The 144,179-nt window shown below is 40.6% G+C and overlaps 2 protein-coding genes across 2 annotated transcripts; both read left to right on the forward strand.

Annotated features, from left to right (window-relative positions):
• Nucleotides 1-57,515: 57,515 nt before the first annotated feature.
• Nucleotides 57,516-101,451, forward strand: ngfrb (nerve growth factor receptor b). Its single transcript, XM_044014530.1, has 6 exons — nucleotides 57,516-57,803; nucleotides 63,758-63,899; nucleotides 70,613-70,969; nucleotides 94,200-94,431; nucleotides 98,370-98,530; nucleotides 100,303-101,451. Exons 1-6 carry the CDS (start codon nucleotides 57,765-57,767, stop codon nucleotides 100,644-100,646), a joined length of 1,275 nt encoding a protein of 424 aa, XP_043870465.1. The 5' UTR covers nucleotides 57,516-57,764; the 3' UTR covers nucleotides 100,647-101,451.
• Nucleotides 101,452-113,319: 11,868 nt separating this feature from the next.
• Nucleotides 113,320-117,167, forward strand: LOC122759461. Its single transcript, XM_044014353.1, has 10 exons — nucleotides 113,320-113,357; nucleotides 113,461-113,525; nucleotides 113,745-114,092; nucleotides 114,209-114,326; nucleotides 114,791-114,882; nucleotides 114,973-115,087; nucleotides 115,196-115,285; nucleotides 115,720-115,881; nucleotides 116,466-116,645; nucleotides 116,738-117,167. The coding sequence occupies exons 3-10, from the start codon at nucleotides 113,883-113,885 to the stop codon at nucleotides 116,782-116,784; spliced, it is 1,014 nt and encodes a 337-aa protein (XP_043870288.1). The 5' UTR covers nucleotides 113,320-113,357; nucleotides 113,461-113,525; nucleotides 113,745-113,882; the 3' UTR covers nucleotides 116,785-117,167.
• Nucleotides 117,168-144,179: the final 27,012 nt, after the last annotated feature.

Below are 144,179 nucleotides of genomic sequence, written 5' to 3' on the forward strand. Positions count from 1 at the left end.
AAGACAAAGTTGTTGTTGTTGCTGTTTTGACCTAGTTTCTATTCAGCCATCACCATCACCAGGTGAGAAGTTTCACTGGCTACAGGGGAGTGGCCAACACAGCTGTAACCAATCAGCCACTAATCAGCTTCACTGAAGTATCATTGGCTACAGGGAGTGGCTACTCAGCTGCAATCAATCAGCACCTAATCAGGTGTCTTTTAAAAAGCAGCACCCACTTTGAAGCGGCAGCTTCAGTGGCAGACTCCTCAGACGAAGACTTAGGAAGACAAAGACAAAGGATTCTAAACCGGAGTCTTAGGAAGACAAAGACAAAGGAGTCTAAACCGGAGTCTAACAAGGAGGCTAACGAGTACCCGTCTGCAAGTGTTTTTGTCTACCTTTTCAGATATGTGCCTTTTTTCCATTCCTGTTCATGTCTCTTCCCATAGATATTACAAACCTCACAATTACTCACAGCATAACCGTAACCTGTCCTCACTTATCTATCCCACCCGCTCCACACACATCCAACACCTTGTTGCAGGGGGCATGTGGAACTGCCAGTCAGCTACCCGAAAGACTGAGTTCATCTCTGGCTTTGCTACTGAGCAATGTGTGGACTTCCTTGCTCTCACTGAGACTTGGATAACACCCTGCAACACAGCCACCCCTGCAGCTCTCTCCTCCGCCCACTCCTTCTCCCACACACCCAGATTCACTGGAAGAGGTGGTGGGACAGGTCTGCTTATCAACCCCAACTGGACTTTCACTCTTTACCCACTGCCACACTTCTCTTCACAGTCGTTTGAATTTCATGCTGTAACTATAACTCACCCAGTAAAACTCATCATTGTTGTCATCTACCGTCCACCAGGCCCATTGGGACACTTCTTGGAGGAACTAGATGTCCTCCTCTCAAACATCCCAGAAAATGGTCCACCACTTGTTCTTCTTGGTGACTTCAACATCCAGTCAGAGAAGTCATCCGATCTACTTCTTCTACTTTCATCTCTTTCTCTCTCACTTGCTCCTTCTCCACCAACTCACAGAGCCGGCAACCACCTTGACCTCATCTTCACCAGAAACTGCTCCACCTCCGACCTCAAGGTAACCCCACTTCATGTTTCTGATCATTTCTTCATTTTCTACTCTCTCCCACTCTCCCAATCTGATGATCTCATCTCATCAGATATTGCACTTGTCCGTCGTAACATTCGCTCTCTCTCTCCCTCCTCTCGCTCCTCAACTGTTCTATCAGCACTTCCTTCAACTGACTCCTTCTCCCTCATGCATCCCAACTCTGCCACAGACACCTTCCTGTCTCTACTCTGTCCTCCTCTCTTGACTCTCTCTGTCCTCTTACTCCCCGGCGGGTTCGTAAGTCCTCCCCAGCCCCATGGTTGTCAGACTCAGTTCGTGCTGAGAGAGCCACGATACGGGCAGCAGAAAGAAAATCAAAACACCCTGACGACCTGCTTTCCTATCACTCTCTTCTCTCCACCTTCACTGCCTCTATCTCTGCAGCCAAACAATCTTTCAATCAGACTAAAATTCAATCCTCTTTCTCTAACCCCAAAAAACTTTTCTCTATCTTCTCTAACCTCCTTGATCCCCCCACCCCCCTCCTCCTTCCTCCCTTCTACCAATTCACTTTGTCAACTACTTCACAAAAAAAGTAGATGACATTCGCTCTTCTTTCTCAACCCCACCTCCTGATCTCACCACTCTACCAACCACACATTCAGCTCCTTCTCTATCCTCTTTCTCCCCTCTATCTCAAGATCAAGTTCTTTCCCTAATAACCTCTGCCCGCCCCACCTCCTGCCCCCTTGACCCTATCCCCTCTCACCTTCTTCAGTCAATTGCTTCTGATCTTCTTCCTTTCCTCACCCACCTCATTAACACATCTGTATCATCTGGTTGCTTTCCGGACTCTCTTAAAGAGGCCAGAGTGACCCCCCTCCTTAAAAAAACCACCCTTGACCCGTCTGAAGTAAATAACTACGGACCTGTCTCTCTTCTTCCTTTTCTCTCCAAAACTCTGGAGCGTGCTATCTTTAATTAAAGGGGACATATTATGCAAAATCAACTTTTTAACCATTTTAATACTGATATTTGGGACTCTGGAGGCCCTACCAGTCGCCAAAGTGTAGAAAAAGAATACTCAGTCATGTTTTCGTGGTTCCCCTTAGTGTAAGTGTAGGCGATAAAACGCTCGATGTTGAATTCCCTGCGCTTATGACGGCAGCATGTGCATTTCGCCGCGAATGTTACCGCCCCACCAGTAAGTTTACTTCGCAAGCTCCACCTTGTCCCTGCGAGAGTGCAGGCGAGGGAGGAAGAGCGGTATTATGTCAACGCCGCTGGACAAGTGTGCTGTTTGTGGCTGCACAGTGGAGCACAGTGTTTTACAGAGGATTTTATATATGAAGCTAATGTGCCGGATAAAGTCAGCAAACGTGCGTTCGTGTTTGCGCACCACTTCACATCAGACTGCGGCCAGCGGTCGCCGTATTTAGTCAGGGGACGTATTTCACCGACGTACAAACACTTCACAAATTGTTAAGAAAAGATCACATAGAGCTCATAACTGACCATTCTGACACGTCCTAATTAAACATATTTGTTCAGGACTTCCTCCATGACCGGAGCACAGACTCAGTCTGATACAATCACATAAAGCAGCTGTTTATGCAGCTCGCAGCTGACGATCAGCGGTGCTGCACTCTCTGTGCAGCGGTGCTCACTCTCTGTGTCAGCGCTGATCGCCACCTCTGATCGCCACCGCTGATCAGTGGTGCTGCACTCTCTGTGTCACCGCTGATCGCCAGCGGCGAGCTGCCTAAACAGCCCGGAGCACTGGAGCTTGTCAGCGGTGGCGTTCAGCGGTGCTGCACTCTCTGTGCAGCGGTGCTACACTCTCTGTGTCACCGCTGATCGCCAGCGCTGATCGCCAGCTCGCCGGAGCACCGGAGCTGGTCAGCGGTGGGGAGGTCTCCGGAGCACAGTCTCCGGTCTGATACAGCAACATGCAGTTTAATCAGCTCGCCGCGCGCCTGTGGCGATCAGCAGTGCTGTTCATAAGTGTTTTTAATTGATTTACAGTACGGCACTGTTCGGCTCGATCCTTATGTAGGACGTCTCTTCCTGTGACGGCACTCTCGCTGTTTTCTGCGCACGCTGCCATGTTGATATTGTCAGAGAACTAGTGGAGGGAGGGGGAGACGAATAGAGCTGTAAAGCGCTGTGAAGAGGACAAATCAGAAACCCCCTGGAAGAAGTGGGTGTGTGTTTGCCTGTGACTCATTTGCATGTAAAGGGACCATGCACGAAAACCGAGCGTTCTGAAAGGGGCGGGTTTAGCAGGGTTATTGAACTGCTATGATTCTTCATCCTTATGGTATTTTGACCAAAGCATGTCACTGACATGTTCATTAGGACACCAGGGAACTATTTTAATGGGGGAAATAGGGTATAATATGTCCCCTTTAACTCACATCCTACCTTCACCAGAACAACCTTCTTGATCCTCTTCAGTCTCGTTTTAAAGCAGGTCACTCGACCGAAACTGCACTTCTTGCTGTCACTGAGCAACTCCACACTGCCAGGGCTGCCTCTCTCTCCTCTGTGCTCATCCTCTTGGACCTTTCTGCAGCATTTGACACAGTTAACCACCAGAACCTTACTTCCTCCCTTCAAGAACTAGGTGTCTCAGGCTCTGCACTTACCCTACTCTCGTCCTATCTTCAAAACCGAACATACAGAGTAACCTGGAGAGGATCCGTGTCAGAACCCGGTCCTCTAGCTACTGGGGTCCCTCAGGGGTCTGTCTTGGGCCCTCTCCTCTTCTCTCTATACACCTCTCTTGGTTCGGTTATTCGCTCTCATGGTTTTTCCTATCACAGCTACTCCGATGACACCCAACTCATTTTCTCTTTTCCCAGCTCCGACACACAGGTAGCAGAACGGATCTCCGCTTGTCTGACTGACATCTCTCAGTGGATGTCTGACCATCAACTGAAACTCAATCTCGACAAGACTGAGTTTCTTTTTCTCCCAGGAAAGGGTTCTCCCACCACAGATCTGACCATCACCCTCAACAACTCTGCGGTAACTCTTCTCATACCGCAAGGAACCTGGGTGTGATACTTGATGACCATCTCTCCCTCACTGCCAACATTGCTGCAACAGCTAGATCTTGCAGATACCTGTTGCTCAACATCCGAAGGATACGGCCTCTTCTAACCCAGAAGGCGGCACAGGTTCTGGTCCAGGCTCTTGTCATCTCACGCTTGGATTATCTGCAACTCCCTCCTGGCTGGTCTCCCTGCGTGTGCCATACGACCTCTGCAACTCATCCAGAATGCAGCTGCTCGAGACTGTTCACTGTCCTCGCTCCCAAATGGTGGAATGATCTCCCCATTGACATCCGGACAGCTGAAAGCCTCCACATCTTCCGCCGCTGACTAAAAACACATTTCTTCCGACTGTACCTCGACTAAGACGACAACAAAAAGAAGAAAAAAAAAACTTGTACATCGCACTTAAGACTAGCACTTCATAGTTTGATCTACTTGAAGCTCTTACTTACTTCTAGCTCTTATTTGTACCCAAATGTTTAAATGCACTTTTGTAGGTCGCTTTGGATAAAAACGTCTGCTAAATGACATGTAATGTAATGTAATGAAAACTTACAAAAGAAAGCGTCGCTCACTAAGAGGATCGAAAAGCTTGTGGAATCTGTGGCTGTGACGAGGGGCTCTGGTGATCAGGCATGGACAAAACACACTGGCACTAGAACAAGGAAAAAGAGTTTTTAAAAGTTCATATGGCTTAATTGTCAGCAGGTGTGTGTAATCAGGACCGGCAGGCCGGCGGAGGAGGGGGCGGGGGAAACTGCCGGAGTGACACGCACAATCTATGTCGGAAAACGTAATCTTCTTTGGTCCTTTGCCCAATGTGACCAGTGATGACATGTATAGCCGCATGTCGTCATTCAATCATTCAATCGTTCAATCAAGGTGGTGTCCAGAAAACAACATTGGTTTTTTAGATAACTGGCAAACCTTCTGGGGGAAACCTGGTCTCATGAGGAGAGACGGCGTCCAACCCACTTTGGATGGAGCAGCTCTCTTATTAGAAACCTATGACAATCCAGGGCAGAGACCAGGACACAGAGTTGAAGTCTTTCATGCTTCTCTGCTTCTTTTCAAGCAGTCACCAATTAAAAACCCCATAGAGACTGTGTCGACCTACTAAAGTAAAAACTAAAGTAAATAAATCAATAACAAACAGAAGAGGAGTTAGACATCCTAACTTAATAAAGATTAAAATAGAGTCAACTAATACCACTTTTAAATACCTAGAAGCTCAGGCCGAGGTGTAGCAGCCATTGTTAATAATATATTATTAATGAATCCCAAGCCCAAACCAGGATATTCATCGTTTGAAACCCTTATTCTTAATCTATCTCATCCTAGTTGGAAATCACAGAAACCAATTATGATAGTCACAGTCTGTTGTCCACCTGCACCTTATTCAGAGTTCCTATCAGAGTTCACTGAGTTCTTATCTGAGTTAGTGCTTAAGACAGATAAAATCATAATTGTAGGGGAATTCAACATCCATGTAGATGTTGACCGTGATGGTCTTAGCTGCGCATTTAACTCACTGTTGGAATCAATTGGTTTTGTTCAACACGTTAATAAATCAACAAATTGTCCTCAAAACCCTCTCCTTACTGATCATTATTTACTCACATTTAATTGTACAATAATGAACTACAATAACATAAATAAGAAATATTGTCTGATAATAATATTAATACATTCAAAGAGACAGTGCAACCTTTATTTAACTTGGTGCCATGTGTCAGTACATCTGAAGGTACCTTTTGTGATTTTACTCCCGCCCTCATAGATAACCTTGTTGATAGTACAGCAGCCTCACTGCGTACTACATTAGATTGCTTTGACTCACTGAAAAAGAAAGCGGTGAATCAGATGAGACGAGCACCATGGTTTAACTCCAATAATCGTGCTCTTAAACAGACGTTGCGTAGATTAGAAAGAAAATGGAGTTCCAGTAACCTAGAGGAATTTTATATAGCCTGGAAAGATGGCTTTGTAGCTTACAAAAAGCCCTACACAAAGCTAGAGTTGCCTATTATTCTTCTTTAATTGAAGAAAATAAGAATAACTAGTACCACGCGCGGTTCTGAACGGGTTCGAGCCTCGCGCTCTCACCCGTTCATTCACCGCGCGCGGTAATAGTTATTTTCAGTACTAGTTATTTTCAGCGGCGTCCCCGCACATGTCGATCCAAATTTCGGGGGGGATCGGCAACGTATGGCAAAGTTATAGGGCACTACCTGTTTAAAATGGCCGACTTCCTGTTCGGTCAAATGCGCGTCCGTAAACTTGTTCAGGGAAGTTCCCTTGTCTTACATATCAAGTTTTGTGCAGATCGGACAATCTTAGAGTTTACTTCCTGTTTCGGGCATTCCACTTCCTGTTGGGAGGTCATCTTTTGCAGACATGCTCAGGACAGGTCCCTGGTGTGACATATAAGGTTTTGTGCAAATTGGACAACGTACGGCAAAGTTAGCGGGCACTTCCTGTTTAAAATGGCCAACTTCCTGTTCGTCTCTGGAAACATGTTCAGGGAAGGTCCCGTAACTCACATATCTAGTTTCGTGTCAATCGGACAATGTAAGACTTTACTTCCTGTTTCGGGCGTTCCACTTCCTGTAGGGAGGTGACCTTTTACGGACATGTTGAGGAAGGGTCTGGGGTCCCACATACTAAGTTTCAAGTGGATACAACAATCCCTGTTGGAGCAGCATCAAAAACTATAAATGTAATTCTGTCTGCTGTCACCAGGGGGCCCTGTATTTGAAAATTAATATTTTCATATAGACGTGTTCAGAGCCGGACTGTCATGAATCCCAGCAACTACGGTTCAGATTGGACCAGGATTGGCAAAGTTGTAACAGTTTGTTTTTTTAGAATTATCTACCACCACCAGGAGGTGCTGTTTTCAAAATGTACCGTTTCAGCAACACAGTAGTCTACAGGAACTAACCATCATCAACTATAACAAGTTTGGTTGGGATCAGACCTTCCATCGCAAAGTGATAAGAGTTTCATTGTCTGTTGTAAAAAATTATTATTATCTCCAATTTTGGCGCCCCCTATCTCATACGCCATACAATATTTTAAAAAGTTTCTGATAACTTTTGATGCTCAATTCGTCCACATGGATCTCACCAAGTTTGAAGGTGATCGCACAAAAGCTCTAGGAGGAGATAATTGAAATACAAGCTGTCATATTGTCTGCTGTCACCAGGGGGCGCTGTTTTCGAAATTGAATATTTTCATATAGACGTCTTTAGGGCCGGACTGTCATCAATCCTAGCAAGTTTGGTTCAGATCGGACCAGGATTACAGGATACAAACAAAAGTGAGTTCCACAAGGTTCAGTGCATGGGCCTATACTTTTTACCTTATATATGCTTCCTCTAGGGCAGGTTCTGGATCCCCTGGGCAATGCAATCTGCCACATCCTTCCCTGCTCCAGCCACCAATTGCCTTGCACGGGCGAACACAAAAGGTGCCGGAAAGGAGCCAAGTCAGCCTGGCCGCTGACTTGGCTCCTTTCTGGCACCCTCTATGGTCTGGGCCCCCTTGACAGAACCAGGCGCCTTCTGGTCCTTTTTCATTTGGTGCAGATCCGTATGGAGGAGACAACACCAAAAACAAAACAAAAAAAAAACATCAAAACAAAACAATTCTATTCATACTATCTCTTCATCTGAATCAATCTCACTATATGGGTTCCCTGAGGCCCATTCTGAAATGTGACACAAATTCGATTCACAATCCTTACTCGGTTCACAAGATATTTTCACATACAATGGTGTTTTGTCACCTCCAGGTACTCCACCTATACACCTATACACAGAAGCTTGCATAGAAGTCAGTGTACAACAACAAAAATTATACAATACACAATTAGCACAGGGATACACACATGAACAATCATTTCATCCCAGGGACCAGATTGTTAATTTAACCATCTGTTGAAAGTAAAGGGGGGGTGGAGTGGCTCAGTGGTTAAGACCGGTACCCTGTATGCGAAAGACATCGTGGTCGCAAGTTCGAATCCACCCCTGGCTGATGTACTCAATTCCATTGTAAGTCGCTTTGGATAAAAGCGTCTGCTAAATGACATGTAGTGTAATGTAAAACCTTATTTAATTCAGCGTGCAGAACATGTGTCCAGATATTCGCTACTGTCCAGTTTCCCATCCACCACATGTAGCCATGACACAATCCTTGAGGGTAAGGTGATCGTATGCCTCATTGTCTGCGTCGATGCCGGAGTGAGCTGCAAAAACAGTTTCCATACAAGTGCGGTAGTCAGCTGCTAACTCACCCTCCTTTTGTTTTATGTTGTGGATCTCTGACCAACACACTCTTAAGGGGAAAGCAGCACGCACAGCTTCAGCCACGGTGACCATCATGTCATTGAACCGCACTGATTCAATGGCTGGGGATGTTGACCAGTTGGCCGGTTGGATGTTGGCCCATCTGAGTTTAAAACACCTCCGACACACAGCTTCTATCAGAATCAGAATCAGCTTTATTGGCCAAGTATGTGAACACATACAAGGAATTTGACTCCGGTTTTATCCAACACACGCTGTACATTAAACGTAAACATCAACATAACTTAACATACATTCAACAAAAGTGAATAAATAAGGTGTCCAGAGGTCTGGTCTATTTTTAAATATATATTTATATATATAAACGATAAGGTGCAAAATAGTGAATAAATAAACTGGTCAAGTGTTCAGTAGTGTGACGGCCTGGGAGAAAAAACTGTTCTTGTGTCTGGCAGCGTTGGTGTACAGTGTTCTGTAACGCCTGCCAGAGGGAAGAAGATCAAACAGGTTGTTTCCGGGATGTGATGGATCTGCAGAGATACTACCTGCCCGTTTCTTGACTCTGGATGTGTTCAAGTCCTGGATGGTGGGCAGTTTAACACCAATGATTCTCTCTGCAGTCCTGATGGTGCGATTCAGTCTGTTTCTGTCCTGTTTGGTGGCTGATCCAAACCAAACGATGATGGAGGTGCAGTGAACAGACTGGACTATTGCTGTGTAGAACTGGATCAGCAGCTCCTGGGGCAGGTTGTACTTCCTGCGACAGCTCAGGAAGTACAACCTGCCCCAGGAGCTGCTGGGCCTTTTTGACTATGGAGTCAATGTTTGGTGCCCACTTTAGGTCATGGGAGATGGTGGATCCTAGAAACCTGAAGGTTTCCACAGCAGACACAGTGTTATTGAGGATGGTGAGGGGGGGCAGAGCAGGGGAGTTACTCCTGAAGTCCACTGTCATTTCCACAGTTTTGAGTGTGTTCAGCTCCAGGTTGTTCTGACCACACCAGAGGACCAGTTCTACCTCCTCTTCATCCATTGGCCATGGCTGTGGATTTGGGAATGTCAACATCTGGTGCACGTTTCCTTTGTCCCCTTGACTCCTGAGCCAGTAGTCAAAAGAAGCTGCTAATGGAGAGGAGACATTTCTGGGAAAGGCAATGGTTGAGTCGTAATATCAATCCCTTTTTCTCATAGATGCTGGAAGGGTTGACTGATCAGTACATCTCTGGCTTCTTCTCCTCCCCTTCAGAGTCATTTGAGGCATATTCAACTGTAAATTACAATTTTATGTATCTTAACTTTACAAATAACCGTAATAAATGTCAACACCATCATAAACACCTTGAAGCAGAACACCATTTCCAAATTAGTGCATTTGACTTAGCACATTAACACACTTAGGTTGCTAGATTCAGTTGTAACATAGACAAGTTTGATTGCCTACACACTTTGAACAACTTTCAGCACAAATGCATACTCAATACACTCTTTGCATTACACACAGACACACAGTACAATCTCTTATTTTACAGTTTTTCTTTATTTTTCTCCTTTTTTCCTTTGAGTCAGTCAACAACACTTATACACTTATATTTACTATTTTTTATTTAATTAATATGTTAATTTATTAGTACTGTTTATTTTATTTTATTTTATTATTGTTGTTATTTCTAAACATTTTAATCAAACCTCCAATCTATTCTTTTGGTTCTCCCTCATTTCTAGTTTTTCCTATCAAACTTACTCTTGTATATGAAACTCCCTTTCTCTCTGTCACTGTGTGTGAGTCTCCCCCCACCAACACAGCTGTTCTCATTCACCACAAGGAGTCAGCTCTTAGAACCAGTTTGTTCACTATTTCCTAATCCTATTATATTATTAATTATAGCCTAACGCTCATGCTATAATAAATCAAACAAACTTCACAGCCTGCAATGACCCCATGTCAAATATAGCTTTTCCTCTTCAACACAAGCTCTAAAGACTGATCTTATGTCCACAGATACATAAAACAACACAAAACAATACAAGAAAACACATAGACCAAATTTCTAAATTTTACTCAGTCCCAATTTTAAAATGAACGGGTTCGAGCCTCGCGCTCTCACCCGTTCATTCACCGCGCGCGGTACTAGTTATTTTCAGTACTAGTTATTTTCAGTACTAGTTATTTTCAGTACTAGTTATTTTCAGTACTAGATATTTTCAGCGGCGTCCCCGCACATGTCGATCCAAATTTCGGGGGGGATCGGCAATGCACAGCAATGTACAGCAAAGTTATAGGGCACTTCCTGTTTAAAATGTTCGTCTCTGGAAACATGTTCAGGGAAGGTCCCGTAACTCACATATCTAGTTTTGTGTCAATCGGACAATGTAAGACTTTACTTCCTGTTACGGGCGTTCCACTTCCTGTAGGGAGGTGACCTTTTACGGACATTCTCAGGACAGGTCCCTGGTGTCACATATAAGGTTTTGTGCAAATCGGACAACGTACAGCAAAGTTAGAGGGCACTTCCTGTTTAAAATGGCCGACTTCCTGTTCGTCTCCGGAAACATGTTCAGGGAAGGTCCTGTAACTCACATATCTAGTTTCGTGTCAATCGGACAATGTAAGACTTTACTTCCTGTTTCGGGCGTTCCACTTCCTGTAGGGAGGTGACCTTTTACGGACATGTTGAGGAAGGGTCTGGGGTCCCACATACTAAGTTTCAAGTGGATACAACAATCCCTGTTGGAGCAGAATCAAAAACTATAAATGTAATTCTGTCTGCTGTCACCAGGGGGCGCTGTATTTGAAAATTAATATTTTCATATAGACGTGTTCAGGGCCGGACTGTCATCAATCCTTGCAAGTTTGGTTCAGATCGGACCAGGATTGGCAAAGTTGTAACAGTTTGTTTTTTTAGAATTTTCTACCACCACCAGGAGGCGCTGTTTTCAAAATGTACCGTTTCAGCAACACAGTCGTCTTCAGCAACTAACCATCATCAACTATAGCAAGTTTGGTTGGGATCAGACCTTCCATCGCAAAGTTATAAGAGTTTCATTGTCTGTTGTGAAAAATTATTATTATCTCCAATTTTGGCGCCCCCTATCTCGTACGCCATACAATATTTTAAAAAGCTTTTGATAACTTTTGATGCTCAATTTGTCCACATTGATCTCACCAAGTTTGAAGGTGATCGCACAAAAGCTCTAGGAGGAGATAATTGAAATACAAGCTGTCATATTGTCTGCTGTCACCAGGGGGCGCTGTTTTCGAAATTGAATATTTTCATATAGACGTCTTTAGGGCCGGATTGTCATCAATCCTAGCAAGTTTGGTTCAGATCGGACCAGGATTCGCGAAGTTGTAGCAGTTTGATTTTTTGTCCCAAAAATCCGACTTTGCGTCGTTGCCATGGCAACACCGTTAAACGATTTGTCGTCATATTGATCACGCATCATCTACCATGTGTTTTGACTGTTGTCACCAATTTTGAGTGGGGTACGATTATCTGTGTAAAAGTTATTCCCGAAATCGTAAAAAAACTTTTTTTTTGTGTATTTTCTTTCACCACAAGGAGGCGCTGTTTTCAAACTTCACCGTTTTTTCATAGACGTCTTCAGCCATGGCCCATCATCAATCATAGCAAGTTTGGTTTGGATCGGACCTTCCATCGCAAAGTTATAAGAGTTTTGTTTTTCTGATGCGAAACATCAGAATCATCACGAACTTTGCCGCCCCCTATCTTGCGCGCCATGCGACATTTGAAAAAACTTTTGATACCGTGAGCTCCTCAACTGGTCCACAGGGACCTCACCAAGTTTGAAGGTGATCGCACGAAAACTCGAGGAGGAGTTAGTTCAAATACCATTGCTGCGAATTCGCCAAAATCGCCAAAAAATCGCCAATCAACCCAAGATGGCGGACTTCCTGTTGGGTTTGGATCATGGTCATAATGTAATTTTTTCTTCATCCTGACCCACTACACATGTGTACCGAATTTCGTGCATGTGCGATATTTGTGTTGGTCATGGTGAATTTGGACAGGTGGCGCCGCACTTATTGGCCCCTCCCACATTCAATTTTCGACGCACATTCCCCGAACCTTTTTCAGACGTAAATTTACACCACGATTGATGCGGTCACAAAAATCTGTGAGTTTTGGGGTATGGGAAAGGCCTCAAAAATGCGATTCATTTGGGGGAATAATAAGAATAACTAGTACCGCAAGCGGTAATCGACGGGTTCGAGCTTGACGGCTCGTGAGTCCCCGTGCGTCCACGTTGCAGCGCGAGTCCTCTTCCTCATCTTCCGTTCATTCACTGCTTGTGGTACTGGTTATTTTCAGCTGCATCCCCGCGCAATGTCAGGCGTGTCCGTTTAAAATGGCCGTCTTCCTGTTGGGTGAAAGGCGTGTCCGTAAACGTGTTTAGGGAAGGTACCTTGACTTACATAATAAGTTTCGTGTGGATCGGAGAATGTCAGACATTACTTCCTGTTTCGGGAGTTGTACTTCCTGTAAGGAGGTCATCCTTTACAGACATGTTCAGGGCCGGTCTGAGGTCTGAGGTCTAACAGTGTGATTTTGTCTATAAGTTGTTATTTTTGTGAAAAACAACTGATGGTATCAGAATTGAAGCTGAATTTTAGAAATAACTAGTTATTTTTGTGATAGAACATCTGATGGTATAAGAATTTAGGGTGCATTTTCTCTTTTTTCCCTCTGTTACTTTTTCGCTCTTCCCATTTTCCCTGTTTTTTTTCCTTGGCCCCTCTTGCAGTACCTTTTGCCCCATCTTTCCCTTTCAGAGCAGCATGAGAAACTGTAAATGTTAGATTTGATAGATTTGTAGGCAAATGCCTCCATCATGTGGCGAACAAAGGTTACTGCATTGACGAACCACTCAGTAGAGTAGATCCTGTGCAGTGTTCTTATGTCAACACCGTTGAACGATTTGTTATCATATTCAGCAAGCATCATCTACCATGTGTTTTACATGTTTTCATTCATTTTGAGTATGATACAATGAAATTTGTTAAAGTTATAAGGGAAATTGTGAACTTGTATTTTATGTTACCACCAGAAGGCGCTGTTTTCAAAATGTACAGTTTTTGCACAAGCATCTTCAGCAAGATCCCATCATCGATCGTCACGAGTTTGGTTAAGATCTGACCTTCCATCGCAAAGTTATAAGAGTTTGTTGTTGTAGCGAAATACCAGACGTCATATTGTCTGCCGTCAACAGGGGGCACTGTTTTTGAAAGTGAATATTTTCATACAGGCATCTTCAGGGATTGACTATCATCAATCCTAGCAAGTTTGGTTCAGATTGGAATAGCATTCGCAAAGTGGTAGCAGTTTGTTTTTTGTCGCAAATATCTGACTTTGCAGTGTTGTCATTGCAACAATGTTGAACAATTTGTTATCATATTAGGCACGCATCATCTACCATGTGTTTTGAATGTTTTCCCAAATTTTGAGTTTGATACAAGGAAATTTGTTAAAGTTATAAGGGAAATTGTGAACTTGTACTTTCTGTTACCACCAGGTGGCGCTGTTTCCAAAATTTACAGTTTTTGCTTAGGCATCTTTAGCAAAAGCCCATCATCTATCATCACAAGTTTGGTTAAGATCTGACCTTCAATCGCAAAGTTATAAGAGTTTGTTGTGTGTTGCGAAATACCAGACTTCATAGCGTTTGCCACCACCAGGAGGCGATGTTTTCAAAATTTACAGTTTTTGCATAGACATCTTTAGCAAGGGCCCATTATCGATTGTCACTTGTTTGGTTAATATCTGACCTTCCATGGCAAAGTTATGAGAGATTGTTGTGTGTTGCGAGGAATCGTGATTTTCGCCAACTTTGCCGCCCTTCTTCTTGTTCGCCGTGATACTTGATGAAAAGATTTTGATACCTTTGGATCCTCAACTTGTCCACAGTGACCTCAGCAAGTTTGAAGGTGATCCCATGAAAGCTCTATGACAAGTGCGTTCACATACCATTGGTGCGAAATGGCCAAAATCTGCAAAAAATGTACTTTCAATCCAAGATGGCGGCTTTCCTGTTCGTTTTAGAGCTTCGGCTACGCTGACTTTTTTGACCGTCTGGACCTAAGGAACGCGTGAGTACCAAGTTTTGTGCATGTACATTCAACGTGCTCCTCAGGAGGACAAGTTTTACGGGTTGTAAGAGTTTTGCCTTTTGTTGTGAAAAATATGAATGAACACCAACTTTGGCGCCCCCTATCTCGTACACCGAGCGACATTTTAAAAAGCTTTCAGTAACTTATGCTCGGCAACTTGTTCACAGTGACCTCACTAATTTTCAAGGTGATCGCACAAAAACTCTAGGACAAGTTCATTCAAATATCAGGTGTCATAGTGGCTGCTGTCACAAGGGGGCGCTGTTTTTGTAAGTGAATATTTTCATATAGGTGTCTTCGGGGCAGGACTATCATCAATCCTAGCAAGTTTGGTTCAGATTAGACTCAGTTTCGCAAAGTTGTAGCAGTTTGTTTTTTTGTCACAAATATCTGACTTTGCAGTGTTGCTATGGCAACACCGTTGAACCATTTGTTATCATAATAAGCACGCATCATCTTTCATGTGTTTTAAATGTTGTCACAAATTTTGAGTTTGATACGATTAAATATGTAAAAGTTATTACCGAAATTGTGTATTTGTTGTATTTTCTGTTACCACAAGGAGGCGCTGTGCTAAAAATGTACAGTTTTTCCACAGACTTCTTCAGCAATGGTCCATCATCAACCCTAGGTAATTTGGTTGGGAAGTGACCTTCTATCGCAAAGTTATAAGAGTTTTGTTGCCTGTGGCGAAAAATAAAAATTTTCACCAACTTTGCCGGCCCCTTTCTCGTACACCATGATACTTATTAAAAAGTTTTTAGCAACTTTAGATCCTCAACTTGTCCAAAGTGACCTCACCAAGTTTGAACGTGATCCCATGTAAGCTCTAGGACAAGTTCGTTCAAATACCGATGGTGCGATATGGCCAAAATCGGCAAAAAATGAATTTTCAATCCAAGATGGCGGCTTTCCTGTTCGTTTTAGAGCATAGGCTACGCTGACTTTTTTGACCGTCCCGACCTAAGGAACGCGTGTACCAAGTTTCGTGCATGTACATTAAACGTGCTCCTCAGGCCCACAAGTTTTAGGGGGTGGAGCAGTTATTTGCCCCGCCCACTTTCATTTTTTAACGCACATTCCCCGAAACAGTAATAAACGTAAATTTACACCAGGTCTGATGCGCTTGCAAAAATTGGTGAGTTTTGGGGCATGTTCAGGTTCTCTAAAACGCGATTTACTTTGGTGAAGAGGAAGAAGAAGAAGAAGAAGAACTAGTACCGCAAGCGGTAATCAACGGGTTCGAGCTTGACGGCTCGCGGGTCTCCCTGCGCCCACCTCGCCGTGCGAGACGTCTAGCTCATCTTCCGTTCATTCACCGCTTGCGGCAGTAGTAATTTTCAGCTTAGACTATTTTCAGCGTCCATGTGCTAAGTTAGATGGCACTTCCTGTTTAAAATGGCCGACTTCCTGTTTGGTGAAAGGTGTGTCCGTAAACGTGTTCAGGGACGTTCCTCACATATCAAGTTTTGTGAAGATTGGAAAATGTTAGACTTGACTTCCTGTTTCGGGAGTTCTACTTCCTGTAGGGAGGTTATCCTTTACAGCACATATGTCAGAATCAAGGCCCGTGAATGAGTTATGTCTGGCCCACGGGATGATTTTTAATTACTATTAAAACCGGCTTGCACTATTATGTGCCCTCAGCACCATAATACTACACATCCCAAGATGCACTGTGAGTGCGATCCCGTGTCATCCTTCATGAACAGCATCACAGTCACAGTGGAAAACTAAACATTGCTGTCATTTTTCATCTCCCTCTCCCCCAAATAGACAAATAGAAAAGTAGACGGTGAAAACAGGGTTTTCAAGACAGGTGGGAGGCAGAATAATGTTCACCGAAGTAAAAGGAAAGCCTGTGTGTCTTGTGTGTGGAGACAGTGTGTCGTTATGAAAGAATATAACTTAAGAAGGCACTATGAAACATGCAACTGTTTTGCACTTTTCAAGTTTGCACTAACTTCTAATTTTATTATAAAAGACAGACATTGGTGAGGATCAGAGCAGCACACTGATTTGTTTTGTAACATGCTGTTTCATTTTTGCATTTATCTTGCCATTGAGCTTTGAAGGAAAATAACATTTTGCTGTTTACCTGTTAAAAAGAAGACGGAAAAACGTTTTCAATTTGTTACTGAAAGAGCCTTGAGAAAATATTGCAACTGATTTTATTTATATTTTGCTTAATTTAATTTAATTTAATTTAATTTAATTTAATTTAATTTAATTTAATGATTGAGTGCAATATAGGCTGTGGTATTGGTATTGGTTCAATATGTGCAGTAATTGCAAGTTTTAATAAATATTTAATCCTCCACCTGTACCATTTTTTTTATTTTGGCCCCCCGTGTATTTGACTTTGGCATTACTGCTTTACAGACATGTTCCGGACGGGTCTGAGGTCTCACGTATGAAGTTTCAAGTGGATACAACAATCCCAATTAGAGCAGCATGAGAAACTGTAAATGTTAGATTTGATAGATTTGTAGGCAAATGCCTCCATCATGTGGCGAACAATGGTTACTGCATGAACAAACCACTCAGTTGAGGGAATCCTTTGCATTTTTGCCAGGCAACACCATTTAACGATTTGTTATCATATTCAGCAAGCATCATCTACCATGTGTTTTACATGTTTTCATTCATTTTGAGTATGATACAATGAAATTTGTTAAAGTTATAAGGGAAATTGTGAAATTGTATTTTCTGTTACCACCAGAAGGCGCTGTTTTCAAAATGTACAGTTTTTGCATAAGCATCTTCAGCAAGATCCCATCATCGATCGTCACAAGTTTGGTTAAGATCTGACCTTCCATCGCAAAGTTATAAGAGTTTGTTGTTGTAGCGAAATACCAGACGTCATATTGTCTGCCGTCAACAGGGGGCACTGTTTTTGAAAGTGAATATTTTCATATAGGCATCTTCAGGAATTAAATATCATCAATCCTAGCAAGTTTGATTCAGATTGGAATAGTATTCGCAAAGTGGTAGCTGTTTGTTTTTTGTCGCAAATATCTGACTTTGCAGTTTTGTCATGGCAACACTGTTGAACAATTTGTTATCATATTAGGCACGCATCATCTACCATGTGTTTTGAATGTTTTCCCAAATTTTGAGTTTGATACAAGGAAATTTGTTAAAGTTATAAGGGAAATTGTGAACTTGTACTTTCTGTTACCACCAGGTGGCGCTGTTTCCAAAATTTACAGTTTTTGCATAGGCATCTTCAGCAAAAGCCCATCATTGATCATCACAAGTTTGGTTAAGATCTGACCTTCAATCGCAAAGTTATAAGAGTTTGTTGTGTGTTGCGAAATACCAGACTTCCTAGTGTTTGCCACCACCAGGAGGCGATGTTTTCAAAATTTACAGTTTTTGCATAGACATCTTTAGCAAGGGCCCATCATCGATTGTCACTTGTTTGGTTAATATCTGACCTTCCATGGCAAAGTTATAAGAGATTGTTGTGTGTTGCGAGGAATCGTGATTTTCGCCAACTTTCCTGACCTTCTTCTTGTTCGCCGTGATACTTAATGAAAAGATTTTGATACCTTTGGATCCTCAACTTGTTCACAGTGACCTCACAAAGTTTCAAGGTGATCCCATGAAAGCTCTATGACAAGTGCGTTCACATACCATTGGTGCGAAATGGCCAAAATCTGCAATACATTTACTTTCAATCCAAGATGGCGGCTTTCCCGTTCGTTTTAGAGCATAGGCTGCTTTGAATTTTTTGACCGTCCTGACCTAAGGAACGCGTGAGTACCAAGTTTAGTGCATGTACATTAAACGTGCTCCTCAGGAGGACAAGTTTTACGGGTTGTAAGAGTTTCGCCTTTTGTTGTGAAAAATATGAATGAACGCCAACTTTGGCGCCCCCTATCTCAAAAACCATGTGACATTTTAAAAACCTTTTAATAACTTTAGATCCTCAACTTATTCACAGTGACCTCACCCAGATTGAAGGTGATCCCTTTAAAGCTCTATGACAAGTGCGTTCACATACCATTGGTGCGAAATGGCCAAAATCTGCAAAAAATGTACTTTCAATCCAAAATGGCGGCTTTCCTGTTCGTTTTAGAGGTTCGGCTACGCTGACTTTTTTGACCGTCTGGACCTAACGAACGCGTGAGTACCAAGTTTCGTGCATGTACATTCAACGTGCTCCTCAGGAGGACAAGTTTTACGGGTTGTAAGAGTTTTGCCTTTTGTTGTGAAAAATATGAATGAACACCAACTTTGGCGCCCCCTATCTCGTACACCGAGCGACATTTTAAAAAGCTTTCAGTAACTTATGCTCGGCAACTTGTTCACAGTGACCTCACTAATTTTCAAGGTGATCGCACAAAAACTCTAGGACAAGTTCATTCAAATATCAGGTGTCATAGTGGCTGCTGTCACAAGGGGGCGCTGTTTTTGAAAGTGAATATTTTCATATAGGTGTCTTCAGGGCCGGACTATCATCAATCCCAGCAAGTTTGGTTCAGATTGGATTCAGATTCGCAAAGTTGTAGCAGTTTGTTTTTTTGTCACAAATATCTGACTTTGCAGTGTTGCCATGGCAACACCGTTGAACCATTTGTTATCATAATAAGCACGCATCATCTATCATGTGTTTTGAATGTTGTCACAAATTTTTAGTTTGATATGATTAACTATGTAAAAGTTATTACTGAAATTGTGTATTTATTGTATTTTCTGTTACCACAAGGAGGCGCTGTGCTAAAAATGTACGTTTTTTTCACAGACTTCTTCAGCAATGGTCCATCATCAACCCTAGGTAATTTGGTTGGGATGTAACTTTCTATCACAACGTTATAAGAGTTTTGTTGCCTGTGGCGAAAAATTTAAATTTTCACCAACTTTGTCGGCCCCTTACTCGTACGCCATGCGACATTTGAACTAACCATAAGCATTGTAAGCTCCTGAACTTGTCCAAAGTGACCTCACCATGTTTGAACGTGATCCCATGTAAGTTCTAGGACAAGTTCGTTCAAATACCGATGGTGCGATATGGCCAAAATCAGCAAAAAATGAACTTTCAATCCAAGATGGCGGCTTTCCTGTTCGTTTTAGAGCATAGGCTATGCTGACTTTTTTGACCGGCCTGACCTAAGGAACGCATGTACCAAGTTTCGTGCATGTACATTAAACGTGCTTCTCAGGCCCACGCGTTTTAGGGGGTGAAGCAGTTATTTGCCACGCCCACTTTCATTTTTTAATGCACATTCCCCGAAACACTAACAAACGTAAATTTACACCAGGTCTGATGCGCTTGCAAAAATTGGTGAGTTTTGGGGCATGTTCAGGGCCTCAAAAATGCGATTCATTTGGTAGGCGGAAGAAGAAGAAGAAGAATAACTCTTACGATTACAATAGGGTTCTTGCGCAACATTGTTGCTCGAACCCTAATAAGAATAATCTTACGTTTCAATAGGGTTCTTGCAACCAAGTTGCTCGAACCCTAACTAGTACCGCAAGCGGTAATTGACGGGTTCGAGCTTGACGGCTCGCGAGTCCCCGTGCGTCCACGTCGCAGCGCGAGTCCTCTTCCTCATCTTCCGTTCATTCACCGCTTGTGGTACTGGTTATTTTCAGCTGCATCCCCGCGCAATGTCAGGCGTGTCCTTTTAAAATGGCCGTCTTCCTGTTGGGTGAAAGGCGTGTCCGTAAACGTGTTTAGGGAAGGTACCTTGACTTACATAACAAGTTTCATGTGGATCGGAGAATGTCAGACTTTACTTCCTGTTTCGGGAGTTGTACTTCCTGTAAGGAGGTCATCCTTTACAGACATGTTCAGGGCGGGTCTGAGGTCTAACAGTGTGATTTCATCTATAAGTTGTTATTTTTGTGAAAAACAACTGATGGTATCAGAATTGAAGCTGAATTTTAGAAATAACTAGTTATTTTTGTGATAGAACATCTGATGGTATAAGAATTTAGGGTGCATTTTCTCTTTTTTCCCTCTGTTACTTTTTCTCTCTTCCCATTTTCCCTGTTTTTTTTTCCTTGGCCCCTCTTGCAGTACCTTTTGCCCCATCTTTCCCTTTCAGAGCAGCATGAGAAACTGTAAATGTTAGATTTGATAGATTTGTAGGCAAATGCCTCCATCATGTGGCGAACAAAGGTTACTGCACTGACAAACCACTCAGTAGAGTGGGTCCTGTGCAGTGTTCTTATGTCAACACCGTTGAACGATTTGTTATCATATTCAGCAAGCATCATCTACCATGTGTTTTACATGTTTTCATTCATTTTGAGTATGATACAATGAAATTTGTTAAAGTTATAAGGGAAATTGTGAAATTGTATTTTCTGTTACCACCAGAAGGCGCTGTTTTTAAAATGTACAGTTTTTGCATAAGCATCTTCAGCAAGATCCCATCATCGATCGTCACTAGTTTGGTTAAGATCTAACCTTTCATCGCAAAGTTATAAGAGTTTGTTGTTGTAGCGAAATACCAGACGTCATATTGTCTGCCGTCAACAGGGGGAGATGTTTTCAAAATTTACAGTTTTTGCATAGACATCTTTAGCAAGGGCCCATCATCGATTGTCACTTGTTTAGTTAATATCTGACCTTCCATGGCAAAGTTATAAGAGATTGTTGTGTGTTACGAGGAATCGTGATTTTCGCCAACTTTGCCGCCCTTCTTCTTGTTAGCCGTGATACTTAATGAAAAGATTTTGATACCTTTGGATCCTCAACTTGTCCACAGTGACCTCACAAAGTTTGAAGGTGATCCCATTAAAGCTCTTTGACAAGTGCGTTCACATACCATTGGTGCGAAATGGCCAAAATCTGCTAAAAATGTACTTTCAATCCAAGATGGCGGCTTTCCTGTTCGTTTCAGAGCTTAGGCTGCTTTGAATTTTTTGACCGTCCCGACCTAAGGAACGCGTGAGTACCAAGTTTAGTGCATGTACATTAAACGTGCTCCTCAGGAGGACAAGTTTTACGGGTTGTAAGAGTTTTGCCTTTTGTTGTGAGAAATATGAATGAACGCCAACTTTGGCGCCCCCTATCTCGAAAACCATGGGACATTTTGAAAAACTTTTAATAACTTTAGATCCTCAACTTGTCCACAGTGACCTCACAAAGTTTAAAGGTGATCGCACAAAAGCTCTATGACAAGTTAGTTCACATACCATTGGTGCGAAATGGCCAAAATCTCCCAAAAATTTACTTTCAATCCAAGATGGCGGCTTTCCTGTTCGCTTTAGAGCTTCGGCTACGCTGACTTTTTTGACCGTCTGGACCTAAGGAACGCGTGAGTACCAAGTTTCATGCATGTACATTCAACGTGATCCTCAGGAGGACAAGTTTTACGGGTTGTAAGAGTTTTGCCTTTTGTTGTGAGAAATATGAATGAACGCCAACTTTGGCGCCCCCTATCTCGAAAACCATGCGACATTTTGAAAAACTTTTAATAACTTTAGATCCTCAACTTGTCCACAGTGACCTCACAAAGTTTAAAGGTGATCGCACAAAAGCTCTAGGACTAGTTCATTCAAATACCAGGCGTCATAGTGTCTGCTGTCACCAGGGGGCGCTGTTTTTGAAAGTGAATATTTTCATATAGGCGTCTTCAGGTCTGGACTATCATCAATCCAAGCAAGTTTGGTTCAGATCGGACTCGGATTCGTAAAGTTGTAGCAGTTTGTTTTTTGTCACAAATATCTGACTTTGCAGTGTTGCTGTGGCAACACCGTTGAACGATTTGTTATCATATTAAGCACGCATCATCGAACATGTGTTTTAAATGTTTTCCCAATTTTTGAGTTTGATACGATTAACTCTGTAAAAGTTATAACCGAAATTGTTTTTTTTTGTATATTTTGTTACCACAAGGAGGCACTGTGCTCAAAATTTACGTTTTTTTCACAGACTTCTTCAGCAATGGTCCATCATCAACCCTAGGTAATTTGGTTGGGATGTGACCTTCTATCACAAAGTTATAAGAGTTTTGTTGCCTGTGGCGAAACATTAAAATTTTCACCAACTTTGCCGGCCCCTTACTATTACGCCATAATACCTATTGAAAAGATTTTGATACCTTTGGATCCTCAACTTGTCCAAAGTGACCTCACCAAGTTTGAAGGTGATCCCATGAAAGATCTAGGACAAATCTGTTCAAATATCATTGGTGTGAACTGGCCAAAATCAGCAAAGCATTTACTTTCAATCCAAGATGGCGGCTTTCCTGTTAGTTTTAGAGCATAGGCTACGCTGACTTTTTTGACCGGCCCGACCTAAGGAACACGTGTACCAAGTTTCGTGCATGTACATTAAACGTGCTCCTCAGGACCACAAGTTTTAGGGGGTGGAGCAGGTTTTTGGCCCGTCCACTTTCACCAGGGGGCGCTGATTTTGACTTGAAATATTTTCACATAGGTTTGTTCAGGGCCAGACTATCAACAATCCTAGCAAGTTTGGCTCAGATTAGACCAGGATTGGCAAAGTTGTGACAGTTTTTTTTTTTTTGTATTTTCTACCACCACCAGGAGGCGCTGTTTTCAAAATGTATTGTTTTCGGCAATATAGTCGCCTTCAGCAACTACCCATTATCAATCATAGGAAGTTTGGTTGGGATTGGATCTTCCATCGCAAAGTTATAAGAGTTTCGCTTTTTGTTGTGAAAAATAGGAATTTACACCCACTTTGGCGCCCCCTATCTCGTACACCATGAGACATTTTAAAAAACTTTTGATAACTTAAGTTCCTCAACTGGTTCACAGTGACCTGACCAAGTTTAAAGGTGATCGCACAAGAACTCTAGGATTAATTCATTCAAATACCAGAGGTCATATTGTCTCCGTCACCAGGGGGTGCTGTTTTTGAAAGTGAATATTTTCATATAGGTGTCTTCAGGGCCGGACTATCATCAATCCTAGCAAGTTTGGTTCAGATTGGACTAGGATTCGCAAAGTGGTAGCAGTTTGTTTTTTTGTCGCAAAAATCTGACTTCGCATCATTACCATGGCAACATCATGTAACTCTACGCCATCATATTGAGCATGCATCATCTACCTTGTGTTTATGGTGATTTTTACCAATTTTGAGTTTGATACGATAATCTCTGTAAAAGTTATTCCCGAAATTGTAAAAGTAATTTTTTTTTTAATTTTCTGCCACCACCAGGAGGCGATGTTTACAAACTTGACAGTTTTTGCATAGGCCTCTTCAGCAAGGGCCCATCATCTATCGCCACAAGTTTGGTTAAGATCGGACCTTCTATCGCAAAGTTATAAGAGTTTTGTTGCGTGTGGCGAAAATCGTGAATTTTCACCAACTTTGACGCCCCTTTTCTCGTACGCCATGATACTTATTAAAAAGTTTTCAGGAACTTTAGATCCTCAACTTGTCCACAGTGACCTCACCAAGTTTGAACGTGATCCCATGTAAGCTCTGGGACAAGTTCGTTCAAATACCGATGGTGCGAAATGGCCAAAATCGCCTCTGTTTTGGCGTGCAATCCAAGATGGCGGCCTTCCTGTAGGATTCACAGGGAAGTTGTCATCGACTTTTTTGACCGTCCCCACCTCATGAACATGTGTGCCAAGTTTCGTTCATGTACGTTAAACCAGAGAGCAGATGACCTAATAGAAGTTTTTTGCGTCACTCGTTAGCCCCGCCCACTTTCATTTTTTGACGTGCATTCCCCGAACCACTAATAAACGTAAATTTACACCAGGTCTGATGCAGTTGCAAAAATTGGTGAGTTTTTGGGTATGTTCAGGGCCTCGAAAACGCGATTCATTTGGCGGGCGGAAGAAGAAGAATAAGAAGAACTAGTACCGCAAGCGGTAATCAACGGGTTCGAGCTTGACGGCTCGCGGGTCTCCCTGCGCCCACCTCGCCGTGCGAGACGTCTAGCTCATCTTCCGTTCATTCACCGCTTGCGGCAGTAGTAATTTTCAGCTTAGACTATTTTCAGCGTCCATGTGCTAAGTTAGATGGCACTTCCTGTTTAAAATGGCCGACTTCCTGTTTGGTGAAAGGTGTGTCCGTAAACGTGTTCAGGGACGTTCCTCACATATCAAGTTTTGTGAAGATTGGAAAATGTTAGACTTGACTTCCTGTTTCGGGAGTTCTACTTCCTGTAGGGAGGTTATCCTTTACAGCACATATGTCAGAATCAAGGCCCGTGAATGAGTTATGTCTGGCCAGCGGGATGAATTTTAATTACTATTAAAACCGGCTTGCACTATTATGTGCCCTCAGCACCATAATACTACAAATCCCAAGATGCACTGCGAGTGCGATCCCGTGTCATCATTCATGAACAGCATCACAGTCACAGTGGAGGACTAAACATTGCTGTCATTTTTCATCTCCCTCTCCCCCAAATAGACAAATAGAAAAGTAGACGGTGAAAACAGGGTTTTCAAGACAGGTGGGAGGCAGAATAATGTTCACCGAAGTAAAAGGAAAGCCTGTGTGTCTTGTGTGTGGAGACAGTGTGTCGTTATGAAAGAATATAACTTTAGAAGGCACTATGAAACATGCAACTGTTTTGCACTTTTCAAGTTTGCACTAACTTCTAATTTTATTATAAAAGACAGACATTGGTGAGGATCAGAGCAGCACACTGATTTGTTTTGTAACATGCTGTTTCATTTTTGCATTTATCTTGCCATTGAGCTTTGAAGGAAAATAACATTTTGCTGTTTACCTGTTAAAAAGAAGAAGAAGGAAAAACGTTTTCAATTTGTTACTGAAAGAGCCTTGAGAAAATATTGCAACTGATTTAATTTAATTTAATTTAATTTAATTTAATTTAATTTTATTTTATTTTATTTTATTTTATTTTATTTTATTTAATTTAATGATTGAGTGCAATATAGGCTGTGGTATTGGTATTGGTATTGGTTCAATATGTGCAGTAATTGCAAGTTTTAATAAATATTTAACCCTCCACCTGTACCATTTTTTTTATTTTGGCCCCCGTGTATTTGACTTTGGCATTACTGCTTAACAGACATGTTCCGGACGGGTCTGAGGTCTCACGTATCAAGTTTCAAGTGGATACAACAATCCCAATTAGAGCAGCATGAGAAACTGTAAATGTTAGATTTGATAGATTTGTAGTCAAATGCCTCCATCATGTGGCGAGCAATGGTTACTGCATGAACAAACCACTCAGTTGAGGGAATCCTTTGCATTTTTGCCAGGCAACACAGTTGAACGATTTGTTATCATATTCAGCAAGCATCATCTACCATGTGTTTTACATGTTTTCATTCATTTTGAGTATGATACAATGAAATTTGTTAAAGTTATAAGGGAAATTGTGAAATTGTATTTTCTGTTACCACCAGAAGGCGCTGTTTTCAAAATGTACAGTTTTTGCATGAGCATCTTCAGCAATATCCCCTCATCGATCGTCACGAGTTTGGTTAAGATCTGACCTTCCATCGCAAAGTTATAAGAGTTTGTTGTTGTAGCGAAATACCAGACGTCATATTGTCTGCCGTCAACAGGGGGCACTGTTTTTGAAAGTGAATATTTTCATATAGGCATCTTCAGGGAATTAAATATCATCAATCCTAGCAAGTTTGATTCAGATTGGAATAGTATTCGCAAAGTGGTAGCTGTTTGTTTTTTGTCGCAAATATCTGACTTTGCAGTTTTGTCAGGGCAACACTGTTGAACAATTTGTTATCATATTAGGCACGCATCATCTACCATGTGTTTTGAATGTTTTCCCAAATTTTGAGTTTGATACAAGGAAATTTGTTAAAGTTATAAGGGAAATTGTGAACTTGTACTTTCTGTTACCACCAGGTGGCGCTGTTTCCAAAATTTACAGTTTTTGCATAGGCATCTTTAGCAAGGGCCCATCATCGATTGTCACTTGTTTGGTTAATATCTGACCTTCCATGGCAAAGTTATAAGAGATTGTTGTGTGTTGCGAGGAATCGTGATTTTAGCCAACTTTCCTGACCTTCTTCTTGTTCGCCGTGATACTTAATGAAAAGATTTTGATACCTTTGGATCCTCAACTTGTTCACAGTGACCTCACAAAGTTTCAAGGTGATCCCATGAAAGCTCTATGACAAGTGCGTTCACATACCATTGGTGCGAAATGGCCAAAATCTTCAAAAAATGTACTTTCAATCCAAGATGGCGGCTTTCCCGTTCATTTTAGAGCATAGGCTGCTTTGAATTTTTTGACCGTCCTGACCTAAGGAACGCGTAAGTACCAAGTTTAGTGCATGTACATTAAACGTGCTCCTCAGGAGGACAAGTTTTACTGGTTGTAAGAGTTTCGCCTTTTGTTGTGAAAAATATGAATGAACGCCAACTTTGGCGCCCCCTATCTCAAAAACCATGTGACATTTTAAAAAACTTTTAATAACTTTAGATCCTCAACTTATTCACAGTGACCTCAACCCGTTTGAAGGTGATCGAATTAAAGCTCTATGACAAGTGCGTTCACATACCATTGGTGCGAAATGGCCAAAATCTGCGAAAAATGTACTTTCAATCCAAAATGGCGGCTTTCCTGTTCGTTTTAGAGGTTCGGCTACGCTGACTTTTTTGACTGTCTGGACCTAACGAACGCGTGAGTACCAAGTTTCGTGCATGTACATTCAACGTGCTCCTCAGGAGGACAAGTTTTACGGGTTGTAAGAGTTTTGCCTTTTTTTGTGAAAAATATGAATGAACACCAACTTTGGCGCCCCCTATCTCGTACACCGAGCGACATTTTAAAAAGCTTTCAGTAACTTATGCTCGGCAACTTGTTCACAGTGACCTCACTAATTTTCAAGGTGATCGCACAAAAACTCTAGGACAAGTTCATTCAAATATCAGGTGTCATAGTGGCTGCTGTCACAAGGGGGCGCTGTTTTTGAAAGTGAATATTTTCAAATAGGTGTCTTCAGGGCCAGACTATCATCAATCCTAGTAAGTTTGGTTCAGATTGGACTCAGTTTCGCAAAGTTGTAGCAGTTTGTTTTTTTGTCACAAATATCTGACTTTGCAGTGTTGCTATGGCAACACCGTTGCGCCATTTGTTATCATAATAAGCACGCATCATCTTTCATGTGTTTTAAATGTTGTCACAAATTTTGAGTTTGATACGATTAAATATGTAAAAGTTATTACCGAAATTGGGTATTTGTTGTATTTTCTGTTACCACAAGGAGGCGCTGTGCTAAAAATGTACAGTTTTTCCACAGACTTCTTCAGCAATGGTCCATCATCAACCCTAGGTAATTTGGTTGGGAAGTGACCTTCTATCGCAAAGTTATAAGAGTTTTGTTGCCTGTGGCGAAAAATAAAAATTTTCACCAACTTTGCCGGCCCCTTTCTCGTACACCATGATACTTATTAAAAAGTTTTTAGTAACTTTAGATCCTCAACTTGTCCAAAGTGACCTCACCAAGTTTGAACGTGATCCCATGTAAGCTCTAGGACAAGTTCGTTCAAATACCGATGGTGCGATATGGCCAAAATCGGCAAAAAATGAATTTTCAATCCAAGATGGCGGCTTTCCTGTTCGTTTTAGAGCTTCGGCTACGCTGACTTTTTTGACCCGCCCGACCTAAGGAACGCGTGTACCAAGTTTCGTGCATGTACATTAAACATGCTCTTCAGGCCCACAATATTTAGGGGGTGGAGCAGTTATTTGTCCCGCCCACTTTCATTTTTTAACGCACATTCCCCGAAACACTAACAAACGTAAATTTACCCCAGGTCTGATGCGCTTGCAAAAATTGGTGAGTTTTGGGGCATGTTCAGGGCCTCAAAAATGCGATTCATTTGGTAGGCGGAAGAAGAAGAAGAAGAACTAGTACCGCAAGCGGTAATTAACGGGTTCGAGCTTGACGGCTCGCGAGTCCCCATGAGTTTGTTGTTGTAGCGAAATACCAGACGTCATATTGTCTGCCGTCAACAGGGGGCACTGTTTTTGAAAAAGAATATTTTCATATAGGCATCTTCAGGGATTGACTATCATCAATCCTAGCAAGTTTGGTTCAGATTGGAATAGCATTCGCAAAGTGGTAGCAGTTTGTTTTTTGTCGCAAATATGTGACTTTGCAGTGTTGTCATTGCAACATTGTTGAACAATTTGTTATCATATTAGGCACGCATCATCTACCATGTGTTTTAAATGTTTTCCCAAATTTTGAGTTTGATACAAGGAAATTTGTTAAAGTTATAAGGGAAATTGTGAACTTGTACTTTCTGTTACCACCAGGTGGCGCTGTTCCCAAAATTTACAGTTTTTGCATAAGCATCTTTAGCAAAAGCCCATCATCGATCATCACAAGTTTGGTTAAGATCTGACCTTCCATCGCAAAGTTATAAGAGTTTGTTGTGAATCAGTTCATTCAAAAGATTTGTTTGGCTGTGCTTTTGCTAAATACACCAGACTCCTGTTAAATGTTGACATTTCATACATTTGTTGTTTAATGTTGGAGATTTTTAACTGTTCTACAGTTCTGCATTGTTCGGTTTGATTCTTGTGTCAGACGTTACGCTCATGACTCCACTGAAGTGGCTGAAGTACAGTCTCTCGCTTAGACCCTCGCCAGAGCAGCTACTAAATTAGCGCTACACAGTGAAGTTTCTTTTGGATATAAATATACACATTTGTCTCTAAGTAAAGTGTTGTGTATCTTTTGTAACTCAGACCGCATCCAGAAACTTGGAGCTACGTGATGCCGCAGCCGTAATGAACTCCACTTGACTCTCTTTACTAGAGTTATGTAGCAGTTGTGCTTCTACTTTGCTTCTATCAGACATGATATGCATCGCTCTGCACTGTGTGTAATGCGGGAATGTCACTGAGCAACATGAGATTGAAATATGGCTGTACTTCTGAGCACAGAGAGAGTCACGTGGAGTTGATTGTGTTTGAATGCAACCATTGCAAAGTCATTTGTTTAAATTGGACCGTCACGCACCTCTGTCCTCTGTTTAATTTGAAACCATTTTGAAAATCGACTGTGCTGACGTTGTATCCTCGTGGACACGGCACATGGCAGTTATGAATGTGTGCTGGGAGGATCTACCTCTTCGAGGTTTGGAGTCCTGGGGTGGAGTGGGACCGGCGGACTGGATCCTGCCCTGCAGTAGTTTCTTCTGGAAGCTGATGATGGAGCTGAGCATGGCTTCATTCTGGATCTCATTGGGTGGGATGACGACGCTGCAGTCCATGAAGTCGGCCATAGTGTCTGTCAGGTCTCTGGTGTTCCTCGCCTGTAATGCTCTCTGATTGAACACCTGAAACAGCGGATATATAGCCTTTATTTAACCAGGTTACATCTCTTTTTCAAGAGTGACCTTGCCAAGAAGGCAGTAGAAGAACATGGTCACAGAGGGTGATACAGACATACACACGTACAACTTACAACAAGAGTTTTTACACTGGATGTTTCCCCTGAAAACCAACCAGAGACACAGAGTTCTGATTAAAGTGAAAACATGGAGGAAACAGAGACTTTGACCGTTTCAGTGCACACGTGGAAGCAGCATGAGACTCATCTTTACCTCTTTAAAGTAAACAGACAAAGACCTCAGCAGACTCACTTTGTCAGCCAGTAGAGCCGCCATAGCACGGCCGGTCTCATGGTAATCCAAGTCAGTCTTGTTTGGTCCAACCAGAACGAAGATGAAGCGTACAGGTGCTGGGGACTCCAGGCCTGAGTCCAGCACCACTGCTTCCTTCAGACGCACAAACACAAGTGTGGGCCTCTCCAGGAAGTCCAGGGCTCCTGGTTCCAAGAGAAGAAACAGAAGAACAACAACTACAGTATATACAAAGACCCCTGATAACAAGTAATAAAAACACAAACATTAGCTCACCAACGAGCACCAAGGAGACCTCGTGATGATCAGATTCATCTTTCTGGAGGAAACACAGTAAGCAAACATTCACTACTGTACATTTTTAATGTTTTTCTCTTGAAAGACTGCAAACTGTAACAAACCAAGGACAGAAACCTTAAAGCAAGGCCCTTCCTTAGGTTTACATAAAAGCTTACAGAAGGTAAATAGATTTTATTTTAAAGTGGTGTCAAACTTATACTTATAGATAAATCCAATTTCTGCCAATATACCCGATAATAAATGTTACACTTGGAAGAGTTTTTTTTTCCCCAAGAACATCTGAGCATTAACAGCTTAAGTGTGCAGTGTAAGCTGGAGAAAACCCCCACACACAACCGTGTGGCCCCGAAAAGAAAAAGTCAATGTGTGCATCGTAAATAACTCTGAATCCTTCACCTCGTCACAGTCACCATGTCATTCCTGTCATCCATGTTGTCAGCAGTAACACACACACACACACACACATACCTTTTCCTTCACTGAGAACCTCTGCAGGTTCACGGCAGCAGTCAGAGGTTGGCTCTCTGGGTCACCTGATTGGCTGGAGGGAGAAAACAACACACTTGATTGGATGTGCATTAGGGTGTGTCTAACTTGGTGATCTTAGCACAGAATCAGGCGCAAAGGTCTTATGTTTAATTTCTGTACTTTTTGCAGGTGTGTTTTGAGTGTAACATCAATTAACATCAATTAAGCCAATCAGAGTTTTGCATTTTATTCCCTTTAAAATGTGTTCTGTGTGTTTTAGTGCGACACAGACAAAACATAAATGGTGGTTATGTGACGATAACGATCATAAAATATATAATGCAATATTGTTGATGCATGAAAACGAGACAAATGCGGTTTACAGAATAAAAACTCTGCTGAAATGTCTCTTGGGCATGTGTATAGGCTGAAATGACGTTGTAAAGCCTCCGGTGGAGGATAGAGAGGTCGATAATAGATGTTCAGTCCTAGGCTAGCAATTATAAATGATAATATACATTTCTATGCCTGAGGAAACTGTTCTCATACACATGTGCTTGCCTCACTTTAGCAGATACTCCACCTTGTGGCCAAAAGGAGAAGGCACACGTCTGGAGCACGGATACTACTTTGTGAGCTTCACTGCTACACACAACAATACATATACAATACATGCAAAACATTACACTATAACACATTATAACCTCTTTACATTTGAAATGAAATAATGTGAAAAACACATAGGAAGGGGGTGTGGCTTATTCTGTTATCCTTTCTTGTCCTTACACTAGTCATATTTCCGTCATCTGTTTTTGTTGTTGTTGTTTTGAAATAACAGTTTGCAGTTGCAGTAAATACACTTTCATCGTTACATAGTCCATTTTAGTCAGGGGCTACTTTTAGATTTAGAGTTTATATCCTGGCCGTGCATACAGTACAATAATCGTACTGATACCCCTGTCCTGAAGACACCACCGCATACAACACACAACACTCATAACCCAACAACATGATTTTGAATACCTTATTCAAACTATAATGATTGGTTTAAGTGTATGAAGGTGTTTAGAAATGTGACTTTTTCCATTCATTCATTATGTTTAGCGCTGTAACTTCCTTATTTTTACATTTGAATATGCTTTCTTGTCATATTGAACTTATCTTTATCATTGTATTTGTTTAGGAGCTCCACATGTGTCTGTCTTTCTGTCAGTGTGTGACCCGGTCAGTCACACTGGCTGATGTCTTGGTGGATACCTGGCGTTTGGAAGCAGAGCCTTCAGGACACCGTCTTGGTCTCCAGGCCTGATCTCCTTCTTGTTAACCATCTCACTGACCATCTTCTCAGAGATGGCGACCAGGGTCTGCTCCTCACAGTCGAAAATCATCACACCTTGACAGAGGAAGATGTTGAAAAGGGATCAGGGAAGATGATGAAGGGGACAGCAGTGTGGGTGTGCTTTGAGGAGAGTTACTGACTACAGTGTGTGCACAATCTGCACAGAGAGAGAACCAGCTAGACAATGAAAAAACAGATCGTAACCAACCTAACACAACTTTTACTTTTCGAAGCGTGGGAAGAAGTCGTCTTTGACGAGCAGAAAGTGACGAAAGCGGAGGAGACTGATCACTGAAAACACACGTGAATGCCTTCAGGAGGTGGTTGGAGACACACTGTGTCCACACTGAACAGAAATGTAAACGCAACAAGTATCCGATGCATCTCCACTGTGTCTCTGCTCCACCCGAGCACAGGTAAGCAGCAACAAAACTGCACAGTCTCCTCTGCTGGGGTCGGTTTTCTGCTCGTCAAAGACTTATTTCCTGCTTTGAAACACAAAGTGGAGTCATACGTGCAGCTAATGTTGCTGTTGTTGGTTTGGTGACACACAGCATGTGACACTGCTGAAGAAGTTCTGGATAACATTCATCCATTTTCTACTGTCTGTGCCAATCTGAGCTGGCATAGGTCGACAGGTGGGGTCTATCATGTAGCATGTTAATACCAGGTGTAAATGCATGTGTTAAAGCTGGTCCTATGTCACTGGGCAGTCCATGGTCAAGAGGAAAGGAATTGGACTTGTAACCTAAGGCTTGCTGGATCAAATCCTGGCATGGGGGAATACCTGAGGTGCCCCTGAGCAAGGCACCCAATCCCCATTGTCTCCCTGAGCACAGAAAAACATGCCGCCCACTGCACCCGGCGTGTGTGTGTGTGTGTGCGTGCGTGTGTGTGTGTGCGTGTGTTTACTCCTGCTGTGGTTAAATTTGCTACGTGTGCACAAATGACTGGTTCTTGGTAAATGCAAAGAAAAACAACCTGATGGAACTTGATTTGTTGTAAAGATGTTGATTTTCTCTATGGACTCTGAGTTCCAGTCAAACAAGTCTTTCTAAGCGAGAGAAAGAGGGTCAAATCTGCTGTCAGCCATGTTTTCATCCAGTTATACGTCAGCACCAACAACAACACTTTACACAGCGAGGACAGAGTTCAGGTGCAGACTGACTCTGTGAGTCTTCAACATGATTCTGAAGCTGTAAAAATGATCTCAATACAAAACATTACACATTACATTACATGTCATTTAGCAGACGCTTTTATCCAAAGCGACTTACAATAAGTGCATTTAAACATTTGGGTACAAATAAGAGCTAGAAGTAAGTATAGATGTGTGCGTAAGTGCGATGTATAAGCAGGTTTTAGTTTTTTTTGTCGCCGTCGTTGTTTCACCACATGCACCACACACATGAGTGTCCATTAAAAACATAACATGTATCAATGATTATGTGTCTGATCTATGTGTTGATGATGACCTCACTCACCTGTGTTCATGCTGCGTCGGAGCTGGATGAGGCTCTTAAAGGTGAGGTATGAGATGTGCGGGGACACCCATGTCCCTGCCTGAGGCTCAAAGCTCTCCTCATAGCCCCCCCATCGGCCTGTCTCCTGCTTCTGGTCCTTCATTTGCTGCCTGAGCTTCACGTGCCTCTGAAGGCACAGAGACACAGAGAGTGTTGCTTTAGTGGGTTTATGTTTACATAGAGCCATGTGGTTCTTAACTGTGTTTACTGCATATACAAATGACCTCTGGGCAGAATATGGGGTGGAATGACAGGGTTCTGGTGAAGATTGGGACGGACGCTACTCAGTGTGGCAGCCCACTACTCCTAATTCTAGGATGAGTCAAATGCAGAGAAATAAATTCCCTAAGGGGAAATGATTTAGATTTGATGTAGCAGCTGAATTCTGGACCAGTTGAAGTTTAAGGAGGGATTTGTGAGGGAGACCAGAGAGGGTTACAGTAGTCAGTGTATGGGGGCTGAGGGAAGGTTGGAGTCCATTAATATTGTGAAGATGGAAACATGCAGACCTGGTTATGTTGGTGATTGATAGGATTGGAACGATAGTGACACACAGACTCTTAACCTGAGGGGAGGGGGAAACACAGGAGCTGTCACTGCTGAGGGAACAACTGTCACCTTTAGATAATGAGGATTTGGTGCCAATAGGGGGTCTGAGGGTTGGAGGATTTTATTGAGGAGTGAAAACAGTGTCTTGGTGTTATTTTCAGTTTGATTTGGTTTATATGTGTCGCCCCCCCAGCAGCATGTGAGGGGGTGATAGGATAGATCAAGACTAGAAAAATGCTAGCAACCACAGCATGTATCATTACTGTGGTTGTTATTATTATAATAAGACTACCTTTACTTCCTCATCTAATAGGTTTTTGGCAGCTCATACTTAGAGTATGATACTGTATGTTGTTTAACTTTAAAATGTTGTAACCCTGAATGAGCTGAAAGTTCTGCTGAAGATTTTGGAATCAATACAACTGAATAAATACACTTGTAGGTTGAAGGATTGTATCATGATCACATTTAAAAGCAAACATGTTCATGTTGATGATCAGTGACAGAAGCTACTGTCTCCTCTTTCATCTCGGCGACATCAGTGTGGATACAGACCATGCTTATGTGCTTCCCTGATGTACAGGTGACACATTGTGTCTGTAAAGTAAACATGGTGGCAGCTCCAGGCTCTGGGCCACTGCTGCAGCGTGAACATGTCCTGGGCATGTTTGGACTGTCAATAGATACCGTGTGAGGAGAACAGGGATATCGTGAGTGAGGGTGAGTGTGTGAGTGTGTGTGTGTGTGTGTGTGTGTGTGGTATTGCTGTTCCACGCAGCTGGAAAACAGATGATTCAATTACTAAATGAAATAATGTGACATTATTGAATGTAGTAATGTTGACATTTAAACAAGTTGTGTGTGTTTTGCTGTAGAGATTTGAATTATTAGAAGGTAATTCAACCTTTTTTTTATTCAGGCAGTCTCACTGAAGTCCCAATTCCAATCTCATATATTGGATTGTACTGTAGCAGATATTTGGCAAATTTACAGCTCAGAGATTGAGACCTTGATACCTCACACTGACTGGATGTCAGCCTGTTGTGACTGAGCAGACCTTTGTTTCATATCACCCATGATTGATGTTGAGCCATAGTTTAATATGATGCCTTGTTTTGGTCCACTACTCTGTCCTCTCAGCCTTGACATTCATGACTTGAGGGGACATCTTATTGACTTACATTCATTTCCTGGAGACCTACTCTAACCTCCCCACAAGGAAGACAAGTCCCCATAATGTAAAAATAATACCTGGACACACACACATGCCAGAAATGAGGTTCTGCCTTATTAGGACAAGATTTTGGTCTCCATGAGGAATGTTTATGTTTTCTCATGTTGTTTTATGTCCAACTGTACAGCACTTTGATCAACTTTGTTGTTTTTAAATGTGCTTTATAAATAAAGTTGGATGGATGATCAGCGGTGTCTGTAGCCTCACAGCAGCAGCAGTACAGACTGACGTCGGACAAATCTGTTCTTCTTCCTCTCTACATATCTTATTATCTTATCTTGTCAAATCCAGGTACAGGATTAGCGATTAGCGGCTCCATTTAAAAAGGACATAGTCACTGAAACCAGAGCTGCAAACACTGACATGAGGAATATTTACTGTTATGAAGTGAGTGGCATGTGTTCTGGAGTTGGTGGACTCCAATGAAAGAAAAGATGTAATAGAGTTTGATTGTTTCATCAGTAGAGCTTTGAATGAATGAATGGATGAATGATAAGTGTTGTATTGTATTTTTGGTTTTAGATCTTCTTTTTTAAGGCTTTTAATGCCTTTAATTGATAGTATAGTGGAGAGAGACAGGAAATAGGGAGTCAGAGAGGGGGAATTACATGCAGGAAATGACTCGAACCGGTGCCGCCTGCAGTGACGAGTCCCTCAACATGGGACGGCAGCTCTACCAACTGAGGTAAAAACTTTTCTGACCTCTGGATCATCTTATTACACTGACTTTGAGCCCAATGCTTCCTCCATAGGCCCATTCATTTGGAGCATGTATCCATATATACATATATAACATATGAACACATATATGTAAGTATATATATGTGTATATATATATACATTTCTGCTGATTCTGTGTAAGAAACCAAACTTTGATTTCAAATTTCTGGGTGAATTTGATTTAATTAATTTATCAAATCAACCTCTGGGTGCTTGTTTACCAATGACTGAATAAGATAGAGACACTGATTATATGGTCACGGCTGGATAACCGTGATCTTAGGTAAGAAATCACCACAGTGTCAAATTGATCTCGCACTGAAATGTTATGTCACAACAGACATTTATTTCCAAAACACAGCTGACAGAAAGGGTGGAAGAGTGAGATTAGACCAACTAGAGACATTTTCTACACTCTCTAGATTTGTGTAAATGCTTTGTATTTGTACAACACTTTTCTAGTCTTGATGATCACTCAAAGCTGCTTTACGCTACAGTTTTGCCACTCACACTTTCATATCTATATGCAACGCATTCACTCAGCCATCAGAGCAAGTGTTTGCCGAAAGCCGGGAATTGAACCGACTCACTCTACCACTGAACTATGCATACAGTATGTGACACATGTACATGTTTTTTGGAAGAACTATGAAGAAATGCACATTATGCTGCATAAATGGGTATAAATACAAAGCACATAATGTTGTTCTGTTTATTTGATGTAAATGAAATATTTTAATTAAATGTTTTAAGAAATCAAACTGAATCTGGTGAATGGTCTGGTTTATTTGACCTTGCAGGCTTAAACATTTCTACTGAGGTGTGTGTGTGTGTGTGTGTGTGTGTGTCAGATGTGATGTGAATCACTGAGAGCCTCCATGACTTTATTATGATTTGCACGAAAACACAACCATTGCTTATATGAACTGTTTTAAATGTGTCTCATGCCATTTTGATGCAATTTAAACTTGTGCAAGATATGAAAACCATTGCACTGCAACACTGACCAACACACTACAGAAACAATATATATATATTTTTTACTAGTATTGTGATAAGTTTTTCTTGTATCATTGCTCAACATTTAATAAAACACCGCCCACCACACTCACACACACAAACCACTTACCTTCTGCTGGTATAAGCTGACAGTTTTAACAAGTGACTTAGAAGCAAAAAAGTGAGACTTTATAAACACCACCTTTTTAAAGATGTGTGTGTGTGTGTGTGTGTGTATGTGTGTGTGTGGAGGTCTGATAATGGGTGGGACTAAGACACACGGACACAGGTTTGCACATTCTTTGTAGGACACTGCAAACACTTCCTTTCATTTGGTTCAGCCCTTAACCACAACCACAACAATCAGAAATGAGGTTCTGCCTCATTAGGACCAGGTTTTGGTCTCCATGAGGACTACTTGTCCTGACAAGGTCAGTGTTTATGACAGAAAAGGTGCTAACTAGAAAACACACACAAGCTGGTTTTGCCTTCTTTGTGTGGACACTCATAATACATAATTCTGTCCCTGAAACCAGGTCTTAATCCTCAAAAAGCCCATTAAAGTTGTGTCCTCACAAGGGGAAATGTCCTCACAAAGATAGGTTTGCTTGACTATTAGTCCACACAAGTCCACACACACATGCAGCTACACAGCCATGTATTTTGTTCTGACCCATAATATTGATAGTAAATACATTGACTTGGTATGTGGAGGAAAACAGTCACACTGTGTCATTATCCAACCAGCATCTTATCTCATTTAATGTCTGTGTTTGGAGATCAACAACAGAAGCTTGGCTTACGTGTCACGTCCGTCCGTTCACCTTCAGCATCAGTAGACTAAAGACAGGAACTCTGCACACGATGATTATTTCTCAGCAACATTTTGTCACATTTAGCTTCAAACATTGTTTAAAAAACTGGCATGAATTTAAACAATATTTGTCAACTTAGAGATATTTTAAATAGCTAAATCAAAATATTAAATGTTACACCTAAATGTTAAATCTAAATGCTAAATTTAAATGATAAATCTAAATCTAAATGTTAAATCTAACAATGATCTGATCTGTTATTTAACATTTAGATTTAGATTTAACATTTAAATTTAACATTTAGATTTAGAATTTATATTAAGCATATACATTTAGATTTATCATTTAGATTTAACATTTAGATTTAGATTTATCATTTAAATTTAGCATTTAGATTTAGATTTAACATTCAGATTTAGATTTAACATTTAGATTTATCATTTAGTTTTAACATTTAGATTTAGATTTAAAATTTAGATTTATCATTTATATATAGATTTAACATTTAGTTTTAACATTTAAATTTAACAATTAGATTTAGATTTAGGTTTAGATTTAACATTTAGATTTAGATTTAACATTTAGATTTAGCATTTAGATTTAGCATTTATATTTAGATTTAACATTTAAAATTTAACATTTAACATTTAACATTTAACATTTAACATTTACATTTAGATTTAACATTTAGATTTAGATTTAACATTTAGATTTAACATTTAGATTTAGATTTAACATTTAGATTTAGATTTAACATTTAGATTTAGATTTAACATTTAGATTTAGATTTAGATTTAACATTTAGATTTAGATTTAACATTTAGATTTAGATTTAACATTTAGATTTAACGGCACCCCATAGCGCTCCTCTTCAAATTAATTTCTCTATTAATGGAAAGATGATCATGAGAACAACAGACATTGAATCAAATGTTACACCCATGTACTTGTAAAGACTCAAAAGAAAGGTTTAACAAAATATGCTCAAAACTGTGATTCCTTGTCAAAGTGGTGTAAAAAAAAAAAAAAAGGTTGTCCAACTAAAAATGCATTAAATTTCAGTGGGTGTGTCATTTTGGGGAATTTAGGATCATTTCCAGGACAATTGTATCAAATGCTGGAAGATACCTCGTCTTTTATCATCAAGTTGCACGTAAGCTGTATCAAACAGTGTGTGAGGCTCAGATAGAGGAGAAGAGGTGTGAGAAAACAAAAAACTCAAAGAAGGTCACAGAGGTCATAGAAGGTTAATCACAGTACCAGTAAAAAGGTTTTACACACCTGGTAAAATACTGACCTCTTTATACACCGCCTTGTGCATATCGGTATCGTCTGTGCTTGTTCTTAGGGCATGTGCCATCTGTGGAGGTACATTTAAATCAGTCGTCACCAACATGGTGCCTGGTTCCCCACAGGCAGCCAATAATGGCAGATTTCCACCGGCTCTACTCGCCTCGCCACGGCACGGTTTAAGTAGCGTTTCCACTAGCCTAGTACCTGGTACCAGGTACTATTTTTAGTACCGGCTCAGGTGAGGTTCCAAGCGTGCTTAAAAGCAGGTACTATGCGATGATTGGTCCCGTCACAGGAACAGACCTCCCACACACATATCAAGCCGAACAGTGCCGAACTGTAGATAAATTAACTACTTAACAATCCTAAAAACGTGGGTTAATCTCCAACAACTACAGAAGTGTGGTTTAAAGTCACTAGTCACTTGCATGCATAAGTGATATCCATTATTTAAATGGTACATTGCATAAAAGGTTAATATGGTAGTCCTCCATATGATTCTGTACCCTTCAGGTTGCTCTCGGTCTCAAAAAGGTTGTTGACCCCTGATTCACAAAACGCAGCAGCTAGGCTATTGACCAGAACCAAAAGAAAAGATCATATCACACCAATTTTAAAATCCCTCTCTATACAGCACAGATGTTTGAAACATATAGCCCTTCAAGATCACTCGGATCAGCAGAAAAACTTAAACTGGTACAACCAACCTGTCATATAACCGTACATATAGTTTGTCATTGTTTTTTCCAAGCCCTGAAACATAATGAATCGGGTTTTTTTTTCAACCCCTGAATACGACATAAAGGTATGTTTTTACTAGTATTTTCAACTCGAATACACACAGGTGTTACTGAGGTTAGAGTAAAAAAAGACAGGGCTAGGCAGTAAAAATAATAATAAAAAAAAAATATTAAAGTATAGTTAGGAACTGAACCCTTGTTGACTGCACTCGGGCACAGTGTTCTCACCACTGAGCGGACTGCCGTTGGCAAAATCAGCGAAGCTACTAGATACTACTTCCAAGGTGGAAGTGGTTGCTGTCATGTATACAATCGCTAGGGGTGCTGGTTTTGAAAACGTAAACATGGTCGTAATTCCTGTATACGACCTATATGTACGTTTCATTGAAGGACAGTCTCGGTACAATCCAGCGCCTGCACCAAGCAGGATAGTATCCATCCCCATTTTTAATTCCACGATGCCTTCCACTAACCCACTCTTGCACCCGTGGTCTGTTAGCTTTCATGTTCTTATCTGTGCTGTGTTTTGCTTTTATTCATTTGGCATTTTGCCACAAGCCTCTGCTACTTGCTGACCTATTTGGTGGGGGTAGCTCAGTGGTTAAGACCGATACCCCGTGTGCAAAAGACGTCATTGTCGCAAGTTCAACTCCACCCCTGGCACTTGTACTCAATTCCCTTGTAAGTCGCTTTGAATAAAAGCGTCTGCTAAATGACATGTAATGTAATTTACAGTGGGTACAGAAAGTATTCAGACCGCTTTAAATGTTTCACTCTTTGTTTCATTGCAGCCATTTTCTAAAATCCAAAAAGTTCATGTTATTTCTCATTAATGTTCACTCAGCATCACATCTTGACAGAAAGAAAACAGAAATGTAGAAATGTTTGCTAATTTATTAAAAAAGAAAAACTGAAATATCACATGGTCATAAGTATTCAGAGCCTTTGCTGTGACACTCATATTTAACTCACATGCTGTCCATTTCTTCTGATTGTCCTTGAGATGGTTCTGCTCCTTCATTGGAGTCCAGCTGTGTTTAATTAAACTGATTGGACTTGATTAGGAAAGGTACACACCTGTCTATATAAGACCTTACAGCTCACAGTGCATGTCAGAGCAAATGAGAATCATGAGGTCGAAGGAACTGCACAAGGAGCTCAGAGACAGGATTGTGGCAAGACACAGATCAGGCCAAGGTTACAAAAGAATTTCTGCAGCACTCAAGGTTCCTAAGAGCACAGTGGCCTAATTCTAAGTGGTATGTGTGGAGAAAACCAGGCACTGCTCATCACCTGCACAATACAATCCCAACAGTGAAACATGGTGGTGGCAGCATCATGCTATGGGGGTGTTTTTCAGCTGCAGGGACAGGACGACTGGTTGCAATTGAAGGAAAGATGAATGTGGCCAAGTACAGAGATATCCTGGAAGAAAACCTCTTCCAGAGTGCTCAGGACCTCAGACTGGGCCGAAGGTTCACCTTCCAACAAGACAATGACCCTAAGCACACAACTAAAATAATGAAGGCGTGGCTTCAGAACAACTCTGTGACCATTCTTGACTGGCCCAGCCAGAGCCCTGACCTAAACCCAATTGAGCATCTCTGGAGAGACCTGAAAATGTCTGTCCACCAACGTTCACCATCCAACCTGACAGAACTGGAGAGGATCTGCAAGGAAGAATGGCAGAGGATCCTCAAATCCAGGTGTGAAACACTTGTTGCATCATTCTCAAGAAGACTCATGGCTGTACTAGCTCAAAAGGAGCTTCTACTCAATACTGAGCAAAGGCTCTGAATACTTATGACCATGTGATATTTCACTTTTTCTTTTTTAATACATTTGCATACATATCTACATTTGTTTTCTTTCTGTCAAGATGCGATGTTGAGTGAACATTAATGAGAAATAACATGAACTGTTTTGATTTTAGAAAATGGCTGCAATGAAACAAAGAGTGAAACATTTAAAGGGGTCTGAATACTTTCCGTACCCACTGTGTATATCAGGGTAGGAGCCTGAGGGTTCTGTGCAGGATTTGAGCTGCTCTTCAGGACAGAGATCTCAGATATATGTTCTAACCCTAACCGCTGCTGTCAACAATGAGAGCATAGTTGCCTTTATTCCCCACATCTTCTCTTCTCTATCATCTTTACACCACCTACACCATTGCTCATTTGCAAAGGATCTGGATATGATTTTGTGAATTCATTTTTCAGGCTGTAAAAGGAGGAGGATCTGAGGGAGCGGGAGGAGGTGGTGATGTGGAGACGGTGCTTCAGTGCAGGTTAAAAGCACACACAAAAACATACATTAAATAAAAGATACTATATAGAAACAGTCCAATTTAAAAAAAATCTTAAAATGGTTTGCATATGACCCACAATTCATACCCAGTCAACACGACCATAAGGATAAATCTGGTCTACAGAACCAGGACCACTTCAGATATTTAAAACATCTGAAGTGATAAAAAAATGATAAAAAATGATGAGCCCAGAACAACGATATTCTACAGGTATTTGTAAAAGCTTACCAAGATGAACCTTATAAGAAGATCATTTCAAGATTATACTATACTATACTATATTATAAGTCTTCAATCTCTTAACAAAGAAAATATATCGAAGGTCAAATCAAGATGGGAAACTGAGGGCAACACCGTAATCACACAAGAGAACTGGAGCGACATTTTGAAACAACAATAGTGGAGAACTACAAATTCTCCACTAATGTCATCCTCTAATGATGCACTTCATATCAAAAGAAATCATATTCCAACCAGACAGACTGTTGGAGGTGTTGCAGAAGCAAAGAGGCAAATCTTTAGCATGTGTTTTGGAGTTGCCCTGTTGTGACCCCATTTTGGTTACGCATATGTCAAATCCTGGACCTGGAGACAAAAAATAACTTTATTTTTCAATTTGTTATATCTGATCGATCTGGAGGAACAAAGAACATTACTGGTGGCTTGTAAGAAATCCATAACCATGAAATGGCTGAAGAGAGAGACACATAGTGCAGATGAATGGACAACATCCTTGTAATGGAAAGAATAACTTTTAATCTGAGAACACAAAAAGAGGTATTTGTTGAAAATTGGCAAAAGTGGATTACATATGTCTCTACCATCAGACCAGACTTCAGTTAATTGCTGATTGCTGTCCACCATTAATACTTGTATTTATCTACTTTCATCTTAACCCTTTTTTTTTACTTTTATTGCTTGCTTTCATGTCTGGTGGTGTTTACAAGTCTCTTTATGTACGTCTCTACTTTTCCCGTTCTCCTTTTCTCCTTTTCTCTTTATATTGTTGTAGGAATGGAAAGATAAAGGACAGAATGCAGATGCATACATTTAACATTTGTTTTTCATTTATGGATAATCCAGATGGTGGTGTTATTAATAATGACAAATAAAATCAAATCAAACTTAAACATAGATGTAGCTGAGATTAGCACAGCGTGCCCCGCGGCCCTCTGGTGGAGGATAAAGCGGTAGATGATGACTGACTGACTGACTGACTTAAACATACCACACCATAATTCCATTTGTGTTTTGTGTCAGGTCTCTTTGCTATGCCTTTGAGAAAATACAGGAAGTTGTTATTCAGAACACTTTTTTCAAATCAAACTTAAAGATGACTTTTATCGTAAACGTTTTGGGCATCTTCATTGTTCAATTTTTTAAAACAAATTTAGGATGGTTGAAAAAAAAAAATTATCTTTTTAAATAAACAAACTACTACACCATCACACAATAAAATGTGGCTGTTATTCTTTTTATTCTTCTAGCCAGTTGCTGAGGCAAACTAACATTTTCTTAAAGTAAGGCGTTTCTTTTGTACAAAGCGGCCTGCGACTGAGAACAGTCTTTCATACGGAGCCGTGGATGGAGGAGTGGCTAGATATTTGCAAGCCAGCAGGGCCAGCTTGTCATAGGCTCCTGAATGAGCAGACCACCACTGCAAGGGGCAGTCCTCCATTCTAATGCTCGGCTCTGCCCTGTACTTGTGTATGTCTTTGCCAGGCTGCACCTTTTCATCAGAATCAGAATTTGAGCCCATATGTAGTAGCAGGCTCATTTTCTTCTTGGGTGGCCCGTTTACAGAAGTCTGTTCAAGCAACATGCCTCCAAGTGTGATCCACACCTCCTCTCTTTTGCGGGTCTTCAAGTCTTTAAAACGTGGATCCAGCGCTACCACAAGCTTGACACCATGTGTTGTTGGTCTTTTCTTGGTGGCATGCTAGATCTTCCTTGAGTGCAGTCTTAAATCTCACCACATATACAAGGTCCTCATCAGAGACTTCCATTACATGACACAAGTGGCAGAGGGCAGGCAGCACCACAGAGCAGGAAACATAGGCCTCCCCACCCCGGAGCTCAGTTACATACCTGCAGTGGAATGAAATTCAGTGTGAGAGAGAGAGATACACAGTCATCAGTAAGTTATTAGAACACAAGTTGATTTGTTTACAAAAAGGTAACATATCATTTCAATTTAATTTGAAACCTATAGGCCTACTAAAAAATCAAATGTGGATTACTTACCTACAGGGCTCTAGAAGAGTTTCCAGTCTCTGCAGCTTGTCCCATTCTGGTGGCGTCAGCATAACGAGTTTGTGATGCTGTTGGTCCAGGGTTGCTTTTATTGCTGCTTGGTTGTGGTTCATGTTACAACCCGGCTCTTAGGCTGCAACAAACATAGGGAGAGAAGACGAGGACTAGTGCAAACAATGATTTATTTACCAATTGAGAATTAAATATCAGTGTCAGTAATCAGTAAGTGTAAGCATGTGTGTGTATGTGTGTGGATGCATAAAACAAAACTAAACTAAAACAAACAGCCGCGCCAAGGTCCATGTCCATGGTATCCGTGTCTGTGCGAGAGAGGCCAGCCAGAGTCTGAGAGAGAGGGCAGAGGGAGGAAGGAAGGCCTCTTCAAAGTGGTGTCCAGGTGTAGCTCATCCCTGTAATGACGACCCCGCCTCCAGGCCTGAAACAAAACAGATAAGGCCAGCACAACACTTTCACAAATAAGGGGTTGTCACACTTCCCCCCATCAAAAAAGCAGTTTCAGATGTCTCCCGCTCTGGCCCCAGGAAAACACCTGACTATGGTCGCTGGCGTTCCTCAGGATAGAGTCACCAATCACGAGAGTTCACTTCTCAGTCTGTGTCTGTGTGGTGCTGAGAGGGGAAGAGGTGTGAACTGGTTGGTGGTGAACAGGACTTCTACGCCTCTTATTACGGCCGATTAACACCAATTCTCCTACGGGGGTAAGAAAATCTTTATTTTTCTGGACTTTAGTGGCCGGCTGACGGCCAAGCGGAGCGCCTATAAGAAGATGAAGGATATCAAGTTCAGTCTCCGATACCCTGCAACGCTTGCGGTGTACTTCAAAGGGTCCTGACAGTCGTTCAGCACCGCTGGCGCTGCGGAGGCCTTTTTTAACCAACACCTCGACCCAGATGTTGGTGCCCGATCTAGCTCTGACCGTTGAAGTCGATTACGATTACCATGGCAACTGAACACCGTTAGAGCCTTACTCTAACTTCTCTACAGTATGGCACAGGAAGATTTAAAGGTTTTGTACAACATAAGAAATGCTTAGTTTATTACACTTAATTTATTTATGTTTTTATTATTTATTTTTTTTTCTTTTTATTGACTGACAGACTTCTATTCACATGGACAATAAAATAAGTGCCTCATTCTCAGAACAGATTTAAAAGAAACTCATTTTTCCTCCAATGTGTTTTTTATTTGTGTGTTATTTTATTCCCCATTTTGGAAAGGCACTCAACACACAGCATTACTCTGGCTTAATATGTTATTGGCCACCCAGCAACTTGGTATATTTTACTCCGTTGGATATTTTTGGTTGAATTGCTGTAATATCTTTCTTTCTTACAATGACCAGTTGTAATTCATAGGAATTTCAGACAGTCAGTGGTTGTCTTCTGGTCAGCAGTCACTGTTGCATCGTTAAGTCTCCATACTGTTTGACTAAATAGCTGAGATACGAGGTGACAGGGACAGAATCTACTGAGATATAAAAAGATAGTCTCGAGTCCCATTTCCAACGTTGTTACATTCTGTTATGATTACACTATTCACTTTCGTCCCTTTTTTTTTCAGTGTATTTTGATATTGGCATAATATGTTAAGTATTTAAACTTGGGAGCTCTACTAGGTAGGGTAGATAGCTAACATAGATATTATGCTGATAGCAGTAAACCATGTAGTATCCTTGCTTTAACGTTGAAACGGCAAGAAAACCAATTCAACATCCCATCTATTAACTTTTCCGGTTAAAGGAGGCATATTATACCCTATTTCTCCAAGTTAAAATAGTTCCCTGGTGTCCTAATGAACATGTCAGTGACATGCTTTGGTCAAAATACCATAAGGATGAAGCATCATAGCAGTTCAATAACCCTGCTAAACACGCCCCTTTCAGAACGCTTGGTTTTGTGCATGGTCCCTTTATATGCAAATGAGACACAGGCAAACACACGCCCACTTCTTCCAGGGGGTTTCTGATTTGTCGTCTTTACAGCGCTCACTCGCTCAGCTCCTGTTCCCTCCCCTCATTCCTCTCCTCCTCCCTCCACTAGTTCTCTGACAATATCAACATGGCAGCGTGCGCAGAAAACGGCGAGAGTGGCGTCACAGGAAGAGACGTCCTACATAAGGATGGAGCCGAACACTGTCCAACTGTAAATCAGTTAAAAACACTTAGGGACAGCACCACTGATCCACCGCTGATCGCTGCATAAACTGCTGCTGTATGTGACTGTATCAGACTGAGTCTGTGCTCCGGTCATGGAGGACGTACTGAACAAATATTTTTAATTAGGACGTGTCAGAATGGTCAGTTATGACCTTTTCTTAACAATGTGTATGTTTGTACGTCACTGACTAAATACGGTGACCGCTGGCCGCAGTCTGATGTGAAGTGGTGCGAACACACGTTTGCTGACTTTATCCGGCACATTAGCTTCATATATAAAATCCTCTGTAAAACACTGTGCTCCACTGTGCAGCCACCAACAGCACACTTGTCCCTCCGCGTTGACATAATACCGCTCTTCCTCCCTCGCCTGCACTCTCGCAGGGACAAGGTGGAGCTAAGGTGGAGCTAAGGTGGAGCTCTCCAAGTAAACTTACTGGTAGGGCGGTAACATTCGCGGTGAAATGCGCATGCTGCCGTCATAAGCGGGAATGGGAATTCAACATTGCGTGTTTTATCGCCTATACTTACACTAAGGGGACCACGAAAAAAGGACTGAGTATTCTTTTTCCACACTTTGGCGACTGGTGGGGCCTCCAGAGTCCCAAATATAAGTATTAAAATGGTTAAAAAGTTGATTTTGCATAATATGTCCCCTTTAAGGGACGGGTCACCAAAACAGCCGATATTAATAATACTTTTAAGTCATTTTCCTAGATTCTTTACTCCTCATGACAAGACGGAACAGCGAGGACTCAGACGCAGAGGCCTTTTAATTGTCTTTATTGGCACTCTTAACAAAACACAAGGCAGATCCTCTTGAGGGAAAACAAAGCGTGGCTATGAAAAACTATAACCAATGGGGAGCACAACGCTCTTCAAAAGTAACGTTGCAGAACTATAAACGCGGAAACAAACAAACTCAGACTATGGTTTATGAAAAACTTAAACAGAAAACTCTTTTCTGCCCTGACATAGAGCTTGTTCTCCAATAGTCTCTTAAGAACTTTTGTTACATGTTCTCTGTGGGTGTCTAGGTCAGGGGAGTAGATCAGAATATCGTCTAAGTAAACATAAACAAAATGGTTGAGAAAGTCCCTAAGGACGTCGTTTATCATGGCTTGAAAGACGGCGGGGGCATTAGTGAGTCCGACGGGCATGACTAGGTCTGAGAGAGGGCACTGGCTTGGATAGGCCTGGTCAGGGTCTGGGTTTTAAGTCCCATTTTTACTGCCAAATTCCAGTTCATTAAGCTTTCATCAGCTCCCGTGAGTGAGAGTGCTTCTAGCTCATAGCTGGTGGTGTGGTGCTTGATGGTGACGGGTGTGAGTTTACGCGGTTCCGGGCCAGAAACCGTAAACTGACTCACCACTGTTGGCCGTTTAGCTGGGCAGGCAACGACGAGATGGCCGTCGTTCCTCTGCTGTCAGCCTCGTCCGCCCCAGCTCCTTGGGCTCTCCCACTCCCTCCCTGGGGTATCGAGGCTGCTCGGGAGGCGATCGGAGGGGCGCCAGCCCAGTCGGCGCTGCGGAGCGCAGTAGTCGGTCGTCACGCTGCCTGAGCTCGTGGAGTCTGTTGTCCGTCCAGATGGCCAGGGCGATTAGGGCGTCCAGGCTCGTTGGCAGGTCCAGTGTAGTCACAGACTGATCGACTCCCCTGTTTCAGCCCGCTCAGCTCTCTTGCCTTTTCCCGGGCCGTGGAGACCGGGTCAAACGTCTGCCGTAATGCTCCCTGAAAGTCATTGAGCGAACCGCAGAGGGGTGAGTCTCGTCCCCACTAGGCCATGGCCCATGCTCTCGCTCTGCCCGACAGATGAGAGATAATGAAGGCGACCTTGGATCTCTTCAAAAGTAACGTTGCAGAACTATAAACGCGGAAACAAAAAATCACTCCGAAGAGGAAACAAACTCAGACTATGGTTATCATGAAAAACTTAAACAGAAAACTCTCCAAACGGAGGAAAAACAAGGCTCTAAGCACTTCAAAAAGAAAACAAACTCAAAGCACAATCCTACTGATTGGCAGTCTATAACTAACTAAGAACGAGGTCAAACACAAAATGCAATCTAAATGATTGGATCTACTCAGTCTAACTAATAAAACGTAAGTCACAATCCTAGTGATTGGAGTTTCCTAAAAAGCTGTGAAAATGAGCAAACAGAAAATCTCTCCCAAGGAGGAAAACAAAAGGGGCTATAAATCTTGAAACTAAGGTATTAACTTACAGGCTATGCTAAGAAAACTTACAAAGGAAAAGCGTCGCTCACAAAGAGGATCAAAAACTTGTGGCATCTGTGGCTGTGACGAGGAGCTCGGGTGATCAGGCATGGGCGAAAACACACTGGCACTGACACAGGGGAACAGAGAGTTTTTAAATTCCACATGGCTTAATTGTCAGCAGGTGTGTGTAATCAGGGCCGGCAGGCCGGCAGAGGAGGGGGCGGGGCAAACTGCCGGAGTGAGACCGAAGAGGACACCCAATCCTGCATACTGGTGTCGCAAAAAGCAGTATATTTAGGTATAGAAATTAGTCGCTGTATCCAGGCAATAGCGAAATATAACTTTGAAAAAAATTGAGGATGACCTTGAGAGATGGGCAGCACTCCCTTCATCAATGCCTGCCCGTATTGCTACAATCAAAATGAATGTGCTTCCACACATTAACTTTGTAAGTTCTATGCTCCCTTTACCAACCCCAGCGGAGTTCTGCCAGAAACGACTCAAAGGCAGACTAAAAAGTTCATTTGGAATGGGAAAAAACCTCGCATTAAAAGGTCAACATTACAGCGAGATAAACCCCAGGGTGGATGGGCTTGTTCAAACTTTAAGTTATATCATTGGGCGTTCGTGTTGCGTTCCAACACTGGTTTGATACAGAGGTAACTTCCCCCTGGAAGACATTAGAACAGGAGCTGGTTCATCCCCTAAGACTTCGGGATGTGGCTTTCTCGGGACTCAAACATAAGAAATGTTATTCTCAATTTGACCCGATAATATCATATGTAATACAAACTATGGTGAGTGTAGAGAAATATATGGGTTTTAAGTCAAAATGGCATAAACACTCCCCTATTTGGGATAATACCAATTTATTGACAGGTGGCGAACCATTCATTCCACAATTGTGGGCTCAACATGGCATTTAGTGGAGCGTTGATATAATCGTTCAGTTTATGATACGAGCGTGAAAATTGGCATCCTCAAATTCCACATTCTTGACAAGCATGTGGAATTTTCAAGAGAGATTGTTTGACTGTGTTTTGTCTGACTCCTCGCCCCCGACCTGTCCAGCTTGGTTAACCTCTCAGGAGTTCCCTCCCACCGGCATAGCTCTCAGGGTTCACCGAGGTACACAAGCTCCCTTACCTCGACAAGGTAACAGTCACAAAGTATTTTTTAATACTTTTTTAAAAAAAAAACTAACCGCCATTAAACATGCCAAATATATACTAAGGGGTGGGGAAACACAGTTGTGGTGCTGAACGGACAGTGCTCCAAAATAATAATTGAGCAATGGTTAATACTGAATGGCAATAGTGACAGATCCAGAGGCAACAGCATCTCTGGCTGACATGGAACCATGACAAACAGTATCTGAAAATGTACTAGGGAACTAAACTGAAAATGTGAAAGAAATGTTACAAAGTAACAACTGAACATGTCACAGTAATAGGATAGTGACATGTAATATTTACTGTCTATATTCTCTCTGATGTAGATCAGGCCATAGCACCAAAGCACAAAAATGACATCCTCCCAGTTTGCAAGTGGATCTCAGAGAATAACGTGTGCGACATTTTATGACGCTTATAACATCCTTTCACAGTATCTGAGGTGGACCTCCCACATCGACTCTGTCCATAAAAAGGCCCAGCAGAGGCTTCCTGAGGCAGCTCAGGAAGTATAACCTGCCCCAGGAGCTGCTCTTTAACCTTCTGTCCATGGCCAAGAGGAAAGGAATTGGGCTTGTAACCAGAAGGTTGCTGGTTCAATGCCTCTTACCAAGGCACCCAATCCCCCATTGTGCTGCCCATTACTCCTGCACCCAGCTTGTATGTGTTCGCTACTGCTGTGTAACAAGAATGCAGAGGACAAATTCATCATCAATCACTGTTTGGTCTAGAACAGCTTCCAAACAGGGCAAGAACATACTGCAACACAGAATCTGGTCTGCAGATGACCAGATTCTCTATTGACTATGGCTATTTACACCTCTTATGCACCATATTCATTGCAAAGTGAACATTTGTACAAATTTTATTTTATTTTCATTAAATTGTATTCTATTTTATTTATACTTGCCTCAATCTTATTCTTTTTTATATATTTAATGTGTAAACAGAGCGAGAAGAACCAAAGTCAAATTCCTTGTTGCATAATGCATACTTGACATGTGGCATACAGTTCATTCTGATTTTAATTCTGTTGTCTCGTGTTGTCCCACATTTCCATGGCCGGCCTCTGCCAGGGGCCTCCAACTGGGATTTGAACCTGTGACCAACACTGTGATCCTCTTCCTCCGGATCTTTCTCTAAAATTATTCTTGCACAATGACTTTCAGTTTTGATGTTGTGTGTCTAATGTGCCATCATTAGATTTATACTATAGACATTGTGGAAATAGATTTATACCATAGACATTGCACAAATAGATTTGTGTCAGACAAAGCCAACCAACAATTTCAGCAATTCATGCAACCAAACATGCTTGTTGTATGTGAGCACAACTGCAGCCCAGCAGGGGGCAGCATTGCATCAACAGCCATTCATAGTCCTACTATGCTAAATACTGTAATACAGCCATTTCAAAAGAATCTAGAAAATAACAAATACATATGAATTGTAATAAAATTGATCATTTAATTCAAAATGGCTGAGTCACCTGTTATCAGTGAAGGTTTTATTAGCTTCTGCTACTATTCATTCAACATGTTACACATTACAATGCAATACAACAAATCAATTCATTAGTTAGATTAAGATAGTCAGGCAGAAAAATAAGCACAGATCTGAATGAAATAACCAAGATTCATCAAATAAATACAATTATATAAACATCGACTAGACAGGAATGAAGGTTTTTTTGTATAACAGTTTTAGTATTTATTCCTTTATATTTAGGGATTAAATGTATGGGTTAGTAGTTAGTAGACCCACAGTGTTGATGTGGTTTAGGATTTTTTAAGAGGTATAAACAGATTTCATGTATGTAAGCTGTGGAATGGATCAAGATGGAGAGACAGTTTTTATTTATTTCACCTGTATTTAAGCAGGCTATCCCATAATGTTCATTTCCCTCCTTTCATTTTCTTGAATATCAGGTTGTCTAAACTGGAGACGCTTTTGGGACCTGAACATAAACCTGAAACTGTTCATGAGGAGAGATTTAACAAATGTGAACCACACCTATATTTAAAATAATATTAAAGAGTACATCATCCTCTAACCAGGAGGTCAGTGGATCAGTCACCTGCTCCTCTAACCCATGTGTCAATGGATGAGACAGTTTATGCCAGTTTTTTTTCCATAGGGAAAATCAGCATGTCTTCTGTTGCCTTGTTTAGTAAGTTTTGTGTCACTCAGTATAGTCAGTATGGATGAAGGATTCCAAACATATTCATCTTGCTGGTGGAGGCAGCAGTGTTTGACACTTAAGTGTGTTTACAAATGGACACAAATGTCAGTTTCCAGTCTGAAAAAGATGCTGTTTAATGGTGAGATACAGCAGCAATGCATTAGGTGGATCATGTGAGTCAATTTGATTAGTAAACACAATTGTTCAAACATAATATAACTCTGGATATTTAATGTTTATTTGGACATACTGATGTTACTGACCATTATTGCTATACAGAAAAAGGCACCTGTTTATAACATTATGTCTAACATGAAATCTATATTGTAAAAACAAAAAGATTCCCTACAATAAAGTATTTTGGATTCTGAGGTAAAATAAAAAATAATGACACAACTTACTTTTCAAGTAGCCTATGCAGAGAATTTCTCTTTATTAATTAAGGAGGCAAAAGGAGGCTGAAGGAGACTAAATGAGGGTGAAGGAGGCTAAAGGAGGCTAAAGGAGTCTGACCTGACAGTATCATTATGTTTATTGACGTCATCATCGCTGTGTCTGTGGTGACCAGGATGTTTTCGCCACCTTGTCTCTGTGAACTAACCAACCAATGTTCTGGACACAACCCACACCTTCCATTGATCTTCTTTCATTTATGGTGTTTCTCCTTTATATAGATCTAGCACGGCTCGGCTCAGCTCGACTCAGGAATAGTACCTGGTACCTGGTGCTTTTTTGGCACCTGCTCTGGTGAGGTTCCAAGAGAGCTGATACTAAAATGTGAGGTCGACAAACCGAAGACAGACTGAGAGCGTCGTCAATGGAAGAGTCAGATCCAACTGAACAATGCCGAACTGTAGATCAGTTGAAAAGACGTGAAAATCCTGAAAACATGCGTTAATGTCCAACATTTAACAGGAGTCTGAGGAGTCTGGAGTATTTAACCACGTTCAGTGACTGTGTGAGACGGAGCCTGTGCTCCAGTCGTGCAGGGAGTACTGAACCATTCTCTGAACAAATCTTATTAATTCACTGAACACTGAAACAAAACACTTTGCTTGTCACTAACATGCCACAGTGGTCACTCCACACCCTGACACGAGGGTGTGGAGTGACAGCCCTGGTTTTTAACAGTTTTTTTTTTCAATTTGCAAAACATTTGAAACCAAGCTTGTGTCTGTGACTGTGATTGCATAATAGGGTGCAGGGATTGGTCAACAGCCTGGGGCTGATTTTTGGCCTTGTGTGTTAAAACTGTGAAGTGTGTCTGACCCAATGTGATCAATATAAAAGCCCATAACAGTCCTTGATTCAAAGCAAGCAAGAATATTGTACACAAATGCATCCGAGGCAGAGATACTGTCCATCAGTATATAACTGTAAATCAAGGAGCTAATAACTCTTTATGGTGTAATGTTTCCAGTGTGCTGTCTGAGGATGGAGGAGGATGTACAGTAAGAGGAGATCAGACGGTTTGGATCAATAAAGCGCAGATGAGAGAGTCCCATGAGAAGAGAAGGGGGGTGTTGCCATCTGGCCTGTCCAGGGTTTCAGTCCCATCATACCCACAGGCTGCAGCAGAGACACAGATTCAACAGCTTTAACCTTTATTGCAGTTTCTTGTCCATGTTCTTGGTTGTTTCTCATGTGTACGACGTACACAGGAACGCAGCGCTCTGAAGGTTTTCCCTGAACACAACATGATACCTCCCTCATGCAGTTATTGGTGTGAGTGCTCTCACAGTGATTTCAGCTCGTCCTTGGCTCGTCACATGATGCCTCTCCATCTATTACAGTACATTAGAAAGGAAAGCTTGCAACAAGACTCTGGATCACAATGTGTTTTGTCAGTGCTGCTCAATGCTGACATGACACATACTGCACATGTGTTTATTTGTTGTGAGGACAGATAACTTGCACCAAACTGATATGGACACATGGACACACACACACACACACACACACACACTTTTTTTGTCCACCTGTAACAAAACCCTTTTCACGGAACCTGAGATGGGACAGTGAGCTTGTCGTGGACCACCCATCTTCTGTCCACTCACTGGTTGGTGACAGATGGTCAGTGTGTGTGTGTGTGTGTGTGTGTGTGTGTGTGCAGACACCATAAATAACCTTATACATGTCACAGCTGCCTTTTGAATCGTCAGAAATATGAGAAAGGACACAAAAAATTATGTTTAAATTCATTACAGTTATTATATTAGAGACAAACTGCATAAATAAACTTTATCTTATGGAAGTGTTGTTTTTTCACTTTGTAAACTGCAAACCAAACTCCAGAGAGAAAATCATTTTTGATCCTAGCACTCAGGAGTTGTTGATCTACTGATGCCACAGTAAATGGTTATGGTAAATAGTCTGTATTTATACAGCACTGTTCTAGTCTTGATGATCACTCAAAGCTGCTGTACACATTCACCCAGTAATAGTAGCAGTAGTAGTAGTAGTAATAGTTGTAGTAGTAGTAGTAGTAATAGTAGCAGTAGTAGTAGTAGCAGTAGCAGTAGTAGTAGTAGTAGTAGTAATAGTAGCAGTACTAGTAGTAGTAGCAGTTGTAGTAGTAGTAATAGTTGTAGTAGTAGTAGTAGTAATAGTAGCAGTACTAGTAGTAGTAGCAGTAGTAGTAGTAGTAGTAGTAGTAGTAGTAATAGTAGCAGTACTAGTAGTAGTAGCAGTTGTAGTAGTAGTAAGTAGTAGTCTCACTGCAGTGATTGCTTTGTCCGAGGCCGGTGCTGCACGGTCCGAAACACATTCACTGTTGCAGAGCCGAAAGCTTCTCCAAGATGTTATCCATGTTGCGGTTAGTAACCACAGTCTGTGCTGACGGCGCTCAGACTGCGGCTATAACGGCATAAACAACGTGGGATTATACATTATTAAGCTAAATAAAGGCATTTGTAACCTCTCATGTGACAATAATTCTTGAAACATGGATTATCACAGGATTATCCCACCCTTGTTCCTGTTGTGCGTTTCAGAAAGTCTTATTGCAGCTGTTATCGTGTCACCTCAGCATCAACAAGCTGTCACAAGGCTGACCCAGAATCAGTATATGGCTAGGTCTGGAATCTGTGAATGCAGGTAATGGCCTCTCCAGTGTGCATGTGAACTATACGATGCAAATGGAATGCTGATCTCGATCTTACAATAGATGAATCAACACGAGCGAGAGAGATCTCCATATGTAACAGAACTACAGAGACTCAGTTTAGAATACTGCATCGTCTGCAGATCCTGTATGTGTGTATGTGGACATGTTCTTGTCTTGCCCGGCCCTCATATTGAAGAGTCTCATCAAAGATGGCCGCTCAGTATTCTACATTGCTCTGATGGATTGATAATGCACCACCTACAAAGTGACATTTGACTTACTATCAACCTTTTTAGGACATGGAGCCTTTCTTTAAATATGCTGGTGATGGCAGTGAGCAGAGCTGGCTAACTGATGTTTTTGGGTCATAAGGTTGGGTATTAATAATTTCATTGATATTTACTTTCTCTCCAGATATGTATGTGCTACATTGCTGTCAATTGTAATAGGTCTGAGTGTTTCCTTATGTCAGTGTGTGAATGTGTGTGTACATTGTGTATATGACATAATAGTTAGTCTGTTGAAAATATAATAATTTTTTTTTTTTTTAAAAAAGCTGTCATAAATGATTAAGAGGTTTCACATGAAGCTGTAATCATTTTTTTCCCAATCAATTACACAAACCACACTGATTAGACGAGTTTATTTTGCTCCACATGTATGACTGTGAAATTGATTTTTTTCCTTTCCATCTGGCCCCTCCTTCTCAACTGTCATGCATTATTTATCTCAACCACAGCATCTCTGCTTCCTCTCTCTTCTACAGCCCCCATGTCCCCCACTGACCTTAGTCCTTTAATAAAAGCCTTAAAAACACAGGCCCATCAATACACACTTAAAGATCAGAAGAGGTTAGTGCAGGGAGATGCACTCAGTGATAACAGCTATACCTATAATGTTCCTCACGTGTTATTGGATCTTAAGATAACAAGCAAAACCTGACAGAACACACTGCACAACTTTGGACGTCTAAGGACGTGATGATTAAAGTGATGTGTTCGATTGTTTTTTGGATGAAGTCATGATTAGAGACGTGTGGATCCCCCCGTGAGTCTGAGACACATGAAAACATCACATTTGAGCCACTTAACAAATGTAAGCTACATCTAGAATATATTTTCTGTTCCATGTTAGACAACAGGAAACTGACATTTGTTTCACTTCTGTGTTTGGTTTTACTTAAATGAGACAAAGTTACCAAACAACGCAGCAGTAGAGCAGCAGCTGGTGCAAACGCTGATTTTATGATACATTTTGGTGCTGAAGAGTGACAGTGACCTGACAGTGAGAGGTGTCTCAGGGTGGCTCTTATACAAGCATACTTGAACATTTTATGACTCTGTCATAGCATCGGTTCTTTTTCTCCATTCATATTCATATATTATTTATAATATTTCTCTTGCTTTTCATTTATTGTATCTCATCTTAAACCCAGAACCACTCCTTTAACAACACAGTGAACTCCATTAACAGGAAGTGATCCCCACAAACAACTAAATCAACCTGTATCGTCATGATCTGAGTCCAGCACTACATGATGTGCGTATGTGTGTATCGCCTCAGGTGTCACTTCTTCACTTCTTCTGCATAAAGACAGCAGTGAAGCATTGATGTATGTATGTAGATCCACATCTGTTCCAGCTGTAGTCACATGTTAGGGAGAATGTAAATGCATGTAAACCACATAACACATTTCTCTGTAGTTCTGTTACATATGGAGATCTCTCTCGCTAATCGCCATATTTCCAGATATTTATTTTCATTTGGCACAGATTTTTATCCTTCTTGATGCAACCGTTAATTTAGAGTGTTAACATCCGTGAGCAGCTCTTCTATAAAGATTAAATAACTCGACTCAACTATTGGGCACCTTGCTCAGAAATACCCCAGCACTTGACCTGATGGGATTCAAGCTGTTCTCTCTCTCTCTCTCTCGCTCTCTCTCTCTGTGGGCGTGGAGTGGGAGATGTCTTCCTCCCGAGCTGAGCGCTCGTGCCATATGAGTCCAGCAAAGCGCACAGAGCTGAACATCCAGTGGTCCAATAATAATCTTTTTCCTCTGACTGGGCACGCGCGCTCTCTCTCTGCGTCTGTGTGTGTGTGTGTGTGTGCGCGCGCGCAGCCGCAGCAGCTCGCGAACTCAGCGCGAACCAGCTGTGACACACACTTGTCGCGAAGAAGACTTTTCGGAGAGTTTGAGAGAAACAAAGTGAAGACGCGGTGATGTTTCCTCCACGCAGGGGTCACTGAGAGACTTTCAGGATGAACTCCGCTGTCACAGCAGTGGTCCTCGGAGTGCTGGTGAGTAATCTCAGTGTGTAATCTCAGCATGTAATCTCAGTGTTTGTGTTAAATTTGAGGGAATCCACTGCGTGTTTACGGCACCACCGCGCGCGCAGTTTAAAAAGAGGAAGTTTATCTTATTCCTCTCAGTCTTAAACATCTATCACCAGTGCCGGTCCAAGTCTTTCTGTGGAACATTCATCAGATTCCGATTTAACATGTGAAAATGTGTGTAAGGAGTTTGAACTCTGAAGGGAAAACAAACACAACACAGACTGGAAGGTTTGCTTCTTTTTGTGGCCTGGCTCGAGTCCCAGAACTGTACCCGGGCCCAGGGGTTGGGAACCCCTAATCTATACTTTATGAAAGGATGTGGTCAGTTTAGGGTGTAGGTGTGGTGTCCCTTGACCAGGGCCGCACATTTTCATTCATTGTTTTCAAATCAAAATCACAGTTTGCATCAATTACTGAGCATAGTTTTTGGTCTCAGCTGCCTGCACCTGTAAATGATCTGTGAGGGGTCCGTGTCTTTGCACCTGTCCACCACGGCCATTCAGGTTGTTACTCTATAGCTCCAGTTGCTGGATGTGTAGTTCCACCCTTCTCAGTTACATGTGGCTCTTCAGACACGCAGGACAATAACAGTGTCACAGTGAAAGGAGCTCGCCGTGAGGATCTCAGTGATTTGTTGAAACCCAGTAGCGTACTTTGGGATTTCAGTCAGGGCCTTCATTAAAAAAAACACACTATTATGCACTATATTCACAAGACAGTTGATCTGCAACAACCATAGCGCACACGCACACCACTGCGCATCTATAGGCTACTGCATCATTACCACCACATCTTCCGTTATGTCACTCACAAAAACAAGCTTCCACATAAGCATAGGCACTATTTATGATCCTCACCACCTCTAAATTTTAAATCAATTTATCATTAACACTCCAACTACCAGAAATGATGTACCTCTTCAGTGTAGGTCTTCCTCTTGAAATCATTTCCTTCTTTTCTCCAAACGATCATTTGATTATTAAAAAAAAGTAAAATAACAACAACAACAACAACAACAACAATAATGATAAAATAATAATAATAATAATACATATTTATATAGTGCTTTTCTGGACACTCAAAGACGCTGAATTGAACCTTATGCTTTGCATAAAATACATGAAAATCAACACAGCAATGTGGGCTCTAACCCTGGTACTGAGTAGGGCTGAACAATGAATTGAAATATTATTGAAATCGCAAAACAGCCTCATGCAATTTTCAAATGGCATGATGTGTGTCAAAATATCATTAGAGATAATATCAGAAGAGAGAACATATTTGTTTCTCACAGATCTGCACAAATATCACACATGATTATGAATCAGTGATTCAAAATCATTCAGCCCTGAACCATGTTGCATTTCTTCATGCACATACACAGCCGCATGTCCGTCTGTGCAGTGATTTCCAAACACTGGGTCAGGACCCACGGGTGGGTTGTGGGAGATTTGTTTGGGTCCCCCAAAAAATTTGCAGAATTTTCTTAATGACGTTTTATCTGTATATGTTTTAAATAACATGTATCAATAAAGTTGTTATTCATTTACCACACACACATCTGCTCCTCAAATCAAAATGATATTAGGAGTTACAGATGCGGCTGTAAGTTTGTTTGGGAAACTCTGGTCTGTCACTGTGTGTCATCTTTCACTGAAGTAGCACTGTGAGTGCTGTGTTGAATAAGTCTCATTGAACAAAACAAGACTAGACTGGAAAGTGTTTCACTGCAGGGGGCATGAAGAGTCAGTGCACAGAGTCCACATGGACCACCATAGTAGGACCCAGCCTCTTTGTCATGTGTGTGAGACGTCTGACTCCTCCAGGGAAACAGAATACTCAACAGAATACGGACGGTGGTAATGTGGCACAGCTCAGCCTAGCACAGGTGCCAGTACTGGCCTCCAGGTGCGGGGTTGGAAACCCCTAATCTATACTTTCCCAAAGGTCAGTTGAGGTTATCGGGGCATTTAAAGGGAGTGTGGTGTTTCCCAAACCTTCAAATTGTGATGTCCACAGAATGTAATGATTGCTCTGTTACATGGAGCACAGGATCCAGACAACATTCACATTTGAGAAGCTGAAACAGCAGACCACTGATTTATCACCAACATTTAGTGAGACACTTTCCTACTTTATTCAAATTCAAATGATCCTAAGTACAGGTATTCAACTAAATACCAGGACCCTCCATTATAAAGCCATGCACAGTATTTCACAATAAGAGGATTTGAACCAGTGCTTTTACTGTGGATGTGTTGTGTTTGAAACCGTGGTCAAAGATCATTTTCACTGTCAGAGTGTGATTATGTGTACGAGACAGGCAGGGTGATGATGTTTGTGTCTGTCCAGGTCTGCCCAGGTCTTTGAGTTCAGGAGGACTGTCATCAAACACGAGTATTGATAAAGAAGCACAGAGCAGGATTATGAGTAATCAGGATTATTCTCATAACTGATAAACTTTAAATTCAAACCATTGTCAATGACGTCACACATCAGCTTCACATGACTCATGATGACATTACTGCACACAGGAAGTCCGTTTTACATCAGCACAGATGGAGGCAACAGCAACATTGTGCTAGTAAAGTGGGACAATTGCAAACAGTTTAAAAGAATACTGAAAACACAGAGAAGTGCCTTAAAGTGCTACAAACAATGGCAACTGGACTTTTGTTGAGTTCTTTAAGACTCTTCTCCTCCCAGAAGCTTTTTGGGTAAGACACAAAATGTAGTTCTAGTTTCACTCAGAAGCAAAGTTCATCTTTAATTATCTGACATCAAGTCTGATCTTCTGATTTGAAACTTTTTTATTGGGATACATCTAGCCAGCCCTAGTTGGTGATTCCATAATTCTTTAATTGTTGCAGCTTCAATCAAGACTCTGCTATATAGTTACCAAAGTAACATTTCCTTCCTGACACTGTGTGTGACTGAATGTTGAATATTGAACCTTTTTTATTAGCTTTTTTATTAGCTATTAATACACACACAAAAGTGTATTTGCTGAGGACTAAGCACTCAGTAGTTCCCAGCTGTGCCCAAGGTCCTGGTTTAGGAACAGGCTGTATCACTGTTACATGACAGCTGATACCACTGATGGGTATGCATCCTCTGCTGGGTCAGCACACACACACACACACACACACACACACACACACACTCAGGTTGACTCAGGTCCATTCACTTGGACATCTTAAAACAAAGCAAACCTAACCTTAACCAGAACTAGTTTGATTACTCAATTCATTAACTATTTTGATTATCGGTTTAAGAATTCTTTTAATAATAAAACCAGTTTCTTAAATGTCAACATTTACTAAATGACTCATCTTCTTCATCATCATCATTTTTTGACATTTGTGGACCAAAGAACAATCAATAATGTTTATAATTGCGAGTTGCAGGCCTGAATACCTAACCCTAACTTTAACCTAACCACAATTCAAATCTAAGATGGGGTTCTACTTCATTTGAACCAGGTTTGATCTCCATGAAGATTTCAAGTTTCATTTGCTTGCATTTGTCTCCTCTTTTCTCTTTGTAAAACATGATATTTGATGTCAGCTATGATATTGTTCTCACCTGCGTTCCAACAGCAGATCCAGGTCTGGATTTGAATTGGACTCGGCTCATGGGAAGGCTGTTAGAGAGGCTGATGGCTGAGGTTCAGGGGTTAAGTGCCTCCAACTGAAAATTGACCACAGCATTAGTGAGATTGGTTGGAGCTCCAGAGTTATGCATCCAGATGCTTGCACACACACATTTGCCAGTGATTGAGTGTGTGATCAGCTTTAGGGAGATCAGCTGACTAAAGTTGAGGAGTGCAGCCCTTGACTTCCCATCGAAAAACCAATTACAGGAAACAAGTCGAGCTCCAACTTGCTAAGTGCTGCTCGTCCTTTACTTGCTCAAATCACATTAGCCTCTAATTCATCTGTGTATGTGCAATGCTACAATGAGGAGTTTCTATGGAAGTTTTGGGAGTTGCACCCACACCTGGAGCTAGAACAAGGTCAAAGAAGGGGAAAAAGAAGCAGATGCAGCTAAACACTGAAAGTTGGACTGATTTCAAAAGTGTTTGGGAACAGGTTTGTTCACATACGAGCTTGTTTACGCGTTTGTGCAAACGTATGCGTGCAGATGGGTGTGTTGCAGTATGTAAAGGACACTTGAGGAGAAGCAGGAGTGTGACACGTCTGACTCACTCTGTTTTGTGAGATTAACAATGGATTATTCACTGATTCAAAACTAAAACAAATACATAGAGAATCAAATAAGAAACCATTGAGACATTTTAAGACTACCTCAGGGTAACAGAGTGTTATTTAACACATTTAAATTCATCAAAACAACATGATTTCAACGTTATTTTCATGATGAAAATAACACAAGCTGCAACTTAATTGTTCCATATGGTTCCCAAACTGTGGTTGGCAATACTTCAAGAGCTCAATATTTTCTTACTTGGTATAGTTGGGATAGATGTTTAAGAACCACTGATCTATAAAGTTTCCAGCTAACTTTAGCACCTTTTTTTTAATATTCACTATATATACACACAAAGATTAAACAGAATACTAGAATCTTGAAAGTAAAGGGCCCGTGACTCTGACACATGTGCACACACGCCCACCCACATTATCTCCCAGCTGACTCCGTGTTGCCTGAGGGGAACCTTGTAGTTTCTGTGGACCTGTGTCTTGTCAGCAGCATTCCACACACACACACACACACACACACACCTAAACCCTGACAAATTGATGTTGTGCAACATTTTTACACCAATGCGAGCCCTGATACACACAGCTGTCCTTTTAAAGACGTGCATTGACTTCCATTGATTTGGACAACCTAACCTTCAAATGTCGGTACTGCACTTCACCACTTCTGTCTCATTAGGACAACAGTGTCATGCAGCAGTTGAACAGTGAGTTTAGACATTGTTGACGACAATCTGAGACACATTGAGACACAGAGGGTTGAAATCTGTCAGCTTAAAGTTACAGTTACATTATTTTGCCTCTGCTTGGTCTCTGAACAGAAACCATGTAACATTATTTGTTTGCTGTGTCCTTCATCTGAAAATAAGCTCTGTCAAGACCTGACTGAGGGAGCGTTTGTGTGTATACAGCAGCAGAGCAGGGTGGGCGGGGACAAGAATAACCTTTTTTTAGTGGAATAAACTTGTTGTGGATGTCACAGTCAGTGCAGACCATGTATCAGACATGTTTAAAATCCAAGCAGAGCAGAGTAAGAGAACGCTGTTCTGCAGTTTGTCTGACTGAGAGAAGAGAAGAACATCCTATCCTCCTATCCTCGTGAAACAAAACGAAGTGAAGTGTGAGAGGTCAGAGGTAACTCTTTCCTGAACTAAGAAACTAAAAACACTGGTTGTTTCCGTTGTTTAATTACCAGCTTTCCCCATAGTTCATATCATGCTGTGGACCTTTAATAAAGTATTGTAGTTTCATGAGAATATGATATTATTATACTGCCAGTGAGGACTACTTTTAATATACAGTTTTTACAAGAACAACAAGAATGGAGAGGAAACGTGAGGAAACATGTAGACACACACATTCTCTTGTACGTCATCAATCATCAGAGTTTTTCTGGATCCTCTCACAGGGTCCTGACCTGAGCTGGGAAACCACTGCTGTAGTGGTTCCAAAATAAATCTCAGTGAAAGTTAGAAGATTAAAACAGTGAGAAAGAATGAAATGTGGCTTCACATGGGTTTGTTTATTTTGTTCTGCGTTTGTGAAGCGCAGACCTACAGAAATGATTTCAAATGAAACAAAGAATTATCAAGGTACAAGTGTTGGTCTTCGCAGACAATCATTAAAAGTCATCTGTGTGTTAATTCTGTAATAAACTCATGCAGGACGCTTTGATCTCTCTCTTGTGATTGGCAGGTTGGGACTCTGGCCAAAAAGGACGAGTGTTTTTCAGGCCAGTTTACAACCAGAGGGGAATGCTGCAGGCAGTGTCAGCCCGGGGAGGGAGTCGTCAGAGCGTGTGGAGTCAACCAGACTGAGTGTGCGCCCTGCCTCGACAGTGAGTAACACACACTCGCTGCTATTCTATGTTCACATGCACAGCTCAGTCAAGTCAGACATTCTTCTTAAATGACAACATTTTTCATTTTTCGTCTGTATCCGACTATGAATCCCTCAATTTGAATAATTTGTATCATTGCTTTCAAATTTTGAATCTGTAAAAACTGAGTTTGAAACTGAATGGATTGAAAAATTCAGCTCCCTCTCACAGTCCAGTTTTATTTATCTCAATTCAAATTCAGTTTGTCAAAGTCATTTTTTTTGTTCAAATTGGACGTTTTTAAATGTTCAAATTGTTCTATTCAGGTTCAAACACATTCACGGTCAGATATAAAGAATTCCTATAGCACAGCATTCTTCACCACCTTTGTTCCATATAACAAAGAAATCATTCAAACACATGCTCAACATTTTTCAATGTTTTTTTTTTGTGACATTTTATGGTTCAAACCGTTTATTTGATTCATTGAATAAATCATCGACACACACACACACACACACACACACACGCGTCATGCGTCCACTGCTCTAATGCTCTGTCAATGATGACTTTCTTACACAAACTGTGCCTGAAGAAGACACATGGATCAAAGGGTGTTTTTAGACTATATAAACTTCAGCATATTTGCAAGGAAGTAAAAAATACTATGTTTCTGTATACTGTGGTTTGAACATGTTGCTGCCAATAAAGCAGTAAATCCATCTGTAATTGATGATTAAACGTGATTCAGAGCTCTGGACGCCATGAATTTCAGTTTGCTCAAAAAAACCAGAGTGGACATAATTCCTTAACCTACATTCAAGATTCAAGATTCAATATTCAAGATTTCTTTATTGTCACACCAACACACATTAAGACATGCGGTCAGAACGAAAATCAGTCTCTCCAGAACCCGGTCGGCCCAGCAATAAAGAAGAATAAGAAAGTAAGAAAGAAGAACCAACAGTTTAACTTAACAAAATCTAAATTAAAAAAGACTAAAACTCTAAAACCTCTAGAGGTAAGGTGCTATGCAAAGAAAATTGTGCAAAGGTGGCGTACGGTACTGGGGGCATGTGCAAAGTACAGTCCGTGGGGGTGGGGGCAGCAAGGCTATGGGGGCTACATAGAGTTCAGGAGTCTGACAGTCTTTTCCATAACTTTGTCAAATAAAATAAAGGTTTTATTCGTGTCAGTCCATCTCAAAATATAGGAAGACATTACATACATGCACTTTAACAGCAGTAAGAAGCAAGAAGTAAGTTACAGTTCCCTTAAGTTTAGCCTTATCTGCAGACTGCAAACTTTCACTCTACAGTACAAGAAAAAAAAGTTATCTTTGGGTTCCCAAGATTCACTTTGAGTGTGTTTTATAGCAGCCATGCAATATTATGATGTATGCATGAAGGAAATAAAGTGAGTGCTTTAAATATTCTAAGATTTCCAGATGGAATCACTGAACTGAAAAATCAACTGTTAAATGTGGCAAAATCTTTCAAAATTCACCGTGATTTGACTTTTTAGTTTTTTTGATGTCAGTATGTTTTGTTGCGATAAAGCTGTTTCTGGTCCAGTCATACTATTGCATATGACACACAATCCAAGCCTATAATCCAAGACTAGAACTCAACAGTTTTTTTAACCAATCTTGTCTCATTGCAGCTTTAAAATCTTATTGTGAGAAAACAACTGTGTGACCTGGTGTCAGAGCATGATGCATCTGTAAAGTTTCACTGATGCAGCTCCTGTGTTACTGCCCTCCTCATGGCTTTTACCATGTAGGGAGTGAAGCAGTGTTGGACTGAAAGACTTGATGAGGACAGTGAAGTGGACACGACACAAGAGTGGGGCCAGAAAAATAAAACTGTAGTGGAAGATATTTATAGCAACAGACACTGGAATGATGAGCAGTATAGAGATGAAAAATGAAACAAGAAGGATATTTAAGGTCTTGTATGAGGTAGATTCATGCTTTAGTGTAGGGAAAACAAACAAACACATATTTTTCTTTGTAACTCCATCATGACATCAAAGATTAGCTCAAGGCCTGCAGAAGCCACACTTGGTCCTGAGCCAGAATCTTCCCTGTTTGCGGAGTTGTTTAAAATCCCTGATTATCCTGCGCCTGGGCCAGGAAGTAGCTGTAAACCACCCTGGAAGCCCACAGTCAGAGAATGATTCAGACTCACAGGTCATGAGAGAAGTCACAGAATGATGCATTTATAAATGTGACCAGTGAGTTATTTTCATTTTTTATGTCTAGCATATTCAACTACTTGAATTTTCTATGGTTCTGACTCCTCTCTGAAATGGAAGGTTTTGGGTTCAATTCTTGGCTCTACTAGTATGCAGATGTGTGCTCGAGCAAGACACTTAACCCCCCGTGTTGCTAGTAATGGCTGTGCTGGCAGCGTGTGAATGGGTGTGAAAGATGTGTGATAGAAAAATAGATGGCGTGTAAAGCAGCTTTGAGTGGTCATCAACACTGGAAAAGGGCTGTTTAGTGGGAATTTATTTATTCGTTGAATATTTGAATGTACTAGACTCCATGACTGCATGACAGCTAGTAAAAGTAATGCAGGGTTCATGGCATGTTGAGCTGAGAACCCTGAGAACGGGGAGGAGATTATCAGTCACTATTCCACCTGACAGTAGCAGTAGCAGCAAGTAAAATGGTATGGTACGGTCAGGGTAGACCGGCTCAGCCCACAACAGTCAGCTGAGGGGTGACATTTAACATCTTTTTGAGACAAACAGCCACAAAAACAGCTGCTGGATGTCCTCCATTGTTACTTCACCCCACAGGAATATAAGCAAAAGAGGCCCAAGATCTTTGACCCTGACCTGGATCTGAACACGCAACCTTCTGATCTGGAGTCAGATGCTCTACAAAACCTGGTTCTAATGAGGCAGAACCTCATTTCTGAGGTTCTGGTTATGGTTGAGGTTAGGCATTAACTAGTCATGGTTAAGGTTAGGCATTAACTGGCTGTGGTTAAGGTTAGGCATTAACTGGCTGTGGTTAAGGTTAGGCATTAACTGGTTGTGGTTAAGGTTAGGCATTAACTGGTTGTGGTTAAGGTTAGGCATTAACTGGTTATGGGTAAGCTGTCAAAATGAATGGAAGTCAATGCAAGGGTTAGGGTTAGTCTCTCTCGTCTCCTCTGTGACTCACGGCGTCTCTTCTGCTCGGCTGTGATGCGTTCACTGATGCTCGTACATTCTTGTCTCCTCTCACAGCATCTGTGCACTGTACACGCATATGCTGTACATTTCTGGCTTTCTCCAAATATTATATTGGTGGGGGACATGTCCCCACTGTCCATACAAGCAGCTTTTTTTTCTCAACCTTCAACTTTTCATATATATACACACACACACAGACACACACGCACACACACAGTCTACTGTCTAATGCCTACAAGTGTCCAATTATAAGAAACAGGCTGTCTCTGTGCAGATAGTTAACAGGACTGCAGAATGAATGGACATATGAGTGGAGATACTGGAACAGCTGGAACAGACATACACAGCTACCAATGGTTAATTTTTACACACACACACACTTATCTCTGTCCTTGTATGGGTGTTGAGGGTTGAACATCAGAGGTGAATGTGCTGTTTTGATGATATAAATATGCCCCCCCATGCTGCAGGCTAGTGTTATTAATGTATTGACTTTGCATTATTGATGCAAGGCATTATGATAATGGCTCCGAGAGCAGTGTGGTGGTGGTGGTGGGGCAGTCTGAGTGTGTGTGTGTGTTTGAAGGGGGGGAGGAGATAATGGGGTAACAGAATATGACTGGACACTGAACAGTGAGGGACCATAGTGTCCACTTCTGAAGACATGATTAAAGCAAACACAGAAGGATCCGTCCTCTCGAATGACACAGTCTCTGATTTCCTTTCATTTGTCTGCCTGTCTGAATCTGCCTGCGACTCCGCCTCCTCATCTCTGTTTTAATCTCGGCAGCATCAGAGCATTTGCCGCAGTTGGTGGCCTGATGACGCAGACCTAACACTTGATACACTGTGAGAGATAAAGCAGAGAGAAAGGTCCTTTTCTCCTGCCATGCACAGTTAACTTTTCTGTAGTTGGAATCAGCATGGGGCTGAAATAATAATGTACATTTAGAAACAATTCCAATTGCAGCTGACTCAAAATACCATGAGCATCTTTAGGCTTTTTATTGGACAGAAGAGAGAAGAGATTTTATGGAGACTAGCATGTTGTCTCACAGGAAGAAGGTCACTGGTTTGGATCTCAGTTCAACTGAAGGCCTTCCTGTGATGCAGAATGGGGTTGATTGGACATACTAATCTGATGGTAGGTGTGAATGTGAGTGTGAGTGGTTCTTCTGTGTATTTGCCCTGTGATGGACCTGTGATGCACCTGTGATGGACTGGTGACCGGTCCAGGCTGTACCACATGTCGGCTCCCTGCGACCCTTATGATAAAGTGGTTGAAAGTTGATGGATTGAATCCTGTTCCTGTTTCCACATCAGGACCAATGTGGAACATACGACATTAATTAATGTCTGGCCTTTTCTCAATACTCAAGTAAGCAAGTATGTACTTGCTTACTTGGGAAGTATATACTTGAGAAGTACGCTGGGAGTATATACTTGCCAAGTACGGGAGTACACAAGTATGTGGTTGTTTCTCAATACTCAAGTATGTATGTATTGTGCTGCAGCCTCATTAGCGCCACCTACGGTGTTGATAAATGAACATATGAAATACTTTTAATAAATGCATATATATTGTTATTATTATCACATTTTAAATATTTAACTTCATTTATTAATTTATTTCTATTAAAATATACAATACAAATAATATAATGTGGAAAATAGATATATTAAAGCATTGTAGAGTAGTATATATATATATGACGTGTACAAATATATACTACTCTACATATCTAATATTTACATATTATATTTAAATACAGATACAATGACCATGCAACTTTAATATAAATATAAAAATAAATAAAACATTAATAATATACAAACTTTCAAACTGTCAGGTCAAAACGTTTCCATTAAAAACAAAATAACACGTCAACAACAAATCTATGGCTCACACCGAGCATCTAATGACAGCGACGTCATGATGTCATCAGGACAGGCCGAGGTCACGCTGCTCTGTGCCGGGCACAGTGAGCGCCGAGCGTCCGCAGAGGCGGAGCTGATCACCTCCGACAAACGTCGCTGCCAAACTATAAATACGTCATATCTTTATACACAAACCACATATTTGAATTCTAAATGACTAATTTCTCGCCTCAAATGATGTTAAAACTATGTTCTGGGACACAGAAAAATATTTATTTCAGATTTATATTTCTATTATCTGCTGCTATGCTCCGCTGAAATGTATTCTGGGATACATGGCCATCCCAAGTACGCTTAAGTCACCTCCGATGCATACTTGGTAAAAATGGGCGGAGTGAGAACACTTCCGGGGTTGAGAACCGTCCTCGCTGTTCGCTTACTTGAGAATTGGAACAGAACTTGGACTGAGGCTGATGACGTTTTCACAAGTACGGGAGTACGCAAGTACGCACAAGTACGCACAAGTATGGATATTGAGAAACGCCCACTGTTTGGACCAAACGTGTCATACTTTGACTGTGTTGCTTCATTTGAACAACACTGTGAGGTCAAAGGTCCCTGTGATACAAACAAATAAACTACCGATAACATTTAATCTTGATGAGTTTTAAGTTCACAATGAGCAGACAACCATAACCTAAAGGAGATCACGGAATGTTGGTGGTAATGTTAGAAATTACAGACACATATTTTTAAATATTTCCTTCCTTTCTGTGCAGATGATCTTTACAATCAAATTTGTTTTATATTACAGTATATATCAAAACTACTTCACAAAAACACATAGCATTTCCATTGTTTCCAGTATGGGGACACTCTTCATTATAGACGTACTTGTGCCTACTTGTCCGTCAAACCCGGAAGTGTTCTTGCTCCACCCATTTTTACCAAATATGCATCGGGTGGTGACTTAAGCGTACTTGGGAAAGCCATGAATGCATTTCTGCGGAACATAGCAGCAGATAATATAAATATAAATCTGAAATAAATATTTTTCTAACCCTAACTACAGGTTCTTTGAATCCTATCCACCTATAATTATCAAAAACATGTGCGGAAATGTTTTCAAAAACATTTCTCTCAACAATGTAGACACACACACACACACACACACACACACACACACGGCACAACTGCAGCTCTTACAAATGGCTCTGTTGCATAATTTAGTGTGTTTCCCAGTTCTCTATGCAGCTGAAATACAATTCCATAAAACATGCAATATTGATTATGTTCTCTGCAGACAGATATGTCCAAGGAAATATGGCAGGTATGCAAAAGATTTATGAAACATTTGTCATGAATGTTTTTAAGTCACTGCGACAAAAAATGTTTGTGTTGGTGTTTATGTTGAATTTTTCCATGTGGCGACATTTCCTCTTCAACTTCATCAGAGGAAAACTTCTGTAAGAATCACCATGTGTCACTTAAGAATAATAATAATAAGCAATAATAATGCTGTGATGTGATCTAAGGTACATATAATATATACAAAATATACAAATTGGAACTAAACCATGTCGTTGTGCGTGTGACCTTGACACGCCTTATAGAAACAGTTCCTCATTTTTAAAAAAACAACCATTTTGTTTCTTCTTCTTTTTCAGGTGAAACTTTCTCAGAAAACCTCAGTCACACAGAGAAATGTAAGACCTGCACACAGTGCACAGGTCTCCTCCGCATGGCAACGCCGTGCACGGACTCCAATGACGCTGTCTGTGTGTGCAACTACGGCTACTACCAGAACGAACTGTCTCAGCAGTGTGAACCCTGCACCAAATGTCCTGAGGGCCAGGGGATGTTGTTCAGCTGCGAGCTGGATCATGACACTGTGTGCGAGGTGTGCACTGTGGACACGTATTCAGACCAGGAAAGTTTTCATGAGCCCTGCATCCCTTGCACCACCTGTGATGATGATGAGCTACTGCAGGCCTGTACGTCTGTCATCGATACAGTTTGTAAAGGTAAGACCATGAGCTCATATGCTCTCGTGCTTACTCATTTTATTGTCATTTATCGTCCACCAGGACAACTGTGGGATTTTCTCAATGAGCTAGACACCCTGCTCTCCTCCATCCATGAGCTTGACTGTCCCATGATTGTCTTAGGTGATATGAACATGAACAGACTTCCTATCACTGATGCACTTTAGCTGTAGCGGGTTCGCAGCCCTCCAAAGAGCTTAATCTCATTCTAACCAGAAATTGTTCCTCAGATACCCTCACGGTCACACCTTGACACTACTCTGACCGCTATTTCATTCAGTTCAGTGTGGATCTCCCACCCAGTTCTCGTCCCTTGTATCCTCCACTCTTCCACATTTTCCTCCCTGGAGGTTAATGATGCCACTGACTATCTCTGCTCTACATTGAGCTCTTGTCTGGAGAGCCTGTGTCCTCTATCCACCAGACCTGCTAGATCCTCTCAGCCTAAACAAACAGTGTCACTGCTGCAAAAAAGATTCACAATACCATTGACACCGGGAACTATTCTCTACCTTCAAAACTCTACTTAACCCTGCATCTCCATTGCCCGCTACCAACCTGACAGCAGACGCCTTGTTCAATGTGTCCTGGCTAGGTCACACTGTACCAAGGCACCACACAGCCTTGGTACAGGGGTGTCCCAGGGCTCAGTGCTGGGGCCCCTCCTCTTTGCCATATACACCACCTCGCTGGGCCAGATCATCCGCTCACATGGCTTCTCATATCACTGCTATGCTGATAATACCCAGCTGTATCTGTCATACCCACCTGACCACCGCAAGTCTCAGCACGAATCTCAGATTGTCTCTCTGATGTATCTGCATGGATGAAAGTCCATCACCTCCAGCTAAACCTCTCCAAAACTCCAAAAGTCTGGAAACATCATAACATCTGCATTAATATCGACTCCCTATCTCTGGCTCCTTCCAAGATAGTAATAAACTTGGGTGTCATGATTGATGACCAGTTAACCTTTACAGATCATGTTATTTCTCTCGCCTGGTCATGTCGATTTGCACTAGTCAATACAAGATAAATCAGACCGTACCTAACTCAACAGGCTATCCAGCGGCTAGTACAGGCTCTGGTCATCTACTGCCTTGACTACTGCAACGCCCTGCTAACAGGTGACAACGTGCCTGGTCTTCAATCAGCCTAAAAGGGCACATGTCACCCCTCTGTTCATTGAGCTCCACTGGCTGTCCAAGTCAAGTTCTTGTATGTGACGCACAGGACTGGTCCCAGATGCAGAGTGGTGGTAAGAAACAAAGTTTATTTTCAAAGGCAAAAACAGAGGATCCTCAAATAGATGGCAGGAAGGCGTTGGCACGAGATCCACGGTCAAGACAGAGTGACACAAAAAACAGGCAAACAGAGAGGGTAATCCACTGAAGCACAGAGGTGCAAAAAATCCACGGAATAAATCCCACTGTACGGTGAGAGAACAGCTCTGTATATGTCACACTGACGACGAATGAAGACAAACTCACGATCAGACAAAGGAAGAGGGAGCATCAAATTCAAATCACTGATGCTAGCCTACAAATTGCTTCTTGGGTCTGCTTCCATCTACTTAAATGCTCTCCTGAAGGCTTATGTTACCCCTCAACTGCTCCTTTCATCTAAGGATTGTCTGGCGGTGCCAAGACAATCCAGACCCTCTTCATGTGTCGTTCCACACTGGTGGAATGACCTACCAAGTGGTACCAGAACAGGGGCATCCCTGGGGCATCCATGTCTATCTTCAAGAAGCTCTTGAAAACCCAGCTCTTCCAAGAGCACTTACCGTACCCCCTCCTTCTGCACTTGTATCTACCTCGGCACTCTCACCCTCTATCAGTCCACTGTTCCTATTGAGTCGAGTTCTCTCCAAGACTTCTATATAGCTTATTCCTCTCTTGTAAGTCACTTTGGATAAAAGTGTCTGCTAAATGCTTAAATGTAAATGTAAGCATACATCATGGGTTGCCACCTACTTAACGTTTCCAAAACAATATGAGACAAGTAGCTGCACTGATATCTGGTGTTTAGGCCCATGCACATACATAACTGTCCCACTGTTGATTGAAGCTATTTAATTAATGAGTTACTTGTACGTGTCAATGAGAGGCAGAGATTGAAAGTGAAAGTGTCTCTGCTCTAAGCAGCAGCAGAGAATGATGAAATGATGAAGTGGAGAAACAAGCTACAATGCTGGACTTTAAAAATTACAATGTGATGATCTAACCTTTGCTGAAGTTTAATAGCTTCCCTCTAGAAGCAAATCATTCACACCAGTCACAGTCGAGCCGGAAACACACTTTGACCAAAACATCAAACCAGTATGTTTACATGCGTATCAGCTGCTTAAATGTTATTCTCTGTATATCGCTGATGATATATCGTGGTCATTAATGACTTAACACAATACATTTCTCACATAATGTACCTTTTAAGTTTGTCTGTGTGTAACTGCAATTATTGTGCATTTGGCTTGTACATCAGTCTAAGGCTGTCTGAAACCTCAGTATGGATCAGTGCAGGATCAGCTCCTGGCTTTAGCTTGATATTTATGAGAGTGCTATTGATCTTTTCTGACAACACTTGGCAAGACACCAAATGTCATGTTAAGCTTTAGAGCTTGAACACATCAGTCAAACAAAAGATAGACTTCAATATATGATGTCTGTATCACTTTGTGCAAAATGAAGGACACAAATGCAGGTTACAACACAAATACAACATGAGGAGGAATAGACATAAAGAAAACTCGAACAGGAAACAGCACAAGCAAACAACACAACAACAGGAAGAAACTGAAAGCTATCAAGTGAGGAAGACACTGCGACTAAATACACTCGCAGGCAGGGGTAGTCGAACACAGATGAATCACGGCAGACAATGAAGAGGGGAGATAGGACAGGAAGAAGGTACACACAAGGAAAAGCTACAAAATAAAACAGGAAACAGTTTACAATGAGGAAATCAGACACAAATAACTAAAAAGCCAGTTTCAGTTAAAGGGGACATATTATGCAAAATCAACTATTTAACCATTTCAATACTTATATTTGGGACTCTGGAGGCCCTACCAGTCACCAAAGTGTGGAAAAAGAATACTCAGTCATGTTTTCGTGGTCCCCCTTAGTGTAAGTATAGGCGATAAAACACTCCATGTTGAATTCCCTGCGCTTATGACGGCAGCATGCGCATTTCACCGCGAATGTTACCGCCCCACCAGTAAGTTTACTTGGAGAGCTCCACCTTAGCTCCACCTTGTCCCTGTGAGAGTGCAGGCGAGGGAGGAAGAGCGGTATTATGTCAACGCGGAGGGACAAGTGTGCTGTTGGTGGCTGCACAGTGGAGCACAGTGTTTTACAGAGGATTTTATATATGAAGCTAATGTGCCGGATAAAGTCAGCAAACGTGTTAAAAACTAATTAAAAATATTTGTTCAGTACGTCCTCCATGACCGGAGCACAGACTCAGTCTGATACAGTCACATACAGCAGCAGTTTATGCAGCTCGCCACTGACGATCAGCGGTGGCGATCAGCGGTGCTGCACTCTCTGTGTCACCGCTGATCGCCAGCGGCGAGTGGCGATCTGCCTAAACTGCCCGGAGCACCGGAGCTGGTCAGCGGTGGCGATCAGCGGTGCTGCACTCTCTGTGAAAATTAGTTAGGGGCATAGGGACAAGCACAGTCTCCGGTCTGATACAGCAACATGCAGTTTATTCAGCTCGCCGCACGCCGCTGGCGATCAGTGGTGCTGTCCCTAAGTGTTTTTAACTGATTTACAGTTCGGCAGTGTTCGGCTCGATCCTTATGTAGGACGTCTCTTCCTGTGACGGCACTCTCGCTGTTTTCTGCGCACGCTGCCATGTTGATATTGTCAGAGAACTAGTGGAGGGAGGGGGAGACGAATAGAGCTGTAAAGCACTGTAAAGAGGACAAATCAGAAACCCCCTGGAAGAAGTGGGTGTGTGTTTGCCTGTGTCTCATTTGCATATAAAGGGACCATGCACGAAAACCGAGCATTCTGAAAGGGGCAGGTTTAGCAGGGTTATTGAACTACTATGATTCTTCATCCTTATGGTATTTTGACCAAAGCATGTCACTGACATGTTCATTAGGACACCAGGGAACTAGTTTAACTTGGAGAAATAGGGTATAATATGGGACCTTTAAAAAAGTATTGCATGTTTTAAATGTCTCTAATCTAATTTTGACCAAAGCATGTCACTGACATATTCATTAGGACACCAGGGAACTATTTTAATGGGGGAAATAGGGTATAATATGTCCCCTTTAAATTAGAAGAGACTACTTGGTAAGGATAAAAAAAAGGTAGTAATGTAGCATTACAGATGCTGTTCAAGCACCCTAGGATTAGCCAATATTCTAAGATTTTACATCTGTCCTAGCTGGGTCAGGAGGAGGCAAAATAAATAAATGGATATACTGTATATCATATTACAGCCGATTCATTTCCAATTTCTATTTATTCCTTCTTTGAATTATGCTTGACAAATGAGCTTTGTATCAAGTCAAGTTCTTGTATGTGACACACAGGACTGGACCCAGATGCAGAGCGGTGGTAAGAAACAAAGTTTATTTTTAAAGGCAAAAACAGAGGATCCTCAAATAGATGGCAGGAAGGCGTTGGCACGAGATCCACAGTCAAGACAGAGTGACACAAAAAACAGGCAAACACAGAGGGTAATCCACTGAAGTCGATGTCACACTGACGACGAACAAAGACAAACTCACGATCAGACAAAGGAAGAGGGAGTGGTTATATACACTGAGGGATTAGGGAGACGACGAACAGCTGAGACGAACAAGACACAGGTGAAATGGGTTGGCTGATCACAGAGGGGAAAAGTAAAGTGCACGCAGACAAGGGACGAAAAAGACTTCAAAATAAGAGGTAATTTCACAATAAAATGACATGGACGACAGAACATGACATTGTATGGCTTGGAGAGAGTGGCACCGTCTGAAAGACAGATGCTGAGATTGACATTGGGAGTGACCAGGTTGAACAGTTTGGAGATACAGTAAGAGAGTCAAGGTTGAGATGGTTTGGTCACGTGCAGAGGAGAGATATTGATTATATTGGACATACGATGTTGAAGATGGAGCTGCCGGGTGGGAGGAAAAGGCGAAGACCACAGGGAAAGTGGTCTTCGTCACCAGGCCTCAGGATTCTTCATTGTTCCAGTCATTCTCTAAAATACACCCACCAATCAACACAGCATTTTTACACAGTTGTCTTCATTTTTAAGGGACTTCAGGAGTTGTTTAGTCCATACAATGTCAGAAAATGTTGGAATGTCTTATTTTGTCCACAAACCAAATGTTATCAGTTATAATGATTTTTCTTTGTTTTATGGAGCAAAGAAACCAAAAAATATTCACATTTAAGAAGTTGAAAAATCTGAAAGCTTGTTTTAATCATTAAAAAAACACTAGAATATCTAAATAGTTGACAATTAATTTAGTAACTAATGAATAATTGTTTAATCAAATAATTGTTGCAGTCCTATAAATGATTAATCAAGAAAATGATTGACATAACAGTCAATAATGACAATAACCACTGGTTGCAGTTAGAAATCTCAGAGAAGGATATTACTCAGACTTAACAGGTGATGTCAATGTCTATTATCATATAATTTTATTTTTAACACCCTTATGAGATACATTAGGTTTTTAGCTATAGATGTTTAACATTATGTATGCACATATGGCTTGTTTAAAAAATACCTTCTCAGAAATGGATTTTTACAGGACAAGTCATCCACTTCAGAGATTTAGTCCTCGGCTACTTAGCAGTGACAGGCTGTGGGATGACTCTATCTAAACATTGGGTGTGTTTATCATGAACTTATCATGAAGCTGAATGATCGGGTGCGTAGACTGGGGTCATCATGGAACATAGTTTCACTGTGCATCACTGTACGGTCCATGGTCATGGTCCATGGTCACGGTCCATGGTCAGGCACAACCTAGGATCGTCTCAGTGCGACACTATACACATTGTTAGCTCATCGACCTAAATGCCACACCAAAGGTTGTCTCACTGTCTTCACCGACTCATCCCATGCAAAGACACAAAGAGAACTCTCTCTCTCTCTCCATGGGAAGGGTTTAGCGGGAGGTCACATCTCCCTGTGGGTATCACACAAAGCACAAATTCCTCATGACTGGAGTCACTGCTCATTCCAAAGACTTGATGCCTCGCAGGTCATATAGATGCTTTTGTGAGATGACAATAAAAGGAGTGTGTTGATCGGCCATGCAGTCTGTTGTGGCAGCGGTTTGAAGGATGTTGTTATCACAGTGCCGAAGACAGAGCGGGTCTTTTGTGCCTATCCCATGATCCCGTTTGGCCTTCACTCGAGATTTCAGTTCAGTCCATGGGGCTATAGGAGGAACATATGTGGATATATCTGTGATATGGTCTTGGGATGACTTTGTTTCTTCTCTCTGGTTTGAACTGAAAGATTTGAGCTATTTAAGCCTGCAGTGCATAAATGTTGAATATAACCAAATGTCCACATAGTTCAATCCAGATGAATTCACACAATGGTGATAAAGCCTATCCGCTCCACACGACTCCCTCTGTGTTTCTCTGTATAGCCATGTTTAGTTTAGATCTTTGTCACCTTATGACAGTCCTGCGCTGCATAAAGAGATTTGTTTTATGTCGAGACAAATGGAAGCAGCAGTGATCAGGTTTGAGTAAGACAAAAAACACAACGAAACACCTGCAAACATTTTCAGAAGTGAATTCTACTGCTGTTTGACAAGATATGTGTCTCCTCCCTCCGTCTGCCCCTGTAACTCACTGAATGTGGCAGCACCACAAATCATGAGACTTTCTACACCAGGAATGCAGTAAATTACACATGTTTGCATACTTTCGTTGTAATTTAAAGATATTTTTGAAAAACATGGATGTTCACAAAAAACTGCAAAGATACCCTTCATATAGTGGATTTAGGGGTGATTAGAGACATTTAAAACATGCAATACTTTTTTAAAGGTCCCATATTATACCCTATTTCTCCAAGTTAAACTAGTTCCCTGGTGTCCTAATGAACATGTCAGCGGTCAAAATACCATAAGGATGAAGCACCATAGCAGTTCAATAACCCTGCCAAAACCGCCCCTTTCAGAACGCTCGGTTTTGTGCCTGGTCCCTTTACATGCAAATGAGACACAGGCAAACACACACCCACTTCTTCCAGGGGGTGTGTTGACGCCGGCACGCTCACTCTACCATGACAACAGTTGAACGTGAACTGTGAGAGAAACATGGCTGGTGGAAGAAACTTTGCGGTTCAACCATATATGTTTGCACCAGAGTCCGACCCTGAACAACAAGAAGTTGTAGTATGTAGACTGCAACAGGTTGTGTCAGAATGGTCAGTTATGAGCTCTATTTAAATAGAAAGTTAGTTTTTATTAATCCCCTTATGGAAAGTATTCCTCTGCATTTTGACTCATCCTAGAATTAGGAGCAGTGGGCTGCCACACTGAGTGGCGCCCGGGGAGCATTGGGGGTTGGGTACCTTGCTCAGGGGTACCCCAGCCCTTTTTGGCCGGGTGGGGATTTGAACCGGCGACCCTCCGGTTACAAGTCAAGTTCCCTTTCCCCCTTGGCCACAGGCTGCCCCTATTTTCCTTTTCCTAAAAATGTGTGTGTTTGTATGTCGGTTGAATACAGCCTCTGACTAAATACGGCGACCGCTGGCCGCTGTTTGTGTAACTCACTACTTATAAAACTCTAGATTTGTTTCAGTAACTAGCATGATACTCCTGTGTTCTCCACAGCAGTGGGAATGTAATAGCACCGTTTTTTATTATTAATCTTCTGGTCAGTCCAAAATTGTACTGACCAAGGTTCACAAAACTGTCTGATGTGAAGTGGTGCAAACACACGAACACACGTTTGCTGACTTTATCCGGCACATTAGCTTCATATATAAAATCCTCTGTAAAACACTGTGCTCCACTGTGCAGCCACAAACAGCACACTTGTCCCTCCGCGTTGACATAATACCGCTCTTCCTCCCTCGCCTGCGCACTCTAGCAGGGACAAGGTGGAGCTAAGGTGGAGCTCTCCAAGTAAACTTACTGGTGGGGCGGTAACATTCACGGTGAAATGCGCATGCTGCCGTCATAAGCGCAGGGAATTCAACATGGAGTGTTTTATCACCTATACTTACACTAAGGGGGACCACGAAAAGTGGTCCCCCCTGAGTATTTGTTTTTCACACTTTGGCGACTGATCCCAAATATAAGTATTAAAATGATTAAAAAGTTGATTTTGCATAATATGTCCCCTCTAAGAATTATATGATAAATGTAAGTGTTTTTTAGCCAGATTATCTTGAATTATTTTAGTGGATTAGCTGAAAATAGACCTGTATCATTTGATTTGTGTCATTCATAGTGCGTTCAGTTTGTCCTCAAGGCTAAGTCAGCATTAGCCACAGATGGCCATATACTGTACATGTTCAACCACAATGAGAGTAGAGCATCAACAAATGTGTGTGAGTAGAAAGGTGAGTTTGTTTTTGTAATCAAATCCCTCAGATGTAACTGAATGCATGCTAAGTGAATGTGGTTTATAACAGACTTGGTGACGCAACACTGGAGCTACAGTAGAAAACAGAATTATAATTATGTCATGTGAGCTAATGCAATATATAAATATTTAGCGCCCACTGACTGACAGCTTTGGAAGAACTCGGAAAACACCACAGGCTACAAATGTCTGTTTGATAAGCAGAAATGGACACAGCGTACATTGATGAGGCATCTTTCCTTCAGCTTGATCCTTAAATGCAGTTTGATGTGGTCTGAGTGAGAAGTGTGGTTTATGGAGAGATGATTCATCCAGGATCAAGATACAAGGAACCAGAACTCCAGTAGGAAAACATCTTTTAGATAAATAACACAGTCTGCTTCATAATTAATGTGAATTTGCTGTGTTTTCTAGCCATGATGGCTCACAGGCTTCATCATACTGTTCCATGCCCTAACTCACTTATGCGCTCTTTATTCCTAATGTAATCTTTTTAGTGAAGGACAAGTTTTATCAGCGCTTACAAATCAGTAGTGCTGCCAGATGTCCAGATGCATTAGTGTTGTGGAGTCAGGCGACGCAGGCCTGAAGGCTGAACACACTCAGGAGGGTGGACGGAGAGGAGAGCACACACTGCTCATGTTGTAACATGAGACAGTGGAGACATAGTTAAACTGGATCAGATCATCACTTTGACTAATACTGTCGGGTTTCTCCTGAGAGAGATTTGCTGGTGTTACTGTTTGAGATGAATAAAATTTCCCTTGTGTCGATTTAGTACCTCTCTATGTGGATACAAGCTCAGCTGATATGTTCTGTGAAAATCCAATTTCCTCTCACATTTCTAAAGATATCAGGCTTTGGTCCGGCTTTGGGCCATAAGAAGCATTAGTTTTTGATATAAAAAACAGACCTTGTTTCTCTAAACCCATAGAGTCTGATGCTTATCTCTTGAAGTGTGATATGACTTCCAGTCTTTTGCCTGCCACTGAGAAAGGTCAGAGGTTAAAGGTGATGGGAGGCTTGTATGTGGAAGGGGGGCTGTGTGAGTTTCCCCTGGGGAAGTGCATTGAACTAACATGGTTTCATCCACACAATCCTTTGGGCAGGGGTCAAAACAACCATGACACAAATAAAGTTAATCAAAATGGCGTTTCATGTGACATTACCATCAGTTCTGGTAACTGTTTTTACTCTTATCACAGTCGCTGTCACTGTCGAGACCAGACAAAAAAAACCAAAACCAAAACCAAAATTGTTTTCTAAATCAAATCAATATGATTTCAATCAACAACAATAGGAAATCAATGCTGTGGTTCATGTCCATGCTGGAGAAAAGTAAACCTGAAAACATGGCAGGACGGCACCACTGAGCCGAAGGACAATGTCTATTTTTATTTCATATTTAAAAACTTACAGAAAGTGTGCAAAGGCACACACATCCAATTATAAATACACACTGTGTGCTGGGCAGGATTGACAGACCACTTTATTTCGAACAAAATTCTTATTACAGACATATACAAAAGCATAAAGTTCTACTCTACTGCCAATGCCTATTGTTATTCTAACTAAAATGTCCATAATTGTGTCCATATTTAATTAAATCAAGACCTTGTTAATCTTCTTGATTGGTGGTGACACCAAGCCTTAAAAACTCGACTTGGTAGACTCGGTATGATTGGGGGTTGCAACATTTAGCTGGCGTGAGATCGCTTTCACACTTTAGTGAAACAAACCGAACCTTTTCAACAAAGTATTCCCCTCCTCGCCTGAGGCAGCGCTGCATCAAGAATGACTGACGGAGAAGACGAGACAACAATGAAGAAAAGTGTCAAATCTGTTGGTGAATGCAGGACGACGTGTTTCCTCAGAGCCAAACATGAAGCTGCATCAAATTTTTTATTAATTTTATGTGAACATTCGACAAATGTACGCTGCACACATTTCTCCCTGCTATCGTTCTACACGTGCATATGTTCTGGTTGTGTTTACCCACAATGCCCACCTACATTGTAGTCCGCTTCCTGCATTTGGTTCACTTGAAGCAAACCGAGACCTATGTTTTCAGGTGGACCAGAGTTCGGTTGCACATTCACACCTCCCCAAACGAACCAGACTTTCTGAGCAAACAAACTAGGATTTGAATTAGAAGGGCTGGTGTGAATACCAATTAAATTTCAAGTCACTGGCTCATGTTCTTTTCCTATGAGCCCTTGAGGTTTGACTCCATGATGCTGTTGCTTCTTGGGATTTAACCCAGACTTGACAATCATATTATGATAGCTCACCTTCAGCCTGGAGCTATGGGTCTCTGGTTCTGTGGAAGCAGGGGCAGCAGGTTGTAGTGAGACATGCAGTGATATTATTCATATGCATAGGAGTGAGGTTGCTAAGGTAAGGATAGTGCCCTCTTAATTCGCCAGCTGTGGACCATACACAGCCTTTCTTTGTAAGTAATGTTATTGTTAGCACTGAGCTAATGTAGCACTGGTGCTGTGTAAGCTTAGCTTGTGAGTACAACACATCTTACTGTTGGTTGGAGCCAAAACCTAGTAAGAAAAATGTAATCATTTTCACAGAATTAATAGTATAAGTGTGACCACTGAACTTGTTTTAGTGGTTTATTTTTGGTGAAATGTGACCATACTTCTTTTATTTTGCCTCATTCCGCTCTATTATGCTCTGTTACGTCGGAACTTGAAAGTCGATAACTGGGAGTGACGTCACCTCCAAGTTCACAGTGTTCCAGTTTAGAAGTCGGAAACGCAAACTTATCTTTCTATCTCAGTATCTTTGGCTTGCAATTGTTAACCCTTGTTAGCAACACCAGTCAATAACAATGCTCTACATGATATTAAACCCACACAAATAACGTAGCAATGCTACGCCAATGGTTGAAAGTTCTAGGTGTACGACTGACTTACTGTGAAGTGCTATTAACAGTAAAGGTAGCAGTGTTTGTATCGTGGCAGCCATCTTGAAATCCCCCAATGAGTTGTTTTAAGTTTCCAAGCTGGAAATTCAGTTCAGAACATGGGACTCAACGTTACTGACACTGTTTTATATACGACACACACACACACACACACACCATTAGTGACAATGTTTTATATATGACACACACCATGAGTGACATTGTTATATGACACACACACACACACCGTTAGTGAGTTTGTTTTATATACGACACACAAACACACCATTAGTGACATTGTTATATGACACACAAACACACCGTTAGTGACATTGTTTTATATATGACACACACACAAGTAGTGAGTTTGTTTTATATATGACACACACACACACCGTTAGTGACATTGTTATAGGACACACACACACCCACACACACCGTTAGTGACATTGTTTTATATACACACACCCCCGTTAGTAACATTGTTATATGACGCGCAAACACACCATTAGTGACATGTGACACACACACACCATTAGTGACATTGTTATATGACACACACACACACACACACGTTAGTGACATTGTTTTATATATGACACACACACACACACCGTTAGTGACATTGTTTTATATACGACACACACCGTTAGTGACATTGTTTTATATATGACACACACACACACACACGTTAGTGACATTGTTTTATATACGTTAGTGACATTGTTAGGTGACACACACACACCGTTAGTGACATTGTTAGGTGACACACACACACCGTTAGTGACATTGTTATATATACGACACACACAGACTAGTGACGAGCAGAGCAGTTGTTTTGGGTGTACTGAATCATTAGAATCAGTTCATTAAAACGATTTGTTCACAGAATTGTTCAGTACGTCCTGCATGACCAGAGCACAGACTCCGTGTGACACAGTCGCTGGACTGAAATACAGGTGAATGGGTTGTGACTTGGCTCACAATCCCGACTTTCGTCAGTGGTGTCGCTAAATATTGAGATTTTAGACATTTCCTTGTGAAATGTTGGAGATTAACGCATGTTTCAGGAAAATGTTAAAGGAATTCTTCACTAATTTGCATTTAGCTGTGTATTACTAGAATAGCTATACTATTCTATACTATATTTGAAAAATTGTGCTTCCCTCCCACAGTTTCCCCTGAGTCGATAAATATGTTCGTTCATTTTTTTGTCACGTGCCCACCAGTGACACGGAATGACTGTTAGGCAAGCCTTGGTCTGAGGCTTAAAAGTATGCTAGTTCTGCACTTTTTAGACACAATGTAAACAGTGTCCACCATCTTTGCTAATAGTTATGCTAACAGGCTCTCTCTCTCTGCAGAGTAAACTGAGAATGACTATGACAGAATTTAGTTTTCAAACTGTTATGGCTGCGAGGGAAAAGACCTGCCTTTCAGTGAAAACCAGGAGCCGGTTGTCGATTGGGCCAAGTGTATTTGATTATTGGATTGGTAGTTAAGGAGGAAGAGGAGGAGGAGGAGGGAGTTGTTTCCTTCCTGAGTTTGGTTGACCTTAATGATTGACTGCTCTCCAGATATCAGAAAGTGCAATCTGCTAACTCGCCCCATGCACAGCTCTCAGGGCCAGACCATTTCAAGTCAACCCAGACAGATAAAGAGAAATAAAAGGGCCTCGGTTTATTGGTGCGGGTAAAATGGACTCCCATCTCCTCTCTATGGTTACTGTTGCTATGGCTTTTTGCCAGGCTTTTGGTTCAATTGCTGCATATTGCATATTTAAATGGTTCAGAGCCGCCAAATTCGATCAGAATTTAATATACCTTGTGTTGGTTTGTTGGTTGAATGTCCCATTTAAAAAAAGAAAAAAAAAGTTGAATTCTGACGTAAATGTGCTCTTGACGGCATCATGTCCTTCATCTTTACTGTTAATACAGGTCGCCTGTCTCTTCCATGTGAGACATGACACAAAGAAGCTGTGTGTCCTGAAGACAGTTCTACTTACTTCAGGACAGATTAGTGATGTATCAAGTTTCCCAAATCCAGTAAAGAGCAGGTAAAAGCTGCCAATGTTAACTTGAAAGGTTATAAAGTAGCATCCAAGACCAGCTTCCGATTATTAATCAATTACTAAATTAATCACCAACTATTTTAATAATTGATTAATGGGTTTGAAGCTTTTTTTCTTGATTAAAGCAAGATTTCTAATTGTTTCAACTTCTTAAATGTGAATATTTTCCCAATTTCTTTGCTCCATATAACAAAGAAATCATTTTGGTTTGTGGACAAAAACAAGACACTCAAGAACATCATCATTTCCAGGTTTGACAAAAACTGATAATTTCAGTATTTCTGACATATTATGGACCAAACGATTACTCGATTAATTGTGAAAATAATCGACAGATTAATCGATTATGAAAATAATTGTTAGTTGCAGCTCTAATTAGCACACACCTAAATCTGTTTGTCCTTTCAGTTTAGAAACGTTTAGGCTGCATCCACACATCAATACTGCATTTTTTTAATTAAAAAACAACTTCTAAATTAGCGTTTTAGCTCCACGTATGGGTCATCTGTGTTCATACTTCCCCTCTAAATGTAAATTCGGGTGACCATTCACTTGGACATGTGCATGCCAGTGTACATTATAGACGATTGTTTTGTGAGTAACAACAAAGGTGAAAAGTAAGGGTGAATACTGTCATGAGATCAAAACAAGGTGAGAGTAAAACAGCTTTTCGGTCACCAATAATAGCTCATAAGACCCAATCAGGAATTAAATGCTGGTAACTCCAAATTATTATTTTCAAAGGTCTCCATTTGTGTCCCTCCAGACTAAAATGCAGCTCCAGCATTTTCAAAACAAAATGTGGCCAGCAGTGTTTTCAAACTTCCCAGTTATCTAGAGCAGAGATGATGTGGCCTTAAAGCTGCAGTGTGTAACTTTTAGTGATTTTTGTTGTTATTGTACTTGTGATTATTCTGCCTCTATTTGGTCTCCGTGAACAGAAAAGTTTGAATATTATTGTCTAAACTGTTTGCTATAGCGATGTAACTCTTGTCTGGCCTGACATCCTGTGTGCAGAGTGGGGACACAGCTCTGCTATGATGGGGGGGGGGGGTTGATTGCAAGTATACGACAGACGGATGAAGAGCAAGAGACAAACGGGGGAAGTGATAAAGGATAAAATGCCATCAACATTCCCAATTTCCTTGGTCCAAAGCATTACCACATCAATGGCTGTGAAGAATCTGAACTTAACAATTCACTGTCTTTGTTCTGCACAGTCACTCATTGTGTGGCTATAGCTTGATCGCCACACATCTACTGTCTTACGTCTCTATGAGTTGGGCTGTAGGGCCACAGTGACCTCTTTTAAACCCTTTCTCTCCCTTCTCCACACAGTGTGAGCATTGTGGAGTGATGAAGGAAGCGTTAATGTTGAGTATGTCACTTTCTTTGCGGCCAAACAAGAATCGACCTCTTGTGGCTGTGCCCCAAGTATTTGCCCTCTTGAGATTCCAGGCGGAATTTCTCTGAGGTGATTCGGCACAAGTGAGCTGCTCTAGTCCAAGGGTGACCACAACACTTGTGTTTCCCCTCGTGCCGTCCATTCACTGCCAGAATGTTTCTGCCTTCTAGGGAGTCAAGGTTTTGTCCTTGTGAGGATTTATAACATGTGTCTTTGCCAAACTCAGCCTCTTTCTCAGCAATATTCATCTCCTTATCTATTATAGCTGTCTAAAGCTGAATTCCTACACTGTGGCTTGAAATGTGGAGTTATTTCTTCTGCATGAGTTTTGTCAGATTAAAAGATCCAGCTTTCTTCCAAACAATGTCTCAACATTCTTTACAAATGAATGAAAATTGTAAAAGTCGAGTGGCTGAGAACAAATCTATAACCTTAGATCTACTTGTAAGCCATTAATAAAGGGTACTTTACAGGAAAGTGAGGTGGATTTAAAGAAGAAGTGACCACAATGACAAGCAAAATGAAAGGTATTTCAGGAGTGGTACACAGGAAGAAGGAATACAGAGCTGCAGATAAAAAGGAGATGGAGGAAGCAGCAGAGAGGGAACAGATGCTGAGAACGTGGCCTGGTCGATAGAAGCGATGGAGTTACTCCTCTGCACTCTCGGGTTTCTCTGGTTGACCTCTATGAGTGCTGATCACATTCTGCCGCAGAACACACACACACACACACACACACACACACACACAAACGGACGTGCACACACATGCATCCTGTTCAGATTCACTGACATGCATACACATTCAGGGGTGTGTTGGGAACACGTGGGCAGAAAAACGAGATGGTTCAAGTAAGATATAGAACCAAGCCAAATACCTCGGGGAGGGGAGCGATGTCTGAAGCAGATCCATGTTCTTCAGTAATCCTCATTCATCCCTTCATCTTTGTGTATTTTGCATCAACATTAATACCATGAAATTGTCCATCACAGCCTCTGCTGTGCAATGACAGAAAATAAAAAAACACAACTCACCTGTTTCGGAAGCCTCTGCTTTACTTTTGGTTGAAATCCAAGTGTGTGGAGATCAAACAGCAGCAACAGCTGTTCCAAGAAACAGGTTGGAATGTAGAGTTAAGCTCAGGTGTGGCTGCCGCTGAGTAGCCCACACATACACACTTACAGTAATTACATACACACAGTCCCACTGTATACACCCCAACCCTCATGTTGGATTTCCAGTCACTGGTTAAACATTAACAGACAAAACCAGGTCAACATTTCCTGTCATTTCACTAACAACTAAATAAAGGTGAACAATAAATAAAATGAATGGTGTGGTGATAGCAGTTACAGTTGACTTAACCTCACATTTTTTAGGTTTTTTTAATGATTGTTGCCACAGTACAGGCAGAGACACCAGCAGGTTTTACTTTAAGTTTGAACTACCATTGTTGATTCATTTTGGCTCATGGCTTAGTGATGTGTTGTGTTGCTCTTAAATATTCTATAATTGGCCGATCACCCAATCGTGAGAAAATCACTGCAATGATGATCATCGACAAGTCTTGACTGGATAGTTCCAGGTATAACCACTCAACAACAAGTTCAGAAGGAAACCATGTCTCCTTACAATGTTGTTCCCACACAACTAAAATACATTCTCAATTCTGCTTCATAAGGAACATATTTTCACTAGGTAAGTAACATATTTACATGAACGCAAGCATGCATATCAACATGCTGGGGATTTAACCACGTGGGTTGCTTTTGGTGTGTATGAGAAACCAAGAGTTATGATGTTAAAGGGTTTCCATGAGGCCTAAACATCGCACATGTATTCATAATTTGTTTTAAGAGGCAGATCAGTTGGAAACATAGGGATAATAACCGGTGAACTTCCCAGCTTTTAGACATCTTCTAGTGCAGGGGTGTCAAACTCAAATGACCTGGGGGCCAATGAGCATCTAATCTGGTCAAGCGGAGACCGACATAGAGGAAAAAAAGTGGAAAAAAACTACTATATATAGCCGGTGGGCAATATAAGATATTCATTATGATATTAGACAGAATTACAAAGTAAAACTCCTTGTTTTGATATAAAATGATTCACAATAAAAACGTATTTATGATTTATATTTAAATTTAGCAAACAATGACGAGGATAATTGTGATTAAAAAAAAATTTGTGTTGAGTGTAATACATTTAATAAAGCAATGATTACAACCGAATGTCTTATTACTATTATAAAAATATTGCCAGCAAATACATTTAGTCTTGTATTCCATCACCTCGCACAGTGGTGGGCGGGGCGCATGTAATCGATTGGAAGGCCACATGTGGCCCCCGGGCCACCAGTTTGACACATGTGTTCTAGTTTTAAAATGAAAACAATATTTAAAAGCAGGTCTGAGATTAGTGTTATTTATTATATGTGAAATGATGCATTTCAAACTGGGTGCCAGCATGCTGAGTGAGCATTGGATGCTAATCATTATGCTACATGAAAGGGTACGTGGGCAAACAAGGGTGGGGCCATCATGGATTGGTTCCAGCAGCCCCACAACCCTCATATGGAGGACACCACGTTAGACTTTGGGTGGCACAGGTGAAAGTTACTCACATCCTGTGTAAGAGCTGTCATCATGAACACAGAATACAGAAGGTATTACCCAGACCTAATAATGGATATCATGTAGCTGGTGAAAGATATTTGTGTTCTTAATGAAGCAGCTCAGAAAGATGCTGTTCGGTCAAACGGCCGTGAATAAGTGTCGACTGTGAACAAAATTGCAGGTAAAAGCCAGCAAATGTGCAGTGGGAGGTGAAATGGATAGAGACAGGATTGAAGGATGTAAAGATGGGGGGTGCTGAACAAAGAGGAGCTCTGTTAATGAATGGTGTCTGATTTCAAGTGTGTTATTGTGGGTTGATGGGGTCAAGACAGTCAGGGGGAGACAGACAAGCCAAGGTAATGGTGTGTGCTTGTGTGTGTTTGTCTATTGGGGTGTAGCCAAGAGTATGGGGAGGAATGTGATATGGAGCAGAGCATCATAAACAGCCTCTTACTGTGTTTTTTGTTTTGTTCACTTATTTTCCACAAAAACATTACATTAGGCAAAATGTGGCTCTTGAAAATCTTGGAAACCCTGTTTTTTGTCTTTTGGCTGCTCTCTTTCTGAAGGTAACCACAGCAAATGACTTGAAGCATTTGATTTGTTAGTTTCCCAATATTTCCATAATCCTGAGGCCGTAGTACTTTAAGAAAACCCATGCAAGGAGAACAACTCCACTCACAGATGATCAGTTTGGGAATTGAACCTGAACAGTACAAATACAATTCCATGTGACCCTGGAGGTCAAGTTGATGCCAGTTCTTCTATCAGGGGCTTTTAACTGCTTTTGAAGAAGAGGGAGCAGCACTCCCACCTTTGTTTATAACCAGAAACAAGTAGGCTGAGATTTTGGAAGATTATGAAAGTGTGATTTCTAAGATTTCCACCAATGTCTAACACATGGAAATCTGAACATGAGTTGAAGAAGCTGTGGCTATTTGAATATAGGCACTCCTCAAACTGGTTTAGGGAGAATTTTAGCCTTAAAGATGTACACCTTCTGGGAGCAAAGAGACCGAATCATTACATTTACATAGTCTAAGCTGTCAGTGACATCTGATACTTCAAATGAACATAACAAACATAAAAATGAAAAACAAGATTGGTAGCATACTTAAGAGTTAGAAGGATCAAATATAGATACATATTTCTAATATCAAATACAATCAAATACATTTAAGTGGTTCTGTGTTGTAGTGTGGATGGATCAGTCTGTTACTGGGGTGGAGTGGCTCAGTGGTTAAGACCGGTACCCTATGTGCGAAAAACATCATGGTCGCAATGGTCGCAAGTTCGATTCCACCCCTCGCTGACTGTACTCAATTCCATTGTAAATCGCTTTGGATAAAAGCGTCTGCTAAATGACATGTAATGTAATGTAATTACTGAATGAGCTGATGTGCTAACTCTCATAGTTGCTAAATCATTAACATCACAGTCAAAGCTGTGTCATTCACACATTATTCAAGCTCATCAGCTGGTTTGTTATTCATATTAATAGCAGATGCTCACATGCTCCTGTTACAGTTTATAATACGATCACGTGATCAAACCCAGGTTTACATTTTAAAAAGACAATACTGAGCTAGCTAATAACAATGGAGCCACATAACTGAAACACACAGTGGATTATTAATAGACAGCGTCCAGCATGAAAACACGTCTTTTAATCCCTGTATGTGACTTAGAATGAACACTAAAGTAATGCAACATTAGCAAGATGGGTTAGGTAGTTAAGAGGTTTGGGGCTTTATTTTGATTGTCATCTCAGAAGTACTGTGTCTGTCCAACTATTGTCATCCCATCCGGTTGTTGTGTATAAGCTCTGGAGAAAGTTTGTGATTAAGACCCACAATACTATGATTCCAAAGATTGAGTGGCTTCTTCGAAATTTCAACTTGCATATTCTGTAAAAAAAAAGCTCTTTTCTTTGTTTAGCTGAATTGTTGCTGGTTTACTCTTGGTTGGTCACATATATTTTATGTTTCATGTTTTAGTGTGTAAGAGTTCCCTGTAGGAACTACAGTGGCCTGTTCATATCAGAGCTGATGCTTCTTTTGCTTCATACACTGTAAGGTACTTTTTAAAAACACATAGTGCATACTGTATGTCTGGCTGATTTGTCCATTTAACCTGCTGCTGAAACATGGTGGTGCAAAATGGTGGCTTCTATAAACAAAGTCTCTTATCCTAAAATGGATTTAAAAGGCTGATGCTAAGGCTACAGGATCCACACAGTTTTTATTTTCAGTTGGCACATCAAATATCCATTAATATTAAGGGATTAGGCACTAGGGATTAGGAATGATGGATACAAATTACAGTATATTGGTGTTGCCATTGAGCACTTAAAGCCTCCACCACGAGAAATGGCCTGCAGCAGTTATGTGCATCTGTCTAAACATTTATTTGACTCATTAGTGAAAAATGGCCACCTCACCCTTAGTTGCTCTCCTGAGGTTCTTAGAGGCTTTGATTTCCTGTTGATGATGTGAGTAACTGTGAGTAACTATGAGTAAACAACAGATCAGGATGAGTTCCCACATCCGCAGGAGAAGTGAACAGGTCTGCTTAGTGTTAATGGTTAGAGAGAAGTGGGAGGGATAGGTTGGACACATTTGCCTTTACCTCTTTAATGGCTCCCAGGGGTGGGGGGGTGGCAAGTGGTGTGTGTGTGTTATAATTGTGCTGATTCACTCTTAAAAAGAACATGTGTTGTTTCACAGTTCTTTATTTTTAACCATATTTTAGATGTATTAAATCAATAGTTGCTTATACAACTGGAAACCTCAACCTTGATGTGTAACTTAACCCTGAAACACTTTCCCACACTCAAAGAAATAACTTGCTCATTGAACATAACAAGTCAAATGTGTTAAATTAACCAGAAACTATTTTGTTTCTGGTTTGTATATATGTTCTCGTGTTACTGTTACTTAATTACCAGGGTTCAGGCCAACTGCATTTGTAAGGGTAAATGCAACTCTGACATAATAATCTTGGGCCATTTGAACTTGTATGATATGATAATGAGATAGTTTTTACTTTTAAGGGGACATATTATGCAAAATCAACTTTTTAACCATTTTAATACTTATATTTGGGACTCTGGAGGCCCTACCAGTCGCCAAAGTGTGGAAAAAGAATACTCAGTCATGTTTTCGTGGTCCCCCTTAGTGTAAGTATAGGCCATAAAACACTCCATGTTGAATTCCCTGCGCTTATGACAGCAGCATGCGCATTTCACCGCGAATGTTACCGCCCACCAGTAAGTTTACTTGGAGAGCTCCACCTTGTCCCTGCGAGAGTGCAGGCGAGGGAGGAAGAGCGGTATTATGTCAACGCGGAGGGACAAGTGTGCTGTTGGTGGCTGCACAGTGGAGCACAGTGTTTTACAGAGGATTTTATATATGAAGCTAATGTGCCGGATAAAGTCAGCAAACGTGTGTTCGTACAAACACACACATTGTTAAGAAAAGGTCACATAGAGGTCATAACTGACCATTCTGACACGTCCTAATTAAACATATTTGTTCAGTATGTCCTCCATGACCGGAGCACAGACTCAGTCTGATACAGTCACATACAGCAGCTGTTTATGCAGCGATCAGCGGTGGATCAGTGGTGCTGTCCCTAAGTGTTTTTAACTGATTTACAGTTGGACAGTGTTCGGCTCCATCCTTATGTAGGACGTCTCTTCCTGTGACGACACTCTCGCTGTTTTCTGCTCACGCTGCCATGTTGATATTGTCAGAGAACTAGTGGAGGGAGGGGGAGAGGAATGAGGGGAGGGAACAGGAGCTGAGCGAGTGAGCGCTGTAAAGAGGACAAATCAGAAACCCCCTGGAAGAAGTGGGTGTGTGTTTGCCTGTGTCTCATTTGCATATAAAGGGACCATGCACGAAAACCGAGCCTTCTGAAAGGGGCGGCTATTAAAAAAACAGTTCAGTTACTTGAACTAATTGTGCAGATCCAACAAAGAAAATTTAGTTAACCTATATTTAACCCTTTTTGATGGAGCTACAACATGTAAAAAAAACTGTGGTGAACAAATGCAATATAATTTATCTATGGCTAGTGAGATCAGAAGCTCTAGAGCCGACTACAGAGCCAAGGATGAACCAAACAACACACCAGGAACAACTCGGACACAGTATCTCTCCTTTGAGAAAGAGCTCCTCTTCCCATTTAATAGAACAGGGAAGGATGAATAGAAAACACAGTTACACAGTGTATAATATGTACAATTCTTACCCGGGTAAGAATAAAAATAAAAAAAATAAAAAATAATTCACAGCTGTATCAATAGTCTTTGTATTCAATGTTCAATTTAACCCTTTCAACTCAAACACTTAATCCTTGCAGCAGGTAATACTGCCCAGTCCACTGTTTATCCTACCACACTGTTGAATGCGCTGACTGTGTGCGTGGAAGCAAAGTTTCTGGGGTTCAGGATTCCAATCTTCTGCATGCAATCAAATCACTAATTCTTCTCCATTGGGCCGTAGCTCGCCATCAAACGTCCAAGCTCCAACTCCAGGTAGATTGGGAACTCTCGGGATCCACAAAAAAACCTAACCTATTGTGAATAAGGTCAGACATTCAAGCAGCTAATCAGTACACCACATAAAAGCTATAATACAGCTTCTAATTTCCCTGATCATTCTCTAAATTACCAGAGAATAACTCATGAAACATTTCAAGAGGATTTCACAATTATTAAAGATAAACATACGTAATAAAAAAATCAAATTGCTAAAGAATTATGGTTACTGAAATAACCTTTCACTCATTGACCTTCACTCAATTAGCATAACAGAATAATAATAATATAATAATAAAAGAAAAACACATGTTGTGTGCACCCTCTGCCCTGCAACAGCAGCCTATAGCAGAGTCTACAAAATAAATTAAGTGCAGCTTAATGCGCTTCAAGTGCACAGTAAGGGTAGTTAACCAACAACAACATTATCTAGTGTGCACAATTAACAAAGTGCAGATTTGTGTGCTTAAAAAGACACAAATTAAGGTCCTTAAATCCACACAAATAACCAGCATGTCGACATGCGACAGGCTGATATGTATGTATGTATGTATATATATATATATATATATACATATATATATAAATATATATATGTGTGTATATATATGTATGTATATATATATATATATATATATATATACATATATATAAATATATATATGTGTGTGTATATATATATATATATATATATATATATACACAAATATATATAAAACCCCAGCTGGGGTCAAGTTTGGAGAAGAAAACAAAGCAAACTGGATTTGTTAGAATAAAACTTTACTTACTTTTCTAGCAATTTCTTGAAACTTGTTACTTTGTAAATACAAGCACACATCCTAATACCTCTGCCGGTTAAAACTAAATAAAAAAACGTAACTGCAGAGTTACAAAATTGGAGTCCGCTGTGGTTGAGTGTCTTGTCCATGGACAAGGACAAGACACTCAACCACAAATGATGTTTAACATACAACACACTGACTGAATATTGAATACTGTAGTTGAATAGTACTACATCTTACAGACATTTTTTTGCTGTTTAACTCAGAAAGCTCATATATGATACCTGTCTTTCACAGTTCAATACCTATCAGTGTCTCCAACCCCCTTCATGAACGAAGGCGGTGAAGATGAACTCTTTCCATCAGAGGAGCCTCCACCAGATATCCTTACAGAGAGAACCACCACCACCACCAGTGGTGACTCCCAGGAGCGGATCTACCAGGGTCTGAACGACAAACTCATCCCCATCTATTGCTCCATCCTGGCTGCTGTCGTGGTCGGCCTTGTGGCTTTCATCATTTTCAAGAGGTGAGGAAATGAAAAAGCTAACAGTAAACAAAATATTACATCCTGGTATCTTATGACCCAAAATACTATCAAGTATATTGTATAATATATGTTGTATTTTTATTTAAAGCAGATTCTTGTCACTTTATTTAACCTTTATTGATTTACTTTATGGTGGAAATCTGTCTTGGACTCAACAACGCTAGAAACATTAACATACAATTGTCGCTAAATATAAGATACACAAGCAACAGAGATTTAAAAATAATACTACTACTAATAATAATAATAACACAGTAATAATAAAAAATACAGTATTGTGGAATCAACAACCCCAACACAACAAATAAATATCCAACTTCAGTCAGTCAGTCATCATCTAACCGCTTTATCCTCCACCAGAGGGTCGCGCTGTGCCAATCTCAGCTACATCGGGCGATAGGCGGGGTACACCCTGGACAGTTCGCCAGTCCATCACAGGGCCACACACAGATAGAGACAAACAACCATTCACTCTCACACTCGCTCCTATGGTCAATTTAGAGTGTCCAATTTACCTAATCCCCACATTGCATGTTTGTGGACTGTGGGAGGAAGCCGGAGAACCCGGAGAGAACCCACGCACACACAGGGAGAACATGCAAACTCCATGCAGAAAGGCCCTTGTTCCAACCGGGGCTCGAACCCGGGTCTTCTCGCTGCAAGGCGAGAGTGCTAACCACTACACCACCGTGTGACCCTAAATATCCAACTTAAATATCCAAATTAATTAACAGGTTAATGAATAAGTAAAAGTCATCCTTAATGCAGCCTTTGTGTGTGTTTCTGTCTCCTACAACTGACTCGTAGAACCTGCACAAGATTTCCAATGTGCCTGGACTGTCTGTTTAAGCACAAATGGCAAATAAAAACCTTGAACCTTGAACCTTGTGACCAGCCATGGGTTGAAAGACTAAGAAATTAGATTAATTAGAATTGAAGGATTGTACATATACATTCAGTGATTTACCTTCTGCAAATTACACTTTTCATGTTGTTAGAACAAACATTTAAAGAAATTGTAAATTCAAAAGTTTAATACAAGAGAAGGAATATTGTGCTCATGACAAAAAAGCATAGGGCCAAAAAAATAATAAAGAAAAGAACTTGAATTTCTGAATTTTCCAGTTTCATATTTAATGAAATGATCTGCTGCTTTTCTGGAGGGCAGTTCTCGGTTGCTGTTTTCTGGGTCATAATACTGTATGATCTCCGTTCCCACTGTTAATCATTTAAATATTCAGTGTGCAATATGTTTTTGTCTGTGTCCTTTTGAGGCAAAGGAAGTACAAAACACAGAAGCCTCAAGACAGTCAGAACACTGAAGCTGAAGTCGGTGTTTCAACTGTTAAGCTGCAAACTGAATAATACATTTTAAATTATTTTAAAACTAACCTCGGATGCAGTATAAAATCAGTTTTCATCACCACATTTCCATCAATAAGCTGCTGTTGTTAAAGGCTGCCATCTGGACTAACAGCCAAACATCTCAGCGACTTGGCATATCTGCAATTGTGCAACAATTGTGGGTCTTTTTAATTTGTTCTTGTGATGTGAGAACTGATTCTTTTGTATATGTAACTCTTAGTTCTTAGTGTGGAATTGTCATCTTTTTTTAATTAAAGCTGACACAGAATGCTTGTATCACACATATATGTTAGTTATGGAGGTCTACTTACATATATCAACTTGTTTTCATGGTCACATATATGTTAGTTATGGAAATCTACTTACATATATTAACTTGTTTTCATGGTCACACATATATGTTAGTTATGGAGGTCTACTTACATATATTAACTTGTTTTCATGGTCACATATATGTTAGTTATGGAGGTCTACTTACATATATTAACTTGTTTTCATGGTCACATATATGTTAGTTATGGAGGTCTACTTACATATATTAACTTGTTTTCATGGTCACATATATATGTTAGTTATGGAGGTCTACTTACATATATTAACTTGTTTTCATGGTCACATATATGTTAGTTATGGAGGTCTACTTACATATATAACTTGTTTTCATGGTCACATATATATGTTAGTTATGGAGGTCTACTTACATATATTAACTTGTTTTCATGGTCACATATATGTTAGTTATGGAGGTCTACTTACATATATTAACTTGTTTTCATGGTCACATATATGTTAGTTATGAGGTCTACTTACATATATTAACTTGTTTTCATGGTCACATATATGTATAGTTAGTTATGGAGGTCTACTTACATATATTAGTCTTCATGGTCACATATATGTTAGTTATGGAGGTCTACTTACATATATTAACTTGTTTTCATGGTCACATATATGTTAGTTATGGAGGTCTACTTACATATATTAACTTGTTTTCATGGTCACATATATGTTAGTTATGGAGGTCTATTACATATATTAACTTGTTTTCATGGTCACACATATATGTTAGTTATGGAGGTCTACTTACATATATTAACTTGTTTTCATGGTTAAAAACCTCCTAATCGCTGCAAACGAGCCGATCAAAATATCTCCTCACTGACGCTCTTGTCAGTCGCGCTGTTTCAGACCAAAAACACACCCCTAGAATGTGGACTGTGTTGTGATTGGCCAGCCAACAAGAGCTTTCCCACTGTCCTGTGATTGGCCAGGTACCTGGAAGTGATGTAATAGATAGGCCAGCTCTCAGATACACAGCTCCCCCTCTGGCATGGTGGATGCTCTGCATCTCAGCAGCTACAACGAGAGTAGTTCTTCTTCTTCTACGGTTGAATGTATGCAACCGGATGTGCCCGGACTAGTGCCCGTACCGGGAGGCGCTAGGTGGTGAGGATTTCTGATGACGACATCAAATTAAGAAAGTGCCGATCCGCTTCGCAGAGCCCAGGAAAACAATACAACACTATTTTCTCAGCAGTGGCTGAACTGTTTGTTCTGAAACTTTAGGGTTTCATAAACGAGGTAATGACGCAGATACACACACAAACGCAGCGTTAATTGGAGCTTCCGGTCTATGTGGGCTTTAAGATTTAGTATTATCTTCTGTGACATACTTAAAACATATTGTTTGATGTTGAGTTGTTTAATCCGTCAAACTGTATTCCCTCAGTGTGTAATAATACTTTTCTTACGCTGCTCTCACACTTTCATAAGACCTTCACATTGGAGTGGCATGAGGAGATAGCTGTCGGTTAGCAGAGCAGTGTCTATTATGACTAAATACTAAGCAAGTGTAGCTAATGTTCCTAAAGTGAAGGTGATGTTTGCCATGGTTAGAGATGTGTAGTGTTTTACCTAAACATGATTTGATGGTGATCAGCTGTGCAGGAGTATTTGACTTTTCACAACTACTTTTCAAAGTGAATGAGAAGCATTTGAGTTGAGATGTGTGAGTCAGCATTGAGAGTTCTCCGATAAGCTGTCAACCAAAGATGTAGAGATTTTCTACAGTTGGTGTCCACAGAAGTTACTAAGAAGTTATAGAATTTAGCGCTGGGGTCACCATGGAAACCTCCACCGAACCTGCTTGGAACCCATGTTGTGAACCCTAATATAACCTTATGGGACCAACATGTACATGCGTGCTGGGAATGTGCCCATTCACACTCAGATGGGCATGACAGCATTTACTATTAAAACACTAGGTAATAGATGAACTAATGACAGCTGCATTTGTCCAAAACTAATGTGGACACTTGTGTCTGGCATGGTGCTGCTTTTGAAAGGCATTTTTAAAACAGGTACTTAACTGACAGAACTGCTATGCACCATCATCAGGGTAATGATAAGGTTGGTACACTTGGATTATCTGTTTTCATCAAACCTAATAATTGTCCATGGAACTGAAGATTTCCACAAACATTTAGAGTACATTCTTTGTTGATGATCTTCTTGTTCCTTCTTCTCTTCTTGATTTTCTGACTCATCGTCAGGTGGAACAGCTGTAAGCAGAATAAACAGGGGGCCAACAACTGCACAGCCAACCAGAACCAGACTCCATCACCTGAGGGGGAGAAGCTGCACAGCGACAGTGGCATTTCTGTGGACAGCCAGAGTCTGCAGGAGCAGCAGGGCCAGACTCAGGCCCACACAGGTAACACCTGAGCAAGTGTTATTATGCTTTCATTGGGTGTGCGCACATGTTACCATTATATGGATGTGGATTTTTCTATAATCCTCAAACAAGTCTGATCTGTAGCAAACCTGACTTCCTGTGAATGTGTCATACGGGCTGCACCCTTAACGTTCCCAATGTGTCAAAGACAAGACTTCTGGTGAGGGATCAGGTGACGCTGCGACAGAGGGATCTTGGTCAGACTTTTATCAGAAATATATGAGGATTAAATAGTTATGAGTTTCAACACCTGGTGGGTTTCTTTTACATTTCAGTGTGCCATACCCTTATTAGGAGCAATTTAAGATTACAAAAGAAAAGTGTAAAAATGCCAAAAAGGTTAGGATTGCTTTTAAGAGGAGTAAAATGTTTTGGTCAACTTCAGAATCGCCTTAAAAATGAACCACTCTCCCTTGCCTGCTAGAGGTGGGCTTAATGTGGTAACGACAATGATGCAATGTCTATCAGCTTTGTATACATCCAATATTGCTGCCACTGAAGAGCAGCTTTCAATTCAGCATTTGCTTTTATTTTAAGTGATCTACTGCCCCGACAAGTCGCTTGACACCATTACGAGCTAGTCATCACTCCTAGAAAACACATTTTCTGTCGCTCTGAATACGTCACCCAGATTATTGTTCGGATTGGTTGTAAGTCTATCCAATTGAATACAATTGTAGGCATTTGGTCTACGTCCATTGGCCAAGCCTCTTGGAAGTGAGAGGTGACTCAATCTCAAATGGCTTGACTCGACTTGACTCTACTCTTTTATTTTTGCTTTTCCATTAATTCAATTCAATTTCAATTAAATTTTATTTGTATAGCGCCAAATCATAACATACATTATCTCAAGGCACTGTACATAGACAACATCAAAGAGAGCAGAGACCCCCAACAGTTCACACAATGAGCAAGCACTAGGCATCAGTGGAGAGAAAAAACTCCCTCTTAACAGGAAGAAATCTCTGACAGAACCAGGCTCAGAGATGTGCGGTCATCTGCCTCGACCGGTTGGGGTGAAAGGAAAAAGGGATCGTACCTAATACCAAGGGCTTAGTACCTGCTCTGTTGAGGTTCCAAGCAAACTTTGACAATACTAAGTGTGATGTCAAAAGACTGCAACTGACTGGCACAGAGTGTCGTCACTGGAAGAGTAATGAGCACGGAATCTGACACCAGAATCAACCTGAACCCAAGCCGAACTGCAGATCAGTTAAAAAGACTTAGAAATACAAACATCTGCAACATTTAGCACAGAAACTTCTAAAATCTCAATATTTAACAGAAGATTCTGGTGCATTTAACGACAGCACTGCCATCACAACTCGTTCAGCCATATTTCAGTTCAGTGACTGTGTCATATGGAGGTTACGCTCTGGTCATGCAGAAAGTACAGAAACAACTCTTTTTAATGAACTGATTCTCATAATTCAGTACACCGAACACAACGTCTCGCAGTTTCGTGCAGCCATACAATTGGAAGGAACCAACAGATTTCACTTTTCAAACCGTAAGGCCACGTCAGTTTCTTGTACACAGTCTACGAGTGGACTGTGGACTCAGTCGGATTATGGATGTGGAAAATGGGAATTAAGCTCAGTCTTCTTCTTCTTCCTCTTCTTTCGGCTTCTCCCTCAAGCAGTTGCCACATCAGATAATCCGCCTCCTTCTCTCGCTATCCCTCGACCGGTATACTGTAAATACATCATGTCATTTAGATAACATACCAACTTGTTCCTCTCCATCTGCAGTTGTCACCATGGATGAAGAGCCTTGTCTGCTCCTTCCACTTCACACCAGGGAGAAAGTGGAGCAGCTTCTGTTCCGGGGCAGTGAAGGGGACAACTGTGATCACATGGACGACAGTGACTGGTGCAACCTCGCGGGCCTCCTGGGATACGAGGAGGAGCGGATCGCTACCTTCCAAAAGGAGGATCATCCTGTCCGTGCCCTCCTGTCTGACTGGGCGAGCAAGGACTGTGCCAGCATTGACGCGCTGTGCACAGCACTGCGCAAGATCAACCGTGACGACGTCGCCCAGAGTCTAGTGCTCAGTCCAAGCACAGTGAAGCCAACAGCCACCTCTGTGGTGTGAGTGAAGGTCATCAGAGAGTGCCTCAAACATAACCTTTATATTGATCTGGTCTATCGGCCGCCCTCACTCCACATAATTCATGCTAAGCTGCTTTAAGCTATTCCCTCATGAAGTCAGCAGACACAGTGAATCACTTTATGTTTAATTAAGGGTTATAATGCCAGAGTCAAGTCAAGGCAGAGACAATCATTCTACTGTCAGGATGTGCCTGTAATCAACCATTCTGACATTTGTTCTTTTTAAATCCACACAGTGTAAAGAAAGGTGTGGATAAGGGTTTCCAGTAATCATTCTTTTGTGAGCCTGGAATATCCTTGTGCCTCCATGCAGCCTTTGACAGCTGACCATTTCCTCAGACTTTTGCAACCGTGAAATAGCAGCTTCCTGATCCTCTACATCTTCAATCAATAATAATAGTTACTTAGCCAGTTACTTATAACGTATATGATAAGCCAGTGATGTACGACCTTGCAAACATATAACACTGCTAACCAAAGAGGAGTAAACATCTCCAGACCGCACGCCATTACTGACATACCATGTTAGCACACCACACAGTATGTGGATCATTGTAAATATGACAATTTGGGGAAAGATGTTTGGATGCATTTCAAGTCTGTTCGGTTTCAGACATGTGGAATTAATCTCACCTTTGATTTAAATGATTTCTAATAGCGAAGACTTTTCTCGTTTTTGCCTGCCACGTTCCAACCACGTGGTCTGTGCTGCAGGACACTGATTGAAGCAACATGAGAATCCAGACTATGTGCTCAGGCCTGTCTACGCAACACAGGAGCCAAGTCATCCAATAACAACAACCATATATACTGTATATAGATAAAAATGGCAAGTGCCCACACCCAGTAGAGGGAGCAAAGTTTGTATATAGAACCACACATACCTTAGACCCACAATATGTAGCCATGCATGCATGTACTATACAGACTCTTACTTTCATTGTTATTTAATCTACAGAACACAGACCACACAACCCCGCTTAAACATCCATCAATCCATTGTCTACCGCTTCTATCCTCACTGTTGTAATAACTCACCACTGACGCTGTTACTCTCAGGTAGCCTAAAGATTTTACTAGATTATTCACATATTACACTTCATGTAGTAGTGTTAATTAAAATGAAGGTATTCTCACTCTACTCTCTAAGGACCATTGTGTTTTAATTCTCAAATCACTCTTGTAAATGGTGTTATGTCTCCTGATTGCAGCACTTAAAATGTATGTCTGCTTTCCATCACAGAAGTGCCTGGAACTACTTCAGGTATCTGCTGATGTTGTACATTTGAGTTTTGGACTGTTTTTCTAAGTCTAATTGTTTTTGTTGTTCTTTTTTTTTGTACTTGTAAATAATTAGTAATTTTCTATTTTTTATGTTACTAATATGTGAATGAGACTATTTCAGTTTGAAAAGGAAAGGCAAAGGGAAGGGAAGGGAAGGGAAGGGAGCTGCATTTGTGAGGTGTTAAGTGTAACTTGAAAAATGACTTGAAGTCATGTGTCAAGATGCTACCAAACTAGAGCTTCTAAACATCTAGCTTGGTAGCATGGTAACAAGTGGTGCCTTCACATTGGGTCCATTTGCACTTAAATACCTAAAGAGTCCTTGTAACAATTTGTGATGTTTTTGCTGACCTTTTTTCCACATTTCTTATTTGTCTTCGGAAAACTTTCCTCATGGAACTGTTTTCTTTTTGTCTTTCTTGCATTATGTCAATGTTAATGCCCATTTCTACTCTATATGTGTCTGTTTTGTGTGCCAAACGTTATCTCTGTCACGACCCCTCTATGCAATTCTTCCTTTCAAGTTGGAAACATAGCGACCATTGAAGAGGTTACTTTAGTGTGCTTGATCTGCAACAGACAGAGACCACTGAGTTTAAGTTGTCCCATTAACATTATATAGGTGGATGTAATTCCGCATCTTCTCACGGAGTTGAGTTTCCGCCATTTTTGTAATCCCTGTAAAAACTCTTAGTTCTTTTCCTGACTGATTGGACTATTGACTCTATACTGCCCCCACGATTTCCAGTGGTGTTGCTCATTTTGTCTATCTTTGTAAGCTCTCCTGTTACGTGCACAATGACGGACAAAACTAATCAAAATACAGACGAAAGGCTCTTCCATCTCAGTCTCTAGTGTAGTGTGTATATATATATACATATATGTATAAGTATATATATATATATATATATACACATATACGTGTGTATATATATATATAGGCCTTTACCTGTACACACCTAATGACTTTACGACTTGAACACCAAGCATGTTGTCATGCAAACTTCCATGAGTCTCGTTTTAAGGCACCAAAAATACACTATACACTAGCTTTAGCTTTTACTCTTATTATCAGGGCTCTCAAGTTTTGAAGTCAGTTCAGAGTGAGATTTTGTTGGGAAGGGCAGGGGTAGGTGAGAGGTGTTGGTGGGGGGGTTATGATTGTGTGTTGTATGCGTTGGTGTCTTCAGGACAGGGGTAAGGGGCTGAATCTGAATCTAATCTTTGAAATGATTAATGTATGCAGGGCCAGGATATTAAACCTTAAAATTAAATATTACTACTAAAAGTAGCCTCCTGACTAAAATGGACTATGTAATGATCAACGTTCAAAAAGAAACAACAACAAATGTTGGACATATGACTACACTAGTGTAAGGACAAGAAATGATAACAGAATAAGCCACACCCCCTTTCTTTCTGTTTTTCAAGTTATTTAATTACAAATGTTAAAAGGTTATAAAGTCCAGTTGTGTATGTATTGTATATGTATTGTTGTGTGTAGCAGTGAAGCTCACAAACTAGTATCTGTGCTCCAGTTTCTGTGGTCAGAAGCAGCACATACAGAGACTTTCTGTGCTTTCTGTGCGTTTCCTCCCGGTTCCATAGCGATAGCGGCGCGCCAAAATGAGAATTTATATTCTCATTTTTTTCAGCGTGAGAAATACATGCGTGACTGTCACACTCACTGCGTGAGACTCGAGAGCCCTGTATTATATGAAAATATTTCTGCTTCTAACCTCACTTAGATCAAATCTTTAGGCTAATGCTGGGATCAGATAACACAGTATTTGTGTCTTTTACAGTGGTCATCATGTCAGATTATCAATCACAGCGGCATGGATGTTGTGTCTTGTTCGGGCAAAACTACAAGTATGACCCTGACCAATCATCGTTCATGACCCTGCATGAGTTCATAAGTCATTGGGGAGCCATTACTCACCAGTTTGTAGTAAGTGCCTTCGCTATTTCTTGCCAACACTATTGGATTTAACTTTGTCATGGTCATCCCTTGAGGAGATGTCAAAGAAGCAGGGGTACTGGTGCTAAAGCTCAAGAAAACATATTTCAGTGTCACTACTCCACCTAACAGCTGCAGCATCCCTCTTCCCCTTGTTTATGCTTGTCAATGTCCAGGAGATGTTGTAGGAGATGTCAGACTATGCGGGAAAAATAGGAACAATTCTAACATGCTTGACTTCTCATCATGGTGTCGTGGAGCATGTTCATTAATATTATACTACACATGTTTTATTCACAATTAACTGGAAATATGTTGGTCATGACCAAATGCTTGAAAATAGGCCGGAATTCCGTGTAGTCTGATCCCAGCATTAGATCAACTAACAGACTGGCTATAGCCACACATTTTTCTTATTTTACCAAGTCTTTGAATTTAAATCTTTGGAAGAAAATTATATAATATACAAAATGAAAAAACTGTGTTTCTGTGTGTTTATTCTCCCAATGCAGCTCACAGCATTATCAAAATGGAAAAGTGACCTTGTCATTGAGGTTATTTCTCCAAATGTTTGGACTCAAGGAACAGGCTGCATGCTAAGTAACAAGCTGAAAGCGACAAAGGTATATTTGTCTTTTATGTCTCAAAAGCACCAACATGTTTCAAAGAGAACAATCAAGCACTGGTTCAGTATGATTGCATCTGCTAAATGAACATGTCTGTCAATTATTGGCCTTCACAAAACATCTAAGAACATTGTTTTTGGTTGTATTTGATAATATCCATCTCCACCTTGTTGCTGTAGTTAAGTTACCACTGTCTTCAGCGTCTCCTCATGTCAGAATGAAGATGGAGGCTTTTCCTTGGGCCATATTTATTCAGTTTGATAGATATAGATATTTAATTTAATATGCATGATTTGGTATTGAACTTCTTATACTGTTACAGTACAGTGTACCAGGACTGAATTGTACAGATGTGAGAGATACTGTATGTTCGTTGTATACTAATACATATACTGTACTATACCTAATGTGAACTTGCAAAATTCCTACAAGAGACAAGCAGTAAAAACCACTAATAAAGCTCTTAAATCCACTTATGGTCTGTATTGATTCAACAAGTAAACAAAGTGCATGCACTGGGACATAAAAAGACCTGAAAATACACACATTTACCAATGTTAATATGAAGAATAAAGATTACTACACATAAAAATACATTGTAGAATAAACTATGAATGATTTAGTTTCAAATATGTTTTTATTGAGCATTAACAGTTATGTCAGTTCCCATTCTTGCAATTATACATATATAATTATACATACATATACAGTATGTATATATATATATATATATATATATATGTATATAGGTATATATATATGTATATATATATATATATATATATATATATATATATATATATATAACTATATATAGTTATACATATATTGTACTGTTTGAGGACGGTGAGCGTTGATGACGCAGAGACTCATGGGAGTGGGTTCTTGTGTGTGATAAAACTGTTGTTGTTGTTTGTGTTTCCGTTTGGTGTTTAGTGTGCATGAGTGTGTTGTTATGCCCTGCTGTGTTCTGGAGATGTTTGGCGTTAAACAGAGTGATTTTGTTGTGTCACCATGACCGAGTGTGGTGGGGCGGGTGATTATGTTCATCATATGCTTGTGTCTCAGATTGTCATTAAAGTTATGGATTATTTCGCTACTACATACATAGTGCAAGATACGTTGTTCAACTCTTGTGAGACTTTCTTCCGCTTGAGCCTGCCATAATATGTATTTATGTATATATATATATATATATATATATGTATATATATATATATATATATACACATATATATATACATATATATATATATATTAATGTGATGTGATGAAATATGATTGAAAGAATGTATTTTAAAGGAAAATAATTAAAGATTTCCAGTAAATAAATCTGTAAGACCAAATAAGTCTCTGGGGCTGATTGATTGATCAACTTACCATCATTAGTTTCTGAGATTTTATAGTAGATGCAGGAGAAGACCGAGCCATATAAATGTACTTTTTGACTGAGTTTTGAGCATTGCAGGCCACCGCTCATTGGTCAAATTTCACCATGATGGTTTCTGTGACTTTACTGGATGTCTGCTGATTGGCTGAGTGAAATCCACATGCTTCTATTGTTTTGTTTTTAGAGGAATGATTTTAATGTTTTAATGTTTTAATCATTCAGCTGATAAGACGTGGAAAGGGACATTAAAATATCAGGAAATGGTCATTTATGTCATTAAATAAATAAAAGAGGCCAATTTGGAAAAATAGATGAATTAAATAAATTAACATTTTATCAGTTATAAAATGTTAGCATATTATACATTTGGGTTCAGGGTTATGGTTAGGGTTTTATTTATATTTTATTTATAAATAAAACCCTTTTTATTTAAATGATGTGCAATGTAGGGAACGGACACGTTACGAGACAGCTCCCACATTCTTGCAATCTGACGTTTCCTGACACCATAACAGCGCCATTGGATTTGCATAACCAAAACATATCAACTATGAAGAGTACTCTCACTACTCACAACGAGGAGCTAACCACGCTAACAACAAGACTGCTTCAACTTCAGAAAGGTAAACCCTGCATTAGCATCACCATTAATAGGAGCAAACGTCACTTTTAACGCGGCAGAGGCCGTTCTACAGCTTATAATATGATCATGTGATCAAACACAAGTTTTGATGCCCCCGGCATCGCTCAGGACACAATAACAGGAGATGATGATTCAGTTCAGTCAGTATACTACAGCATTTACAATACATCATTATCACAGTATATGATCAGACTTCAACACATACTTACAACAACATAATAAGTATAACAACCTCTCCATACACATCTGTTAAAATAATTGAGATCCAGAGGAAGGAGATCGGAGTCTGCTCAGTGTCTAAACAAGGGTTTAATCTTGTACAAGAGGAGCATTCACAAAGCAACACACAGGCCAGTTACAAAGTGAAGACTCCCTGTCTTGTAGGAAACAACAAGGTATTTATCTGTCTCAATGGGTCTGTTATCACCCTGCCCTAAGTCGCAGACCCATTGTCTCTATTCACAAGTCACATCAAACAGTTCCTAAAACAATACAAATGGTCACTGGTCACAAGTCACATCGAACAGTCACATTAGCAATACAAAGGGTCAGTGGTCACAGGTCACATCAAACGGTTGCATTGAACATTTGTCTTCATGTATTACATGAGGTACATAATTTCCATGACAACATCAATTCACCACCTCAGATTATATAAACTGCATAATAATATGAGCAATAAATCCTGACAGATATACTGTAAATGCCTCTGCAGCCTAAAAAGCGCTAATTGAATTCACTCAAAGATCAAAGGGCTCACCGCAATGAGCCGCAATGGCGTTGCCCATGAACACATATGTCCAGACATGTCAGAACAGACCATCAAACTTACCTAATATAAGAATTTACGTGAATAAAGTGCACATCAGCCTCAATAACTTTCGCATAGACATTAAATCACAGAGAAATGATGATTAAAAAGAAGAAGTGAATCAGTAACTTCATATCCCAATAAGCCCATGACAGTAACAGTAAACGAAATAAACATCACAAGGCGTGCACACACTTTACTGAACTGCAATAATGCAGTTACGTTCAACAATGACGCACACCGACACTGTAGTGCTGCACGATGCACTTCGGCGAGAGATTAAAGAAAGGAAAAGAGACGGAAGATCCCTTCGCCGCTGTAACTACAATGACCAGAATGCTTAGTGCTCTTAAAGGCATACAGGTACACTCGACTAAGACGGCAAGTATTAAAGAAAATAATAAAACATACTAATTCACTAAAACTTCTGGAGCCTTTCTAACAGGCTGCATATTAAGAAGCCATGTGTTTCCTCTGTGACATGCAGCTGATTAGCCGAAAAAACAACTGGAATTAGCCAAAAAAGTACTGGAATGTGGTATCACCTCACCCTAACCAGGAATCCATTCACAGCGATAAAACAACCCTAATTCAAAGTTTATGATTTTAAGACTCACAATACTGTGATTTGAAGCACGTAGTGGCTTCTTCAAAAGTTGCATAATTTTGAAAAACCGAAAATCCCTCATTTTCTAAAAGAAAATAATCTATTTTCTTTGTTTACTTGGTTTGCGCTGGGTCGACTTGTTGCTGGTTTAGCCGTGGAGGGTCACAATTATATTAGTATGTGTGTTTGCTCCTAATTTTTGAATAAACTACCATTATTAATTCCACTAATGGATACATATTATTTAATCTTTGGGGGACACATAGACTATGTGATGAACACTCAGTTGGATCGCTACAGCTCCAGGGTAACCAGTCTCTCAAATGATCCTTGGAGACTTACTCATTTTTTTCACATGTACACCACACATAGGCTACTCAAGAACATGTTCAGTGTTTTTTTCTTGATAGGGTTTTATTACCATCTGTACACTCTTCTGAATAGTCTCATAGTTATAGTCATATCAGACCATGCTCCTTTACTGCTTGACTTCAGGTTTGACTCTCCAGCAGCTGGAAGTCCATAGTGGAGACTTAACACATCTTTACTGTGTGTAGATTCTTCCACACATAACTCAAGTAATCCCCCACTACTATGGGAATGCAGCACATATACAGACCTATTTCTCTTTTAAATGTTGATGTAAAAATACTTCCCAATTATGTCTGTAGCAAAACTACACTTACCCATTCACTTCAGGAGCTACATAAACATAACTTTGTTAAACTACTAACCAAAGTGAAAGTGGACCTACAAAAATGGACCGTGTTACCACTCTCATTGGCTGGTAACGTGCAAATAAAAATGAATATCTTGCTGAGGTTTTTGTTTCTTTTTCAATGTCTTCCGCTCTTCCTGACTGTTATGCCCCAGTCTAGGGGGCCTAGGACATCTTCCCCAAGTCCCAAGTGACCACAAACGATTTTTAGCGTTGTATACAAAAAAAGAATGATTAATTTACAAAGGTAGGATAAATTATTACAAAATGGTTAAACTGAGGTCTAGGCTTCAGGGTGGACTAAGGCCAAAATAACAAACAAAAAGGTCCCTGTCTAGAAAACAATAAATCTTAGCAACCTAAGCAACCTGAACAAACCAAATAACAGGAACTTACATCCCTAACTAAATAAACAGGAGAAAACGCTTTAACAAAAATGGCAGTCCACCCCTACTGTTTGCAAAACTGCTAAACTATACAAAAAGACAAAACTATCGTGGAAGTGTGGCCAGTTGGGAGAAGAGGAAGATGAGGAAGTGTCCCCATCTGCCATGCTGTTCTTGCCCCCGTCGTCCACCATCTTGGCTCCTTATATAACAGGTGGTAATCAAGTGCAACCAATGGAGCGGCAGGGCCCAGAACCAGTCCACCAATCCTGGTACGGCTAGGACACACAGCAATTTACCTATTGACAGAAAAAAACACAGGGCACACACACAAAGCACACACACAGCACTTCCACAGCAACATAACGACAACAGTCGTAACACTGACAAAATCCTTTTTTAAACAACTGGATAAGATTATCCTTCCATTTCTGTGGGCAGCAAAGGTAGCAAAAATAAAGAAAACGGCTCTGCAGGTGGCAAGGTGGGAGGTTGTATTGGGCCTGCCTAACTTTTTATTACTGGGCAGCAAATATAAATAAAATACTTAGCTGGGGACATGAGAGGGAATTAGACTGGTGTAGAATGGAGTCGCTCTCTCGTCATACAACTTAATTTCTTGAGATGCTCTCCTCTACCTATCCCTACCAAAAGCATACTTAAAACCCTGAAAATATGGACTTCAAATTACTTGATCTTACCCTTTTGGACCATTATCAATAACCATGACTTTTCGGTCTCTAAACTTGACCCAGCATTTTCACTTTGGAATGATAAAGATATCATGTCATTCAGAGAATTGTTTTTCAATGGGACATTTTAACGCCTGTTGTCTAAATATGGTCTCCTCAGTGTGGCAGCCCACTGCTCCTAATTCTAGGATGGGTCAAATGCAGAGGAATACTTTCCCTAAGGGGATTAATAAAAATACAATTCAATTCTCAAATCCTTTACTGTGTCAGACAGTGGAATAATGGATGAAGAGATGAAAAAATCAGCAAAACTGAGTGTATTTAAAAAGAAGTATGTATTGACTATTAATCAATACAGAATGACCCAGGAGGAAAGTATGACAAAGGTCAGAGACCGAAATCTGTAGACACTGTGTGGAGACGGCAGGGGAGGCAAATGTAACCAAACAAAAAAAAGCGAATGTACCCAAACAACAGCTGACACTGATACAAATGTCAACACATGAGAAGTATTTAGCTGCCCCTGTGAAACAAGTCACTACGGAGAATCAATTGATCCAAGATGGAACTGCTAAGCTGATCGACAGAGTGTTCTCAACAAGAAGTACAGGTTCTGGTGAACCTAGTTGCCCAGATGGGACCTTCATGGCTGGCTACATTCGGGACAAATGGGATAAGTGGAAAGTCGTGTGCCTTGCCGCACTGGATGTAGAGGATGTGTACATGTTGCAACCCAGTCTCATAGAAAAACGTACCCTGGCTACGTTGGTCCACAGTGCAAAAACGTAGAGGGGCTACAATAATGGCCCTGGAATTGTATGACTGTTACATTTTTTTCTGCCTATTCTTTTGCGTCCAGGTCACGTGACTTTCAAGATTCCGGCCGTGAGAACAAAAACATGGCGGACATTTCTCTAATTTCTAGTGAAAGAAATCAATATTTTGAGTATGATTCTGCATAAAAATGCGTTTTGATTACATTTCTAGCGAGAAATATATATTTTAATTTCATAATATTCACTTAGTGAATGTACATAATCACTCGCTTGCTCGTTGTTGCGAAGATTATTCAGATCTCGCCAGAAAAATGTGAAACTGATACGTTTTGGTTGTGGCCCCAGATTACACATAGGACACCCTTGCGATCTGACAGATCAAACCCTCGACAACTACATGCCTTGCGTCTGAGGTTGATTTGCCGATCGACACATTATTCCGTGGCAGCGGGAGAAACTAATATTGACAAAGTGACGAGTTACGATCAAATGTCCGCTGTGTTTAATTTTGAAATCTACCGGAACCTGTAACTTCCTGTGTGGTGCGATCTCATTGATGGGGTTTGGCGCGTCATGGGCCCACGAAGAATAAGGGGACGAAGAAGAAGAAGAAGACGAAGAAGACGAAGAAGAGGAAGAAGAAGAGGAAGAAGAAGATGAAGAAGAGGAAATAAACGAGGAAAACGAAGCGGGACAGGGTAAACAAGGAGGAAAAGCAAGCGTGGAAAAATAACGACCAAGCTGTGCAAATGGATCAACTTGACCCTGACGATGCCATATTCCTGGTTGATGCGTTCCTGGATGAATGCAAGGTACATAACATCTCAGTGTCCCATGCTAATTACATGCTAATTACAATGTCTAAGGCCCTAATAGACTCTGATGTATAGCAAGGAAAAAGTATCAAGGTACAAAACTGAAAACACTCCAAACAATGAACTATTCAGTACCTGGTTCAATGTCTTTATTCACATGCAAGCTATAGTGCTGAGCTGAGTTCACACTTAGAGCCAGTTAGAGTTTCATTCAATATACTGACAAAATGTTTCACTTTCTTTTCTTTTTTTTCAATGTAGAAAGGGTTTTCTAGTCAGTACAGATCTTATTTGTCAGTACAGATCTGAGTTTTTACAATGTAATACCATTATATATAACATTGGTTTTATAATAAGATGTTTGTAGCTGGTGATAAACCTTGGTGGGTGGTGGTTCATTCTGTGGCTCTATTGATTATGTAGGTGGATCAGCAAGAACACACAAAAGGAGGATCAGAGAAATCCACAAAGGTGTGTGTTTGGCTTGATGAGGACAAAGATGGTCAGTTTCTTGTGCAAGTGTAAATCCCTCCTGTTCTCACTCTCAAGACACAACTGGAGAAAATGTGACCATCGAAAATTTAGGTTTTTCCTTTTTTCCCTTAGTACTTGTTTCTTCATTTGTTATGTGGTAATTGCCCCGATTTACCATTGCCTTCTTCCCTCTTCATTTTCAGATTCCCTCGTTCAAGATGTGCGAGACCTCTTAGGAAGTGGTCCTGAACAACCTCTGCCCTCGCACTGGAGGAACAGGCAAACTTCCTCTCTGGAAAATTGGACAGTGCTGAGGCCCTTCATGGTGAACAATATGTTGTCATCTGAGAAGCCCAAGGAGGGGGTTTGCCATCATTGTGGACACAACGCTGCAGTAGTGATGTGTAGGGACTGTTTACCACGATCACTCTACTGCACAGCCTGTGACCTTTCCACACATGAGGCCCTGGTGCTTCATAACAGAGCATCCATGGTGGAGGGGTTCTTCAGACACCTGCCACCATCCACTTTTGTTCAGCAGCATGAGGGAGGGAAATTCTCCTATCATGAAAAAGGTAGTTTTTAAGTCTCAGGTTATATAGGCTGTTTTACATTTTACACAAACCCTGGTTTACTCCAACAGGAACAATCCTCACTGTTGAGTTTTTGGTTTCATTTACTCTAATGTGTAAACTTATTCTGCTTTTTAGATTGCATGTTACCAATCGTTCCTCCCTGCTGTGACTGCTCCACTGGGCAAACAAGCTTTTCCAAGGGAAAGCCAGTTATTTTAATTGGAATTAATGGTAACATTTTTGTTATTATTTCTTCATATTGTGTTTTTTGTTTCTTGTGAACAAGAGATTAATGTTTTTCTCTGACATTACAGGAAGATACAACCTCTTCCTTCCATCAGTAAACTGCTCCTGTGGAAAAACCTTGTCAGTGACTATAAGCGATCTGGTTGAAAGTGGTTACTGGCCAGCCACTGTCAATTTTGAGACCTTGTACATGGTGGACTTGTTCACCACGTATGAGGATCTAAAAATCACTGCCCCAGGGATGTCACGACAAGCTTTTGTAAGCATGCTCGAGTGTCGAACGAAACTCTTCGGGCGAGTGAGTGAATTTGTCGTTTAAATTTGGATCACCTTTTAAATAACTGATTAATTGTTAGGACTTGTTCTTACGATCCTCAAAATTTCAGCACACATTTCTTGACAGAGCCCTTTTTTCGCCAGTAGCACAGTCTGAAGCCAACCTTCGATATATCATCAGTTGTGTACTAACTGCTTACTGTTTGTTTTGTTTGTTTTCTCACTTTTGCTCTCAGAGTGGTAAGATATGTGGGGACACAATGCAGAGGGCCTTCCTCGAATGGGCCTATGCCAAATTTGAGGTTGAAAAGCTGTCTCAGGTCCAGCATTTTCAGTGCCCTGCATGCACACCCTCCATGTTGTCAGTTGCAGTGGATGGGAACCGCAAATTATATCGTTTCAAAAGCCAACCAGGGTGTGTAACATTCATGTACAATGAAATGCTAGTGAGCCAAAAATTAAAAATGACTTTTATACTGTAAATGTAACCCACATCTATATATTTCTTTTTGATGGAGTCTTTTTGGCCAGTGATGCTGAGGTGTCCTCCTTTGTTGATTACATCCATGGAACAACTGGACATGTAAGCTAAATTTATATTTCTTCATGTGTAACACCACAATTTAAAACATTTATGAATGTTTGCCTGTTATTTTCAAAATTTAAACATTATTTGGTGTATTTAAGTAAGTGGAATTATTGCATCAAATGCCATAATACATAATATATACATAATAGATTTACTGCTTATTTTGTATAATGTAACTGTATAAATGTCTGTATTTGCCCTCATCTGTTTAAGAATCCAGGGAAAGGGAGATGTGGTGCGGGTCAGTGGACAGCAGCACGAGAGTCTGCCAGCAAGTCTGCAAGCAAACTAGACGAGGAAGGTGTTGAAGTTGCTGTCTGCCGTCATGGGGTCTTGCTGAAGGGACTGAATATGTTCCGTGGAGAAATATTTGCATACCCATTATATCTCCAGAAACAGCTAGCTTCACAGACCGTCCAGTTTTTTTGCTCTGATGTGGTCTGCAAATATTGGCCATATCTGCAGAGAGTTGTGGACCACTGTCCAGAGTTGGAGGACTTGCTGAACATGCGCCCATTTCTCTCCATCATGCATGCAAAAGCGCATTCTTGGATGTGTGAGGTAATAATGACAATTAGATGTATTTCTTACCAATTTGTACCACACATTATGATTGTCTGTCCACTGCCCCTACTTTTTGTTTTCCAAATGATAACATTCATCTAAATGTATTACAGTTAAAATGGGGGGGACGCAATCAAGAAGGAGCTGGAACAACAATCGGGGAGGAGGTTGAACAGGTTAACAGCTTCCTCTCCCGAGCAGCCATCTGTTCCAAGTACATGTCAAAAGCCGGTAAGCATTCTTCATGTATAGTTGTGTCCAAATTGAGACCACAAGCCGACATATCATCTCCACATAGACCAAACCAGAAGGTGTAGCACCTCTCTACAATAGAGTGCTTCCTGGTGGTCAGGTGGAGTCAAATCTCTGCAGGTGTCCAACTCCAGAGAAGACAAACAGCACCAGACTTAAATATTTCCCATGTTCCCCCTTCTGAGAAGGGGTTTGAACACTGATGCTCGGCCTTTGCATTTTAGATTTCCATGCATAGGTGCTCCCTTAATAATTGAAAATAATTGTCTAGTCAGCACTTTTATACTGATCAAGATTCTCTTTATAATAATTTAACTTCTGACACATTAATTAAGTGTATTCTCTCCAGGTTTATGTAACAATATTAGAGAATGATCAATGTAGTATCTGACCTTTGGTCCTCACTGTGGACCTAAATTACTGCATATACATTGTGTGTCAAGTTCGCACAGACATGCTGACAATCCAGGCAAGTGGCTGGAACAAGCGAAAGGCGGAAAACCTTGACCGGACACTGGCCATAAGATACATCAAGGTACTAACTAGGCAAATAGGCAAATATGTATAATAACAGTTTTTAAATTGTGTCTCAGCATTTGTTAACACAGAAATGTCTTTCGGACAGACTGTACAAAGGATTACAGAGGCAACAAAGGACCTGGAGAAACTCACCGCAGAGTTGTCTATACAGCAAGACATAGTCCAGCAGTGGGTGTCTGATGTTCAGCAGTGGACCTCAGGTACTTTGAGAAAATATTTGATGGCTCTGCTCTTGTACAGCGGATCTGAAAAGAGGCTGATTGTAAACTGAGATGGGCATGAATTAATTTGTTTGTTGTCGTCCAAAGGAGCAACAACCCAAAATGACCTGCAGAGGACCATCGAGGGGTTATATTTGGGCATCAAACAGCGAAAATTTCAGCTGTATCGTCAGTCTGGTGAGAGCAGAAAAGGCCACTAGTAATGCAAATTTGTGAAAAAATGAATTCACTACTGACTTATACATAGTATAAACAGTCATTTATTTAAAAAAACAAACATCTTTTGAAGTAGGTTTACTACAAGTCAGAGCAGCATACTGAAAAACTGTCAAAATCATAATAATTTTGAGTGCAATATCCAAATATTTCCAATATTTATGCAAAGTGCAGAGATGTCCTGACCTACAAATGTTGTAAAACACTTCAATAAAAAATATGTAGTGTTTTTACAATTTTTCAAATGATAATGAAACTTTTGATGCAAAAATGATCACACAGCATCTGTCACAATAGTCATATACACATACATGTATATTGAGAAGCCTCATTTTTTTATGGTGGTTTTGTGTGGTCATGGTGTGAGTGCACTCATTTTGTGTTTCTCATTGTAGGTGGGAATAAACGAAGGCATCAACTGAGAAAAAAGATTGCTCTTGAGAAAAAAGCCTTGGAAGTTGCCATCAATGACCATAATACTACTGTGGGGGAAGTTGGAAAACTCCCTCCTCCCAATGAACTCCTGGCTGTGGACAACTACTCCTGGCCATGGGAATGTAAGTACTTCCTCTGAAATGCACTGAATACCAATTGTTTGATGCACACATCTTGATGTACATATGGAATGTGTATGGAATGATGTAAATCTTAAGACACTAGGCAATATGCAAAAAAATTAATGCAGTAATGTATAAATGGATGTTATCGAACCCCTTTTGCGAAGCGCTGGGGTACTATCACATCCTGTCAGGGTTTATTTCTCTATTGTAGGAATACACCCATAGCAGTAAGCAGTTAGGGACAGACAGACAGACAGACAGACAGACGACTTTATTGATCCCTTTGAGAGGTTCCCTCAGGGAAATTAACAAAGGGAAGGGTTGTGTATGAGTGGGTTCGCTGTTGGTGGATAAATAACACAAAGCATGATCATGAGATTATCACCTGTTACTAATGAATATGTTTAGGTGAATGATCCAAACAGGTGGTTTGGAGTTTTCAACAAATTTCCCCAGCTTGTTTGAAATTTGCTGCAGCCATCAAAATCACAAAAAAACCAATATGTATGCGAAATATCTTCTGTCATAATATTTTTATAGTAGTTAAGATGTAAGATAACACTTTATGTAATGTATTGCAGGTCATGGTGATATGGAGCGAAAAAAAAATGTTTTTGATAAGGTAATGCTGCTGGCTAGACTGAAAGAAGAAGAAGTCATTGTGGTTCGTGAAGTCAAACAGCACATGGAGTACATGAGGAGTGTTGCTGGACTGATTAAAGAGCTTACCTTTCAGCTCACTGAAGACACCAATGGCAAATGTAAGGACAATAAATAGTTTGTCCTTTTTTTCAATTTGCTTCTCTGGTAACCACTTGGCGTATTTATTTTTATTTTAATGTCACATTCTCAGGCAGTACAGAGGGATTGATGGAGAAAGGACATGAGGGACTACTCTGATTGTGTGAAGTTGAAGCACAGCTGGCCACAGCACGCACAACATACAATAGTATTCTTGGACTGCAAACATTGTCCTTAGATGACTTCTCTGAAGAGGAAGACTTGGAGAATACTTCTTCTACTGATGAGGAACTGGGAGACTAGTTATTAGGGACATGATGTGTATCGAACTAAAACAGTGCTGTAAATAACTTGTTTGTAAAACCTGAGGCAATTTTACTGCTGTTTACTGCAAATTCCTCTGAAACTGTAAACAACCATTATGTTAGTATTGTGCATCCTACATAGCTTCACTGTATGTATTGTTACTCTCTCCAACAGTGTGCTATTTGTGCTTATTTTTCCACATGTTAGTATATTAATTCTCTCTCTCTCTCTCACTCACTCTCACACCTTCTCTATCTGAAGATATACAGTCTTTATTTTGAACAGGGCATAGTCTCTTGGTTTTAGAAAGCCTGCTTTATTAATTTCACCCAGTAAAGTGAACTGTTGTTTCAACTATAGTCATGTCTCTTTTGTTTGTTTCATGAATAGTTTTTATTTAAGCCAGTTTCCTGTTTTATCCCATTGTGTGAGTTGTTTCTTTCAGGTAAGTCTGTCGTAAGCATTAGGTCTATATTCTAAGGCAGGGCTCATCAACTACACTTGTCCAAGTGCTGGAATTTTTCTGACAGACACCATCAGGGCCAGACACTCTTTAATTTTACTATAATATAATAGGATATATAATTAAAATGAATATTGTACCCTAAGTAATATATTATTATTCCATATATCAATTTGCCTTTGAAAAAACAAGTTATTTTTTAGCCTTTGTCAGTGTTAACAGACTCATATTACCTATATGATAGCAAGCCACTAGTTGAGGCTGTCAACTGCTAATGTGGGGAAGGTGATTGTCGCTGGATGAGGTGGTCAATCACAGTGAACTGATTGACATCCAGGCCGCTGGTGACATGAAGGCTGCTCTCTAAGGTACAGAAAGTTTTAGGGTGGATTGTCCCCAAAAGTATGATATACAGAAGACATTGGCCATGCATGTGCTCACTTTGTTTGGATCAACATACATCTGTGAATTTGTGAAAAGTCAAGTAGGACTGCAGGCGCATAAGGCAAGCATAAAAGCTGTCAAGCCTGATGTTAAAAAGATAGTGTTGGAGGGGAAATGTCACTTGTCTTGCAAATAGTGTGATTATTGCCTATGTTTTGTCCTGGAATTATAAGCCTTCAAATATGCCCTGAGGTTAAGGTTCAAAGATCAATATCTCAAAGCAGAAATAATTAAGAGCCTTCAAATTGATATATGTTACTCTCAAGACAATTCCAGTGATGTATGACAAAGTTTATTTTTTTTTCTTTTTGGACATGAGCCCTAACAGGCTCAGGTTCAGAGAGCACTTTGAAGTGTGTGTGTGTAAATAATGATCAAAATGAGGATTGGTTGAGTATTGTTTGTATCTTTATGATTTTGGAGGACTTTATGCCAGGATGAGGTAATACAGTAATTCAAATCATTTATATACATACATCAAAGGAGACAAAGGTAGAGTGACAATTAGGTAGACTAATAATAATAATTATGATAAGAAAGTAGGCCTTGATAGAGAGGCTACTAATTGGAAACAGTAGGCCACATCCAGTCTAGGTTGTCTGCATGCAAATTCACAAGTATTCCACTGTGTTTTCTATTCATTTGCTATTAAACATTGTGTTTCTGACATTCTTGACAGACCACCTCTATTTCAGTAGTTTTCGTTTTTTTACCTGGTTAAAAAATGACTGCAGTGCTGTGACTGTGCTCTTTTTCAGCCAAGTTACTCTGTCACACAATGCATCTAATGTTATAGTTAGATTTTAGTAGACAAAAAAGTGTGTGCAGTGCTTCATTGGATAACATGGTTAACTAGTATTTTTGGATGACATAACCTCAGCTGCAGCCAGGCACCCTGCTGGAAATATAGCCTACAATGAAATAAATTATTATTTTGCAATCACAGATTATAATTTGCCCAAAAACAGAGATTATAGTGGTCTTTGGGTTCAGGTTATGGTAGATAGTCAACCTTTGAAATGGAATGACAACAGGTGATTCAGCCACAGCGGAGAGGAAGACAGAAGTGGGTGGATGTCTGCCAGTATTTCCAAAAAGCATTATTGAGCCTGATGGAATGGCGTCAAATACAACTGCAAATTCTCATGGCATAACTGGAATATTATATGTTGATAGAAATTCTCAGTAAGAGAAAAGTCACCCCTTCCCGTTAAATAGCAGAATCTGATTCTGTACCCAATTCTCAAAAAAGAGTGACTTGTTTTTATATAAAATATCTCTGTTATTCCAAATTAGATACGTGTGGGATGAGAAAGAAATAATAAATGAGATAAAAATAAATGAGAGACCATGCTAAAAGGACCTGTTTATGGAAAGTGGACAGTTCTACAGGGAGTTTGTCCAAGTTGTAATTGCAGTTCAAAATAAAGCTCAGACCACCATAAAACATACAGACATATAAGCAAGTGAGAGAATATATAGTGGGGAATAAAATTCCCAATCGAGACAGGGTTTTGTAGAAAATACTTAGCCCAATTTATCTTAAAATCAGTGTCACAAAAGTGGCATCACGTTTTTACGTGTGGGCACATGGACGTGTGGGCAACGTAGCTGCGAGAGGTCGCTGATTGGCACGTGGGTTGCCCTATCACAGAGGCACAGAGGTCAGCAGATTGACAAGTGAGTGAGGGGTGTGTCCGGGCTCTCCGCCAACATCATTCATACTGTACATCCTCTAAGGTAGGCAATGAACACTCGTACTGATATCAATATGCTAACGGAACCTGAATTATAAAGTTAGTTAGCGCTGTCTAGGTCATAATTATTTACATGTTTTTATAGTGATGTGGTCAATGACATAGGGGTTTATCCAGCATTATATTAGTCACCGCACTTAACGTTAGCTGCAGTTGGCGGCAATGTGCTAACCGAGGACAGAATGATGAGATTAGTTGAAAACTTTATTGATACCAAATTCACATGTCACTTCAGCAGAATCAAAATGAGATAGGAGCTATAGTAAGACAAGTGATAAAATCACATACACAAACAAAATACAGATATACCTAGATGAAAACAAAAATCAACTTGGAGCTATGTGAGACTATAGAGTATGGGTTAGGGTTGCATAGAATCTGTAGCCTTGTATTTGCTGCTAAGGATAATAGCAGTTAATTGGATGTGATGCTGTGATATGAACACCATTGAAACAGTGCTACATGAAGTGTTGATGTCTGACAAGACTAATAATGCTGAAGTAGGCCAAATTACAAACATTTGTAATGTGATAACACTTAAATAATGCAGTTCTTTTGTCACTTTAGTTATTAAATGTTGATTGTTTTATATTGTAGTTTGAAGATGCCGCGAGGATCAACAACAACAACCTGTGTGACCTGCAGGGCAGCTATTGGTGTGGCCACCAAGACCTGCAAATATTGCCAGTCAGTACAACCCAGGAAGCAACGACTGGCAAAAAAACTCCAAAAATTTGAGGCCAGAAAGGAGATGTGGTTGAAAAACCAAAAAAAAAACCAAACCACCTCTCATGTTGTTGATGAGGCATCTGTCTTAGTATGTGTTTAACTTCTATAGTAATTATTTACATACTTATATGTCTGTATGTTTTATATAATGTATATCTGTATTTTCAGGTAGAAAAGTTAAACACATTGGGCTACATGGCCGTAGTCTTTCTTGGAAAGAAAAGGAAGAAGCAGAACACCTGGTCCGCACAAGTCCTCCATCCAAAATGGCAGTTGTCAGAGCATTCTGACAAATGCCTTGACAGGATGAAGGCTCTATAAGAAGTTTTACTTAATGGTAAGTGTGTGCGATTGTTTAAAATCTTACTCTACAGTCAACATAAATATAAATGTGCCACAGACACAGCAATTACAGTTGGGAATCTTCTTGGTACAGCTGTCATGGGGTAAACCACAGTGGGCCAAAAATAGCTTTTCACCTGTTGCTTCATTAAATTTTGTCTTTGCTTTAGCCAATAGGTATTTCTTTCTGAGGTGCAATAATTAATTGATATTTGGGATTATTAATCAATTATACAATTAATCACCAACAAATTTGATAAGTGATGAATAGGTTTGAGTCATAAGTTAAGTTATGTCATAAGTAAAGTTAAGTTAAAAGAGTCTCTGCTTTCAGAGTCATACATATAAATATATATGTATACAGTATATACATCATCTTTGACTTTGGGAAACACTGGTCAGTATTTTTTAACATTTTTTTATGCCTTTTGGGCCAAACAACTAATCGATCCATTGAAAAAAAAATAATAATTGACAGATTGTAAAAATAACCATTGTTTGCAGTAGAGCTGAAACAATTAATCGATTACTAAATGAATCAACAACTGTTTTAAATAATCAATGAATGGGTTAAAAGCTTTTTTCATGATTAAAACAAGATTTATGATTGTTTAAGCTTCTTAAATGTGAATATTTTCGTAATTTCTTTGCTCTTGATAACAAAGAAATCATTAAAAGTCAATCATTTTGGTTTGTGGACAACACAAGACATTTAACATAATCATTTCCAGGTTTGACGAACACTGCTCAGCATTTTTTAAGGTTTTCTGATATTTTATGGACCAAAGGATCAATAGATTAATCCAGAAATTATCGACAGATTAATCGATTATGAAAATAATTAGTTAGTTCCAGCTCTAGTTTGCAGACCTTGTTTCTTTTACTAGTCAGTGAGCCACATATTTGCATCAATTTGCATCAAAATCAGCCTCACCCCAGTTCTACAGAGAGCATAGATTCCATAGGGCAGCATTTATAGACAGAAGAATACAAAAGACATACATTTCCTTATGGATCACACTCACTGCTAGAAAAAAGAGGACATTTGTTCTTACTACAGGAGGTTAATACTTTCCTCTTTTTGTACCATTGAGGTTTTACTAAACAGCAGCCCACTACCAGTCCTCCGATGCAGCCCACCACCAGTCCTCCGATGCAGCCCACCATCCAGCTCAACACCAGTCCTTCCATCCCCACCATCCAGCCCACGACCAGTCCTCCGGATGCAGCCCACCACCAGTCTCCTCGGATGCAGCCCACCCAGTCCTCCTGAGGCAGCCCACCACCAGTCCTCCGATGGTGCCCACCACCAGTTCCTCCCATGCAGCCCACTCCATCCAGCCTCAACACCAGTCCTTCCATCTCACCATCCAGCCCACGACCAGTTCCTCCCATGCAGCCCACCATCCAGCTCAACACCAGTCCTCCCATCCCCACCATCCATGGCACCACCAGTCCTCCCATGCAGCCCACCATCCAGCTCAACACCAGTCCTTCCATCCCCACCATCCAGCCCACCCACCAGTCCTCCCATGCAGCCCACCATCCAGCTCAACACCAGTCCTTCCATCCAGCCCACAACCAGTTCACCCATCCAGCCCTACCATCCAGCCCACCAACCACCTCAGCAGAAACATGGTAAATTCTGCTGATATTTTCAAATAGCATATAAATCATGATTCAATTACTAGTCTGTTTCTTTTTCATATGTTGTTTAATCATGGTATACAAAACCATGTTAAACATCTAATCCGTCTCTCCTTCTTAATCTGAAATAATACTCTAAATGAAGAAATGTACCAGAACAGCTTCAATCTTTGGTGCCTCATTTTTAGCTGTATAGAATTCACTTCAGTCTACTGTATATATGGACAAGCTCAGTATGTGAACACACACACATCAAAATACAATACATTTTATCAGTTTGAAGATTAAATGTCTTGTCTTTGTAGAGTTTTAAATTTAATATAGGTTGAAAATGATTAGCAAAGCGTTGTATAATGTTTTTATTTTCGTTTTACAGTTGTCCCAGCTTCATTGGAATTGGTGTTTGTAAAACCCATTTAATCAGATTGACAGAATCTTCATACTTAGTAAATCATTCAGTGAGACCATGCAAGACACAACTCCCATCAATATTGAGATCATTATTATTATTGAGATAGTCTGTGTGGGAGGATCTACATTCATTGTTTTTCCCCTCATCTTTCAGTCTTTTCCTTCAATTGGTCACCTGTTTGTCCATCTTGTAGTCTATAACCCTTGGTAGAGCGAATAAGTGATCATACAGCATATGGTTAAACAATTTCCAAGTATTTCAATGGGTGCCCTGCAAAAGATTACAATATATATTAGAGCTGCAACTAACGATTATTTTCATAATCGATTTATCTGTTTATTGTTTTCTCGATTAATCGTTTGGTGATCAGAATATCAGAAAATCTTAAAAAAATGTTGATTGGTGTTCGTCAAACCTTGAAATGATGATGTTCTCAAATGTCTTGCTTTGTCCACAAACGAAAATGATTGACTTTTAATGATGTCTTTGTTATCCAGAGCAAAGAAATGTAGAAAATATTCACATTTAAGAAGCTTAAACAATCGGAAATCTTGTTTTAATCATGAAAAAAGCTTCAAACTGATTATTCGATTATCAAAATAGTTGTCGCTTAATTTAGTAATCGATTCATAATCGATTAATCGATTAATTGTTTCAGCTCTAATCTATATATTTACAATTGTAATGTTACATTTTATATTTGTTATTGGAATAGAGGTATTTAGACCAGTATTCATTGCAATAACAGCTCTTCACAGATACATTTCCTTAATCTCAACAGATGCAAAGAAAAAGAAGCAGAAGAATTCTGCAGCCTCAGTAGACATGTCTACAAGGAGGAAACTGAGGGGGAAAACATCACCCACAGGTTATTAAGCTTTCCTAGATTTACATTTCACCATTTCAAATCAGACTTCAGATACAGTAATAAGATATACCAGATATACTTAAGTCATATATATATATCATGTGTTGTGTGTCAAAATAGCTTTTGATACATTGATGACGATGTATGAGGTCAAACTCAAGTACTATTTTGCTCTTTCAGAATGTAACCATGGGATCCTAGAAGGGGATCCTTACTACCCAGTGAAGAGGGTGATCCAAATTGCTGAAGGTTAGCTTTACAATATTAAAAGTCTTAGATGTACTGGAATTGCAAGCACCCCAACTAGAAACCCCTTAAACTTTGATGTTTTTTTCAGGGGATCCAAATGCAGTTGGTGGAGTGGGAGCCCTGTTCACTCTGGTATGTACAATTTCTCATAGTTTTGATTGGAATAGCCTAATTCTTAGTCCTTCAAACTTAGTAATAGCCTTGGCTTGTATTTGTGGGCGGCTGTGGCTCAATTTGTCGAGGTGTCCTTAGGCAAGACACTGAACCCACACTTGCCCCCCAGTGTGTCACTGGGTGTGTGAATGCGTGCATTGGGATGCTAAAGTAATAATAATAATAATAATGATAATAATAAATTAGATTTCACAAACACACATTGGTTTAATGACATTTACAAAAGTCCAATGACTTGGGACTATTATTGTGCAGAAAATTGCAGAGGTCTTTCACAATGGATACCTTCAGAGAAGAGGTATATGATTTAAAATAAACGGCTACACCGTAGGTAATGCATATACAAACCTTAACCAAAATATTACCATAGGCAGGTCATTTACTGTTAGGGTTAGGGTTAGTTTATAAACCTACTGAATGAAGTTGTGGCTTGCTGTTGCTCATTGCCCTTAACCTTGTCATGTTTTGAAATTAACTTATGGCTGATGTAAAGACCTAAATGAAAAATAATCTTTTTTTATTACAGTGGGAAAACTTGGCCGCCACAGTGGGTGAAGAAGGAGAACACCACAAATTAAGGAAATAAAATATGTGTGTAATATGTGTGTGTGTATGTTGTTATAAAGTTTATTAAAAAACATTCAAAAGCCTGAAAGACTCCCACTTTGTAGGGAACCAGACAACACATACTGTTTGCAAAAGCTTGACAGATCATCTCAGATAGATAGATAGATAGATAGATAGATAGATATTGCATATTTCCAATAATATAAGTACAATTAATTAACCTCCAAGCAGACAAAAACGTGATCATACAGAAATAAGTTATTACTAAGAACAGACACGTGGTGGCAGCACTGTGTATGTCATAAGAAACTTAATCAATGGAATGGAATATTTATTGAAATATCGTGATCGAGGCGTAATACCACAAATAACATGCTAGTCGTGAAAATATTCAGTTAACAATCAGACTCCATCAAGCAAGCTAAAATGACTTCTTCTTCTTCTTCGTCTTCGTCTTCGTCTTCTTCTTCTTCTTCTTCTTCTTCGTCTTCGTCTTCGTCTTCTTCTTCTTCTTCGTCTTCGTCTTCTTCGTCGTCTTCTTCTTCTTCGTCCCCTTATTCTTCGTAGGCCCATGACGCGCCAAACCCCATCAATGAGATCGCACCACACAGGAAGTTACAGGATCCGGTAGATTCCAAAATTAAACACAGCGGACATTTGATCGTAACTCGTCACTTTGTCAATATTAGTTTCTCCCGCTGCCACAGAATAATGTGTCGATCGGCAAATCAACCTCAGACGCAAGGCATGTAGTTGTCGAGGGTTTGATCCGTCAGATCGCAAGGGTGTCCTATGTGTAATCTGGGGCCACAACCAAAACGTATCAGTTTCACATTTTTCTGGCGAGATCTGAATAATCTTCGCAACAACGAGCAAGCGAGTGATTATGTACATTCACTAAGTGAATATTATGAAATATTAGAAATGTAATCAAAACGCATTTTTATGCAGAATCATACTCAAAATATTGATTTCTTTCACTAAAAATTAGAGAAATGTCCGCCATGTTTTTGTTCTCACGGCCGGAATCTTGAAAGTCACGTGACCTGGACGCAAAAGAATAGGCAGAAAAAAATGTAACAGTCATACAATTCCAGGGCCATTATTGTAACCCCTCTACGTTTTTGCACTGTGGACCAACGTAGCCAGGGTACGTTTTTCTATGAGACTGGGTTGCCACATTCATGATGATCGGAATGCTCTCCCTGGGATGGGGAATGTTCCTGCAATACTGAGAAAGATCGGCAATGAGATGACCAATGAATTGATCAATGTGAACGTGGAAAGCGCAATAACAAAGAGAGCCATGGTTGGGCTGCGCTCCGACGTCTCCACAACCCTCGAGCATGTGAAAAGAATGGAGAAGCAAAGCGAGGCGAATCCTACGGATGAGATGGATGACTAAAGGGACTGGCTAGAGCTAGACTATATCTCTATGCTGAAACATGTTTTCTTTGTCAAATGTCAAAAGAAAAAAAAGAAAAAATAATTATGAAATGTATGATGATAATGGGGGCGGGACTAGATAAGCTTTTGCTTCTCCCGCTTTCCCTTTCGGTTATGTGTATTGTGTGAACTGCACTGTTGTGTGATGAGTGATCTAAATGTCATGACCAAAATAAACATATAAATAAATAAATAAATATTTCTGCATCATCTGCCAGATGGTGAATCGCCAAATATTCTAGATCAGACGGGTCTGATATGGAAGTCCAGTTTCAAGACACTTGGTGGGATAAAGCCAAACTACAAGTCAATCACTCTTCATCATGTGCCCGTCTCAATCTAATTCAATTTAAGGTGCTACATAGGATGCACTAAAGCAACGACAAATGATTTTACCCTTTGATGTAATTATTTGTTGTCTGTTGGTTTTTGCAGACATTTAAAACATAAAAAATGTTTGATTGCACTAAGACACTGTACAATGGATCAAATAACCTAAACAATTGAAATGTTGAAAAGCCAAAAAATCCCAAAAAATTTACTTAAATGATAATTCTTATTTTCTTTCTGAATTCTGACTATAATCTCAGAATTATGACTGAATGCTGGCTTTAACAAAATTCTGACTTCATATTATTATGTCACTTATTAACTTATAGTTTTTATTTTGTGGCCCTAAAGTTTATATGAAACAAAGAAAAAATATGTGAACGTAACACATTATATAATCAACATTTTTACAACCCCTCATATTCAGAAACTGTAAAATATGTGTTTAAAAAACTAACCACTGCTTCTACAGTAGGTATGAGTATGCATTTGAAAATGCAAAACTGGAGTGTTGACTGATTTGAATTGTCATCAAGATTAAAAATTGCATATAACACAAAGCTTTTTACGATTATAGACTTTAAGCATTAGTGTTTAACCTGTGTACTTGTTCCAGTCTGACCCATGTCTGTTATTTGAGATCACAAATTGAATCAGTGGGGTTTGACCCAGTCTCTGTGTCCAGGATTGGTTTCTTAGTGAACCATGGTCTAAATGGAAAACACATTCCTAGGCAAACTGCTGCTAACCTCCAGTGAATCGTTAGTGAGGAATGCTGAAGTGTGAGGGGAACCATGTGTGCAGGGGTGACATGTGGTGGTGAAAGAGGATAGGCCATGTTAAGTGTGGGTGACCAGATGATGTTTGCTACAGTTGAAGAGAGTGTAGAAAAGTTCAGGTCATCGTGGCACCAATGTCATCACTTAAAATCTGTGTTTACAGAAAAGGTTCATGAGCTCCTATTATTTTTTTAATTACAGCAAAATGTGTATAAAAAAGTAATATATTTATATATTATATAAAAGTAATTACAATAAAGTCATAAGATTACAAGAATAAAGTCATAAGAGTACAAGAATAAAGTCATAAGATTACAAGAATAAAGTCATAAGATTACAAGAATAAAGTCATAAGATTACAAGAATTAAGCCATAAGATTACAAGAATAAAGTCATAATATTACAAAAATAGTCATAAGATTACAAGAATAAAGTTGTTGTATTACAAGAATAAAGTCATAATATTACAAGAATAAAGTCGTAAATTACAAAATTATTGCGGTATTGCGAGAGCTGTATGGTTGTACTGATTCGTACGTTGCCTTACAGGAGGCCTTTTTCTCGAGGCGACAAGAAGATGGGGAGATTCTGCAAGAGTTCTCCCTTGCGTTAATGAGTTTGATGTCTGTGGTGAAGCAAAGTGCTCCAAGTGAGATGTTAAATGCAGATGTTCTGCTGGGCTATCAGTTTATCGAAAACGTCATTGATGGTTCCCTTCGTCGAGAATTAAAACAATTAGTACGCAGGCAGCCTACTGTCTCTCTGCTGGATGCTAGGGCGGAGGCAATTAGGTGGGAGCGAGAGGGATTGCCAGGGGGTGTGCACGGCCGGAGCCACTCAGTTCCTTCGTTGATGGGCTTGCAGTGTGGTGTCCAGACTGCTCCTTTAGTGGCTAGTCCACCCCAGGCTTCAGAGCTGCAGGAGGTGAAACAAATGTTGAAGCTCCAACAGGAATAGCTTAAACATCTTACAGAAACTCTTGCTCAGCTGCAGATCAGTCAGCAGCGTAACTATTCTTACCATGATCCGGTCATCTGCCGGCGATGTCAACAGCCTGGCCACTTTGCCAGGGAGTGCAGAGGAGAGCGTGTCCCTCCTCAACCTTCAGTGTCTGCTTCCAGCCAACCAGTCTCCCGGCGGGATCCAGCTCAGCATTCGGGAAACTAGCGCCCGTCGAACTGCGGAGTCAAAGTTCGACGGGAGTTGCCACTGGCTCACCTGTCCTGTGGGGGGATCGGAGAGAAGCTAAGCTAATCAGCACTTGTCCACACCTGGATGTGGTTATGGGGGGAGTAGCGGTTCCTTGTTTAGTGGACACTGGGTCCATGGTGTCCACGGTCAGAGAAAGCTTTTTCCAGCAACACTTTGAGACTTGGGACCAAGAGAAACTTAAATCTTGCCATTGGCTTCAGCTTCAAGCCGCCAATGGATTGCCCATCCCATACCTTGGTTACTTGGAACTCGAAGTCAAGCTCTGTGGTAGGATTTTGCCAGGGTGTGGGTTATTGGTGGTCAAGGACCCTCCAGCTGATGCATCTCTTCCTGCCCCGGGTGTCTTGGGGATGAACATTTTACGAAGGTGCTACAGCACCTTGTTTGGGCAACATGGCTCTGCCCTGTTTAAGCTAGCCACCGTCACTGAAGCACCAAAGTCAGTGGTGCAGGCATTGCAGAGATGCCATCAAGCCTCTCTGACTTCCTCTTTTGATGCTATTGTCAAGGTTAAGCTGCGAGGCAAGAAAGCTTTCCGTATCTTTGGAGGCACCATGCAGCTCGTTCCAGCCACCTGTTCTGCACAGCATTTTGGGACTACTGTGCTCTTTGAGCCCTCAGATCGGGGTCTCCCCGCTGGACTGCTTGCATCTCCAGCACTGGTTCGAGTTGAGGGAGGTACTGTGTATATACCTGTTGGGAATGTCGGAACATCTGATGTGTTGCTTTACCCTCGTACAGAGGTTGGTGCATTGCGTGAGGTTTGTGTGGTGAGCTTACCTTCTAGTGTTAAGGAGGTTCCATCTTATCTGGCCACCGTTGCATCCCAAGCTGTGGTTCCTACACTGCAAGACCAAATAGATGTGGTTGATCTATCTGCTTTGTCAGCTGAAGAACAGAAGGAAGCCCGACTTCTTCTTTAGAAAAATGCTTCTGTCTTTTCCACTCACGACGGCGACCTGGGGTGCACCAATCTGATAGCACATGAAATCCCGCTTCTTGACGACACTCCCATCTGTCTACGCTATCAACATATTCCGCCATCAGAATATGAAGTGGTCAAGGAGCACATTAACCAGTTGCTTGGTGCGCAGGTTATCAGGGAAAGTTGTAGTCCGCTTGCGTCACCGATCGTGCTGGTTAAAAAGAAGGATGGTAGTCTGCGCTTGTGCGTAGACTATCGGCAGCTTAACCACCGGACCTGAAAAGATGCATTTCCTCTCCCTCGGATCGAGGAGTCTTTGGATGCACTCACAGGAGCACTTTCCAGCGACTTATGCAGCATGTTTTTGGAGATCAGCAATGTCAGTCGCTGCTCTTGTACCTGGATGACATTGTTGTTTTCTCATCCTCCTTTCAACAACATCTTGAGAGACTGGAAAAGGTACTGCAGCGATTACAACACGAGGGCCTGAAGGCCAGGTTGTCAAAGTGCTCCTTTTTCCAACAGGAGGTGCTTGGGCCACATTATCTCAGCTGAAGGTGTTTCCACCGACCAGAGCTAGCTTGAGGTGGTAGCCAACTGGCAGCCTCCCACCACCATCTTGGCGCTGCGGTCCTTTATCGGGTTCGCAAGCTACTATCGTCGCTTTGTGGAAGGCTTTGCCAAGTTGGCTGCCCCTCTCCATTGCCTTTTAGCTAAACTTGTGGGGTCCAAGTCCAGACGGTCTGAACCAGTTGTGGAAAAATGGACAGGAGAACATCAGTGGAGTTTTGAGGCCCTAAAATCTAAGCTGGCATACGCTGAGTTGTCCCTTCCTTTCATCTTGGAGGTCGACGCAAGCCATGGGGGCCTGGGCGCAGTGCTCTCCCAAGAGCAAGAAGGAAAAGTGCGGCCCATAGCCTTTGTCAGTCGTAGCTCAAGGCCGACTGAATGCAATCCTGTCAATTATAGCTCCATGAAGCTGGAGTTTCTGGCACTAAAATGGGCTATGACTGGTAAATTTCATGAATTCTTGCTTGGCCACAAATGTCTTGTTTTCACAGACAATAACCCGCTTAACCATCAGCTAAGCTTGGAGCCCTGGAGCAGCGTTCCAAAATTCTGGACAAATTGGACACAGGAAGATGAGACAATCAAAATAGGTAAGACATAATAGTTTATGTGCATTTTGTGTGTATTTTACCAATTTGTATTCAGGAGTCATACACTACCGCTCAAACATTTGGGATTACTTTGGAATTCTTTTTTTTTTTAAATGCAAACACACATAAGCTTGTCCTGCATAGGCAATAAAGCAAACATGCCTATAAACAGGGCATTATGAGGTGGTGAAATTGTAGTTGAAATTTGACAGTTTCATTTTCTGTCGTCCAATCAAGTGCACTCCACAAGTAATGGTGTGGCTATGGGATCGTTATCCTAGTAGTATGGCAGCGAAGCCTTCCTGTGTAAGGTCTGCCAGGCTGTAAATAGGTGGCTGTTTATTACAGATAGACCAATATGTTTTTTTCAGGGCCAATACCGATTATTAGTAGTCAAGGAGGCCAATAACCGATATTTGGAGCTGATATTCATTTGCAGTAAAAGTGAAAATATTGACGTCAAAATTTTGAGTTATACACTTAACTGTTTAAATGCCTTTAAGCATATGTTTTATTAATCAGACATGTTAAAGTTTTTTTTATTTTAGACAATAGACAATTGTTTTAAAATTTAAACAAAAAGTGCAGGAAGCTCCCAGGCTCAGCACCATGTCTTATAAAGTTAAATGAAAACTTAAACAAATAAATAGCTAAAGTTTTCTACAGTAACTAAAGTTTTCCAAAATTTCAATATCACTAAAATGTTATTTTATCTTTCACTTATCTTTGTTTTTTTCATACAGAAAAATGTAAAGTCAAATAACTTGGTAGTTAAACAGCCATTATTTAGCTTTCTCTCAGACAGACCGTACTTTGCTCTACACACACACACACACACTGCTGTGCGTCAAGTAGAGATGCACGGTTGGCGGTTACACCCACGGATAATCCGCGAGGCAGGTCGATTATTTATATTTAGCAGTGGGTGCACATTTCTACTGCTGAGCGTCTAGAGAGAGAGAAGGAGAAATTGGACCGGTGGGCTAACGTTAGGCTAAAAACTATCAGCCTTCGCCTCATAGTGCTTCCCTGCAATAAAACTGGACTGAATTGAGAGTCATCTGGAGGGACTGCGAGCGAGCAGCTTTAAAACCCAGTTTTAAATTCTTATCAGCCGTCGGATTAAAAAAAAAAGGCAGATGCCGATTTGCGTCAAAATGCAGAATATCGGCACCAATAATTGGCCCGGCCGATAATTGGTCTATCCCTACTTTTTAAACTTTGTAAAGTCATCATTTCCATTAAAGCCCACATAGACCAGAAGCTCCAATTAACGTTGTGTGTGTATCTGCGTCCTCTTTTATGAAACCCTAAAGTTTCAGAACAAACAGTTCAGCCACTGCTGAGAAAATAGTGTTGTATTGTTTTCCTGGACTCTGCGAAGCGGATCAGCACTTCCATAATTTGATGTCGTCATCAGAAATCCTCACCACCTAGCGCCTCCTGGTGCGGCACTAGTCCGGGCACATCCGGTTGCGTACATTCAACCGCAGAAGAAGAAGAACTACTCTTGTTGTAGCTGCTGAGATGCAGAGCATCCACCGTGCCAGAGGGGGAGCTGTGTATCTGAGAGCTGGCCTATCTATTACGTCACTTCCAGGTACCTGGACAATCACAGGACAGTGGGAAAGCTCTCGTTGGCTGGCCAATCACAACACAGTCCACGTCCTGGGGGTGTGGTTTTGGTCTGAAACAGCGCGGCTGACGAGAGCGTCAGTGAGGAGATATTTTGATCGGCTCGTTTGCAGCGATTAGGAGGTTTTTAATCATGAAAACAAGTTAATATATGTAAGTAGACCTCCATAAATAACATATATGTGACCATGAAAACAAGTTAATATATGTAAGTAGACCTCCATAACTAACATATATATGTGTGACCATGAAAACAAGTTAATATATGTAAGTAGACCTCCATAACTAACATATATGTGTGACCATGAAAACAAGTTAATATATGTAAGTAGACCTCCATAACTAACATATATGTGACCATGAAAACAAGTTAATATATGTAAGTAGACCTCCATAACTAACATATATGTGACCATGAAAAAAGTTAATATATGTAAGTAGACCTCCATAACTAACATATATATGTGACCATGAAAACAAGTTAATATATGTAAGTAGACCTCCATAACTATATATGTGTGAATATGTTAATATGACCCCATGAAAACTTAATATATTAATATATGTAAGTAGACCTCCATAACTAACATATATATGTGACCATGAAAACAAGTTAATATATGTAAGTAGACCTCCATAACTAACATATATATGTGACCATGAAAACAAGTTAATATATGTAAGTAGACCTCCATAACTAACATATATATGTGACCATGAAAACAAGTTAATATATGTAAGTAGACCTCCATAACTAACATATATATGTGACCATGAAAACAAGTTAATATATGTAAGTAGACCTCCATAACTAACATATATATGTGACCATGAAAACAAGTTAATATATGTAAGTAGACCTCCATAACTAACATATATGTGACCATGAAAACAAGTTAATATATGTAAGTAGACCTCCATAACTAACATATATGTGACCATGAAAACAAGTTAATATATGTAAGTAGACCTCCATAACTAACATATATGTGACCATGAAAACAAGTTAATATATGTAAGTAGACCTCCATAACTAACATATATGTGACCATGAAAACAAGTTAATATATATAAGTAGACCTCCATAACTAACATATATGTGTGATACAAGCATTCTATGTCACCTTTAAAATCATTTTCTCTTACTGACAATGTCATCATGTCAAACCTGTGGTTACTATCATGATGGGTTGAAACTATTATTATTGTTTATATTTCAGGAATGGACTATATCAAACGACACATTGAAGACCTCGTTGTAGTCCGGTCAACAGGTCCAGCTCATCTGATGAAGATGTCTTTTCTGGCTTGCAGGGTTCAAAGGCACAAAACGGTGCCTTCGTAGCCTCTGATTTCAGAGGTTAAAGAAAAATGTTTAACCTCTGAAATAGCAGTAGCACACACACACACTATTGTTGTGATCATGTGATCTACATGCATCCAACACGCAAAGCCCACATGGTCACAACAGGCGCTGCATGAATAGAAGAGCTGGAGCGGAATGGACTGCTGTATCGGAGGCAGTCCAATATAATCCCATACTAGTTTTTTGGCTGATATCGGACCGATATCCGATATCAATATTGGATCAGACATCCCTAGTGTAACAAGTATGTGGCCTACTGGCTTTTGAGGTCTTTCAGTTGCCCTTACAAGTTGAGGATGAAAAGAAGATGTCTAACGTCCTGTCAGGCGGTACAGAGGACCCAAACACAGGCAGCGTTTCAGAATTCAAAAAGGCAAGAGTTATTCGACAGGATTGTCAAACAAAAACAAGTCAGGACACAAATCAAACAACACATGTATTCACGAATCAGGGCAAGGAGACAGATCTACACACAGGAAGCGAGACACGGACACAAGTGACAATCTTTGGTTTGGGGAGTGAGTGGATACCAAAGCTACACAAACTTCATTTTTCAGTTAAAAAGGTGAGCTACAACAGGAATCATGTTCTTAAGATTTTGAATATTTAAGCTTGAGTAGATTTTAGTCTTTTGATGTGGCTAAAATCAGTTTTCCCTGTCTCCCTGCTGGCAGTCATGAGTCATGAGACTTTTATTTCAAGGCACTAGTTAAATACCAGTAAAACAAAATGAAGAAGAAAACAAATTCACTGCTTTGGCTTCTTGTGATTATGTCACTTGTGGTGCTTTTCCATTATACAGTTCCAGCACTACTCGGCTCCACTCGGTTTGGTATCAGTCACGTTGTTTACTCAACGTTGGAGGGGTTGTCATAGCATGTCTGCTTGAAACTGCTGTGACGTTGTTTTATACGTGACAAACACACAAACTACGACGAGTAAAGCAGTTGTTTTCGGTGTACTGAATCATTAGAATCAGCTCATTAAAAAGAGTTGTTGACTCTGTCACAGTCACTGAACGGGTTGTGATTTGGCTCACGACTCTTCCAGTGACGACAGGCAGTCTGTTTACGTCACGTTTAAGCAGCTCTGCTCGCTTGGAACCTCATCAGAGCAGATACCAAGAAAAGCTTCTGATACAGGTTCTATCACTGATGGAAAAGCAAGAAAATGAGTCCAGTCGAGCTGAAACATGCTAGAATTGTATTATAGAAAAGCATCATTTTGTTTTTTGATGCAGAGGTCTCAAACTCGTGGCCCTTCGTTTACATGTGGCCCCCACTGGATTTTATTCAGCCCAGCCCTTAATATCAAGTTTTATTAAGAACTGGCCCACGATCTCCTTCATCTGTAGCTACATCATAGACAAAATATAATAGAAATTATGATTGTTAGCTATTGTCATGAACAGTGAGCAATATTTTTATAATAATACCAAAGTTTGAATGAATCACATTTAAATGTATTTTAATGTAAAATATATATGAGCATGTTTAGTATTTTTTTAAACATGTTTTTTTTTATTGTGAACTGTGTATAATTCAATTATTCAAAATGTTTAATTTTAAATTCTCTGAAATATCTTCATGAATATCTTCGTAATTGCATTATCATGATGGAATATTATGATATGATTTTAAGCTCAGCTTTTTACATGACCAGACTGGACACTCATTGGCCCCCGTTTGATTGTGAGAGCCCTGGATTGATGAAATTAAAAATCATGTAGTTTTGCCTTGGGTTGTACAGATTTCGAATAAGCTTTTTTTTCCCCACAAAATGACAACACAGGGAGGGAAAATACTCATGTGGACACTAGCGGGTTATTTCTATCACTGAGTGGAAAACTATTAGGGCTATAAAAATGTGTAGTTTTTCACACAGTGTCTCTTCCTGCACAGTAACATATTTAATTTACTACATGTTATGGTCAATTTAATGACTCAGTCACAGTGTGGACTCAGGATAGCATGATTATTTACTCTACAAATCACCACTGGGACAGAGTGAGAGTGTGAAAACAAGACTCCCAGAGGAATGTCCAGACTTGTGGGAAAGTGAAACCTGTGGAAAGTGAAAAGATCTTTCCACACGTCTTCAAAATAACAACTCATGATTTCCTAAGTTTCATCCATGGCATCTTCCATTCGGAAGCCATGGTTGAATTGAGATGGAGAAAGCAAGTTAAATAAGTGTCATTGTGAAAGGCTGAATTGAAAATAAATGTAATTAATTATAGAATAATGGGAGAGAAGTGTAGGTTCAGATGGGAGTCCATGCATTAATAAAAAAGGAGACAAAGTAAAAAACACTACAATGCAAATTCATATAATCTGAGCATCGCCTATATATTTTTCCATAGACAATCTTGTTGTTTCGTTACTACTGATACATGTATTTTTACCCTCCATTAAGTATGTATTCTACCCTGATCCGTCCTTTTACAATATATTGCACTGCATTTTAAATATTTATTCTGGTATTTCAGCATTGGATATGCTCTTTGGACACTTGTTTATTTGACATAGACTGTTTTCTTAATCAACCAAATGCACTTATTCTAAGTATCTTTGGATAAAATCATCTGGCAACCGACCGTAAATAAAAAACGCAATTTTAATACCACAAGAACCAAGACCACTTATGAAACCATCATCTTTATGAAGAGTATGAGCAGATGTCATTGAAGTTCTTTGGTGGTACAACAACTATCAGGAGAGAGTTATCAGATATAGAGCTCAGAAATGTGTGAGCTCTATATCAATTACATCCAGTTCAGTTTCTTTGGAAACATTTGCACAATTTTAAGACAACATAAATCTGTCCAAGACAGCCCTGCATCCTCCTCTTTAATGAGTCACGCTTGCAACATACAAATACAGTGAAAGATGCATAACATATATATATATATGTTCACACTGGAAACAAATTTAGCATAAGAATCAAATGTTATTGCAGTTACCTGTAGTTTGAAGGATGTTTTTACACAAGATTAGAAAATACCCTTGAAAACTGGGTCATCCTTAAGAACCTCCTGGTTTAAAATTATTCTTTAGTAGTAACTCACAGAATATTTTGTAAATGATATCAAAAGTTCTATCATTTTCACTCTCAGCGATACCTGGCAAGATACTGCAACCTAGCCCTTTTTTAGCTCTCTTCGGTGCAGTCAGTGATGAACTAATGTTGTCCCATCTCCACAAAACTGCAATCGCCTATGCATCGTTACATTATATTACATTACATGTCATTTAGCAGACGCTTTTATCCAAAGAGACTTACAATAAGTGCATTTAAACATTTGGGTACAAATAAGAGCTAGATGTAAGTAAGAGCTTCAAGTAAGCCAAATTATGAAGTGCGATGTATAAGCAAGTTTTTTTGTTTTTTGTTTTTTTTTGTTTTTGGTCGGCGGCGGAGGATGTGGAGGCTTTCTGCTGTCCAGATGTCGATGGGGAGCTCGTTCCACCATTTGGGAGCTAGGACAGTGAACAGTCTTGAGTTCTGCGAATGCCTCTGCGATCCTCTCAGTGAGGGGGCAGCGAGCCGGTTTACTGATGCAGAGCAGAGTGGGCGGGCTGGGGTGTAGGTTTTGATCATGTCCTGGATGTAGGCTGGACCGAATCCATTTGTAGCATGGAACGCAAGCACTAGAGTCTTGAAACGGATGGGAGCAGCTACAGGAAGCCAGTGAAGGGAGCGGAGGAGCGGTGTAGTGTGGGAGAATTTTGGTAGGTTGAAGACCAGTCGAGCTGTTGCATTCTCGTTACATGCCCACCGTCTGATACTGCTGAATTGGAAGGGAAAGAATCCCCCTTCCTATGTTCATTGGATCAGAGAGGGGATGCTGGGATTAACTCAAGAAAAAATTAGGTATACAGTAAAGGGGTTTGAGGCCCTGGTCTTCTTCACTGAATTGTTGGTGTTACGACTGTTAAAGTATGTTATTTCATCACAAGAAGCGCACACTATTCTTACTGTTTAACCCTGCTCGGTTACAAACTTTATTAAACTTTAGCGTGTAAAGGTACATTCAGCTCTGTCCTGTAACTCAGGTGGTGTCACTTCCAAACATGTCCGTGTGTCCCACCGAACTAAAACGAAGGTTCCTAACGATAATTCCTATTGTTACAACGACCATACTCGTCATTATAGATTGGTTTGAGTCACTTTTGTTGGTGTGTGTTTTTGTATTTGTCTATATCTATTTGTTTTTTTTTCCTTTCCGCGTTGTGTTACCGGGTTGTGAATGTATTTGTGGGGATGCCACCTGGATGGGGGGTGGGGGGCAGGGTTCATACCTTGTGTAATAAATGCTTATATAAATATTTTTGAGATGGAAAAATGATAAAGTTCTATCATTTCTGAAAAGACAAAAACACATGAATCATAATTGTATTGTGTTGGTGTAACTTGGGCAGCATACAATAAACACAATCAAGGAAAACGCAGATTTTATTCAACTATAAGTAACTGACTCTATTGAAAATATCAAATGACTATAATGAATGCTATGATACTATACTACTGTTGTGTAGTGTAGTGAATATATTGTCTGACACAACCACGACCAGCCTTCACCTCGATGTTTCCACCAGTTTGTCAGAACTGAAGAAGATGAGAAACGTCTTTTAACTCTACTGCAAACTACTGAAAACCAGAATTGTTGCCTTGTGTATGTTTGTGTGATATCTTTGCTGAGAGTCTATTGTGTGTTTGGGCAGGAAGAGGCATGATGGAGACCACAGCTCTTGGATGGAAGCTGTTCTTCAGTCTGGATCTGATTGATCTATCTAATCTAAATTTTTATTAATCCCCTTAGGGAAAGTATTCCTCTGCATTTTGACCCATCCTAGAATTAGGAGCAGTGGGCTGCCACACTGAGTGGCGCCCGGGGAGCATTGGGGGTTGGGTACCTTGCTCAGGGGTACCCCAGCCCTTTTTGGCCGGGTGGGGATTTGAACCGGCGACCCTCCGGTTACAAGTCAAGTTCCCTTTCCCCTTGGCTACAGGCTGCCCAAATCTAAGTCACTTCAAACAGTCAAACTGCTGCTGTACTTTTAGACTGTACTGTATTTTTGACACTAAATGCTGTCATCAATATCTGTCATCATCAAAATCTGTCTGCTTGATTTTGTGCATTTTTGTGTCAGAATGGGGTCTAATAAATTCCCTGATGATCATATTCAGCCAGGAAAAATACCTGAATACTTCCATGCCTTTCATGTCTCATACCATACAAGTCTGAACAATGTTCTCAGGCAGTCACTGACAGGAGGTCATAGGTCAGAGCCATCTTCATCTTTATGACCAACTGTAGTCCACAGCATACACTCACCATGATGAATGACTGGCTGTAGCCAGTGACCAGGGTACAAGTGTTATCTTTGGTCACGGTGCACCATAACAGAACATCAAAGTTAAGCATTTATCTGATAACAGTCTGTTAAAGGTTTAATTCATTTAATATAATTCACTTCTATTTTTCCATGGCGCTTTAAAGCAGACCTTGCAATCTCTACACAGCCTCAGTCTTGTGTGGCATGTTCACTTGTGCCTAAGACAAATATTTACTGTCCTTTTCACCATGTAGCAGGTTTACAGTGTATCCTGTATGATGCAGTCTTTCTGAGGGATCCCACTACAGCAGACACAGCAGGATCCTGCTGCTGTGTTAACACTTGTCTACTCAGACGGGACCACGTAACCCATCGCCTTTACAAGCTGCCCATCTATTAAAATTAAGTGATGTGGTTTCCCACTCTGTTGTATTATTTTGCTCCTCTTCCACCGCTCCCACCTGCCTCCGCTTGCTGGAACCTCTGCCGGCAACGGCACAATTAAGTGAAGAGTGATGAAATTATGTCTCAGGCCCGGGCAAATGGGGGGAAGGGAGGATGGTGGGGCAGAGTGGGAAAGAGGAAGAGTCCATTCTGCTTGCTTCCCCCAGGGACCATGGGAAATTATATTAACCCTAGAATAGAGCCATTTTTCACCTCCGTCCACATCAGTCTACTATACAATCAGGCCTCTTGTCCTTTTGTCTCTCCTCTTTAAAGACAACATCCTTTAGTATCTGCCACTCTTCTCTCCTTCTTCACCCAAGGGAAAACTCTTTTCTTTTTCCTGTTTGTGTATGTTTAAAATATGTATTTCAAACTTCTTCTTGCTGCATGTTCTCCCCGTGTGTGTGGGTTTTCTCTGGCTTCCTCCCACAGTCCAAACACATGCAGTATTGGGACCTGATTTGGGAGATTTCATTATATGTTGAAATGATCAAAAACTGTGAAACAGCAGATCTACATACTCAAAACACATCACATTGCAACATGTGAGTTGTAAGCTTGTACATTTCCAATTTAGTGTTATAGTATATGAGATGAAAGTACAGAGTTTAAATGGTTAATAAAATAGTATATGAATATGGTTATTGTTTTCCAATACTTTAGATAACTAGATTTAGTTGTTATAAGAAACAACACACTGAGCACAGTGTGTTGTTTCTTATGTCAAGTAAAGTTCATAGACAGTTATGGGCGTCTGTAGCCTCTCATAGGGCCACTGAGCCCTATGAGAGGCTTGACAGACAGGTCACTGGGCCAATTGATCAGCCCACTGGGAGGACTGGCCGGTCCACCCCTAGATACAGTTCACACAGCCTCTTACATGGGCTCATTATTGGTGATGGCTTTGTGATACAGACTGTGATACTGTGAGACAGCTGAAGGTTTTACATGTCTGTCAAAAAACCTTGTAACCACTTATGATACATTTTAGTGTGGTTGTGTGTGACCCATACACAGATAACCTCCCTGAGATATGGAGGCTCTCTTTCACTGAGAGTATGGCTTTGTGGTGAACAGGGAAGGATTTAATTGTTGCCTTGTTTAAATTAATTGAGAATTTTACTAATCCCCTTAGGGAAAGTATTCCTCTGCATTTGACCCATCCTAGAATTAGGAGCAGTGGGCTGCCACACTGAGTAGTGCCCGGGGAGCAATGGGGGTTGGGTACCTTTGCTCAGGGGTACCCCAGCCCTTTTGGCTGTGTGGGGATTGAACCAACAACCCTCCAGTTACAAGCCAAATTCCCTTTCCACTTGGCCACAGGCTACCCATAATTTAATTTAATTTAATTTAATTTAATTTAATAATCTCTGCAAAGCTACATATACATAGGTTATCTGCCTCTTTTAATACCAGCTGTCTGCTTACCAGGTGCCACATTACACTTGCAAGTACACAATATTCTACCATTTTTAAACAAGAAAATCTATCTGTTTTTTTTTGTCAATCACACCAGCGCCTTGTTCCAAAGGCGGTCTTCACTCATCACAGCTGTGTGTGAATGCTTTCTATGTGCTGAGCTTTATCCCATTGATTCTTTTGTTTGCCTGTTCAGACAAGTGAGTCACTGAACCAACAGAGGCTTCATGTCATAACACACAAAAAAGATGTACAGCACAGTGACAACCAAGACAAGTGAGATACCTCAAAATCCTGATCAGCACCCAGTCTGCCTGAATGCAGACTGTGATACTGTGAGACAGCTGAAGGTTTTACATGTCTGTCCAAAAAACCTTGTAACCACTTATGATACATTTTAGTGTGGTGCGACCCATACACAGATAACCTCCCTGAGATATGGAGGCTCTCTTTCACTGAGAATATGGCTGCCAGCAAGATTAAAATGCTGCCAATGAAAAAGACTCACCAAATAATACCAAACAGCCTTTTCTGAAAGGAAACTGTAGTTTGTAATCCACTCACTCTCCTGCACCAAACTCGATAGAGAAGATTAGCATTTTTAGCACAGAGAAACACAGTAGGTTCAGGTCTTTAGTACTGCCTTGTTTGATACATTTTACTTTAGTTAAATCTGGACAAGGAATTTCAAAAACTGAAGTAAAAAAATGACACCCTGGTATGCGGGGGTGGGGTAGCACATGGTTAAGACCGGTACCCCATGTGCAGAAACAGCATGGTCACAAATTCAACTGCACCCCTTGCAGGGGGATGTGAGCCGCTCAAACCAGACAAGTCCGGGGGAGCTGTAGCATCGCTCTCTTCTTCTTTGGTAGGAATGCATCCTATTCCCTGTGTCCAGACTTGTACTGCCCAATGGTGAAGTGAGATACTACAGGACCCTGACGCACGAGTATACCAGGGTCTGCGATATGTGTCTACCAGGGCTTTTACTGATGGAGGCAACAGTGGATCAACAACTCCTGCATGCACTGAAAAGGCTGATTTTCTCAAAGGACGTTGCTGCAGAGACATTCTCCATTATGTCCAATCAAACTGCAAAATAAAGGAATAAATACATCCATTAATTCATATGAATTGATTAATTATACAATTTAAATGTTTTAATAAGAGTCTGACAAAGTACTAGTATCACACAACTCTCACTCAAAGCTTGCTCTGATGATGGAGCAGCAAATCTGAGAGAGTGAATCTCTGTATGTTGGCCCTGTGATGGACTGGCTACCTGTCCAGGGTGTACCCCACTTTTTGCCCTATATCAGGTGTGATTGGCTCCACCTCTTAAATCTCTGTGAGTTGAGTGCTTCAGTAATGTTCCCAGAGTCTTGCACAAACAATTTGAGTCCTTAATCAGTGAAAACAAGCACTTTTAGTGGACATTAATGTGACAGTAGCTGCATTGTAATCATTAGTGCTGTGACACACTAAAACAATCGATTATTTTCAGCTTAATTTCCCTTTAAACATGTAGATTATCTGAGCCTTTTGTCCAGTGCCTAATACCTGGTTTGACTTGTGTTCCCATGTTTCCCATGTTTTCAGTGAGAGAAAGCGTCCCCTCCCCCACCCCCGCTTGTCAGTCATGTAAGACTCCAGATCACAAGACAACACATTGTGTTGTGTGGGATATGCCACAATAGTGCAACATTACAGCAACATTCATTCAATATCACTTGGCAAATTGATATGACTTCTTACAAAATGTTAACTTTTGAGTCTAAACAGGTTGAGTCTGAGTCATCGGTGTTCAAATGACAATCAGGACTTGAGTAAAACTTGAGTCTTGGACTACTACAACACTGCAGGCCAAACTTAGCACATCTTTCAGTTATTCTCGAACATGCTAAACATGCTAAAGTTAGTCAATGTGTGACTGTATCTGGTATCTGGACTCTCTCTTTGAGGAAAATAGAATTCTGTCTCTTGAAATCTGATTAACCCTCAGAATACCCAAAGACTAGCATTGATGTTCTGCATCTCATATAATACACAGGTTTGAGTTTCAGTCCCAGCCACCCGTCTCCGTGGTGAATGCAGGTATAGAGTGATGGTCATGATGTCACATTGATATGGCCTCTAAATAAAGGAGTGATGTAACATTGCACTGTGGATGTGGGAGAGGACACGACTGCAGATTATTGTCCTCTATAAGAATCACATGGATCTTTCCCATACTTATTTAGACATGCAAGGAAGAGAAAGAGCCTGTGGCTTTTAGTATCCTTGTGCAGTGAAGACACTGATACTGTGGAAAGCAAGTGTTTTTCCAATGGCATCCTCTGAATAAAGAAGCTATTGTGCTAAGAGGTGGATTACCAAGTAATCAGAAGGTCAGTGGTTCCTCCAGTCCTTGAACAAGACAATGAACCCCCTCTTCTGTGACAGACAAAAATAGCTGCACATTTGTGAATGTGTGATGCTGTGGAGTAAAGAGCTTTAGCAGTTGTCAAGACTATGAGGTTGGGCTGAAAGGTTTATAGGCTGACCATGATGCAATGGTTGAATTTGACCAAACATAGTTTATATTTCTACATAGTCTCCCCTGCAGTCTACATACTCCCTTCTTCAGTGTTGCAGCACTAGGATGCCCTGACATCCTGACAGTCAAAGTCCTCAACAGCAGATATTTCCACTGCACGGACTGCATTTTTCCCAACACTCATCCCTGAGTTAGGAAATGGTCATTGTGGAGAATCCATAAAATGTGCATTTTAGGTTTTTTTTTCTCTCTATTATTCAGGTATGCTCCAACGTCTCTAATGACAGACATGAGCCCAATCGGTCAACATCAGTTTTAGTGCTGACCTGAGGCTGAATGTGTTGCAGCATGTCTGTTTGTGGTGTATTCACACTACACTGGGCATTTTGTGAAGTAAGGGTGGGAGTAGTTCTGAGAAAGCTGGAGGTAAAAAGAGTCAATCATCTCAGTGATCTTCATGGGTTTGGATATGCCTGCCCCACACTAAAGGATTTTCAAATCTGACGTGATTTTAAAAACATGGAAGACCACAGACACAATTAACTTTGTAACCAATTTTCAAAGTTTTATTTCTTAGAAATCAAAGACCATCCAGTCAACATGCAGGACCACACACACACATTTAATCAAACAATTTAAGGGAGGAAACATGCATGATTTAACATGACTTCAGAATATAAACAGACTGTTGGCGTCATCACTTAGTTCCCAGTTTGGTTGTGATACGTCTTGCAGGATAAAAGAAGCAATCATACAGTTGCCAAAAGTCCACAGGTTTGTGGATGAGCAATCTCTGCTCATTCGAAATTATCGAACATGTTTCCTACTGACGATTTGAAATCAGGAAGACTCTGATGCTTCACATGCCGTTAAAATTGCTTCTGTTAATGCCTCATAGGGGAGAGCGGGGTAATGTGATACATTTTTTACATATGCTCCCCTCTAGCCAAGCTAAAATGATATATCAGTAAAATGTATACATTTCCCATTAATCCAGGA

Source organism: Solea senegalensis, linkage group LG18 (genome assembly GCF_019176455.1).
Source record: "Solea senegalensis isolate Sse05_10M linkage group LG18, IFAPA_SoseM_1, whole genome shotgun sequence".
NCBI classification, from domain to species: domain Eukaryota; kingdom Metazoa; phylum Chordata; class Actinopteri; order Pleuronectiformes; family Soleidae; genus Solea; species Solea senegalensis.

Bases quoted from the DNA above. Each gene is read 5' to 3' on its own strand.
- ngfrb (XM_044014530.1), top strand. From the start codon at position 57,765: ATGAACTCCGCTGTCACAGCAGTGGTCCTCGGAGTGCTG. The intron at 94,432-98,369 runs GTGAGGAAATGA...ACTCATCGTCAG, and splicing joins GCTTTCATCATTTTCAAGAG to GTGGAACAGCTGTAAGCAGA. The intron at 98,531-100,302 runs GTAACACCTGAG...CTCCATCTGCAG, and splicing joins CCAGACTCAGGCCCACACAG to TTGTCACCATGGATGAAGAG.
- LOC122759461 (XM_044014353.1), top strand. From the start codon at position 113,883: ATGTTCCGTGGAGAAATATTTGCATACCCATTATATCTCCAGAAACAG. The intron at 115,088-115,195 runs GTACTTTGAGAA...TGTCGTCCAAAG, and splicing joins TGTTCAGCAGTGGACCTCAG to GAGCAACAACCCAAAATGAC. The intron at 116,646-116,737 runs GTAAGGACAATA...TCACATTCTCAG, and splicing joins TGAAGACACCAATGGCAAAT to GCAGTACAGAGGGATTGATG.